At 46.4% G+C, this 144,179-nt stretch overlaps 3 protein-coding genes across 6 annotated transcripts; all 3 read right to left on the bottom strand.

The window, feature by feature from the left end:
* Window positions 1–44,354: 44,354 nt before the first annotated feature.
* kif3a (kinesin family member 3A) lies at window positions 44,355–72,403 on the bottom strand. Of its 4 annotated transcripts, XM_038993508.1 has the most exons (18): window positions 72,237–72,403; window positions 71,306–71,588; window positions 69,938–70,082; window positions 69,558–69,642; window positions 68,773–68,878; window positions 65,214–65,353; window positions 64,550–64,747; window positions 63,165–63,339; window positions 62,159–62,257; window positions 58,043–58,120; window positions 54,303–54,462; window positions 53,873–54,053; window positions 48,602–48,712; window positions 47,703–47,828; window positions 47,420–47,473; window positions 47,194–47,262; window positions 46,804–46,925; window positions 44,355–45,813 (listed from the first exon to the last, which is right to left on the bottom strand). In XM_038993508.1, exons 1-18 carry the CDS (start codon window positions 72,240–72,242, stop codon window positions 45,765–45,767), a joined length of 2,187 nt encoding a protein of 728 aa, XP_038849436.1. In that variant the 5' UTR covers window positions 72,243–72,403; the 3' UTR covers window positions 44,355–45,764. The 4 variants fall into 4 exon arrangements, with proteins under 4 accessions (XP_038849436.1, XP_038849440.1, XP_038849438.1 ...); XM_038993512.1 differs by lacking the exon at window positions 58,043–58,120 and having other exon boundaries at window positions 54,303–54,458; window positions 62,158–62,257; XM_038993510.1 differs by lacking the exon at window positions 47,194–47,262.
* A 1,217-nt stretch (window positions 72,404–73,620) lies between these two features.
* On the bottom strand, window positions 73,621–135,504 carry LOC120047913 (E3 ubiquitin-protein ligase SH3RF1-like). The gene is made up of 9 exons (XM_038993507.1): window positions 135,190–135,504; window positions 111,129–111,224; window positions 105,083–105,610; window positions 78,445–78,569; window positions 77,879–78,049; window positions 77,342–77,628; window positions 76,635–77,083; window positions 75,884–76,182; window positions 73,621–74,363 (listed from the first exon to the last, which is right to left on the bottom strand). Exons 1-9 carry the CDS (start codon window positions 135,478–135,480, stop codon window positions 74,183–74,185), a joined length of 2,427 nt encoding a protein of 808 aa, XP_038849435.1. The 5' UTR covers window positions 135,481–135,504; the 3' UTR covers window positions 73,621–74,182.
* A 1,508-nt stretch (window positions 135,505–137,012) lies between these two features.
* Window positions 137,013–138,095, bottom strand: LOC120046915 (E3 ubiquitin-protein ligase SH3RF1-like). Its single transcript, XM_038992465.1, has 2 exons — window positions 138,007–138,095; window positions 137,013–137,496 (listed from the first exon to the last, which is right to left on the bottom strand). The coding sequence occupies exon 2, from the start codon at window positions 137,472–137,474 to the stop codon at window positions 137,013–137,015; it is 462 nt and encodes a 153-aa protein (XP_038848393.1). The 5' UTR covers window positions 137,475–137,496; window positions 138,007–138,095.
* Between the last annotated feature and the right edge of the window lie 6,084 nt (window positions 138,096–144,179).

Here is a 144,179-nt window from a genome sequence, read left to right as displayed (position 1 = left end):
GATAACCAACAACGACGACACCACTGTTATAGGCCTGATAACCAACAAAGACGACACCACTGTTATAGGCCTGATAACCAACAACGATGACACCACTGTTATAGGCCTGATAAACAACCACGACGACACCATTGTTATAGCGATAACCAAAACGACGACGCCCACTGTTATAGGCCTGGTAACCAACAACGACGACACCAACGTTATAGGCCTGATAACCACGACGACGACACCACTGTTATAGGCTGATAACCAACCACGACGACACCACGGTTAGAGGCCTGATAACCAACAACGACGACACCACTGTTATAGGCCTGATAACCAACGACGATGACACCACTGTTATGGGCCTGATAACCAACGACGATGACACCACTGTTATGGGCCTGATAACCAACAACGACGACCCACTGTTATAGGCCTGATAACCAACAACGACGACACCACTGTTATGGGCCTGATAACCAACGACGACGACACCACTGTTATAGGCTGATAACCAACAACGACGACACCACTGTTATAGGCTGATAACCAACGACGACGACACCACTGTTATAGGCCTGATAACCAACGACGATGACACCACTGTTATAGGCCTGATAACCAACAACGACGACACCACTGTTATGGGCCTGATAACCACAACGATGACACCACTGTTATAGGTCTGATAACCAACGACGACGACACCACTGTTATAGGCCTGATAACCAACGACGATGCACCACTGTTATGGGCCTGATAACCAACAACGACGACACCACTGTTATAGGCCTGATAACCAACAACGATGACACCACTGTTATAGGCCTGATAACCAACGACGATGACACCACTGTTATGGGCCTGATAACCAACGACGACGACACCACTGTTATAGGCCTGATAACCAAAACGACGACACCACTGTTATAGGCCTGATAACCAACAACGACGACACCACTGTTATGGGCCTGATAACCAACGACGACGACACCACTGTTATAGGCCTGTAACCAACGACGACGACACCACTGGTATAGGCCTGATAACCAACGACGATGACACCATGTTATGGCTGATAACCAACTACGACGACTCCACTGTTATAGGCCTGATAACCAACAACGACGACTCCACTGTTATGGCCTGCAAACCAACGACGACGACACCACTGTTATAGGCCTGATAACCAACGACGACGACACCACTGTTATAGGCCTGATAACCAACGACGACGACACCACTGTTATAGGCCTGATAACCAATGACGATGACACCACTGTTATAGGATGAAACCAACGCGATGACACCACTGTTATAGGCCTGATAACCAACAACGACGACACCACTGTTATAGGCCTGAAACCAACGACGACACCACTGTTATAGGCCTGATAACCAACGACGATGACACCACTGTTATAGGCCTGATAACCAACGACGACGACACCACTGTTATAGGCCTGATAACCAACGACGTGACACCACTGTTATGGCCTGATAACCAACGACGATGACACCACTGTTATAGGGCTGATAACCAACGACGATGACACCACTGTTATAGGCCTGTATAACCAACGACGATGACACCACTGTTATAGGCCTGATAACCAACAACGAGGAACCACTGTTATAGGCCTGATAACCAAAGACGACGACACCACTGTTATAGGCCTGATAACCAACAACGACGACACCACTGTTATAGGCCTGTAACCAACGACGATGACACCACTGTTATAGGCCTGTAACAACAACGACGACACCACTGTTATAGGCCTGATAACAACGACGATGACACCACTGTTATAGGCCTGTAACCAACGACGATGACACCACTGTTATAGGCCTGATAACAAACACGACGACACCACTGTATAGGCCTGATAACCAACGACGATGACACCACTGTTATAGGCCTGGTAACCAACGACGAGACACCACTGTTATAGGCCTGATAACAACGACGACGACACCACTGTTATAGGCCTGATAACCAACGACGATGACACCACTGTTATAGGCTGAACCAACAACGACGACACCACTGTTATGGGCCTGATAACCAACAACGATGACACCACTGTTATAGGTCTGTAACCAACGACGACGACACCACTGTTATAGGCCTGATAACCAACGACGATGACACCACTGTTATGGGCCTGATAACCAACAACGACGACACCACTGTTATAGGCCTGATAACCAACAACGACGACACCACTGTTATAGGCCTGATAACCAACGACGATGACACCACGTTTATGGGCCTGATAACCAACGACGACGACACCACTGTTATAGGCCTGATAACCAACAACGACGACACCACTGTTATAGGCCTGATAACCAACGACGACGACACCACTGTTATAGGCCGATAACCAACGACGATGACACCACTGTTATAGGCCTGGTAACCAACAACGACGACACCACTGTATAGGCCTGATAACCAACGACGACGACACCACGTTATAGGGCTGATAAAACAACCACGACGACACACGGTATAGGCCTGATAACCAACAACGACGACCCACTTTGTATGGCCTGATAACCAACAACGACGACACCACTGTTATAGGCCTGATACCAACAACGACGACACCACTGTTATAGCCGATAACCAACAACGACGACACCACTGTTATAGGCCTGATACCAACGACGATGACACCACTGTTATGGGCCTGATAACACAACGACGACGACACCACTGTTATAGGCCTGATAACCAACAACGATGACACCACTGTTATAGGCCTGATAACAAACACGACGGACACCACTGTATAGGCCTGATAACCAACGACGACGACACCACTGTTATAGGCTGATAAACCAACAACGACGACTCCACTGTTATAGGCCTGATAACCAACAACGACGACTCCACTGTTATAGGCCTGATAACCAACAACGACGACTCAGTCTCCAACAAGAGGTCAGTGAACTGGAGGTGTGGTGCCAGGACAATTACCTCTCCCTCAACGTCAGCAAAACAAAGGAGTTGATTGTTGACTTCAGAGGAGGGAACCTGCCCTGATCCACATCAACAGGACTGCAGTAGAGATTCAGCGGTTTTAAGTTCCTCGGCGTCCACATCACAGAGGACTTGACATGGACCAACACCACCACTGCTCCTGTCAAGAGGCCTCAACAGCGTCTCTACTCCCTAAGACGGCTGAAGACCCCGAGTCCTCTCCAAATACTACAGCTGCACCATCGAGAGCGTCCTGACCGGTTGCATCATGGCCCCTTTTATGGGAATTGCTCCGTGCACTACCCCAAGGCCCTCCAGCGGGTGGTGAGGACAGCCCAGTACATCACTGGGACCGTGCTCCCACCCATCCAGGACATCTCTTCAAAACGGTGCCTGAGGAAAGCCCGCAACATCATCAAGGACCCCACACACCCCAGCCACAAGCTGTTCTCCCTTACCGTCGAGCAGACTGTAATGGAGCATGAGTTCTGGTACCAACAGGCTCAGAGACAGTTTCTATCTAGAAGTCATCAGACTGCTGAACGCTTGAACTGGACTGACCACCTGCTCTGATCCTCCACACCGTGGCAGACATGCACTCACTCACGCACACACCCACACAGACATATAGACACAAACACACACACACACAGACATATACACACACACAAACACACATACACACACACACACACACACACACACACACACACACACAGACATATACACACACACACAGACATATATACACACAGACATATACACTCACAGACATACACACACACGGACATACACACACACAGACATTTACACACACAGACATATACACACACAGACATATACACACACAGACATATACACACAGACATATACACACACAGACATACACACACACAGACATACACACAGACATACACACAGACATACACACACATCACAACTGCTGCTACCAGACTTCTATTCTGATTGCTAAATACCACACAATGTACACACTTAACCCTCACCCCCCCCTTCCCCAATAGAGAGAGAGAGCTGGATGGATGCTCTCACTGTGACCTCTAACCTATAACCCAGCGTTTCCCAAACTCAGTCCTGGGGCCCCCCCTGGGTGCACGTATTGGTTTTACCTCTAGTACTACACAGCTGATTCAAATAATCAAAGCTTGACGAATAGTTTATTGTTTGAATCAGCTGTGCAGTGGTCTCCACTCCTACACTGTCCTCCCTCCTCTCATCCCTCTCCACTCCTACACTGTCCTCCCTCCTCCTCTCATCCCTCTCTCCACTCCTACACTGTCCTCCCTCCTCCTCTCATCCCTATCTCCACTCCTACACTGCCCTCCCTACTCATCTCATCCCTTTCCACTCCTACACTGTCCTCCCTTCTTGACTTTTAACCTGTTTGGGATAGGGGGCAGAATTTTCATGTTCGGATGAAAAGTGTGCCCAGAGTAAACTGCCTGCTACTCAGGCTCAGAAGCTAAAACTGTTTGAATGATGTCTGTGAGTATATCAGAACTCATATGGCAGGCAAAAACCTGAGAAAAATTCTGACCAGGAAGTTGGAAATCTGAGGTTTGTAGTTTTTCAACTCATTGCCTTTCTAATATACAGTGTAAATGGGGTCATGTTGCACTTCCTAAGACGTCCACTAGATGTCAACAGTCTTTAGAACCATATTTCAGGCTTCTACTGTGAAGGGGGAGAGAATAAGAGCTGTTTCAATCAGGTGTCTGGCAGAAGGCCATGAGCTGGTCACGCGCGTGGCCATGAGAGCGACCTGCGTTCCATTGCATTTATAAAGACAAATTGTCCGGTTGAAACATTATTGAAGATTTATGATAAAAACACCCTAAAGATTGATTCTATACATCAATTGACATGTTTCTACGAACTGTAATATAACTTTTTTGACTTTTCGTCTGAACTTTCGCCTGGACTTGCCCGCGCCTTGTGAGTTTGGATTTGTGAACTAAACATGCTAACAAAAGGAGGTATTTGGACATAAATTATGGACTTTATCGAAAAAAACAAACATTTATTATGGAACTGGGATTCCTGGGAGTGCATTCTGATGAAGATCATCAAAGGTAAGTGAATATTTATAACGCTATTTCTGACTTCTGTTGACTCCACAACATGGCGGGTATCTGTATGGCTTGTTTTGGTGTCTGAGCGCTGTACTCAGATTATTGCATGGTGTGCTTTTTCCATAAACTTTTTTAAAATCTGACACAGCAGTTGCATTAAGGAGAAGTACATCTTTAATTCTGTGCATAACATTTGTCTTTTATCAAAGTTTATGATGAGTATTTCTGTAAATTGATGTGGCTCTCTGCAAATCTGCCATACATGTATTGTGTAACATGAAGTCCTATGAGTGCCATCTGATGAAGATCATCAAAGGTTAGTGATTAATTAATCTATGTGTTTGTCAGTGTGTATGTCATTGTGTATGCCATTGTGTATGTCAGTGTGTATGTCAGTGTGTATGTCAATATGTATGTCATTGTGTATGTGCGATGTGCACGTCTACAGGTGGCCACTTCGTCTGCCCCTTCTGTGGCTTCGTTGTTTTGGATCGCCTACTGGAATTAGATCCATTGTCCTGGGTGGTGGTTTGAACAGATGATCCGCTTCGGGAGTCGTATTCCTGATCGCAATGTTAGTAAGTTGACGTTGCTCTTATATCCAATAGTTCTACCCGGCTGTATGTAATAAGACTTAAGATTTCCTGGGGTAACAATATGAGAAATAACACATAAAAAACTAAATACTGCATAGTTTCCTAAGAACTCGATTTGAGGCAACCATCTCTGTCGGCGCCATGGTATAATATTAGAGCATCAATTAAAGCATGAATGTTCTCCAGTCTTCTATCCAATTAGAGCATCAATGTTCTCCAGTCTTCTATCCAATTAGAGCATCAATGTTCTCCAGTCTTCTATCCAATTAGAACATCAATGTTCTCCAGTCTTCTATCCAATTAGAGCATCAATGTTCTCCAGTCTTCTATCCAATTAGAGCATGAATGTTCTCCAGTCTTCTATCCAATTAGAGCATCAATGTTCTTCAGCCTTATATCCAATTAGAACATCAATGTTCTCCAGTCTTCTATCCAATTAGAGCATTCGGACCACCCATCCCGGATCCGGGATCATTCTCATCAGAAACGCTGATACAGCAAAAGTTCAATACAGCAAATGAAAGATAAACATCTTGTGAATCCAGCCAACATGTCCGATTTTTTAAATGTTTTACAGCAAAAACACAAACACATGACCAATCCCCATCCCTTATTTTCTTAGGTTTTTTATTTATGTTAGCTCACAACAATAGCCAAATACACAACGCCATGTTTTCACTGCAAACATAGCTTTCACAAAACCCACAAATAGAGATAAAATTAATCACTAACCTTTGAACAACTTCATCAGATGACAGTCTTATAAGATCATGTTATACAATACATTTATGTTTTGTTCGAAAATGTGCATATTTATAGGTATAAATCGTGGTTTTACATTGCAGCCACCGTCACAAATAGTACCAAAACAGCCAGAATAATTACAGAGAGCAACGTGAAATACATAAATACTCATCATAAAACATTTATGAAAAATACATGTTGTACAGCAAATGAAAGATAAACATCTTGTGAATCCAGCCAATATTTCCGATTTTTAAGTGTTTCACAGCGAAAACACAATATATAATTATGTTAGCTCACCACAATAGCCAAACACACAACGCCATTTATTCACCGCTAACATAGCTTTCACAAAACCCACAAATAAGATAAAATTAATCACTAACCTTTGAACAACTTCATCAGATGACATCATGTTATACAATACATTTATGTTTTGTTCGAAAATGTGCATATTTATAGCTACAAATCGTGGTTTTACATTGTGAATACGGCACCATAATGCACCAAATTGTCCGGAGATATTTTGGACAGTCACGTAATCTAACCAAAAAACTCATCATAAACTTTGCTAAAAAATACATGTTGTACAGCAAATGAAAGATACACTGGTTCTTAATGCAACCGCTGTGTTAGATTTTAAAAAAAGAACTTTAGTACAAAGTACAGCATGCAATATTCTGAGACAGTGCCCAGCCATTCTCCGCCATGTTGGAGCCAACATATTCCACAAAAATACGAAATAACATCATAAATATTCTCTTACCTTTGATGATCTTCCATCAGAATGTAGTGCAGGGAGTCCTAGTTCCACAATAAATCGTTGTTTTGTTTAGAATGTCCATTTCTTCTGTCGAATTAGCAACTTTGGCTAGCATTGTGGAGCGCACATGTCCATCAACTCTTGACGCATGGAACGAAAAATTTCAGAAGTCACAATAAACGTCGAATAAACGGGTCAAACTCAGTTGAAAATCCATCTTTATGATGTTTTTCTCATATGTATCCAATAACGTCGAAGACGGAGCATTTTCGTCGTGTATACCTAACGCATTGCAAAAAAACAATGTAGTGTTCTCTGGTGCGCAGCTGAATACTGCCAATAGGGCGGACCTGTCACTCCAAAAGCTCTCATTTGGTCTCACATCAAGCTAGACACCCCATTCAACATTCTACTGCCTGTTGACATCTAAGTGGAAGGCGTATGAAGTGCATACAGATCCATAAATAAAAGGCAATTGAATAGGCAAGGCCTTACACAGAGCCCCATTTTCAGAACTTTCACTTCCTGTTTGGAAGTTTGCTGCCAAATGAGTTCTGTTTTACATTTACATTTACATTTAAGTCATTTAGCAGACGCTCTTATCCAGAGCGACTTACAAATTGGAAAGTTCATACATATTCATCCTGTTTTACTCACAGATATAATTCAAACAGTTTTAGAAACTTCAGAGTGTTTTCTATCCAATAGTAATAATAATATGCATATCGTATGATCTAGAACAGAGTACGAGGCCGTTTAATTTGGGCACGATTTTTCCCCAAAGTGAAAACAGCGCCCCTATTTCTAAGTTAAAGTACATTTTAGACTTCCATAAGTGTGATCCTTGAAATAAGGGAATTATGACCTGTGGTATAGATATGAATCATTTTCTAGAACTCTTTTTGATTTTGACTATGTTGAAGGGTATCAGATGTATCCTAATGATGTCCTGCCATTAGAAGTGGTGGCGTCTTCATCTTAAATAACACGACTGTTGTTGTTGTCTGTAACGGCCGTCTGAAGAAGGAGTGGACCAAAGCGCAGCGTGGTAAGTGTTCATGATTTATTCATTAAACTGAAACACTAAATAACAAAACAACAAAGAGAACGACCGAAACAGTTCTGTCAGGTGCAGAAACACAAAACAGAAAACAACTACCCACAAAACACAGCTGGGAAAAGGCTCCCTAAGTATGGTTCTCAATCAGAGACAACGATAGACAGCTGCCTCTGATTGAGAACCACACCCGGCCAAAACCAAAGAAGTACAAAACATAGAAAATTAACATAGAATGCCAACCCAAATCACACCCTGACCAAACCAAAATAGAGACATAAAAAGATCTCTACGGTCATAGCGTCACAGTAACCCCCCCAAAGGTGCGGACTCCGGACGCAAAACCTGAACCCATAGGGGAGGGTCTGGGTGGGCATTTGTCCACGTTGGCGGCTCTGGTGAGGGACGTAAGACCCCGCTCCACCTCTGGCTCGGCCCACTTAGGTGGCGCCTCTAGAGCGGGGACCCTCGCCGCCGACCCCGGACTAGGGACCCTCGAAGCGGGCCCCGGACAGGAGGGAGACTCTGGCAGCTCCGGACAGGAGGGAGACTCTGGCAGCTCCGGACAGGAGGGAGGACTCTGGCAGCTCCGGACAGGAGGGAGACTCTGGCAGCTCCGGACAGGAGGGAGACTCTGGCAGCTCCGGACTCACCGGGCTGGGGAGACACACAGGAGACCTGGCTCTGGGAGCAGGCACAGGACTCACCAGGCTGGGGAGACATCCAGGAGGCCTCTTCCTTGGCCGAGGCACCGGATACACTGGGCCGTGGAGGCGCACTGGTGGTCTCGAGCACAGAGTTGGCCCCACCCGTTCTGGCTGGATGCCAGCTTCCACCCGGCAAATGCGGGACGCTGGCACCGAGCACACCGGCCTGTGAATGCTCCGCCTCGACACCATGAGCATCACCACACAGCACGGGGCCTGACCAGTCCCATGCTCGCCACGGTAAGCACAGGGAGTTGGCTCAGGTCTAGTACCTCACTCTGCCACACTCCCAGTGTGCCACCCCCCAAAAAATTGGGGGCTGCCTCTCGGGCTTCCTTGCCAGCCGTTTTCGTGTCACCAACTCCATTCTCCGGTATCCCTCCTCGCACTGTTCTAGAGAATCCAAGGCGGGCTCCGGCACTCTCCCTGGGTCGACCGACCACCTCTCTATCTCCTCCCAGGTTGTCTCAAACTCCAGATAGCACTGCTCACCTGTCCAGGAGTCCCTTTCACCACGCTGCTTGGTCCTTTGGTGGTGGGTAGTTCTGTCACGGCCGTCTGAAGAAGAAAGAGTGGACCAAAGCGCAGCGTGGTAAGTGTCCATGATTTATTAATGAAACTGAACACTAAATAACAAAACAACAAAGAGAACGAACAAAACCAGAACAATTCTGTCAGGTGCAGAAACACAAAACGACTACCCACAAAACACAGGTGGGAAAAGGCTACCTAAGTATGGTTCTCAATCAGAGACAACGATAGACAGCTGCCTCTGATTGAGAACCACACCCGGCCAAAACCAAAGAAATACAAAACATAGAAAATGAACATAGAATGCCCACCCAAATCACACCCTGACCACACCAAAATAGAGACATAAAAAGATCTCTACGGTCAGGGCGTGACATCGTCGTTGTCTTGGCAGATGATGACATAGTCACAGCTTTGCACACTCTTGGCATTCTCTCAACCAGCTTCATCAGGTAGTCACCTGGAATGCATCTCAATTAACAGGTGTGCCTTCTTAAAAGTGAATTTGTGGAATTTCTTCCCTTAATGCGTCTGAGCCAATCAGTTGTGTTGTGACAAGATAGCCCTATTTGGTCAAATACCAAGTCCATATTATGGCAAGAACAGCTCAAATAAGCAAAGAGAAACGACAGTCCATCATTAGTTTAAGACATTTCAAGGTCTTTGAACGTTTCTTCAAGTGCAGTCGCAAAAACCATCAAGAGCTATGATGAAATCGGCTCTAATGAGGACCGTCACAGGAATGGAAGACCCAGAGTTACCTCTGCTGCAGAGGATAAGTTCATTAGAATTACCAGCCTCAGAAATTGCAGCCCAAATAAATTCTTCACAGAGTTCAAGTAACAGACACATCTCAACATCAACTGTTCAGAGGAGACTGTGTGAATCAGGCCTTCATGGTCGAATTGCTGCAAAGAAACCACTACTAAAGGACATCAATAAGAAGAAGAGACTTGCTTGGGCCAAGAAACCCGAGCAATGGACAATAGACCGGTGGAAATGTATCCTTTGGGGTGGAGTCCAAATTTGAGATTTCCAACCGGAGTGTCTTTGTGAGATGTGGTGTTGGTGAACGGATGATCTCCACATGTGTATTTCCCACCGTAAAGCATGGAGGAGGAGGTGTTATGGTGTGGGGGTGCTTTGCTGGTGACACTATCTGTGATTTATTTAGAATTCAAGGCACACTTAACCAGCATGGCTACCACAGCCTTCTGCAGCGATACGCCATCCCATCTGGTTTGGGCTTAGTCCCACTATCATTTGTTTTTCAACAGGACAATAAACCAACACACCTCCAGGCTGTGTAAGGGCTATTTGACCAAGAAGGAGAGTGATGGAGTGCTGCATCAGATGACCTGGCCTCCACAATCCCCCGACCTCAACCAAATTGAGATGGTTTGGGATGAGTCAGACCGCAGAGTGAAGGAAAAGCAGCCAACAAGTGCTCAGCCTATGTGGGAACTCCTTCAAGACTGTTGGAAAATCATTCCAGGTGAGGCTGGTTGAGAGAATTCCAAGAGTGTGCAAAGCTGTCATCAAGGCAGAGGGTGGCTACTTTGAAGAATCTCAAATCTAAAATATTTTTGGATTTGTTTAACACTTGATGATTTCATGTGTTATTTCACATATTTAATGTCTTCACTATTTTTCTACAATGTCGAAAATAGTCAAAATGAAGAAAAACCCTTGAAAGAGTAGGGGTTCTAAAACTTTTGACCGGTAGTGTAAGTATTCAGACCCTTTACTCAGTACTTTGTTGAAACACCTTTGGAAGCGATTACAGCATTGAGTCTTCTTCGGTATGACACTACAAGCTTGGCACACTTGTATTTGGGGAGTTTCTCCCATTCTTCTGTGCAGATCCTTAGAATTTATGACAGGTTTGATGGGGAGAGTAGCTGCACAGCTGTTTTCAGGTCTCTCCAGAGATGTTCAATCGGGTTCAAATCCGGGCTCTGGCTGGGCCACTCAAGCACATTCAAAGACTTGTCTCTAAACCACTCCTGCTTTTTCTTGGCTGTGTGCTTAGGGCCGTTGTCCTGTTGGAAGATGAAGCTTCGCCCAAGTCTGAGGTCCTGAACAGTCTGGAGCAGGTTTCATCAAGGTTCTCTCTGTACTTTGCTCCGTTCACCTTTCCCTCGATCCTGACTAGTCTAGTGATTTTAATGAGTTACATTTATTTAAGGACTGGGGCGAAGGTTCCCCTTCCAACAGGACAACTACCCTAAGCATACAGCAAAGACAATGCAGTGTAACGACGGGTGAGTGAAATGAATGAGGAGTCAACTGCAGAGAGCGAAATGTACAGGAAAACGCTTTAATGTCCTTCGAAAAACGTAACAGGTCCAAACATGGGTGAATGCCCAAAACACTGGCGCTACACAAACCCCAAAACCTAGTTTCAAACACTGGACAGCGAAACCCAAAAACAGACACGCAACATCACCACATGTAACAACTAATAATCCCGCACAAACACTAGCGGGCAAAACGAACCTAAATAGTACCCATCCCAAAACCCCAACAAGGAACAGGTGAAAACAATTAGACAGACATAAACGAAAAGGAAAAAGGGATCGGTGGCAGCTAGTAGACCGGCGACGACGACCGCCGAGCGCCACCCGAACAGGAAGGGGAGCCCCCTTCGGTACTATTCGTGACAGTACCCCCCTCCTGACGCGCGGCCCCCGCAGCGCGCCGACACCGGCCTCGGGGACGACCCCGGGGGCGAGGTGCAGGGCGATCCGGATGGAGGCGATGGAATTCCCTTAGTATAGTTGGATCCAATATATCCCCCACCGGGACCCAGCACCTCTCCTCCGGCCCGTACCCCTCCCAGTCCACGAGGTACTGCAGGCCCCTCACCCGGCGTCTGGAGTCCAGAATGGACCGTATCGTGTACGCCGGGGACCCCTCTATGTCCAGAGGGGGCGGAGGGACCTCCGGAACCTCACCTTCCTGCATGGGACCAGCTACCACCGGCCTGAGGAGAGACACATGAAACGAGGGGTTAATACAATAATACGACGGAAGTAACAATCGATAACACACCTCGTTTATTCTCCTCAGGACTTTAAATTGCCCTACACACTGCGGACCCAGCTTCCGGCAGGGCAGGCGGAGGGGCAGGTTTCGGGTCGAGAGCCAGACCCTATCCCCCAGTGCAAACACGGGGGCCTCACTGCGGTGACGGTCAGCGCTCTTCTTCTGCCGTCCACTCGCCTGACGCAATGACTCCTGGACGGCTATCCAGGTCTCCTTAGAGCGCTGCACCCACTCCTCCACCGCAGGAGCCTCGGTCTGGCTCTGATGCCATTGTGCCAGAACCGGCTGGTACCCCAACACACACTCAAATGGTGACATGTTGGTAGAGGAGTGGCTTAGTGAGTTCTGGGCCATCTCTGCCCAGGGGATGTATCTTGACCACTCCCCTGGCCGGTCCTGGCAATACGACCGCAGAAACCTACCCACCTCCTGGTTCACTCTCTCCACCTGCCCATTACCTTCCGGGTGATAACCCGAGGTCAGGCTGACCGAGACCCCCAGACGCTCCATAAACGCCTTCCATACTCTGGACGTGAACTGGGGACCCCGATCAGAAACGATATCCTCGGGCACCCCGTAGTGCCGGAAGACATGGGTGAATAGTGCCTCCGCAGTCTGCAGGGCCGTAGGGAGACCGGGCAACGGGATAAGACGGCAGGACTTAGAGAACCGATCCACAGCGACCAGGATCGTCGTGTTCCCCTGAGACAGGGGAAGATCAGTAAGAAAATCCACCGATAGATGGGACCACGGCCGTTGTGGAACGGGGAGGGGTTGTAATTTCCCTCGTGGCAAATGCCTAGGAGCCTTACTCTGGGCGCAAACCGAACAGGAGGAGACATAGAATCGCACGTCTCTCACCAAGGTAGGCCACCAGTACTTCCCTCTAAGACTTCGCACCGTCCTCGAAATACCCGGGTGACCTGACGAGGGTAGACTATGAGCCCATCGAATCAATTGATCACGAACAGCGAGCGGCACATACCTACGACCCTCCGGGCACTGTGGAGGCGCAGGTTCCTCCCTTAGTGCCCGCTCGATGTCCGCGTCCACCTCCCATACTACCGGTGCTACCAGCTTGGCAGCCGGAATGATGGGAGTAGGATCGATGGACCGGTCATCAGTGTCGTATAGTCGGGACAGCGCGTCGGCCTTAGTATTGAGGGAACCTGGTCGATACGAAATCGTAAAACGAAATCGGGTGAAATACATGGCCCACCTTGCCTGACGAGGATTCAGTCTCCTAGCTGATCGGATATACTCCAGGTTACGGTGGTCAGTCCAGATGAGGAAAGGGTGCTTAGCCCCCTCAAGCCAGTGTCTCCACACCTTCAGAGCCTTAACCATGGCCAACAACTCCCTATCCCCCACATCATAATTCCGCTCCGCTGGCCCAAGCTTCTTCGAAAAAAAGGCACAGGGGCGGAGCTTCGGTGGCGTACCCGAGCGCTGGGAGAGCACAGCCCCAACCCCAGCCTCGGATGCGTCCACCTCAACCATGAACGCCAAAGAGGGGTCAGGATACGCCAACACTGGCGCGTTGGTGAACAGCGCCTTCAAACGACGGAAAGCTCTGTCCGCCTCTGCTGACCACTGCAAGCGCACCGGCCCCCCCTTCAGCAGTGAGGTAATAGGGGCCGCCACCTGACCAAAACCCCGGATAAACCTCCGGTAGTAATTGGCAAACCCTAAGAACCGCTGCACCTCCTTTACCGTGGTCGGAGTCGGCCAATTACGCACGGCATTTCCGAGGTGGAAATGCGATAACCCAGGAAGGAAACGGCTCGTTTGGAAAACTCACATTTCTCTGCCTTCACGTACAGGTCATGCTCCAGCAGTCGCCCAAGAACCTTGCGCACCAGAGACACATGCTCGGCGCGTGCAGCGGAGTAGATCAAGATGTCGTCAATATACACCACTACACCCTGTCCGTGCAGGTCTCTGAGAATCTCATCAACGAAGGATTGAAAGATGGCTGGAGCATTCTTTAACCCGTACGGCATGACGAGGTACTCATAATGGCCAGATGTGGTACTAAACGCGGTTTTCCACTCATCTCCCTCCCGAATACGCACCAGATTATATGCGCTCCTGAGGTCCAATTTCATGAAGAATCGCGCCCCGTGAAATGATTCCACCGCCGTAGCGATGAGAGTTAGTGGGTAACTAAAACCCACAGTGATGGAATTTAGACCTCGATAATCAATACACGGACGCAAACCACCCTCCTTTTTCTTCACAAAAAAAGAAACTCGAGGAGACGGGTGACATGGAGGGCCGAATGTACCCCTGTCCCAGAGCTTCCGTGACATATGTCTCCATAGCCAACGTCTCCTCCTGGGACAACGGATACACGTGACTCCTGGGGAGTGCAGCGTTTACCTGGAGGTTTATCACGCAATCCCACTGTCGATGGGGTGGTAATAGGGTCGCCTTCCTCTTACTGAAGGCGATAGCCAAATCGGCATACTCAGCAGGAATGCGCACGGTGGAAACCTGGTCTGGACTCTCCACCGTTGTCGCACCGATGGAAACTCCTAAACACCTGCCTGAACACTCATCAGACCACCCCTGGAGAGCTCCCTGTCTCCACGAAATAGTAGGATTGTGAATAGCCAGCCAGGGAATCCCCAACACCACCGGAAATGCAGGTGAATCGATAAGGAACAGACTAATCCGCTCCTTATGATTTCCCTGCGTCATCATCTCCAGAGGAATCGTGGCTTCCCTGACCAGCCCTGACCCTAACGGTCGACTATCTAAGGAGTGCACAGGGAAGGGGGGGTCTACCTTGACTAACGGAATCCTCAACCTCTGGGCGAGTCCGCGATCAATAAAATTCCCCGCTGCGCCTGAATCGACTAGCGCCTTATGCTGGAGAGATGGGAAAAACCTTAGAAAACAGATTAACAAAAACATGTGACCAACAGGAAGCTCTGGGAGAGTGTGGTGCTGACTCACCTGGGGTGACCGAGGAGTGTTCTGCCTGCCCTCTCGACTCCCAGATGGACTCCTCCAGCACCGACCGGAAGTGTGCCCTCTCCGGCCACACTGGGTACAGGAGGAGCCTCCTCCTCCGGTCTCCCTAGACGCAGCCCCTCCTAGCTCCATAGGAATGGGAGCGGGGGGGGCAGGAGGTGGAACTGACAGGACCCTTTCAGAACGTCCGCGAGCAGCCAGCAGATGGTCTAGCCGGATTGACATGTCAATCAGCTCATCCAAGCTGAGCGTAGTGTCCCGACAAGCCAGTTCCCTGCGGACATCCTCTCTTAGGCTACACCTGTAATGGTCTATCAGGGCCCTGTCGTTCCACCCGGCTCCAGCGGCCAAAGTTCGGAAGTCCAATGCAAAATCCTGCGCGCTCCTCGTCCCCTGCCGGAGATGGAACAACCTCTCAACCGCCGCTCGGCCATCCGGGGGATGATCGAACACAGCCCGGAAACGGCGGGTGAACTCCAGGTAGTGACCCCTCGCTGAGTCGGGCCCATTCCAGACGGCGTTGGCCCACTCCAGGGCCCTACCCGTCAGGCAGGAAACGAGGACATTCATGCTCTCCTCGTCCGAGGGAGCAGGCCTTATGGTGGCCAGGTAGAGATCAAGTTGTAGCAGAAATCCCTGGCACCCGACCGCTGCTCCATCGTACTCCCTCGGAGGCGTGATGCGCAGGGCGCTGGCACCGGATCCCGCTGGAGGAGATGGTAGAGTTGCTGGTGGGAGGGTAGGTGGGGTAGTAGGGAGACCACTCCTCTCCCAACGGTCCATCCTCTCCATCATCTGATCCATTGCTGATCCAATGCGATGGAGGATGGACGTATGATGAAGGACTCTCTCCTCCATCGTGGGGAGAGGGGTGGTCGCTGCTCCTGCTGACTCCATCTGGTGGTGCGGGCTTCTGTAACGACGGGTGAGTGAAATGAATGAGGAGTCAACTGCAGAGAGCGAAATGTACGGGAAAACGCTTTAATGTCCTTCGAAAAACGTAACAGGTCCAAACATGGGTGAATGCCCAAAACACTGGCGCTACACAAACCCCAAAACCTTGTTACAAACACTGGACAGCGAAACCCAAAAACAGACACGTAACATCACCACACGTAACAACTAATAATCCTGCACAAACACTAGCGGGCAAAACGAACCTAAATAGTACCCATCCCAAAACCCCAACAAGGAACAGGTGAAAACAATTAGACAGACATAAACGAAAAGGAAAAAGGGATCGGTGGCAGCTAGTAGACCGGCGACGACGACCGCCGAGCACCACCCGAACAGGAAGGGGAGCCACCTTCGGTAGTATTCGTGACATGCAGAAGTGGCTTCGGAAAAGTCTATGAATGTTCTTGAGTTGCCCAGCCAGAGCCCGGACTTGAACTCGATCGATCATCTCTGGAGAGACCTGAAAATAGCTGCGCAGCGACGCTCCCCATCCAACCTGACAGAGCTTGAGAGGATCTACAGAGAAGAATTGGAGAAACTCCCCAAATACAGATATGTCAAGCTTGTAGAGTCATACCCAAGAAGACTCGAGGCTGTAATCACTGTCAAAGATGCTTCAACAACAAAACAAGTACTGAGTAAAGGGTCTAAATACTTCGGTAAATGTGATATTTCAGTTTTTTTATACATTTGTGACATCAATATAAATTGTTTATTTTTTATTCATCAGTACAGTAATATGAGATCTGTGCATAAAATATTTACATTTGAGTAATTTAGCAGATAGTCATATCTAGAGCAACTTACAGCAAGTATATTCATCTTAAGATTGCTAGGTGAGACAACCACATATCAGTCAAATATACAGGATACCAACGTTCCATTACAGCTTAACAATGGATATATAGCGTTTTGCAACAAAACCCATTTTAATACATCTTAAATATTTGAACTAAAAAGTCTGAGAACAGTAATATTTTACAAATACGTGAAGGTAACCTTAAGCAATCATTTCTGATTTAATTAAAACACACAAATGTGAAAGTTACATGGCATTTTGGATTGTAATTCTTCATATATTTTCCCTCTGTCAGTCATCAAGTTTCTGTTTGATAAGATTTGATTGCTAATTGATTATATGCAATATGACTGTCCATATAAGGACATCCTGGATGCTGATCGGCAGAATTGTAGCTGTGACGTAGTGATCTCTATCTAGTGGGCTCTGTGAGGGTGTCAGCGTCTAGTGACAATATAAGAGGCCTGTGTTTGATGTTGCAAGTCAGTCACATTTTAACCTTCTTCACCCCGAGACAGTCTCAAGTCATAGCTTGCTACTACTACTACTACTACTACTACTACTGTAAAGCCATGAAGACTCTTGCTCTCCTCTTCTCCTTTGCATTTGTGCTGGTCTTCACTGCGCCCACTAAGACATCTGATGAGATTCATCTACTGCAGAGGATCATGAAAGAGGCTAACAAGACCCTCAATGAAGACCCAGAGGTAAGAAGATTGAAATGTTGAAATATGACAAGTACTATAATGCATTATAACTGCATTATAATCCATTGTATCTACAGTGTTATCAAATGTTGCACTGCTCTATCGGATTAGAAGGTCTCTTGTTAAAAATGAAAAGGGGTCATGAAAAAATGCCACTATTGTGACATTTAGTCATCCTTTCAGGCCCTTTTGGACAATCTAGTGCCAGCGGAATTCAATGAAGTTCGCTGCAGGATACACGGGGTAAGTTGCATCCATATTCTTGATGAAAATGATGAAAACATGATCGACAGTGTGCAGGTTTCCACAGACACAGATTAAGCCTAGTCCTAGAGAATTAAAACTATGTTCAAATGGAGATTCACCGTTGAAAGAGCTCCTTAGTCCAAGAATAGGCTTATCTGTGTCCGGGAAATTGTCCCCTCATGTCCATCAGTGATAACTGTTAATTGATCTGTTAACTTACTCATGTCAACACTTGTTGATGCAATCAGACACTTGTTATTGCTGACCAGAAAGTTGATAATGTATTTTAAAATTTCCTACAGGCCATTTTAGCCATTACAGCAACAGATTCATCATACAACAATTAATAATTATAATAATCTCAAATTCCAGCCTAAAGATTTCTGCATAGCAAAGAAGATGCTGTCTAACATAAACAAAACGCAGTTCGGGAATACAGACAACATAGAGACAATCAGCAGAGTGCTGGAGCAGTACAATAAGGTAAGGAATCATTTAGACAAATCAACTTGGTTGAGGGGGTACTCTAGCTTGGATCGCAGATCTAAAGTGGTATGACAGCACAAACAGACTGGTACCCAGGCTAGGCTAGATTCAGTGAAACATCCAAATTGTCGCAGATAGAAATGCACGTGTCTGTTCAACACAACGTATTTTTTTCTTGTAATGTTGCTCCCACTTGAACAGAGCCCTGCTCTTGTCAATCAAACAGTAACAACTACTCTGAATATTTGTCATAACAATTATGTGTAAAGAAATAAAAAATAGAATATAAAGTAACTCAAAATTTATACAGCGGTGTTCCAGACATGGATGAATCCTAGTCCTGGACTAAAAAGCACTTTAATGGAAATGCTCTTAATCTGGGTCCATGGAACTGTCTGTATCCTAGTCCAGAAAAACACCCCCATAATGCATTACTATTTGATTCATCCACAAAATAAATTGTGTTTCTTAACACAGGATGTATTGAACAACATGCAGGTTGTAGGCAAACACCCTGAGCCTTGTGGAAGTAGTTAGGGTTCTAAGGTAGTCTTCTGGGTTCTTTAGTCTATGGTTCTAAGTGGAATGTTCCGTTTTCTCCCCAGCTTCACCCTTCCAACTGCACTGTGAAGAAGAACGGGGACGAGGAACAGCTCCGCGCTCTCCTGATGAAGCTCTACAACTGTGCCCAAGCCATCTATGCCCGTCCCCACCCTGTCACTCATCACAAAACGACCCCAGCACTTTAAGGGGACTGATGGGAACTCTGTCGACCGTGCATAGTCCAATAACACATATGATTATTTATTGAATTGTATTTAAATGTACTATGACATTTATTTTTGTACTATTTATAAATAAATTAACTAATTGGTAAAAACATTTTTTTTTTTTTTTTATAAATGTGGTTTATTGTTTAAGTGTTGATACAACTGCAGCAAAGATTTTCTAGATTTGACCTATTCCTGACTCTAGCCTCAAACTACATTTTATAATGTGGAATCACTGAACTGTCTGGCAGTCTCCACACTAAAGCACTGGTAAAACACAATCATTAACATTATACTGTATCGTGTGTGGACCACCGGGCAAATCGTGGAACAGGTCAACTTCGTGGCAGTGCCATGGCGTTATAGCATCAACCAATCATTCACATTTATTTTATAAAGCCCTTTTTACATCAGCAGTTGTCAAAGCGCTCTTCAGATACCCAGCCTAAAACCCCAAAGAACAAGCAATGCAGAAGCACAGTGACTAGGAAAAACTCCCTAGAAGTCAGGAAGAACCTAGAGTGGAAGAAACTTAGCATGATTCCAATCTTAAAACATGCTACACACGGCAACCAGACAAATCACACGGCAACCAGACAAATCAAAACAAGACTGAAATAAACAAAAAGATGGATGTTGAAAAAGGAACAAGAAAGAGTGAGATTAAACATGTCCAATAATTTAATAAATTATTAAGAGATACAGGGGGGCTCAGTAGATGTAAACATTTGACATACAGTATAATACAAAATAAAGACACTTTGCTTCCACTACAATGCACCATAAACGATGACATGAGAATGAAGAAATAAAAGCGTAATAAATGAGTTAGTGTTTAATGGGTGAATGGTACTACTATATAGACGGGTTAGCTGACAACGTCACGAACACGACACGCACGTCGATAAGGCAGAAGTTCGTGTGGCGTAATGATTCTGAACGGTCAGATAGCTAGCAACAATGACAAGAAGCTGCCATGTGCGGAATCGTAGGAGGCTGGTTTCAGCTCGTTGCATCTTCTTATTAACAACATGTCTTGTTTTGACTGATGTCACGTCTATGCTAATATGGCTGAAATTTGCTAGCTAACCAACAACTGTTAAGGATGTATTTTAGAGACAAGCGCTCATTGTGCAAATGTATTTATGTTTTCAAAGAACATTTGGAGACTAAATATAGTTTGCTCTATAGTTGCTCACTCGTCGGTATTGTTGCTAAACAACCAGCCCGTCTATAGAAGCGGTATGTCATGCACGTCCTATCATTCAGACATAAAGGAGGAAACTAAGTTTAACCTTTCTCGCCCCGGGGTTCCGCTAGCGGAACACCCACAACATTCCGCGAAATTCAAAAATATTTTTTTGAAATATTTAACTTCCACACATTAACAAGTCCAATACAGCAAATGGAAGATAAACATCTTGTGAATCCAGCTAACATGTCCGAGTTTTAAATGTTTTACAGCGAAAACACAATATATATTTATGTTAGCTCACAACAATAGCCAAACACACAACGCCATGTTTTCACTACAAACATAGCTTTCACAAAACCCACAAACAGAGATAAAATTAATCACTAACCTTTGAACAACTTCATCAGATGACAGTCTTATAACATCATGTTATACAATACATTTATGTTTTGTTCGAAAATGTGCATATTTATAGGTATAAATCGTGGTTTTACATTGCAGCCACCGTCACAAATAGTACCAAAACAGCCAGAATAATTACAGAGAGCAACGTGAAATACATAAATACCCATCATAAAACATTTATGAAAAATACATGTTGTACAGCAAATGAAAGATAAACATCTTGTGAATCCATCCAATATTTCCGATTTTGTACGTGTTTCACAGCGAAAACACAATATATAATTATGTTAGCTCACCACAATAGCCAAACACACAACGCCATTTATTCACCGCTAACATAGCTTTCACAAAACCCACAAATAGAGATAAAATTAATCACTAACCTTTGAACAGCTTCATCAGATGACATCATGTTATACAATACATTTATGTTTGGTTCGAAAATGTGCATATTTATAGCTACGAATCGTGGTTTTACATTGTGAATACGGCACCATAATGCACCAAATTGTCCGGAGATATTTTGGACAGTCACGTAATCTAACCAAAAAACTCATCATAAACTTTGCTAAAAAATACATGTTGTACAGCAAATGAAAGATACACTGGTTCTTAATGCAACCGCTGTGTTAGATTTAAAAAAATAACTTTAGTACAAAGTACAGCATGCAATATTCTAAGACAGCGCCCAGCCATTCTCCGCCATGTTGGAGCCAACATATTCCACAAAAATACGAAATAACATCATAAATATTCTCTTACCTTTGATGATCTTCCATCAGAATGTAGTGCAGGGAGTCCTAGTTCCACAATAAATCGTTGTTTTGTTTTAGAATGTCCATTTCTTCTGTCGAATTAGCAACTTTGGCTAGCATTGTGGAGCGCACATGTCCATCAACTCTTGACGCATGGAACGAAAAATTCCAGAAGTCACAATAAACGTCGAATAAACGGGTCAAACTCAGTTGAAAATCCATCTTTATGATGTTTTTCTCATATGTATCCAATAACGTCGAAGACGGAGCATTTCGTCGTGTATACCTAACGCATTGCAAAAAACAATGTAGTGTTCTCTGGTGCGCAGCTGAATACTGCCAATAGGGCGGACCTGTCACTCCAAAAGCTCTCATTTGGTCTCACATCAAGCTAGACACCCCATTCAACATTCTACTGCCTGTTGACATCTAAGTGGAAGGCGTATGAAGTGCATACAGATCCATAAATAAAAGGCAATTGAATAGGCAAGGCCTTACACAGAGCCCCATTTTCAGAACTTTCACTTCCTGTTTGGAAGTTTGCTGCCAAATGAGTTCTGTTTTACTCACAGATATAATTCAAACAGTTTTAGAAACTTCAGAGTGTTTTCTATCCAATAGTAATAATAATATGCATATCGTATGATCTAGAACAGAGTACGAGGCCGTTTAATTTGGGCACGATTTTTCCCCAAAGTGAAAACAGCGCCCCCTATTTCTAAGTTAAAGTACATTTTAGACTTCCATAAGTGTGATCCTTGAAATAAGGGAATTATGACCTGTGGTATAGATATGAATCATTTCTAGAACTCTTTTTGATTTTGACTATGTTGAAGGGTATCAGATGTATCCTAATGATGTCCTGCCATTAGAAGTGGTGGCGTCTTCATCTTAAATAACACGACTGTTGTTGTTGTCTGTAACAGCCGTCTGAAGAAGGAGTGGACCAAAGCGCAGCGTGGTAAGTGTTCATGATTTATTCATTAAACTGAACACTAAATAACAAAACAACAAAGAGAACGACCGAAACAGTTCTGTCAGGTGCAGAAACACAAAACAGAAAACAACTACCCACAAAACACAGCTGGGAAAAGGCTCCCTAAGTATGGTTCTCAATCAGAGACAACGATAGACAGCTGCCTCTGATTGAGAACCACACCCGGCCAAAACCAAAGAAGTACAAAACATAGAAAATTAACATAGAATGCCAACCCAAATCACACCCTGACCAAACCAAAATAGAGACATAAAAAGATCTCTACGGTAAGGGCGTGACAGTAACCCCCCCAAAGGTGCGGACTCCGGACGCAAAACCTGAACCCATAGGGGAGGGTCTGGGTGGGCATTTGTCCACGTTGGCGGCTCTGGTGAGGGACGTAAGACCCCGCTCCACCTCTGGCTCGGCCCACTTAGGTGGCGCCTCTAGAGCGGGGACCCTCGCCGCCGACCCCGGACTAGGGACCCTCGAAGCGGGCCCCGGACAGGAGGGAGACTCTGGCAGCTCCGGACAGGAGGGAGACTCTGGCAGCTCCGGACAGGAGGGAGACTCTGGCAGCTCCGGACAGGAGGGAGACTCTGGCAGCTCCGGACAGGAGGGAGACTCCTGCAGCTCCGGACAGGAGGGAGACTCTGGCAGCTCCGGACAGGAGGGAGACTGGCAGGTCCGGACTCACCGGGCTGGGGAGACACACAGGAGACCTGGCTCTGGGAGCAGGCACAGGACTCACCAGGCTGGGGAGACATCCAGGAGGCCTCTTCCTTGGCCGAGGCAACGGATACACTGGGCCGTGGAGGCGCACTGGTGGTCTCGAGCACAGAGTTGGCCCCACCCGTTCTGGCTGGATGCCAGCTTCCACCCGGCAAATGCGGGACGCTGGCACCGAGCACACCGGCCTGTGAATGCTCCGCCTCGACACCATGAGTATCACCACACAGCACGGGGCCTGACCAGTCCCATGCTCGCCACGGTAAGCACAGGGAGTTGGCTCAGGTCTAGTACCTCACTCTGCCACACTCCCAGTGTGCCACCCCCCCCCCAAAAAAAATTTGAGGGCTGCCTCTCGGGCTTCCTTGCCAGCCGTTTTCGTGTCACCAACTCCATTCTCCGGTATCCCTCCTCGCACTGTTCTAGAGAATCCAAGGCGGGCTCCGGCACTCTCCCTGGGTCGACCGACCACCTCTCTATCTCCTCCCAGGTTGTCTCAAACTCCAGATAGCACTGCTCACCTGTCCAGGAGTCCCTTTCACCACGCTGCTTGGTCCTTTGGTGGTGGGTAGTTCTGTCACGGCCGTCTGAAGAAGAAAGAGTGGACCAAAGCGCAGCGTGGTAAGTGTCCATGATTTATTAATAAAACTGAACACTAAATAACAAAACAACAAAGAGAACGAACAAAACCGAAACAATTCTGTCAGGTGCAGAAACACAAAACGACTACCCACAAAACACAGGTGGGAAAAGGCTACCTAAGTATGGTTCTCAATCAGAGACAACGATAGACAGCTGCCTCTGATTGAGAACCACACCCGGCCAAAACCAAAGAAATACAAAACATAGAAAATGAACATAGAATGCCCACCCAAATCACACCCTGACCACACCAAAATAGAGACATAAAACGATCTCTACGGTCAGGGCGTGACATCGTCGTTGTCTTGGCAGATGATGACATAGTCACAGCTTTGCACACTCTTGGCATTCTCTCAACCAGCTTCATCAGGTAGTCACCTGGAATGCATCTCAATTAACAGGTGTGCCTTCTTAAAAGTGAATTTGTGGAATTTCTTCCCTTAATGCGTCTGAGCCAATCAGTTGTGTTGTGACAAGATAGCCCTATTTGGTCAAATACCAAGTCCATATTATGGCAAGAACAGCTCAAATAAGCAAAGAGAAACGACAGTCCATCATTAGTTTAAGACATTTCAAGGTCTTTGAACGTTTCTTCAAGTGCAGTCGCAAAAACCATCAAGAGCTATGATGAAATCGGCTCTAATGAGGACCGTCACAGGAATGGAAGACCCAGAGTTACCTCTGCTGCAGAGGATAAGTTCATTAGAATTACCAGCCTCAGAAATTGCAGCCCAAATAATTTCTTCACAGAGTTCAAGTAACAGACACATCTCAACATCAACTGTTCAGAGGAGACTGTGTGAATCAGGCCTTCATGGTCGAATTGCTGCAAAGAAACCACTACTAAAGGACATCAATAAGAAGAAGAGACTTGCTTGGGCCAAGAAACCCGAGCAATGGACAATAGACCGGTGGAAATGTATCATTTGGGGTGGAGTCCAAATTTGAGATTTCCAACCGGAGTGTCTTTGTGAGATGTGGTGTTGGTGAACGGATGATCTCCGCATGTGTATTTCCCACCGTAAAGCATGGAGGAGGAGGTGTTATGGTGTGGGGGTGCTTTTCTGGTGACACTGTCTGTGATTTATTTAGAATTCAAGGCACACTTAACCAGCATGGCTACCACAGCCTTCTGCAGCGATACGCCATCCCATCTGGTTTGGGCTTAGTCCCACTATCATTTGTTTTTCAACAGGACAATAACCCAACACACCTCCAGGCTGTGTAAGGGCTATTTGACCAAGAAGGAGAGTGATGGAGTGCTGCATCAGGTGACCTGGCCTCCACAATCCCCCGACCTCAACCAAATTGAGATGGTTTGGGATGAGTCAGACCGCAGAGTGAAGGAAAAGCAGCCAACAAGTGCTCAGCATATGTGGGAACTCCTTCAAGACGGTTGGAAAATCATTCCAGAGGAAGCTGGTTGAGAGAATGCCAAGAGTGTGCAAAGCTGTCATCAAGGCAGAGGGTGGCTACTTTGAAGAATCTCAAATCTAAAATATTTTTGGATTTGTTTAACACTTGATGATTCCATATGTGTTATTTCACATTTTTAATGTCTTCACTATTTTTCTACAATGTAGAAAATAGTCAAAATGAAGAAAAACCCTTGAAAGAGTAGGTGTTCTAAAACTTTTGACCGGTAGTGTAAGTATTCAGACCCTTTACTCAGTACTTTGTTGAAACACCTTTGGAAGCGATTACAACATTGAGTCTTCTTCGGTATGACACTACAAGCTTGGCACACTTGTATTTGGGGAGTTTCTCCCATTCTTCTGTGTAGATCCTTAGAAGTTATGACAGGTTTGATGGGGAGAGTAGCTGCACAGCTGTTTTCAGGTCTCTCCAGAGATGTTCAATCGGGTTCAAATCCGGGCTCTGGCTGGGCCACTCAAGCACATTCAAAGACTTGTCTCTAAACCACTCCTGCTTTTTCTTGGCTGTGTGCTTAGGGCCGTTGTCCTGTTGGAAGATGAAGCTTCGCCCAAGTCTGAGGTCCTGAACAGTCTGGAGCAGGTTTTCATCAAGGTTCTCTCTGTACTTTGCTCCGTTCACCTTTCCCTCGATCCTGACTAGTCTCGTGATTTTAATGAGTTACATTTATTTAAGGGCTGGGGCGAAGGTTCCCCTTCCAACAGGACAACTACCCTAAGCATACAGCAAAGACAACGCAGAAGTGGCTTCGGAAAAGTCTATGAATGTTCTTGAGTTGCCCAGCCAGAGCCCGGACTTGAACTCGATCGATCATCTCTGGAGAGACCTGAAAATAGCTGCGCAGCGACGCTCCACATCCAACCTGACAGAGCTTGAGAGGATCTGTAGAGAAGAATTGGAGAAACTCCCCAAATACAGATGTGCCAAGCTTGTAGAGTCATACCCAAGAAGAGTCGCGGCTGTAATCACTGTCAAAGATGCTTCAACAACAAAACAAGTACTGAGTAAAGGGTCTAAATACTTCGGTAAATGTGATATTTCAGTTTTTTTTATACATTTGTGACATCAATATACATTGTTTATTTTTTATTCATCAGTACAGTAATATGAGATCTGTGCATAAAATATTTACATTTGAGTAATTTAGCAGATAGTCATATTTAGAGCAACTTACAGCAAGTATATTCATCTTAAGATTGCTAGGTGAGACAACCACATATCAGTCAAATATACAGGATACCAACGTTCCATTACAGCTTAACAATGGATATATAGCGTTTTGCAACAAAACCCATTTTAATACATCTTAAATACTTGAACTAAAAAGTCTGAGAACAGTAATATTTTACAAATACGTGAAGGTAACCTTAAGCAATCATTTCTGATTTAATTAAAACACACAAATGTGAAAGTTACATGGCATTTTGGATTGTAATTCTTCATATATTTTCCCTCTGTCAGTCATCAAGTTTCTGTTTGATAAGATTTGATTGCTAATTGATTATATGCAATATGACTGTCCATATAAGGACATCCTGGATGCTGATCGGCAGAATTGTAGCTGTGACGTAGTGATCTCTATCTAGTGGGCTCTGTGAGGGTGTCAGCGTCTAGTGACAATATAAGAGGCCTGTGTTTGATGTTGCAAGTCAGTCACATTTTAACCTTCTTCACCCCGAGACAGTCTCAAGTCATAGCCTGCTACTACTACTACTACTACTACTACTACTACTGTAAAGCCATGAAGACTCTTGCTCTCCTCTTCTCCTTTGCATTTGTGCTGGTCTTCACTGCGCCCACTAAGACATCTGATGAGATTCATCTACTGCAGAGGATCATGAAAGAGGCTATCAAGACCCTCAATGAAGACCCAGAGGTAAGAAGATTGAAATGTTGAAATATGACAAGTACTATAATGCATTATAACTGCATTATAATCCATTGTATCTACAGTGTTTTCAAATGCTGCACTGCTCTATCGGATTAGAAGGTCTCTTGTTAAAAATGAAAAGGGGTCATGAAAAAATGCCACTATTGTGACATTTAGTCATCCTTTCAGGCCCTTTTGGACCAATTAGTGCCAGCGGAATTCAATCAAGATCGCTGCAGGTTACACGGGGTAAGTTGCATCCATATTCTTGATGAAAATGATGAAAACATGATCGTGTGCAGGTTTCCACAGACACAGATTAAGCCTAGTCCTAGAGAATTAAAACTATGTTCAAATGGAGATTCACCGTTGAAAGAGCTCCTTAGTCCAAGAATAGGCTTATCTGTGTCCGGGAAATTGTCCCCTCATGTCCATCAGTGATAACTACTGTTAATTGATCTGTTAACTTACTCATGTCAACACTTGTTGATGCATGCAGACACTTGTTATTGCTGACCAGAAAGTTGACAATGTATTTAAAAATTTCCTACAGGCTATTTTAGCCATTACAGCAACAGATTCATCATACAACAATTAATAATTATAATAATCTCAAATTCCAGCCTAAAGATTTCTGCATAGCAAAGAAGATTCTGTCTAACATAAACAAAACGCAGTTCGGGAATACAGACAACATAGAGACAATCAGCAGAGTGCTGGAGCAGTACAATAAGGTAAGGAATCATTTAGACAAATCAACTTGGTTGAGGGGGTACTCTAGCTTGGATCGCAGATCTAAAGTGGTATGACAGCACAAACAGACTGGTACCCAGGCTAGGCTAGATTCAGTGAAACATCCAAATTGTCGCAGATAGAAATGCACGTGTCTGTTCAACACAACGTATTTTTTTCTTGTAATGTTGCTCCCACTTGAACAGAGCCCTGCTCTTGTCAATCAAACAGTAACAACTACTCTGAATATTTGTCATAACAATTATGTGTAAAGAAATAAAAAATAGAATATAAAGTAACTCAAAACTTATACAGCGGTGTTCCAGACATGGATGAATCCTAGTCCTGGACTAAAAAGCACTTTTTTAATGGAAATGCTCTTAATCTGGGTCCATGGAACTGTCTGTATCCTAGTCCAGAAAAACACCCCCATAATGCATTACTATTTGATTCATCCACAAAATAAATTGTGTTTCTTAACACAGGATGTATTGAACAACATGCAGGTTGTAGGCAAACACCCTGAGCCTTGTGGAAGTAGTTAGGGTTCTAAGGTAGTCTTCTGGGTTCTTTAGTCTATGGTTCTAAGTGGAATGTTCCGTTTTCTCCCCAGCTTCACCCTTCCAACTGCACTGTGAAGAAGAACGGGGACGAGGAACAGCTCCGCGCTCTCCTGATGAAGCTCTACAACTGTGCCCAAGCCATCTATGCCCGTCCCCACCCTGTCACTCATCACAAAACGACCCCAGCACTTTAAGGGGACTGATGGGAACTGATGGGAACTCTGTCGACCGTGCATAGTCCAATAACACATATGATTATTTATTGAATTGTATTTAAATGTACTATGACATTTATTTTTGTACTATTTATAAATAAATTAACTAATTGGTAAAAACATTTTTTTTTTTAATAAATGTGGTTTATTGTTTAAGTGTTGATACAACTGCAGCAAAGATTTTCTAGATTTGACCTATTCCTGACTCTAGCCTCAAACTACATTTTATAATGTGGAATCACTGAACTGTCTGGCAGTCTCCACACTAAAGCACTGGTAAAACACAATCATTAACATTATACTGTATCGTGTGTGGACCACCGGGCAAATCGTGGAACAGGTCAACTTCGTGGCAGTGCCATGGCGTTATAGCATCAACCAATCATTCACATTTATTTTATAAAGCCCTTTTTACATCAGCAGTTGTCAAAGCGCTCTTCAGATACCCAGCCTAAAACCCCAAAGAACAAGCAATGCAGAAGCACAGTGACTAGGAAAAACTCCCTAGAAGTCAGGAAGAACCTAGAGTGGAAGAAACTTAGCATGATTCCAATCTTAAAACATGCTACACACGGCAACCAGACAAATCACACGGCAACCAGACAAATCAAAACAAGACTGAAATAAACAAAAAGATGGATGTTGAAAAAGGAACAAGAAAGAGTGAGATTAAACATGTCCAATAATTTAATAAATTATTAAGAGATACAGGGGGGCTCAGTAGATGTAAACATTTGACATACAGTATAATACAAAATAAAGACACTTTGCTTCCACTACAATGCACCATAAACGATGACATGAGAATGAAGAAATAAAAGCGTAATAAATGAGTTAGTGTTTAATGGGTGAATGGTACTACTATATAGACGGGTTAGCTGACAACGTCACGAACACGACACGCACGTCGATAAGGCAGAAGTTCGTGTGGCGTAATGATTCTGAACGGTCAGATAGCTAGCAACAATGACAAGAAGCTGCCATGTGGGGAATCGTAGGAGGCTGGTTTCAGCTCGTTGCATCTTCTTATTAACAACATGTCTTGTTTTGACTGATGTCACGTCTATGCTAATATGGCTGAAATTTGCTAGCTAACCAACAACTGTTAATGATGTATTTTAGAGACAAGCGCTCATTGTGCAAATGTATTTATGTTTTCAAAGAACATTTGGAGACTAAATATAGTTTACACAATAGTTGCTCACTCGTCGGTATTGTTGCTAAACAACCAGCCCGTCTATAGAAGCGGTATGTCATGCACGTCCTATCATTCAGACATAAAGGAGGAAACTAAGTTTAACCTTTCTCGCCCCGGGGTTCCGCTGATGGAACACCCACAACATTCCGCTGCCTTCGCAGCGCGCGAAATTCAAAAATATTTTTTAGAAATATTTAACTTCCACACATTAACAAGTCCAATACAGCAAATGGAAGATAAACATCTTGTGAATCCAGCCAACATGTCCGAGTTTTAAATGTTTTACAGCGAAAACACAATATATATTTATGTTAGCTCACAACAATAGCCAAATACACAACGCCATGTTTTCACTGCAAACATAGCTTTCACAAAACCCACAAATAGAGATAAAATGAATCACTAACCTTTGAACAACTTCATCAGATGACAGTCTTATAAGATCATGTTATACAATACATTTATGTTTTGTTCGAAAATGTGCATATTTATAGGTATAAATCGTGGTTTTACATTGCAGCCACCGTCACAAATAGTACCAAAACAGCCAGAATAATTACAGAGAGCAACGTGAAATACATAAATACTCATCATAAAACATTTATGAAAAATACATGTTGTACAGCAAATGAAAGATAAACATCTTGTGAATCCAGGCAATATTTCCGATTTTTTAAGTGTTTCACAGCGAAAACACAATATATAATTATGTTAGCTCACCACAATAGCCAAACACACAACGCCATTTATTCACCGCTAACATAGCTTTCACAAAACCCACAAATAAAGATAAAATTAATCACTAACCTTTGAACAACTTCATCAGATGACATCATGTTATACAATACATTTATGTTTTGTTCGAAAATGTGCATATTTATAGCTACAAATCGTGGTTTTACATTGTGAATACGGCACCATAATGCACCAAATTGTCCGGAGATATTTTGGACAGTCACGTAATCTAACCAAAAAACTCATCATAAACTTTGCTAAAAAATACATGTTGTACAGCAAATGAAAGATACACTGGTTCTTAATGCAACCGCTGTGTTAGATTTTAAAAAAAGAACTTTAGTACAAAGTACAGCATGCAATATTCTGAGACAGTGCCCAGCCATTCTCCGCCATGTTGGAGCCAACATATTCCACAAAAATACGAAATAACATCATAAATATTCTCTTACCTTTGATGATCTTCCATCAGAATGTAGTGCAGGGAGTCCTAGTTCCACAATAAATCGTTGTTTTGTTTTAGAATGTCCATTTCTTCTGTCGAATTAGCAACTTTGGCTAGCATTGTGGAGCGCACATGTCCATCAACTCTTGACGCATGGAACGAAAAATTTCAGAAGTCACAATAAACGTCGAATAAACGGGTCAAACTCAGTTGAAAATCCATCTTTATGATGTTTTTCTCATATGTATCCAATAACGTCGAAGACGGAGCATTTCGTCGTGTATACCTAACGCATTGCAAAAAACAATGTAGTGTTCTCTGGTGCGCAGCTGAATACTGCCAATAGGGCGGACCTGTCACTCCAAAAGCTCTCATTTGGTCTCACATCAAGCTAGACACCCCATTCAACATTCTACTGCCTGTTGACATCTAAGTGGAAGGCGTATGAAGTGCATACAGATCCATAAATAAAAGGCAATTGAATAGGCAAGGCCTTACACAGAGCCCCATTTTCAGAACTTTCACTTCCTGTTTGGAAGTTTGCTGCCAAATGAGTTCTGTTTTACATTTACATTTACATTTAAGTCATTTAGCAGACGCTCTTATCCAGAGCGACTTACAAATTGGAAAGTTCATACATATTCATCCTGTTTTACTCACAGATATAATTCAAACAGTTTTAGAAACTTCAGAGTGTTTTCTATCCAATAGTAATAATAATATGCATATCGTATGATCTAGAACAGAGTACGAGGCCGTTTAATTTGGGCACGATTTTTCCCCAAAGTGAAAACAGCGCCCCCTATTTCTAAGTTAAAGTACATTTTAGACTTCCATAAGTGTGATCCTTGAAATAAGGGAATTATGACCTGTGGTATAGATATGAATCATTTCTAGAACTCTTTTTGATTTTGACTATGTTGAAGGGTATCAGATGTATCCTAATGATGTCCTGCCATTAGAAGTGGTGGCGTCTTCATCTTAAATAACACGACTGTTGTTGTTGTCTGTAACGGCCGTCTGAAGAAGGAGTGGACCAAAGCGCAGCGTGGTAAGTGTTCATGATTTATTCATTAAACTGAACACTAAATAACAAAACAACAAAGAGAACGACCGAAACAGTTCTGTCAGGTGCAGAAACACAAAACAGAAAACAACTACCCACAAAACACAGCTGGGAAAAGGCTCCCTAAGTATGGTTCTCAATCAGAGACAACGATAGACAGCTGCCTCTGATTGAGAACCACACCCGGCCAAAACCAAAGAAGTACAAAACATAGAAAATTAACATAGAATGCCAACCCAAATCACACCCTGACCAAACCAAAATAGAGACATAAAAAGATCTCTACGGTCAGGGCGTGACAGTAACCCCCCCAAAGGTGCGGACTCCGGACGCAAAACCTGAACCCATAGGGGAGGGTCTGGGTGGGCATTTGTCCACGTTGGCGGCTCTGGTGAGGGACGTAAGACCCCGCTCCACCTCTGGCTCGGCCCACTTAGGTGGCGCCTCTAGAGCGGGGACCCTCGCCGCCGACCCCGGACTAGGGACCCTCGAAGCGGGCCCCGGACAGGAGGGAGACTCTGGCAGCTCCGGACAGGAGGGAGACTCTGGCAGCTCCGGACAGGAGGGAGACTCTGGCAGCTCCGGACAGGAGGGAGACTCTGGCAGCTCCGGACAGGAGGGAGACTCTGGCAGCTCCGGACAGGAGGGAGACTCTGGCAGCTCCGGACAGGAGGGAGACTCTGGCAGCTCCGGACTCACCGGGCTGGGGAGACACACAGGAGACCTGGCTCTGGGAGCAGGCACAGGACTCACCAGGCTGGGGAGACATCCAGGAGGCCTCTTCCTTGGCCGAGGCACCGGATACACTGGGCCGTGGAGGCGCACTGGTGGTCTCGAGCACAGAGTTGGCCCCACCCGTTCTGGCTGGATGCCAGCTTCCACCCGGCAAATGCGGGACGCTGGCACCGAGCACACCGGCCTGTGAATGCTCCGCCTCGACACCATGAGCATCACCACACAGCACGGGGCCTGACCAGTCCCATGCTCGCCACGGTAAGCACAGGGAGTTGGCTCAGGTCTAGTACCTCACTCTGCCACACTCCCAGTGTGCCACCCCCCAAAAAATTGGGGGCTGCCTCTCGGGCTTCCTTGCCAGCCGTTTTCGTGTCACCAACTCCATTCTCCGGTATCCCTCCTCGCACTGTTCTAGAGAATCCAAGGCGGGCTCCGGCACTCTCCCTGGGTCGACCGACCACCTCTCTATCTCCTCCCAGGTTGTCTCAAACTCCAGATAGCACTGCTCACCTGTCCAGGAGTCCCTTTCACCACGCTGCTTGGTCCTTTGGTGGTGGGTAGTTCTGTCACGGCCGTCTGAAGAAGAAAGAGTGGACCAAAGCGCAGCGTGGTAAGTGTCCATGATTTATTAATGAAACTGAACACTAAATAACAAAACAACAAAGAGAACGAACAAAACCAGAACAATTCTGTCAGGTGCAGAAACACAAAACGACTACCCACAAAACACAGGTGGGAAAAGGCTACCTAAGTATGGTTCTCAATCAGAGACAACGATAGACAGCTGCCTCTGATTGAGAACCACACCCGGCCAAAACCAAAGAAATACAAAACATAGAAAATGAACATAGAATGCCCACCCAAATCACACCCTGACCACACCAAAATAGAGACATAAAAAGATCTCTACGGTCAGGGCGTGACATCGTCGTTGTCTTGGCAGATGATGACATAGTCACAGCTTTGCACACTCTTGGCATTCTCTCAACCAGCTTCATCAGGTAGTCACCTGGAATGCATCTCAATTAACAGGTGTGCCTTCTTAAAAGTGAATTTGTGGAATTTCTTCCCTTAATGCGTCTGAGCCAATCAGTTGTGTTGTGACAAGATAGCCCTATTTGGTCAAATACCAAGTCCATATTATGGCAAGAACAGCTCAAATAAGCAAAGAGAAACGACAGTCCATCATTAGTTTAAGACATTTCAAGGTCTTTGAACGTTTCTTCAAGTGCAGTCGCAAAAACCATCAAGAGCTATGATGAAATCGGCTCTAATGAGGACCGTCACAGGAATGGAAGACCCAGAGTTACCTCTGCTGCAGAGGATAAGTTCATTAGAATTACCAGCCTCAGAAATTGCAGCCCAAATAAATTCTTCACAGAGTTCAAGTAACAGACACATCTCAACATCAACTGTTCAGAGGAGACTGTGTGAATCAGGCCTTCATGGTCGAATTGCTGCAAAGAAACCACTACTAAAGGACATCAATAAGAAGAAGAGACTTGCTTGGGCCAAGAAACCCGAGCAATGGACAATAGACCGGTGGAAATGTATCCTTTGGGGTGGAGTCCAAATTTGAGATTTCCAACCGGAGTGTCTTTGTGAGATGTGGTGTTGGTGAACGGATGATCTCCACATGTGTATTTCCCACCGTAAAGCATGGAGGAGGAGGTGTTATGGTGTGGGGGTGCTTTGCTGGTGACACTATCTGTGATTTATTTAGAATTCAAGGCACACTTAACCAGCATGGCTACCACAGCCTTCTGCAGCGATACGCCATCCCATCTGGTTTGGGCTTAGTCCCACTATCATTTGTTTTTCAACAGGACAATAAACCAACACACCTCCAGGCTGTGTAAGGGCTATTTGACCAAGAAGGAGAGTGATGGAGTGCTGCATCAGATGACCTGGCCTCCACAATCCCCCGACCTCAACCAAATTGAGATGGTTTGGGATGAGTCAGACCGCAGAGTGAAGGAAAAGCAGCCAACAAGTGCTCAGCCTATGTGGGAACTCCTTCAAGACTGTTGGAAAATCATTCCAGGTGAGGCTGGTTGAGAGAATTCCAAGAGTGTGCAAAGCTGTCATCAAGGCAGAGGGTGGCTACTTTGAAGAATCTCAAATCTAAAATATTTTTGGATTTGTTTAACACTTGATGATTCCATATGTGTTATTTCACATTTTTAATGTCTTCACTATTTTTCTACAATGTCGAAAATAGTCAAAATGAAGAAAAACCCTTGAAAGAGTAGGGGTTCTAAAACTTTTGACCGGTAGTGTAAGTATTCAGACCCTTTACTCAGTACTTTGTTGAAACACCTTTGGAAGCGATTACAGCATTGAGTCTTCTTCGGTATGACACTACAAGCTTGGCACACTTGTATTTGGGGAGTTTCTCCCATTCTTCTGTGCAGATCCTTAGAATTTATGACAGGTTTGATGGGGAGAGTAGCTGCACAGCTGTTTTCAGGTCTCTCCAGAGATGTTCAATCGGGTTCAAATCCGGGCTCTGGCTGGGCCACTCAAGCACATTCAAAGACTTGTCTCTAAACCACTCCTGCTTTTTCTTGGCTGTGTGCTTAGGGCCGTTGTCCTGTTGGAAGATGAAGCTTCGCCCAAGTCTGAGGTCCTGAACAGTCTGGAGCAGGTTTCATCAAGGTTCTCTCTGTACTTTGCTCCGTTCACCTTTCCCTCGATCCTGACTAGTCTAGTGATTTTAATGAGTTACATTTATTTAAGGACTGGGGCGAAGGTTCCCCTTCCAACAGGACAACTACCCTAAGCATACAGCAAAGACAATGCAGTGTAACGACGGGTGAGTGAAATGAATGAGGAGTCAACTGCAGAGAGCGAAATGTACAGGAAAACGCTTTAATGTCCTTCGAAAAACGTAACAGGTCCAAACATGGGTGAATGCCCAAAACACTGGCGCTACACAAACCCCAAAACCTAGTTTCAAACACTGGACAGCGAAACCCAAAAACAGACACGCAACATCACCACATGTAACAACTAATAATCCCGCACAAACACTAGCGGGCAAAACGAACCTAAATAGTACCCATCCCAAAACCCCAACAAGGAACAGGTGAAAACAATTAGACAGACATAAACGAAAAGGAAAAAGGGATCGGTGGCAGCTAGTAGACCGGCGACGACGACCGCCGAGCGCCACCCGAACAGGAAGGGGAGCCCCCTTCGGTACTATTCGTGACAGTACCCCCCTCCTGACGCGCGGCCCCCGCAGCGCGCCGACACCGGCCTCGGGGACGACCCCGGGGGCGAGGTGCAGGGCGATCCGGATGGAGGCGATGGAATTCCCTTAGTATAGTTGGATCCAATATATCCCCCACCGGGACCCAGCACCTCTCCTCCGGCCCGTACCCCTCCCAGTCCACGAGGTACTGCAGGCCCCTCACCCGGCGTCTGGAGTCCAGAATGGACCGTATCGTGTACGCCGGGGACCCCTCTATGTCCAGAGGGGGCGGAGGGACCTCCGGAACCTCACCTTCCTGCATGGGACCAGCTACCACCGGCCTGAGGAGAGACACATGAAACGAGGGGTTAATACAATAATACGACGGAAGTAACAATCGATAACACACCTCGTTTATTCTCCTCAGGACTTTAAATTGCCCTACACACTGCGGACCCAGCTTCCGGCAGGGCAGGCGGAGGGGCAGGTTTCGGGTCGAGAGCCAGACCCTATCCCCCAGTGCAAACACGGGGGCCTCACTGCGGTGACGGTCAGCGCTCTTCTTCTGCCGTCCACTCGCCTGACGCAATGACTCCTGGACGGCTATCCAGGTCTCCTTAGAGCGCTGCACCCACTCCTCCACCGCAGGAGCCTCGGTCTGGCTCTGATGCCATTGTGCCAGAACCGGCTGGTACCCCAACACACACTCAAATGGTGACATGTTGGTAGAGGAGTGGCTTAGTGAGTTCTGGGCCATCTCTGCCCAGGGGATGTATCTTGACCACTCCCCTGGCCGGTCCTGGCAATACGACCGCAGAAACCTACCCACCTCCTGGTTCACTCTCTCCACCTGCCCATTACCTTCCGGGTGATAACCCGAGGTCAGGCTGACCGAGACCCCCAGACGCTCCATAAACGCCTTCCATACTCTGGACGTGAACTGGGGACCCCGATCAGAAACGATATCCTCGGGCACCCCGTAGTGCCGGAAGACATGGGTGAATAGTGCCTCCGCAGTCTGCAGGGCCGTAGGGAGACCGGGCAACGGGATAAGACGGCAGGACTTAGAGAACCGATCCACAGCGACCAGGATCGTCGTGTTCCCCTGAGACAGGGGAAGATCAGTAAGAAAATCCACCGATAGATGGGACCACGGCCGTTGTGGAACGGGGAGGGGTTGTAATTTCCCTCGTGGCAAATGCCTAGGAGCCTTACTCTGGGCGCAAACCGAACAGGAGGAGACATAGAATCGCACGTCTCTCACCAAGGTAGGCCACCAGTACTTCCCTCTAAGACTTCGCACCGTCCTCGAAATACCCGGGTGACCTGACGAGGGTAGACTATGAGCCCATCGAATCAATTGATCACGAACAGCGAGCGGCACATACCTACGACCCTCCGGGCACTGTGGAGGCGCAGGTTCCTCCCTTAGTGCCCGCTCGATGTCCGCGTCCACCTCCCATACTACCGGTGCTACCAGCTTGGCAGCCGGAATGATGGGAGTAGGATCGATGGACCGGTCATCAGTGTCGTATAGTCGGGACAGCGCGTCGGCCTTAGTATTGAGGGAACCTGGTCGATACGAAATCGTAAAACGAAATCGGGTGAAATACATGGCCCACCTTGCCTGACGAGGATTCAGTCTCCTAGCTGATCGGATATACTCCAGGTTACGGTGGTCAGTCCAGATGAGGAAAGGGTGCTTAGCCCCCTCAAGCCAGTGTCTCCACACCTTCAGAGCCTTAACCATGGCCAACAACTCCCTATCCCCCACATCATAATTCCGCTCCGCTGGCCCAAGCTTCTTCGAAAAAAAGGCACAGGGGCGGAGCTTCGGTGGCGTACCCGAGCGCTGCGAGAGCACAGCCCCAACCCCAGCCTCGGATGCGTCCACCTCAACCATGAACGCCAAAGAGGGGTCAGGATACGCCAACACTGGCGCGTTGGTGAACAGCGCCTTCAAACGACGGAAAGCTCTGTCCGCCTCTGCTGACCACTGCAAGCGCACCGGCCCCCCCTTCAGCAGTGAGGTAATAGGGGCCGCCACCTGACCAAAACCCCGGATAAACCTCCGGTAGTAATTGGCAAACCCTAAGAACCGCTGCACCTCCTTTACCGTGGTCGGAGTCGGCCAATTACGCACGGCATTTCCGAGGTGGAAATGCGATAACCCAGGAAGGAAACGGCTCGTTTGGAAAACTCACATTTCTCTGCCTTCACGTACAGGTCATGCTCCAGCAGTCGCCCAAGAACCTTGCGCACCAGAGACACATGCTCGGCGCGTGCAGCGGAGTAGATCAAGATGTCGTCAATATACACCACTACACCCTGTCCGTGCAGGTCTCTGAGAATCTCATCAACGAAGGATTGAAAGATGGCTGGAGCATTCTTTAACCCGTACGGCATGACGAGGTACTCATAATGGCCAGATGTGGTACTAAACGCGGTTTTCCACTCATCTCCCTCCCGAATACGCACCAGATTATATGCGCTCCTGAGGTCCAATTTCATGAAGAATCGCGCCCCGTGAAATGATTCCACCGCCGTAGCGATGAGAGTTAGTGGGTAACTAAAACCCACAGTGATGGAATTTAGACCTCGATAATCAATACACGGACGCAAACCACCCTCCTTTTTCTTCACAAAAAAAGAAACTCGAGGAGACGGGTGACATGGAGGGCCGAATGTACCCCTGTCCCAGAGCTTCCGTGACATATGTCTCCATAGCCAACGTCTCCTCCTGGGACAACGGATACACGTGACTCCTGGGGAGTGCAGCGTTTACCTGGAGGTTTATCACGCAATCCCACTGTCGATGGGGTGGTAATAGGGTCGCCTTCCTCTTACTGAAGGCGATAGCCAAATCGGCATACTCAGCAGGAATGCGCACGGTGGAAACCTGGTCTGGACTCTCCACCGTTGTCGCACCGATGGAAACTCCTAAACACCTGCCTGAACACTCATCAGACCACCCCTGGAGAGCTCCCTGTCTCCACGAAATAGTAGGATTGTGAATAGCCAGCCAGGGAATCCCCAACACCACCGGAAATGCAGGTGAATCGATAAGGAACAGACTAATCCGCTCCTTATGATTTCCCTGCGTCATCATCTCCAGAGGAATCGTGGCTTCCCTGACCAGCCCTGACCCTAACGGTCGACTATCTAAGGAGTGCACAGGGAAGGGGGGGTCTACCTTGACTAACGGAATCCTCAACCTCTGGGCGAGTCCGCGATCAATAAAATTCCCCGCTGCGCCTGAATCGACTAGCGCCTTATGCTGGAGAGATGGGAAAAACCTTAGAAAACAGATTAACAAAAACATGTGACCAACAGGAAGCTCTGGGAGAGTGTGGTGCTGACTCACCTGGGGTGACCGAGGAGTGTTCTGCCTGCCCTCTCGACTCCCAGATGGACTCCTCCAGCACCGACCGGAAGTGTGCCCTCTCCGGCCACACTGGGTACAGGAGGAGCCTCCTCCTCCGGTCTCCCTAGACGCAGCCCCTCCTAGCTCCATAGGAATGGGAGCGGGGGGGGCAGGAGGTGGAACTGACAGGACCCTTTCAGAACGTCCGCGAGCAGCCAGCAGATGGTCTAGCCGGATTGACATGTCAATCAGCTCATCCAAGCTGAGCGTAGTGTCCCGACAAGCCAGTTCCCTGCGGACGTCCTCTCTTAGGCTACACCTGTAATGGTCTATCAGGGCCCTGTCGTTCCACCCGGCTCCAGCGGCCAAAGTTCGGAAGTCCAATGCAAAATCCTGCGCGCTCCTCGTCCCCTGCCGGAGATGGAACAACCTCTCAACCGCCGCTCGGCCATCCGGGGGATGATCGAACACAGCCCGGAAACGGCGGGTGAACTCCAGGTAGTGACCCCTCGCTGAGTCGGGCCCATTCCAGACGGCGTTGGCCCACTCCAGGGCCCTACCCGTCAGGCAGGAAACGAGGACATTCATGCTCTCCTCGTCCGAGGGAGCAGGCCTTATGGTGGCCAGGTAGAGATCAAGTTGTAGCAGAAATCCCTGGCACCCGACCGCTGCTCCATCGTACTCCCTCGGAGGCGTGATGCGCAGGGCGCTGGCACCGGATCCCGCTGGAGGAGATGGTAGAGTTGCTGGTGGGAGGGTAGGTGGGGTAGTAGGGAGACCACTCCTCTCCCAACGGTCCATCCTCTCCATCATCTGATCCATTGCTGATCCAATGCGATGGAGGATGGACGTATGATGAAGGACTCTCTCCTCCATCGTGGGGAGAGGGGTGGTCGCTGCTCCTGCTGACTCCATCTGGTGGTGCGGGCTTCTGTAACGACGGGTGAGTGAAATGAATGAGGAGTCAACTGCAGAGAGCGAAATGTACGGGAAAACGCTTTAATGTCCTTCGAAAAACGTAACAGGTCCAAACATGGGTGAATGCCCAAAACACTGGCGCTACACAAACCCCAAAACCTTGTTACAAACACTGGACAGCGAAACCCAAAAACAGACACGCAACATCACCACACGTAACAACTAATAATCCTGCACAAACACTAGCGGGCAAAACGAACCTAAATAGTACCCATCCCAAAACCCCAACAAGGAACAGGTGAAAACAATTAGACAGACATAAACGAAAAGGAAAAAGGGATCGGTGGCAGCTAGTAGACCGGCGACGACGACCGCCGAGCACCACCCGAACAGGAAGGGGAGCCACCTTCGGTAGTATTCGTGACATGCAGAAGTGGCTTCGGAAAAGTCTATGAATGTTCTTGAGTTGCCCAGCCAGAGCCCGGACTTGAACTCGATCGATCATCTCTGGAGAGACCTGAAAATAGCTGCGCAGCGACGCTCCCCATCCAACCTGACAGAGCTTGAGAGGATCTACAGAGAAGAATTGGAGAAACTCCCCAAATACAGATGTGTCAAGCTTGTAGAGTCATACCCAAGAAGACTCGAGGCTGTAATCACTGTCAAAGATGCTTCAACAACAAAACAAGTACTGAGTAAAGGGTCTAAATACTTCGGTAAATGTGATATTTCAGTTTTTTTATACATTTGTGACATCAATATAAATTGTTTATTTTTTATTCATCAGTACAGTAATATGAGATCTGTGCATAAAATATTTACATTTGAGTAATTTAGCAGATAGTCATATCTAGAGCAACTTACAGCAAATATATTCATCTTAAGATTGCTAGGTGGGACAACCACATATCAGTCAAATATACAGGATACCAACGTTCCATTACAGCTTAACAATGGATATATAGCGTTTTGCAACAAAACCCATTTTAATACATCTTAAATATTTGAACTAAAAAGTCTGAGAACAGTAATATTTTACAAATACGTGAAGGTAACCTTAAGCAATCATTTCTGATTTAATTAAAACACACAAATGTGAAAGTTACATGGCATTTTGGATTGTAATTCTTCATATATTTTCCCTCTGTCAGTCATCAAGTTTCTGTTTGATAAGATTTGATTGCTAATTGATTATATGCAATATGACTGTCCATATAAGGACATCCTGGATGCTGATCGGCAGAATTGTAGCTGTGACGTAGTGATCTCTATCTAGTGGGCTCTGTGAGGGTGTCAGCGTCTAGTGACAATATAAGAGGCCTGTGTTTGATGTTGCAAGTCAGTCACATTTTAACCTTCTTCACCCCGAGACAGTCTCAAGTCATAGCTTGCTACTACTACTACTACTACTACTACTACTGTAAAGCCATGAAGACTCTTGCTCTCCTCTTCTCCTTTGCATTTGTGCTGGTCTTCACTGCGCCCACTAAGACATCTGATGAGATTCATCTACTGCAGAGGATCATGAAAGAGGCTAACAAGACCCTCAATGAAGACCCAGAGGTAAGAAGATTGAAATGTTGAAATATGACAAGTACTATAATGCATTATAACTGCATTATAATCCATTGTATCTACAGTGTTATCAAATGTTGCACTGCTCTATCGGATTAGAAGGTCTCTTGTTAAAAATGAAAAGGGGTCATGAAAAAATGCCACTATTGTGACATTTAGTCATCCTTTCAGGCCCTTTTGGACAATCTAGTGCCAGCGGAATTCAATCAAGATCGCTGCAGGTTACACGGGGTAAGTTGCATCCATATTCTTGATGAAAATGATGAAAACATGATCGTGTGCAGGTTTCCACAGACACAGATTAAGCCTAGTCCTAGAGAATTAAAACTATGTTCAAATGGAGATTCACCGTTGAAAGAGCTCCTTAGTCCAAGAATAGGCTTATCTGTGTCCGGGAAATTGTCCCCTCATGTCCATCAGTGATAACTACTGTTAAATGATCTGTTAACTTACTCATGTCAACACTTGTTGATGCATGCAGACACTTGTTATTGCTGACCAGAAAGTTGATAATGTATTTTAAAAATTTCTACAGGCCATTTTAGCCATTACAGCAACAGATTCATCATACAACAATTAATAATTATAATAATCTCAAATTCCAGCCTAAAGATTTCTGCATAGCGGAGACGATCCTGTCTAACATAAACAAAACGCAGTTCGGGACTTCAGACAACAACATGGAGACAATCAGCAGAGTGCTGGAGCAGTACAATAAGGTAAGGAATCCTTCAGAAAAATCAACTTGGTTGAGGGGGTACTCTAGCTTGGATCGCAGATCTAAAGTGGTATGACAGCACAAACAGACTGGTACCCAGGCTAGGCTAGATTCAGTGAAACATCCAAATTGTCGCAGATAGAAATGCACGTGTCTGTTCAACACAACGTATTTATATCTTGTAACGTTGCTCCCACTTGAACAGAGCCCTGCTCTTGTCAATCAAACAGTAACAACTACTCTGAATATTTGTCATAACAATTATGTGTAAAGAAATAAAAAATAGAATAAAAAGTAACTCAAAACTTATACAGCGGTGTTCCAGACATGGATGAATCCTAGTCCTGGACTAAAAAGCACTTTAATGGAAATGCTCTTAATCTGGGTCCATGGAACTGTCTTTATCCTAGTCCAGAAAAACACCCCCATAATGCATTACTATTTGATTCATCCACAAAATAAATTGTGTTTCTTAACACAGGATGTATTGAACAACATGCAGGTTGTAGGCAAACACCCTGAGCCTTGTGGAAGTAGTTAGGGTTCTAAGGTAGTCTTCTGGGTTCTTTAGTCTATGGTTCTAAGTGGAATGTTCCGTTTTCTCCCCAGCTTCACCCTTCCAACTGCACTGTGAAGAAGAACGGGGACGAGGAACAGCTCCGCGCTCTCCTGATGAAGCTCTACAACTGTGCCCAAGCCATCTATGCCCGTCCCCACCCTGTCACTCATCACAAAACGACCCCAGCACTTTAAGGGGACTGATGGGAACTCTGTCGACCGTGCATAGTCCAATAACACATATGATTATTTATTGAATTGTATTTAAATGTACTATGACATTTATTTTTGTACTATTTATAAATAAATTAACTAATTGGTAAAAACATTTTTTTTTTTAATAAATGTGGTTTATTGTTTAAGTGTTGATACAACTGCAGCAAAGATTTTCTAGATTTGACCTATTCCTGACTCTAGCCTCAAACTACATTTTATAATGTGGAATCACTGAACTGTCTGGCAGTCTCCACACTAAAGCACTGGTAAAACACAATCATTAACATTATACTGTATCGTGTGTGGACCACCGGGCAAATCGTGGAACAGGTCAACTTCGTGGCAGTGCCATGGCGTTATAGCATCAACCAATCATTCACATTTATTTTATAAAGCCCTTTTTACATCAGCAGTTGTCAAAGCGCTCTTCAGATACCCAGCCTAAAACCCCAAAGAACAAGCAATGCAGAAGCACAGTGACTAGGAAAAACTCCCTAGAAGTCAGGAAGAACCTAGAGTGGAAGAAACTTAGCATGATTCCAATCTTAAAACATGCTACACACGGCAACCAGACAAATCACACGGCAACCAGACAAATCAAAACAAGACTGAAATAAACAAAAAGATGGATGTTGAAAAAGGAACAAGAAAGAGTGAGATTAAACATGTCCAATAATTTAATAAATTATTAAGAGATACAGGGGGGCTCAGTAGATGTAAACATTTGACATACAGTATAATACAAAATAAAGACACTTTACTTCCACTAAAATGCACCATAAACGATGACATGAGAATGAAGAAATAAAAGCGTAATAAATGAGTTAGTGTTTAATGGGTGAATGGTACTACTATATAGACGGGTTAGCTGACAACGTCACGAAAACGACACGCACGTCGATAAGGCAGAAGTTCGTGTGGCGTAATGATTCTGAACGGTCAGATAGCTAGCAACAATGACAAGAAGCTGCCATGTGGGGAATCGTAGGAGGCTGGTTTCAGCTCGTTGCATCTTCTTATTAACAACATGTCTTGTTTTGACTGATGTCACATCTATGCTAATATGGCTGAAATTTGCTAGCTAACCAACAACTGTTAATGATGTATTTTAGAGACAAGCGCTCATTGTGCAAATGTATTTATGTTTTCAAAGAACATTTGGAGACTAAATATAGTTAACCCTATAGTTGCTCACTCGTCGGTATTGTTGCTCAACAACCAGCCCGTCTATAGAAGCGGTATGTCATGCACGTCCTATCATTCAGACATAAAGGAGGAAACTAAGTTTAAAGTACATTTTAGACTTCCATAAGTGTGATCCTTGAAATAAGTGAACCTGTAGTATAGATATGAATCATTTCTAGAACTGTTTTTGATTTTGACTATGTTGAAGGGTATCAGATGTATCCTAATGATGTCCTGCCATTAGAAGTGGTGGCGTCTTCATCTCAAATAACACAAGACTGTTGTTGTCGTCGTTGTCTTGGCAGATGATTACATGGTCACAAACCATGGCTTGTGCTCATCATAGACTCATCTCTCTGTGTCCCAAATGGCACCCTATTCCCTTTTAAAGTGCACTACTTTTGACCAGAGCCCCATGGGACACCGTATGAGCCATGGTCAAAAGTAGTGCCCTAAAAAGGGAATAGGGTGCCATTTGGGATGAAATCAGTGTGTTGCCACCTGAACTGTGCTCGATGGCTACATTAAGACTCAACGTTAAGCTGATTATCCTCAACAAGTCTCCGTTTATTACAACACAAGGTCCCTTCGACTTGGCCATTAACCCCCAGTTAAAAGGACAAGGCCCAAATCCTACAGTACAGTGGCTGCTCCCTCCTTCCCTCACCGACCAATAACCCAACGTCTCCTCTCCATTCACATGTAGAACCTTACTATACAGTGTATTAAGATAACATATTTTGAAATGACGACGTTCAACAATAAAGATCTTCAGGCTGGACTATTGACTGACTGCCGTTGTTGACTCTAAGGTATAGTAGTGTAGATACATTGCAGTACATGGGGCTCCAGCCCTGATTGGCTCTCTCCCTGTCTCTCTCACTGCAGCAGGGATTCCATCACAGCCTCGGGCTTCGTTGATCTTTTCCTGTCAGGAGATAAGAGGAGGGCAGCATTAACAAATTGCACCCTTTTCCCTATATAGTGCACTACTTTTGACCTGGGCCTTAAGGGAATAGGGTGACACTGGGGACGCAGATGAGATGATCATGGGGCTAATATTCACTGAGTTTACAAAACATTAAGAACACCTGCTCTTTCCATGACAGACTGACCAGGTGAATCCAGCTGAAAGCTATAATCCCTTATTGATGTCACTTGTTAAATCCACTTCAATCAGAGTAGATGAAGGGAAGGAGACGGGTTAAAGAAGGATTTTTAAGCCTTGAGACATGGATTGTATATGTGTGCCATTCAGAGGGTGAATGGGCAAGACACAATATTTAAGTGACTTTGAACGGGGTCTGGTAGTAGGAGCCAGGCACACTGGTTTGTGTGAAGAACTGCAACGCTGCTGGGTTTTTCACATTCAACAGTTTCCTGTATGTATCAATAATAGTTCACCACCCAAAGGACATCCAGCCAACTTGACACAACCGTGTGAAAGCATTGGAGTCAACATGGGCCAGCATCCCTGTGGAACACCTTGTAGAACACCTGAATGCCCCGATGAATTGAGACTGTTCTGAGGGGAGGGAGGGGGGTGGGGCAACTCAAAATTAGGAATGTGTGTCTAATGTTTTATACGCTCAGTGTATATATGTCTTATTGTTCTAGGGAAGTGACATTACGGTTGACCAGAAAGCAGCAAATATCTGATAATAACAACATGTAGTATTTCTCAGAACTGCAGAACACGGTGATAACAGCTTTTACAGTACCATTTCACCACGGGACGTACACCTGACAAAGTGATACATTATAGTAAACCATTACTTCAGATAGACTTTATAGTACTCTCTATAATCGGACATTTATTCAGAAATGAAATATTACTATTGTTGTTATTTTAATTTGTATTATTCTGGATAATCATGTAGCGACAGCAGCTGGGAGACAGACGGTGGTGGTGGTTTACCTTCGTCCAGTCTTGGGTCTACTACTCTTGGAGGACCTGGGCCTCTCCAGCTTCATCAGTGACTGTCTCATACTCTCCTCTGTGTAGGCCAAGTACACATGAGACAGGTCCACCTCAAACGGCTGGGGAGGGAGAGGGAGAGGAAGGAGAGAGGGATAGAGGAGGGAGAGAGGGATAGAGGAGGGGGATAGAGGAAGGAGAGAGGGATAGAGGAGGGGGATAGAGGAAGGAGAGAGGGATAGAGGAGAGGAATAGAGGAAGGAGAGAGATAGAGGAAGGAGAGGGATAGACAGAGGGTGGAGGAGGAAGCGAATGTGAGGGTAGAATAATATTATCCAGATCCACCATGCTGTGTTTGTCTTGTTATGTAGGCATGAACTAAGAACTCACATCTTTGTCTTTCTTGTCCGGCACGGGGGTCTGTTTTCTCATGTTGTTACCAGTGTACGCTACACACTTCTGAGGACCAACAAGTAACCATGGAAACAATGTCATAAGCATGAAGCAATCACACCAACGTTGCTCTGTACTGTCTATGTTAATGAAGAAACTCCCTCCCCTTTAGCCTAACCATTCTCAAGTTAAATATTTCACTGTGTCTGAATGCAGAACTCACCAGCTGCCATTCCCCAATGTCCTCATTCCACTGTACGTAGTTCTCGATCATCTCCTGCACCAGACAGGAAGAAGCAGGAACCATATTAGCATCAGTGCTAACTAAATACGCTCTCACACAAGTATAAATGGACGGATGGACACGCACGTTGTCAAACACACACACACACACACACACACACACACACACACACACACACACACACACACACACACACACACACACACACACACACACACACACACACACACACACACACACACACACACACACACACACACACCTGGTATTCCTGTGGGATGAAGTTGTCTATGATGAGCATCTGCAGTCGTAGCTCTCTGCTGAGGTGGCGGATATTCTCCAGCAGGCCCTCGATCTCCCGGTGATGCTCCTGCTGCAGGTCGGCCATCTGACAACACAACAACAACCTCTCAACAACCACACGACAACCACTGAAGCAATGTTATGTTAACGTTCTGCTGCAGGTCGGCCATCTGACAACACAACAACAACCTCTCAACAACCACACGACAACCACTGAAGCAATGTTATGTTAACGTTCTGCTGCAGGTCGGCCATCTGACAACACAACAACAATATCTGAATGAACACAGAACCAATGCTGTGTTAATGAAGTCATGAACCAATGCTGTGTTAAATGAAGTCATGAACCAATGCTGTGTTAATGAAGTCATGAACCAATGCTGTGTTAATGAAGTCATGAACCAATGCTGTGTTAATGAAGTCATGAACCAATGCTGTATTAAATGAAGTCATGAACCAATGCTGTGTTAATGAAGTCATGAACCAATGCTGTATTAAATGAAGTCATGAACCAATGCTGTGTTAAATGAAGTCATGAACCAATGCTGTGTTAAATGAAGTCATGAACCAATGCTGTGTTAAATGAAGTCATGAACCAATGCTGTGTTATATGAAGTCATGAACCAATGCTGTGTTAAATGAAGTCATGAACCAATGCTGTGTTAATGAAGTCATGAACCAATGCTGTGTTAATGAAGTCATGAACCAATGATGTGTGTTAATGTTCTGCTCTTGCTGCAGGTCATCAACAACACAACAAGTCCCCAGTCCTGTGTTAGAACACACTTGGGATGCATCCTACTCACTATATAGTGCACTAGTTTTCACCAGAGTCGTGTGGGACTTGGACATTCTTACCTCTGACTTGGCAGCCATCAGCATGGTCCAGACTTTCTTCAGCTTCTTGGTCTTCCCCTGAGCCTCCTCCTGCAGACTGGTGTACTTCTCCTCAATGTCCAGACGCTCCGCCTGTAAAAAAGACAGGGAGTTTGGCATTTCATTTATTTCATCAATAACGGAAAACCTCAACACTTTTTAACCTCATTAATTATCTCCATGTAGATCCTGGTATGGTGCTGGAGATAATAAATCTGATGTTAAAAAGTTGTAAAGTGTCCCTTTAACACAGTAGACTGCTCCAGACGGAGACAACAGTAGACCGCTCCAGACGGGGACAACAGTAGACCGCTCCAGACGGGGACAACAGTAGACCGCTCCAGCCCGAGACAACAGTAGACCGCTCCAGCCGGGGACAACAGGACACCGCTCCAGACGGGGACAACAGTAAACCGCTCCAGACGGGGACAACAGTAGACCGCTCCAGACGGGGACAACAGTAGACCGCTCCAGACGGGGACAACAGTAGACCGCTCCAGACGGGGACAACAGGACACCGCTCCAGACGGAGACAACAGTAGACCGCTCCAGACGGGGACAACAGTAGACCGCTCCAGACGGAGACAACAGTAGACTGCTCCAGACGGGGACAACAGTAGACCGCTCCAGACGGAGACAACAGTAGACCGCTCCAGACGGGGACAACAGTAGACCGCTCCAGGCGGGGACAACAGTAGACCGCTCCAGACGGAGACAACAGTAGACCGCTCCAGACGGAGACAACAGTAGACCGCTCCAGACGGAGACAACAGTAGACCGCTCCAGACGGAGACAACAGTAGACCGCTCCAGACGGGGACAACAGTAGACCGCTCCAGACGGGGACAACAGTAGACCGCTCCAGACGGGGACAACAGTAGACCGCTCCAGACGGGGACAACAGTAGACCGCTCCAGACGGGGACAACAGTAGACCGCTCCAGACGGGGACAACAGTAGACCGCTCCAGACGGGGACAACAGTAGACCGCTCCAGACGGAGACAACAGTAGACCGCTCCAGACGGAGACAACAGTAGACCGCTCCAGACGGGGACAACAGTAGACCGCTCCAGACGGGGACAACAGTAGACCGCTCCAGACGGGGACAACAGTAGACCGCTCCAGACGGGGACAACAGTAGACCGCTCCAGACGGAGACAACAGTAGACCGCTCCAGACGGGGACAACAGTAGACCGCTCCAGACGGGGACAACAGTAAACCGCTCCAGACGGGGACAACAGTAAACCGCTCCAGACGGGGACAACAGTAGACCGCTCCAGACGGGGACAACAGTAGACCGCTCCAGACGGGGACAACAGTAGACCGCTCCAGACGGGGACAACAGTAGACCGCTCCAGACGGAGACAACAGTAGACCGCTCCAGACGGGGACAACAGTAGACCGCTCCAGACGGGGACAACAGTAGACCGCTCCAGACGGAGACAACAGTAGACCGCTCCAGACGGGGACAACAGTAGACCGCTCCAGACGGGGACAACAGTAGACCGCTCCAGACGGGGACAACAGTAGACTGCTCCAGGCGGAGACAACAGTAGACTGCTCCAGACGGGGACAACAGTAGACTGCTCCAGACGGGGACAACAGTAGACCGCTCCAGACGGGGACAACAGTAGACCGCTCCAGACAGGGACAACAGTAGACCGCTCCAGACGGAGACAACAGTAGACCGCTCCAGACGGGGACAACAGTAGACCGCTCCAGGCGGGGACAACAGTAGACCGCTCCAGACGGAGACAACAGTAGACCGCTCCAGACGGAGACAACAGTAGACCGCTCCAGACGGGGACAACAGTAGACCGCTCCAGACGGGGACAACAGTAGACCGCTCCAGACGGGGACAACAGTAGACCGCTCCAGACGGGGACAACAGTAGACCGCTCCAGACGGGGACAACAGTAGACCGCTCCAGGCGGAGACAACAGTAGACCGCTCCAGACGGGGACAACAGTAGACCGCTCCAGACGGGGACAACAGTAGACCGCTCCAGACGGGGACAACAGTAGACCGCTCCAGACGGAGACAACAGTAGACCGCTCCAGACGGAGACAACAGTAGACCGCTCCAGACGGAGACAACAGTAGACCGCTCCAGACGGAGACAACAGTAGACCGCTCCAGACGGAGACAACAGTAGACCGCTCCAGACGGAGACAACAGTAGACCGCTCCAGACGGAGACAACAGTAGACCGCTCCAGACGGAGACAACAGTAGACCGCTCCAGACGGAGACAACAGTAGACCGCTCCAGACGGAGACAACAGTAGACCGCTCCAGACGGGGACAACAGTAGACCGCTCCAGACGGGGACAACAGTAGACCGCTCCAGACGGAGACAACAGTAGACCGCTCCAGACGGAGACAACAGTAGACCGCTCCAGACGGAGACAACAGTAGACCGCTCCAGACGGGGACAACAGTAGACTGCTCCAGACGGGGACAACAGTAGACCGCTCCAGACGGGGACAACAGTAGACCGCTCCAGGCGGAGACAACAGTAGACCGCTCCAGACGGGGACAACAGTAAACCGCTCCAGACGGGGACAACAGTAGACTGCTCCAGACGGGGACAACAGTAGACTGCTCCAGGCGGAGACAACAGTAGACTGCTCCAGACGGGGACAACAGTAGACTGCTCCAGGCGGAGACAACAGTAGACTGCTCCAGACGGGGACAACAGTAGACTGCTCCAGGCGGAGACAACAGTAGACTGCTCCAGACGGGGACAACAGTAGACTGCTCCAGGCGGAGACAACAGTAGACTGCTCCAGACGGGGACAACAGTAGACTGCTCCAGACGGGGACAACAGTAGACTGCTCCAGGCGGAGACAACAGTAGACTGCTCCAGACGGGGACAACAGTAGACTGCTCCAGGCGGAGACAACAGTAGACTGCTCCAGACGGGGACAACAGTAGACTGCTCCAGACGGGGACAACAGTAGACTGCTCCAGGCGGAGACAACAGTAGACCGCTCCAGACGGGGACACCAGTAGACTGCTCCAGACGGGGACAACAGTAGACTGCTCCAGGCGGAGACAACAGTAGACTGCTCCAGACGGGGACAACAGTAGACTGCTCCAGACAGGGACAACAGTACATGCAGGAAAACAATAATGCCTGAAGGCTTTCCACCCCATTGTGGTTTTCTCTGGCAACAAGATCGAGTCAACAATGGCTGTCTCAAATGATACACTACATAGGGCACTACTTCTGACCACTAGCTCATTTCAGCAGAACATTCAACAGACTTCCTCATGGAATCAAAGAGTAAATTGATGAGTGTGTGAAGAAGGAACCTGCTGATGTAATAAAATAAACTTCTGATGTCATAAAATCTGTTGGAATTAAGGAGATAATTCAGTCAACCATTACTAAGTGAAATATCAGATCAATACGCTTCAGGGATTTATCAACACTACTGATCCTTCAGTATTGGTCTGTTATTGTCAGTTTGCAGCATGTATTATGTTCCTCTGCTCATTGACAGATGACATTGTCCTTTTCAGACTGAGAAAAGCAAAGCAGGCATCTCATCTGAACTAGCAAGGTGCTGACTGGTGTGACTTTAAAGCAGAGCTATTCAAACTTCTTCAACATGGACCCCATTTTTTTTCCACCAGATGTTCTGGTGACCCCCACCTCACCCAAAAATCTGAGGACAACGTTCAAATCGGTAAATGATTTTCACATCAACAAATAATGTTAAATTCATTAAATTAAGAGAACCAATTTATACATTTACAATTTTTCTAATTATCTTGCACAAAAACATTTGTAAATTGTCCCATAAAAGAATCTGTACTGTAAATGTTTGGCCTTCAGTCCAGCCTCTCTCAGCCTATTGCGGACAGTCTGAGCACTAGAGGGATTGTGCGTTCCTGGTGTAACTCGGGCAGGTGTTGTTGCCTTCCTGTACTTGTACCGCAGGTGTGATGTTCGGATGTACCGATCCTGTGTGGGTGTTGTTACACGTGGTCTGCCACTGCGAGGACGATCAGCTATCCGTCCTGTCTCCCTGTAACGCTGTCTAAGGCGTCTCACAGTATTGCAATTTATTGCCCTGGCCACATCTGCGATCCTCATGCCTCCTTGCAGCATGCCTAAGGCACGTTCACGCAGATGAGCAGGGACCCTAGGCCTCTTTATTTTGGTGTTTTTCAGAGTCAGTAGAAAGGCCTTTTTAGTGTCCTAAGTTTTCATAACTGTGACCTTAATTGCCTACCGTCTGTAAGCTGTTAGTGTCTTAACGACCGTTCCACAGGTGCATGTTCATTAATCATTTTTTTTCTGAGTTTACGTTAAATGACTCATTTCGGTACCCAATATGCTGGGAATGACGATGATGTCATATCCTTTTCCTGTCAGTGCCCTCATACCAAAATATAACATCTCCACTTATCACTGATCAACATCCCCTCTCCACTCAGACAGACACAGGAAGTTTGGTGGTGAGCATTTTGATGTAGAAATGCTTGGCATGCTGTCAGAGTTAACCACTGAGGCATATATGCATTACAGCTCTTCAGTTGGCTGAACTAAGACTCAGCCTGGTTACCCCCCCCCCCCTCCTTTGAATGTAGATGCCCTATTTCACTGTGTGCTATAACTCCTCTTCCTCCAGTTCTCTGCAGCGCTGCTTTGCGTTGATAGTCCTACATCCATATTGAGATGTACAGAGTCTTCAGAAACTATTCACACCCCTTGACTTTTGTTGTTGTTGTGTTACAGCCTGAATTTCAAAAAACATCATTCCACTTTGACATTATTGGGTTTTGTGTGTAGACCAGTGACACAAAATCTCAATGTTATCTATTTTAAATTCAGGCTGTAACACAACAACATGTGGAATAAGTCAAACGGTTGTGAATACTCTCTGAAGGCTCTGTAATATATTGTGATACAGGGTGTAAGATGGTATACCTCCTTCTCCTCTAGCTCTCTGCAGAGCTGCTTTCTGAAGGCTCTGTAATATATTGTGATACAGGGTGTAAGATGGTATACCTCCTTCTCCTCTAGCTCTCTGCAGAGCTGCTTTCTGAAGGCTCTGTAATATATTGTGATACAGGGTGTAAGATGGTATACCTCCTTCTCCTCTAGCTCTCTGCAGAGCTGCTTTCTGAAGGCTCTGTAATATATTGTGATACAGGGTGTAAGATGGTATACCTCCTTCTCCTCTAGCTCTCTGCAGAGCTGCTTTCTGAAGGCCCTGTAATATAGTGTGTAAGAAGGTATACCTCCTTCTCCTCTAGCTCTCTGCGGAGCTGCTCAGCCCTCCTGCGTCTCTCCTCTAACTCATTGTTAGACTCCTGCAGTAGTTTCTCCTGCTCCTCAGCCTTGGCCAGGAGGTCCACTCCTCCTACGATCACCTTCTTCTCCAGGGCTGACAGCTTCTCCAGCAGCAGGTGATGCTCCTGCCTAGGGGAAGGAGGTTAGAGGTCAGGGCTCAGTAGATCTGAAAATACCTTCAGTAGGCTAGGTGGAGTTTCTGGCATATTGCTTATACCCTTCTAGGATGTCTCAAATCTACAAGAGGGCATCCAAAAGTATCTAGGGGTAGGGGGGCAAGCGTTGGATAATATTTTAAAGCAGTAGATAATTCTTCAACTGTGATTTCTGGAGAACTTGGGAATTTAGGGAATGTTTGCAACCCCAGACTATACTCACTGCGCTTTGAGCAGATCCTTCTCTCTCTTCTCCAGTTCTGCCCTGGCCTTGTTCCTCTCCTCCTCCTCCATGTCCAGCTTGGCTTCTAGCTCCTTCCTCTCCTCCTCGATTTTCGCCTGCATCTCCACCATCTTGTCAGGAGAAACCTTCTTCTTCTTCCCTTTAATAATAATAATAATAATAATAATAATAATAGTGATCATTTATTTGACTTATAGAGCCGGATCCCTGAAGTCCACAGCCATCATGGACGTTTCTTAATGACATGTTATTCTTCAGATCCTTCCTACCACCTCAACCCACCCACTAAGGGGAGGGGGAAGTTTCCCCTAGGTACAGAATGCAGATGTAGGATCAGCTTCCCCTCGCCCAATCCCTAACCTTCACCATTAGAACATGCAAAACTGATCTAAGATCTGCCTCTAGGGGAACATCACCCTACACCCAACCCAGTCTGATTTGTAGGTGTGTTTAAACAGCACCAGTCTGGTCCCAGATCTATTTGTGTCGTCTTGCCAACTCCTATGGTCATTGTCACACCGTGCACAAACAGATCTGGGACCAGGCTAAGACAGCACATCATATTACAATGGTCAATTAGTCAAATATTAGATGTAACACACATATAGTCTCTCTCTCCAAGGTGTTAGATAGTAGCTACAGTCTTCTACAGAGCAGTAAAAACTGCATCGGCTGTATGATTCAGCTCCTTGATGAAGAGACAGCAGTCTGTACTTTCTGCAGATACTATTCATTAGATTACGAGCAGGAAGTTAAAAGGTGCTTTTAAAGATATCTGTGTGTGTCTCAAATGGGACCCTAATTCCCTAAATAGTGCACTATGCCCTATGGGCCCTGGTAAAAAGTAGCGCACTACATAGGGAATAGGGTGCCATTTGAGAACAGCTTCTAGACAGAGTGCAGGCCTCAGGCCTATTCACAAGGCACTCTCTCTCAGAGATATAGACATGAAGACAGTAAGTGATGGAGAAGACCATGACAAAGTGGCAGTACAGTAATAGAGAGAGAGAACCTTCAATCATACTGACTGACTGAACCATAGATTTCATTCTGTTGACGTTTTTTGTTAGCGTTAAAGCTAGTTAGTCAAGTCAATTAAATTCTATCAGTTCGATAATTCAATTAAATTCTATCAGTTCGCTGAAATAAATTGCAAATATAACCTGGTCCCAGATCTGTCTGACAACCAGAGTAAAGAAGTTGCACATACAGATCTAGAACCAGACTAGAGACATTGGATGTATCCTAAACGGCACCCTATTACCTATTTTGTGTCCTACTTTTGGCCAGAGTCCTCTATGTAGGGGATAGGGTGCAGTTTGGAACAGTCTTCTAGACTCCTCAGAGAGGAGGCACAGACAGACAGACAGACCAAGAGATAAATAGGAGACAGAGAAACAAAGACAGAGACAGACAGACAGACAGACCAAGAGATAAATAGGAGACAGAGAAACAGAAAGACAGAGACAGACAGACAGACAGACAGACCAAGAGAGAAATAGGAGACAGAGAAACAAAGACAGAGACAGACAGACAGACAGACCAAGAGATAAATAGGAGACAGAGAAACAAAGACAGAGACAGACAGACAGACAGACCAAGAGATAAATAGGAGACAGAGAAACAAAGACAGAGACAGACAGACAGACCAAGAAAGAAATAGGAGACAGAGAAACAGAAAGACAGAGACAGACAGACAGAACGAGAGAAATAGGAGACAGAGAACAGACAGATAAAAAGAGAGTATGAGAAACAGTTGAAGTCGGATGTTTACATTACTTAGGATGGAGTCATTATAACTCGTTTTTCAACCACTCCACAAATTTCTTGTTAACAAACTAAAGTTTTGGCAAGTCGGTTAGGACATGTACTTTGTGCATGACACAAGTCATTTTTCCAACAATTGTTGTTTACAGACTTATAATTCACTGTTTCACAATTCCAGTGGGTCAGAAGTTTACATACAGTAAGATGACTGTGCCTTTAAACAGCTTGGAAAATTCCAGAAAATTATGTCATGGCTTTAGAAGCTTCTGATAGGCTAATTGACGTAATTTGAGTCAATTGGAGGTGTACCTGTGGATGTATTTCAAGGCCTACTTTCAAACTCAGTGTCTCTTTGCTTGACATCATGGGAAAATCAAAAGAAATCAGCCAAGACCTCAGAAAAATAATTGTAGACCTCCACAAGTCTGGTTCATCCTTGGGAGCAATTTCCAAACGCCTGAAGGTACCACGTTCATCTGTACGAACAATAGTGGGCAAGTATAAACACCATGGGACCACGCAGCCGTCATACCGCTCAGGAAGGAGACGCGTTCTGTCTCCTAGAGATGAACGTACTTCGGTGCGAAAAGTGCAAATCAATCCCAGAACAACAGCAAAGGACCTTGTGAGGATGCTGGAGGAAACAGCTACAAAAGTATCTTTATCCACTTGTAAAAACAAGTCCTATAATCGACATAACCTGAATGGCCGCTCAGCAAGGAAGAAGCCACTGCTCCAAAACCGCCATCAAAAAGCCAGACTACGGTTTGCAACTGCACATGGGGACAAAGATTGTACTTTTTGGAGAAATGTCCTCTGGTCTGATGAAACAAAAATAGAACTGTTTGGCCATAATGACCATCATTATGTTTGGAGGAAAAGGGGGGAGGCTTGCAAGCCGAAGAACACCATCCCAACCGTGAAGCACGGGGGTGGCAGCATCATGTTGTGGGGGTGCTTTGCTGCAGGAGGGACTGGTGCACTTCACAAAATAGATGGCATCATGAGGATATATTGAAGCAACATCTGAAGACATCAGTCAGGAAGTTAAAACTTGGTCGCAGATGGGTCTTCCAAATGGACAATGACCCCAAGCATACTTCCAAAGTTGTGGCAAAATGGCTTAAGGACAACAAAGCCAAGGTATTGGAGTGGCTATCACAAAGCCCTGACCTCAATCCTATAGAACTTTTGTGGACAGAAATGAAAAAGCATGTTCGAGCAAGGAGGCCTACAAACCTGACTCACTTACACCAGCTCTGTCAGGAGGAATGGGCCAAAATTCACCCAACTTATTGTGGGAAGCTTGTGGAAGGCTACCTGAAACGTTTGACCCAAGTTAAACAATTTAAAGGCAATGCTACCAAATACTAATTGAGTGTATGTAAACTTCTGAACCACTGGGAATGTGATGAAAGAAATAAAAGCTGAAATAAATCATTCTCTCGACTATTATTCTAACATTTCACATTCTTAAAATAAAGTGGTGATCCTAACTGACCTAAGACAGGGAATTTTTACTAGGATTAAATGTCAGGAATTGTGAAAAACTGAGTTTAAATGTATTTGGCTAAGGTGTATATAAACTTCAGACTTCAACTGTTTATATAAGACTGGTAGGGCAGGCAGGGCAGGCAGGCAGGTAGGGAAGGTTAACATTAGGAGGGTCCTGAGATAACTCCGGTCAATACTTTGAGGAGTTAGCCACAGCACCTACAGATCAGGGCCAGTTTGTAGGTCTGGGTCTATCAGGTTCCTCAGAGTTGGGAGTGCTGATCTAGGATCAGGCCCCCTTGTCCATAAAATCATTATGATATAGGCCTAAAAGGCAAAACAGATCCTAGATCGGCACTCTCAACTCTGAGATGCTATGTGAATACGGTCCCTGGACCATATTAACTAGCAGTTGGTGGTAGGGTTGGTAGTGCAGACAGCAAGCTGCTCCCACTCACTAGTCTGAGCCTTGGGTTTCTCCTCAGTGGTCTGTGCCTCTATAGAGGAGTCTGAGCTACTGATGCTGCTGCCACTGCCTGCAACACAGAGTAGAGTAGACACTCAACAGGGACATGTCAAACACAGAAAGAGATGGAGTGGACCGAGAGGGGGGGGTGATGGAAGTATGGGGAGAGGGAGGGAGAGAGAAGATAAGGAGAGAGAAAGAGAGGCTCCAAGGACACGCCGACCACAGATAGAGCGAGAGATGGAGGAGAGCGGGATGGGGGCAAATGGGGTCATGGAGAAAGCACAACAAATCTGGAGAGCAACCAGCCTACAAGCCAATCCTATACGGTTGATATAACCAGCTACATTAAGCAGTGCATGGACAGCGAACGCACGCACACACTAGGGCTGGGCGATATATCAAATTAATTTAAATGTATGTTATAGTGCGATGTTCCAAATGCCTGTATTGCAAGAATCTAGGTAAAATGTTTGATAAAATCCATTATATTCAAATGTAGGAACTGGGTTCTACAGTTTGAACCCCTGCTGTCTCTGGCTCCACACCCACCCTGCTATCTAGATGTGTGAAAGTTAGTGTATAAGCTAATGATCCATCATGTATGACATTCCTGGGAGTGTGTCAAATGAAATGTTGTATTACCATATCATTTTTGTATGTTCTCTATAGTTATGTACTTTAAAATGTTTTCAATTGACCAATTCGACTTGATAGAAAATATTGTGCAGCATTGCAATGTTTCACTGGATCAATCTGAAACTTTGCACACACTACTGGCATCTAGTGGCCAAAATCTAAATTGTGCCTAGACTCCTACATTATATTATGGTCTTTCTCTTGGATTTCAAAGACGATGAAACCAACAAAAATATATAGAAAACGTATGTTTTTTTGTTTGTATGATCTTTTCCCAGATCTATTGTGTTATATTCTCGTACATTAATTTAACATTTCCGCAAACTTTAAAGTGTTTCCTTTCAAATGGTACCAAGAATATGCATATCCTTGCTTCAGGTCCTGAGCTACAGGCAGTTAGATTTGGGTATGTCATTTTAGGCAAAAATAGAAAAAAAAGGGTCTGATCCTTAAGAGGTTTTTAACTGTACAACAAAGATAATTTAGAGAAAATATTCAAACACTGAGTGTACAAAACATTAAGAACACCTTCCTAATATTGAGTCGCGCCCCCGTCAGAACAGCCTCAATTCATTGGACTCTACAAGGTGTCGAAAGCGTTCCACAGGGATACTGGCCCATGTTGACTCCAATGCTTCCCACAGTTGTGTCAAGTTGGCTGGATGTCCTTTGGGAGGTGGACCATCCTTGATACACTCAAAAAACTGTTGAATGTGAAAAACACAGCAGTGTTGCAGTTCTCAAACCGCGCCTGGCACCTAATATCATACCCCGTTGTCTTGTCCATTCACCCTCTGAATGGCACACATACACCATCCATGACTCAATTGTCTGAAGGATTAAAAACATTTCTTTAACCCGTCTCCTCCCCTTCATCTACTCTGATTGAAGTAGATTTAACAAGTGACATCAATAAGGGATCATAGCTTTCACCTGGATTCACCTGGTCAGTCTGTCATGGAAAGAACAGGTGTCCTCAGTGTATATCGTGAAAGAAATAAGGTTTTTGACCATATCGCCCAGCCCTAACACACACACACACACACACACACACACACACAATAATGTAATATACAGTGCAGCACCATAGCATCCAACGTCTAATTTAAAGCGAACAGCACAAAGGCTACAAGGTTATACACAGAGCCCAGTGTTTCCTGATCAGGTCACATGACCAAGAAAAACTGTCAAGACACTAGTTGTACTATGACAGCAGTGTATTAAAGACTATCAGGAGGTCCCAATAAATATAGTAATACTTTGAGAATGATGTGTGAATGATCATTCTGACGTGAACAGTACCTTCAGAAAGTATTCAAACCCCTTAACTTTCACATTTTGTTGTGTTACAGCCTGAATTTGTAAGTGGTCTAAATTGAGATTATTTTTTGTCACTGACGAACATACAATGCCCCATAATGTCAAAGTGGAATTATGTTTTTCTAAATGTTTACTGAAATGTCTTGAGTCCATAAGTATTCATCCTCTTTGGTATGACAAGCCTAAATAAGTTCAGTAGTAAATATTTGCTTAACAAGTCACATAATAAGTTACATGGACCCACTCTGGTTGTAATAATATCGTTTAACATGTTTTAACATGTTTTAATGACGACCTCATCTCTGTACCCGACACATACAATTATCTGGAAGGTCCCTCAGTCCAGCATTGAATTTCAAACACAGATTCAACCACAAAGACCAGGGAGGTTTTCCAATGCCTCGCAAAGAAAGAAGGGCACCTTTTGGTAGATGGGTAAACATAAAGAAGCAGACATTGAATATCCCTTTGAACATGGTGAAGTTATTAATTACACTGTGGATGGTGTATCAATACTCCCCGTCACTACAAAGATACAGGCGTCCTTCCTAACTCAGTTGCTGGAGAGGAAGGAAACCGCTCAGGGATTTCACCATGAGGCCAATGGTGACTTTAAAACAGTTAGAGTTTAATGGCTGTGATAGGAGAAAACTGAGCATTGATCAACAACATTGTAGATACTCCACAATACTAACCTATTTGACAGAGTGAAAAGGTAGCATGTACAGAATAAAATATTCAAAAACATACATCCTGTTTGCAACAAGACAGTAAAATAATACTACAAAACATTTGGTAAAGCAATTCACTTTTTGTCCTAAATACAAAGTGTTTTGTTTGAGGCAAATCCAATACAACACATTACTGAGTACCACTCTCCATATTTTCAGGCATAGTGGTGGCTGCATCATGTTATGGGTATGCTTGTTATCATTAAGGACTGGGGAGTTTTTCAGGATAATAAATAAACGGAATGGAGTTTAGCACGGGCAAAATCCACCAGACACTGGGAGATGAATTCACCTTTCAGCAGGACAATAACCTAAAACACAAGGCCAAATCTACACTGGAGTTGCTTACCAAGAAGACAGTGAATGTTCCTGAGTGACCGAGTTAGTTTTGACTTAAATCTGCTTGAAAATCTATGGCAAGACTTGAAAATTGACAGGTGTGGAAAGCTCTTAGAGGCTTACCCAGAAAGACTCACAGCTGTAATCACTGTCAAAGGTCTAATATGTATTGACTCAGGGGTGTGAATATTTACGTAAATGAGATATTTCTGTATTTAAATTTCTATAAATTTGCAAGAATTTCTAAAAACATGTTTTTACTGTCATTATGGGGTAGTGTGTGTAGATACAAAACATACATTTAATCCATTTTGAATTCAGGCTGTAACACAACAAAATGTGGAATAAGTCAAGGGGTATGAATACTTTCTGAAGCCACCGTAGATGTGTACAGTTTCACATTTTCTTATCTTTTCCACCTTTTGCCTAACCTAAAAAGGGCAAGGTGACTACGCCTTGGGGAACTTCCTAGCTCAGACTACCGAAACCAGTTTAGTGTTTATTAAGCCAGAGTACACACAGAGGCCATGGCGCTCTCTCTACATGGCTTCTGGGTACTTTCAGAGCGATTACCTTCACATGGAGGATGCTGACTCATTTTAGTCATCAGGAAATAAGCCCACACTAATAATCATGTCTAACATCTGACTGACAACACTTTCACATGCGGGCGGACAAACCTTTGATGATAGCGTCAACAATAAATGGCTAAGATGCTTGTGTTTGCAAGAATTCATGCATCAGTTTTTCCCCCGTTGTATTAGAGTGCATTAAAGTGCATCTTCCTAATGCAGGGCTGGGAGCAGAGTTGCCATAAACAAACCCAACTCTTCTCTGAAACATATTTTCTTTGTGTATTAAGTTTTAAAAAGCATCAAGGGACATGGGGACTGGGGAGCAGTCCTCTGCTGCATCCCAAATAGCATCCTATACCCTATATTAGTGGACAACTTTTTACCGAAGCCCAGTACACTTCATAGAAGCCTAGTGCCCTTCACAGAAACCTAGTGACCTTCATAAGGAGCCAAAGCACCATTCACACAGTCCTGTTGGGAGAGAGGAAGAACGGGGCCCCTTACCTCTCCGTTTCCTTCGTCCCTCTCCTCCTTCTCTTCCCTCGTCATCTCCTTCATCCATCTCTTCTGATCCACTGCCCTCCGACCCGGAGATCTCTTCCCCTGGAACAGCAGAACAGAAAACAATTTAGTTACAAACTCTCCTTAAACCCTTAGCGCAGGTTAACTCTCCTTAAACCCTTAGCGCAGGTTAACTCTCCTTAAACCCTTAGCGCAGGTTAACTCTCCTTAAACCCTTAGCGCAGGTTAACTCTCCTTAAACCCTTAGCGCAGGTTAACTCTCCTTAAACCCTTAGCGCAGGTTAACTCTCCTTAAACCCTTAGCGCAGGTTAACTCTCCTTAAACCCTTAGCGCAGGTTTACTCTCCTTAAACCCTTAGCGCAGGTTTACTCTCCTTAAACCCTTAGCGCAGGTTTACTCTCCTTAAACCCTTAGCGCAGGTTAACTCTCCTTAAACCCTTAGTGCAGGTTAACTCTCCTTAAACCCTTAGTGCAGGCTAACTCTCCTTAAACCCTTAGCGCAGGTTAACTCTCCTTAAACCCTTAGCGCAGGTTAACTCTCCTTAAACCCTTAGCGCAGGTTAACTCTCCTTAAACCCTTAGCGCAGGTTAACTCTCCTTAAACCCTTAGCGCAGGTTTACTCTCCTTAAACCCTTAGCGCAGGTTAACTCTCCTTAAACCCTTAGCGCAGGTTTACTCTCCTTAAACCCTTAGCGCAGGTTTACTGTCCTTAAACCCGTAGCGCAGGTTTACTGTCCTTAAACCCGTAGCGCAGGTTTACTGTCCTTAAACCCTTAGCGCAGGTTTACTAGAAATAGATTAAGACTAGTCTTGGACTAAAACGATTCTCCATGAAGCATACTTTTCAGTCTAAGATTAGGAAACGGGAAATCAGCCCTTAAAAAGTCTTTGGATCCAATCCTAACTTGAACACAGAAGTGTGTTTGTCTTATTACAACTCCTGTCCCAAATGAAGACAGCATCAATAGAGAGGACCACTAACTGACCTTCTTGGAGTTTCTTCTTAAGGTCTTCGATCTCCTTCTGGAACTGCCGTAGCAGGGCATCCTTGGGGTCTTCATTGATCCGGGCTTTGTTCTTGATGTTCTTGGCCCGGTTGGCGTAACGCAGCGTGCTGATGGTCTCGTCGTAGTTATAGTCCGCTGGGCCGATGTTCGCACACTGACCGTTGAGAAGGTTTATGAGAATACGATATATATTATGAGAGATTAAAATCAGACCTTTTATGAAAGAACAGCAAGGAACGAGAGCTTGGTAGACTTAATCATAATAAATTAAATATTTGTATACATGTATTTATTCATCGTTTTCAAAATTGGATGCCAGTTGGCATTTGTGTCACTTAATCTGATCTACCCCCAAGTAATAAGACGGATAAATAACTAACAAAATACACAAAACGCAACAATTTCAACAAGTTAAAGTTCATAAGGAAATCAGTCAATTTAAATAAATAAATGAGGCCTTAATCATTGGATTTCACATGAATGGGCAGGGGCTCAGCCTTGGGTGAGCCTGGGAGGGCATAGGGCGAACCACTTGGTAGCCAGGCCCATCCACTGGGGAGCCAGGCCAATCAGAATGAGTTTTTCCCTCATAAAAGGGCTTTATTACAGACAGAAATACAGCTTAATCAGCTGTCCGGGTGGCTGGTCTCAGACGATCCCGCAGGTGAAGAAGCCAGATGGCGTGGTTACACATGGTCTGCTGTTGTCAGGCCGGTTGGACGTACTGCCAAAATGTTCTAAAACTACATTGGAGGTGACTTATGGTAGATAAATTAACATTAAATTCTCTGGCAACAGCTCTGGTGGACATTCCTGCAGTCAACAGGCCAATTGCACGCTCCCTCAAAACTTGAAAAATCTGTGGCGTTGTGTGACAAAATTGCACATTTTAAATTGGCCTTTTATTGTCCCCAGCACAAGGTGCACATATGTAATGCATGCATAATGCGTGCATATGGAACATTTCTGGTATCTTTTATTTCAGCTCATGAAACCAACACTTTACATGTTGCGTTTATATGTTTGTATCCCTGCATATGTAAATATAGTATTGGAACTGACCCTGTATATAACATGCTTACTTATTTACTGTTTATTCTAGTATTACATTGTTAGTGATTACTGCAAATGTTGGGTTTTGAGTTTACAAGAAAAGGCATTTCACTGTACTTGTGCATGTGACATCAAAACTAATGAGTCATTGCTACCATTGACACTGATTGGTGCCAACACAGAACTAGAATGAGTAGAACGGGCCTCCACAACCAAGTCAATGATGTAGAATGGGAGTACTGGCAGCCATTTTGTGTGTACCCATAGCATTAAAACAGCAGGAAGTAAAAGCAGGACGTGTTGTTAGTTACCATCATGGTCTTGGAGTTTCCCCCCAGTGAGTCCTGCAGCAGGCGGGTGAGTTTAGAGTTCCTGTAGGGGACGTGGGTGCTCTTCCCGTCCACCAGGGCTGAGATGACGTTACCCAGCGTGGACAGAGATAGGTTGATCTTAGTGGCCTCTTTCAGCCGCTGGCCAGTCGCTCCCGTCTTCCCCTGACGCTCAGAACCCTGGGGGAGAGAAAGAGAGAGAACAGTGTGGGGGGGTTAACTGATGATATGTTTTCTGTCTGTTTGCTATGTGTGGGCCACATGCCTTAAAGCCACAGATACATTTCCATTCCACAATAACATGTTGAATCTGATAAGAACACGCTCAACAGGGCTTACTGACTTCACCTAGCGGCCTTTAAACATTGATAATTGGACTCAAAATGTTCATAAAAATCCTATATTGGAATTCAAATTATAATTCCCATTGCAGAGACTAAGAAAACCATAGCCAGAGAAATGTATGAAGGTAATCTATACAGATTTGGTTCTTATATCTCAAAAAACAGATACCAAGTTACCAAAATGTGCTTACTCCTTCAAAGCATCAAGTTCTCTCTCTGGGAGATTCCATCGGTTTGATATCTGTTGAGGTAAATTATATCTTTATTCTATTTCACAGTAAATGTTCATGTGACTTCCTTACCGCCAGATCCACTAAGTGGAGTTTTCCCATGCGTACGTGCTGGTCTCCATCCACACCCTTCTCACTGCACTCGATGGTGATGGTGAAGATGGCATGAGAGCGAGAGCTGTGTTCATTCATGTTGGTGGAGCCAACCGAGCCTGGGTAGGAAAAAGCATAACACATTCAGAAACATAAAACATAAACTTTCTTGGTTCACTTCATAATAACTTGGTTGCACTTCATAGTAACTTCCATGAGTGTGATTGTAACCTTTATTTAACCAGGACAATTTTTATTTCACCTTTATTTAACCAGGTAGGCTAGTTGAGAACAAGTTCTCATTTGCAACTGCGACCTGGCCAAGATAAAGCATAGCAACTCGACACATACAACAACACAGAGTTACACATGGAATAAACAAAACATACAGGTCAATAATACAGTAGAAAAAAAGAAAACAAAAAGTATATATACAGTGAGTGCAAATGAGGTAAGATAAGGGAGTTAAGGCAATAAATAGGCCATAGTGGCGAAGTAATTACAATATAGCAATTAAACACTGGAATGGTAGATATGCAGAAGATGAATGTGCAAGTAGAGATACTGGGGTGCAAAGGAGCAAGATAAATAAATAAATACAGTATGGGGATGAGGTAGTTGGATGGGCTATTTACAGATGGGCTATGTACAGGTGCAGTGATCTATGAGCTGCTCTGACAGCTGGTGCTTAAAGCTAGTGAGGGAGATATGAGTCTCCAGCTTCAGTGATTTTTGCAGTTCGTTCCAGTCATTGGCAGCAGAGAACTGGAAGGAAAGGCGGCCGAAGGAGGAATTGGCTTTGGGGGTGACCAGTGAGACATACCTGCTGGAGCGCGTGCTAGGAGTGGGCGCTGCTATGGTGACCAGTGAGCTGAGATAAGGTGGGGCTTTAGCTAGCAGAGACTTGTAGATAACCTGGAGCCAGTGGGTTTGGCGACGAGTATGAAACGAGGGCCAACCAACGAGAGCGTACAGGTCGCAGTGGTGGGTAGTGTATGGGGCTTTGGTGACAAAATGGATGGCACTGTGATAGACTGCATCCAATTTGTTGAGTAGAGTGTTGGAGGATATTTAATTGATGACATCGCCGAAGTCGAGGATCGGTAGGATGGTCAGTTTTACGAGGGTATGTTTGGCAGCATGAGTGAAGGATGCTTTGTTGCGATATAGGAAGCCGATTCTAGATTTAACTTTGGATTAAATGTTTGATGTGAGTCTGGAAGGAGAGTTTACAGTCTAACCAGACACCTAGGTATTTGTAGTTGTCCACGTATTCCTAGTCAGAGCCGTCCAGAGTAGTGATGCTGGACGGGCGGGCAGGTGCGGGCAGTGATCGATTGAATAGCATGCATTTAGTTTTACTTGCATTTAAGAGCAGTTGGAGGCCACGGAAGGAGAGTTGTATGGCATTGAAGCTCGTCTGGAGGGTTGTTAACACAGTGTCCAAAGAGGGGCTAGAAGTATACAGAATGGTGTCGTCTGCGTAGAGGTGGATCAGAGAATCACCAGCAGCAAGAGTGACATCATTGATGTATACAGAGAAGAGTCTGCCTGAGAATTGAACCCTGTGGCACCCCCATAGAGACTGCCAGAGGTCCGGACAACAGGCCCTCCTCCGGACACACTGAACTCTATCATAGTAGTTGGTAAACCAGGCGAGGCAATCCTTTGAGAAACCAAGGCTGAGTCTGCCAATAAGAATGTGGTGATTGACAGAGTCGAAAGCCTTGGCCAGGTTGATGAATACGGCTGCACAGTAATGTCTCTTATCGATGGTGGTTATGATGTCGTTTAGGACCTTGAGTGTGGCTGAGATGCACCCATGACCAGCTCTGAAACCAGATCGCAAAGTGGAGAAGGTACGGTGGGATTCGAAATGGTTGGTCATCTGTTTGTTAACTTGGCTTTCAAAGATTTTAGAAAGGCAGGGTAGGATAGATATAGGTCTGTAGCAGTTTGGGTCTAGAGTGTCACCCCCTTTGAAGAGCGGGATGACTGCGGCAGCTTTTCAATCTATGGGGATCTCAGACGATACGAAAGAGAGGTTGAACAGGCTAGTAATAGGGGTTGCAACAATTTTGGCAGATAATTTTAGAAAGAGAGGGTCCAGATTGTCTAGCCCGGCTGATTTGTAGGGGTACATATTTTGCCGCTCTTTCAGAACATCAGCTATCTGGATTTGGGTGAAAGAGAAATGGTGGGGGCTTTGGCGGGTTGCTGTGGGGGGTGCCGGGCAGTTGACCGGGGTAGGGGTAGCCAGGTGGAAAGCATGGCCAGCCGTAGAGAAATGCTTATTGAAATTCTCAATTATAGTGGATTTATCAGTGGTAACAGTGTTTCCTAGCCTCAGAGCAGTGGGCAGCTGGGAGGAGGTGCTCTTATTCTCAATGGACTTTACAGTGTCCCAGAACTTTTTTGAGTTAGTACTACAGGATGCAAATTTCTGTTTGAAAAAGCTAGCCTTAGCTTTCCTAACTACCTGTGTATATTTGTTCCTAACTTCCCTTAAAAGTTGCATATCACGGGGGCTATTCGATGCTAATGCAGAATGCCACAGGATGTTTTTGTGCTGGTCAAGGGCAGACAGGTCTGGAGTGAACCAAGGACTATATCTATTACTGGTTCTACATTTTTTGAATGGGGCATGCTTGTTTAAGATGGTGAGGAAGGAACTTTTAAAGAATAGCCAGGCATCATCTACTGACGAGATGAGGTCAATGTCATTCCAGGATACCCCGGAATATGTCGATTAGAAAGGCCTGCTCGCAGAAGTGTTTTAGGGAGCGTTTGACAGTGATGAGAGGTGGTAGTTTGATCGCAGACCCATTACGGATGCAGGCAATGAGGCAGTGATCGCTGAGATCCTGGTTGAAGACAGCAGATGTGTATTTGGAGGACGAGTTAGTTAGGATGATATCTATGAGGGTGCCCGTGTTTACGGATTTGGGGTTGTACCTGGTAGGTTCATTGATAATTTGTGTGAGATTGAGGGCACCAAACTTAGATTATAGGATGGCTGGGGTGTTAAGCATGTCCCAGTTTAGGTCACCTAGTAGCACGAGCTCAGAAGATAGATGGGGGGGGGCAATCAATTCACTTTTTTTTACCTTTATTTAACTAGGCAAGTTAGTTAAGAACAAATTCTTATTTTCAATGACTGCCTAGGAACAGTGGGTTAACTGCCTTCTTCAGAGGCAGAACGACATATTTTGTTTTACCTTGTCAGCTCGGGGATTCGATCTTGCAACCTTTCGGTTACTAGTCCAACGCCCTAACCACTAGGCTACCTGCCGCCCCGACATATGGTGTCGAGGGCACAGCTGGGGGCAGTGGGTGGCAACGGTGAGAGACTTGTTTCTGGAAAGGTGAATTTTTAGAAGTAGAAGCTCGAATTGTTTAGGTACAGACCTGGATAGTAAGACAGAACCCTTGAGGTTAGAAACCTATTTTGTGAGGGGGGTCTGGCAAATGGTATATAGTGTACGATCATGAATTCTAATGCTTAGAACTCTTCTAAATGCTTTGTGTGAATCTTTACGGTTCTTGTGCCCCATTGTCATAATCCTGTCCATGTCATCAGCGTTGTTCACCACATAACCAGACAGGTCCTTGATGTAAACACCGACATCTGGCCTCTCCTTCACCTGATGGTCACACAAACACAAATCAATGATATGAGTTAGGAGCAGGCAAAACTCTTGAATTCCTCTTATACATTCATATCTTAAATTCCCTCCTGGGAACCAACAACGTTATCATGCTCATCTGTATTAGAAACTAAGAAGTGAATTATGAGAGGTTTAAATCGTCTATAGTTCCCTTAACAGAGAACATCCCAGTCATGTGCTATGTCCTGTTGTCTCCTTTCAGGAACCAATGACATTGATGTATTATTGACAAACCAATGGAGATTAGTTATGATAAGGAAATCCTCTTTAATTCCCTTTCTGGGCCCCTAGTATTGTGTAATGTCCCATTCTATGCTTCTAGGCACCAACAACGTTGTCATGCTCCTCTTTATCATTTGGTCACTGTGGTCGTATCTACAAATCTACAAAGCCACCGTGCTGGGTTTCTGTACAGCACTTTGAGATATCAGCTGATGTAAGAAGGGATTTATAAATACATTTGATTTGAAATCAAACCAATAAGCTACTACCTATGAAGCTAGCACCAGTTTTTTTTTTTTTTGAATATATATTCTTGTATGGTTAATCTAATTAAATGGGATAACGTTCTTCATATCTACAGCTGTTTCTTGCTAAATGAACGGGATGGTTTTTCTGAGAAGCATATCATCATATCATATGAAACATCTATAACCTCCAGCCTCTGCATCTGGTCCTTCCCCAGCAGGTCCCTCACTTCTTCATTGTAAATCTCCAGATAAGACACGCGAACTAAGAACCTGCGGATGAGAGGTAAGATACTTATTTCAAATCAACCTCAAACTGAGAGACTGTCAGCAGCAAGCATGTCAAAAACAGTGCCTGTCTTTTTTTGTCTTGTAGGCCTATAAGCATTTTCTGTTTACGTTGACTCCAACCAGTGTCTTAACCAGTGTTGTGTGATTGAGGCCTTTTGCTCTCCTAGGGGCTGAAAATAATAAGTCAAGTCAAGTCATAGCATGTTGCATCAAACAACTGCCTGGCAATGAACTAATATTGTTCGATTATTTTGCCCGTTTGTGTTAATGTCCTTACCGGGTGTCCCCCTCTGCTTTGGCGATGTGCCCGAACACATGAGCAAAGGAGTTGGGGATTATTCCTCTGAGCTCTGGCACTGCCCTCACTCCCTCCATGGTGAACGTCTTTCCTGTCCCTGTCTGTCCGTACGCAAAGATAGTCCCTGGAGAAAACACAGGCTCAGTATTAAAACATTAAGAGGTGGTTTCCAGGCAGATTGAGCCTTGTCCTGGACCAAAAAACACGTTAAATGGAGAATTTCTACTATGCTTAATCTGTGTCCGCAAACCGCCCTTGATATAGAGACTCTCATCCATGCTTATATTACAAGCAGGCTTGACTACTGTAATGCTCTCCTGTCTGGTCTACCCAAGAAAGCCATTGGTCAACTGTAAAACATACAGAATGCTGCAGCACGGGTACTGACCAAGACCAGATGGAGAACACACATTACACCGGTTTTAAGGTCTCTGCACTAGTTGCGTGTGAGTTTAAGAATACATTTTAAGATTATTCTATTGGTTTTTAAAATCAATCCACGATTGTGCACCCCAATACATGTCAGACATGCTTTTAAGTTACGTACTGTTAGGCTCTATTACTAGAGTCAGAACTCCACGGACACTGTGAAAGCTTAAACCAAGTTTATTCTTCCAAGAGGGTCAATACAGCTGCATTAGACAAAGACATGGTTTCACCCGTGGTAGTATACATACCCCACTTTGGGTGGAGTCTCCTCCTTATCACTAAACAGTTCATCCTTATTGCTAGTCAGGGAGCTGAGTGATATGGGCCTTAAGCGGTTCCTCCCCTTATCAGTACTGCCACCATTTTTTCCCCCTGCACTCAGCCCCTCCCAAACTTCATTATGGCACCCCTCATTGTCTCTTTTATAACTAATGATTAATTATAGTTAAAGCTCAGAAATCCAAACCTTTCAGTACCCACTAGGTTCCTCAGGTCCTCTGGCCTTTTAATTATCTCAAAGCCTAGGATCAAGAGGCATGGAGAGGCAGCCTTTAGTTATTATGCCCCCAGCCTCTGGAATAGCCTGCCAGAGAACCTGAGGGGGGGGGGGGGGGGGGGGGACGACGTAACTGTGGACATATTTAAAAGAGATCTTAAAACACATATTTTTACCTTTGCTTTTCCTTTAAGATGCTTTTAAATTTTTCAGTTTGTGTCAAACTTATGTTTGTTGTGTAGTAAATATTTCATATTTTAATTCCATTGTTTTTCCCCCTATAAAGCACATTGCACTGCATGTCTGTAATATGCTGTAGGAATAAAGCTTGATTTGATTTGAACAAATGCAATTGTGTAGTTCTGCATGGTGTGTCAGCAACAGTGAATGGACAGATCATTTCAAATCCTCTCTCCACTTACCATTGTAACCCTCCAATACTGAGTCTATGATGGGGCGGGCTGTCAGATTGTAAACGTCCAGCTGTTTGCTGTCTGGTCCGAACACGGTGTCAAACGTGAAGGTCTTGGGGGGTTCGTGGGTAGTCTCTAATTTGTTGACGGTTATGGTTCCTCGGTTCTCATCCACACTGACGGCCTGCTTGTGGCCCATACTCCTCTCCTTCTGGTTCAGCGGGCGACATCGCACAACCACTTTGACGTTGTCCATGACCTCCGGCTTGTCAGATTTGTCCATCTTGTTGCTCTGCAAGGGGGGAATAACTATTCATGATGCCAGCCACCTAGTAGCTACATGACTTCAGAGCCGATGCCTCATGCAATGCAATATGAAAACATCGCTCATAGCTAACGTTAATAATCTCACCACAGCAAAGGGAGACAAACTGGCTGGCTTGCTATAATGAATCCAGTTAGCAAACTAACATTACCGCCCAGCTAACGTTAGTTAAGATAGTTAGATAGCTAATTAACTGTCAAGATAGTTGAAAGAGCAACCTGCTAGTTCAGTGTATTGCCAATCAATACTTGCGGGCACGTAACTAATCTGCAATGTATTGCATGCAAACTCTTGCTGTTGCTAGGCAAGCAAGCTAACTAATGTTAGCATGTTTACTAACCAGCTGCTGCATCGTTATGCACAACGAATAAAACTCAGTTAACACAATAACTTGGCTAACTGCATGCCCTTGCTGTATCCTGGTTTTAATGTATATGGCTGCATATCTATCAAATATAATGACACTGTCTAAAATAGGTTGAAAATAGCATTAGCTAGCTAGCTCATCCAAAACCCAAGACGAAGCTAGCTAGCTAAACTAACGTTAGCATCATATCATTCGGGTGGAGGGAGGAACACCTCTGAAAAACAGCGAAATACAAAGGGCCCACTTACCGGCATTTTAAGACTTTAGTTTTGATGTTTAAAATTACATGAGACAATAGAAAACGCTTTTGGATGCTTTGATGGTAGTGTTTATCTTACAAAAATGATTTAGATGCCAAGGCAGTGCCTATTTCATCAGTGGCCCATTTCCTCCGATGCTGATAAAATGGTCAAGCCTGAACGAATTGAATCTGCGGCCGCGCAGTAGAATGGTGGAGGGGGGTGTAGTGTACAGTAAAGTACATTAGAGATTGCATCGCCATAGGTGGAGGTAAAAGGACTATCTCACTATTTGCTTTAATGAAAAACAATAATGTTTGTTGAAAAACGGGATGATATAGAGTAAGATGGAAAACAGAATAGGGGATCATGATCCATGCAACAGCCAATAAAATTAGTCTTTTAACTACAATGTGTCATACATGATTTATTTTCAGCACTCACAAAGTAAAGAGCAGAGAAGTAGAATTTGTTAGAGGACACCTGTGCATGTTTTCTGAAGTCTTCAAAGTGCAGGACAGAACACATACCATGGGTGTGCAGTTATTCAGCAAAATCATGTTGAGAATGTAACAAACGCATGCTATAGTTGACGAAAGCATTGTTTATTACCACTATATGATCATCACTTTTGCATACATTTTGCCTCTGGTAAGAGGGCTGTTATTGTTTTTCAAATCTAGACTCTGTGGGCTTTGCAAAGGCACTGACTAGTGTGTCTAATAGCTCTTGAATAAAGAGAACACAAATTATTTAAGCAAAACATTGGTCTGAGGTGGGTTTGTGCAACTGGGATTGGTAATAATAAATGTATACAGTAGGTCTATGCAACTCTCATGCTTCTGCACATCAAAATATACACAAATATATCTCTGAACCTCATAGTTATCTATCTAGTTTAAAACGGGTCCAAAGAACCTCAAAAAGAAAAAATACACTACATGACCAAGAGTATGTGGACACCTCATTCCAAAATCATGGGTATTAATATGGAGTTGGTTCCCCCTTTGCTGCTATAACAGCCTCCACTCTTATGGGAAGACTTTCCATTAGATGTTGGAACATTGCTGCGGGGACTTGCTTCCATTCAGTAACAAGAGCATTAGTGAGGTCGGGCACTGATTGATGTTGGGCGATCAAGCCTGGCGTGCAGTCGGCGTTCCAATTCATCCCAAACCCATTTCATGAAGCTCCTGACTAGTTGAACAGTTCTTGTGCTGACGTTGCTTCCAGAGGCAGTTTGGAACTTGGTAGTGAGTGTTGTAACCGAGGACAGACGATTTTTACACGCCACGCGCTTCAGCACTCGGCGGTCCCGTTCTGTGAGCTTCTGTGGCCTACCACTTCGCGGCTGAGCCGTTGTTGCTCCTAGACATTTCCACTTCACAATAACAGCACTTACAGTTGACCGGGGAAGCTCTAGCAGGGCAGAAATTTGACGAACTGACTTGTTGGAAAGGTGGCATCCATGACAGTACCAAATAGATATTTCACTGAGCTCTTCAGTAAGGCTATTCTACTGCCAATTTGTGTCAATGGAGATTGCATGGCTGTGTGCTCAATTTTATACACCTGTCACCAATAGGTGTGGCTGAAACAGCCAAATCCACAAAATTTGAAGGGGTGTCCACATACTTTATATATAGTCATTATATGGCAGTATAATATATTATTTTCAACACACAGATAAAACACACACACACACACTTCCACAGTTTGAGCATCTCATTTGGCAGTGTCAACACATCCATAGAAATAGAATAGCTAGAATGGACATTGGTTTTCAAGTCAACATTACATGATGGGGTGGGCTGGCGGCAAAATTAATTGTACCCGGGTGGGCCAGCGGCCATATTGAGTGTACTATCAAATTGTCACGGTCCAGGTAGCTTTCCCATGCTAGTCATTCTATTTATATGTGAAAAACACACATAACAACTAAACACTACAGGCAGTCAACTGAACCGGTCTAAGAACTGTAGAACACCGCTATGGAAGAGGCCCGTGTGGCCACTGCTCTCCTGGGTGAGCAGAACCCGTCCGTCGGGCCGATGTCTATGAAGCAGGACAGGCTCACCCTGCATCAGGCTCATCTCTGACTCTGTATGGGCCTGGTATGACGTCACTACTCTGTGTCTGAGGAAGGATAGAGAAAGGTTCATGAGTGGAATTGAGAAAGAGATTTTCCATCTAACACATAACATAATAGATGCCATTTAGCAGACGCTTTTATTCAAAGAGACTTACAGTCATGCATGTATACATTTTACATATGGGGGGCCCCAGCGGGAATCAAACTCAAATAAAATTAAATGTTATTTGTCACATGCGCCGAATACAACAGGTGTAGAACCTTACAGTGAAATGCTGAATACAACAGGTGTAGAACCTTACAGTGAAATGCTGAATACAACAGGTGTAGGTAGACCTTACTGTGAAATGCTGAATACAACAGGTGTAGAACCTTACAGTGAAATGCTGAATACAACAGGTGTAGGTAGACCTTACTGTGAAATGCTGAATACAACAGGTGTAGAACCTTACAGTGAAATGCTGAATACAACAGGTGTAGAACCTTACAGTGAAATGCTGAATACAACAGGTGTAAAAGAGACTATGCATGGATAATAAACAGAGAGTAGCAGCAGTGGAAAAGTGGGGCGGGATCAATGCAAATAGTCTGGGTAGCCATTTGATTAGCTGTTCAGGAGTCTTATGGCATTGGGGTAGAAGCTGTTAAGAAGCCTTTTGGACCTAGACTTGCCATGCGGTAGCAGAGAGAACAGTCTATGACTAGGGTGACTAGTCTTTGGCAATATTTAGCGCCTTCGTCTGACACCGCCTGGTATAAATGCCCTGGATGGCAGGAAGCTTGGCCCCAGTGATGTACTGGGCCATACGCACTACCCTCTGTAGTGCCTTGCGGTCGGAGGCCGAGCAGTTGCCATACCGGGCGGTGATGCAACTAGTCAGGATGCTCTCGATGGTGCAGCTGTATAACTTTTTGAGGATCTGGGGACCCATGCCAAATCTTTCCAGTCTCCTGAGGGTGAAAAGGCGTTGGCGTGCCCTCTTCATGACCGTCTTGGTGTGTTTGGACCATGATAGTTAGTTGGTGATGTGGACACCAAGGAACTTGAAGCTCACAACCTGCTCCACTACAGCCCAGTCGATGAGAATGGGGCTGTGCTCGGTCCTCCTTTTCCTGTAGTCCACGATCACCTCCTTTGTCTTGATCACGTTGAGGGAGAGGTTGTTATCCTGACACCACACTGCCAGGTCTCTGATCTCCTCCCTATAGGCAGTCGCATCGGTTGGTGATCAGGCCTATCACTGTTGTGTCATCAGCAAACTTAATGATGGTGTTGGAGTCGTGGTTGACCATGCAGTTATGGGTGAACAGGGAGTACAGGAGGAACTAACGACCCTTGGTGATGCAAGCGAGCAACAGAGGACCACCATCACATTCAGAATACAGAAATCCTACTTCCTGAAGCAAGACACAAAGCAGGTCAGTTTGTGAAAGAGGAGGTGCTTGTTACTCTCATCACAGATCACAGCTGCCCCCATAACCATTACAATGTCAACATTGGTATATCTATCGCCCTTTCCTGTAGAGTTGATGTGTACTGTAATTTGAATGAAACTCACTGTACCTGCTAGGGCTGCTGGACAGTATGGACGCTGATGGTGCTGATGATGTAGGTTTCTGATTGGGGGTCAGAACATCTGAGGGGTTTGTCTCCAGACCTTTCCTAAGAACAGGAGCCTTGCCTTCTTTCAGTATGATCCCAGGCCCGTCTCGCCCCAGTGTGAGTGATGGAGCCCAGACCTCCAGGGGAGGGGGACCAGGGTGAGCACTGGAGGGAGGCTGGCTACCCGAGGGCAGGGAGGTGGTCCTGGGCCGTGGTGGAGGGGAATCAGGCTGGGTCAGGAACCGCACTGACTTGGTGGGCTGAGGGATAAAACACACAGTGTTGACATTATGATACTGTAGTGGAATAGGAATACAGATGATTGATGCTGGATATAGCAGACAGTGGCAGTCAGCATGTGCTTGTCACAATAAAGATAATCTGAAATAGAAGTCAAAGTAGACATGAAGTCAGTCAACTATCCCTCCAAGCTACTTTTACATTTATTTTGTATATTTTTTTTATTTAATCTTTATTTAACTAGGCACGCCAGTTAAGAGCAAATTCTTATTTACAATGACGGCCTACCCCGGCCAAACCCAGACGACACTGGGCCAACTGTGCGCCGCCCTATGGGACTCCCAATCACGGCCAGTTGTGATACAGCCTGGAATCGAATCAGGGTGTCTGTAGTGACGCCTCAAGTACTGAGATGCAGTGCCTTAGACCGTTGCGCCACTACTTAATAATACCTAGACGGCAGGTGTGTTACCTTCTCTGTGTTGTTCTTGAGGGCGTCTGGTCTCACTAGGATGGAGTTGATGGACTGCTGACCATTCGATGCTGCTTGCCTCGTCTCCAACACCTGCCTATCAAACGTCTCTCTGGCAGCAGTGTCCCTGTCCTTCATAAAACCACCACTAGAGGGCGAGGGTCCCTCAGACATCCAGGCCAGAGATCTGTTGTGATTGGGCAGCATGCTCATGTGTTGTTTCTTCCTGAGCAGAGCAGGGGAGTAGCCAGGGGCCTGGATGTGGCTAAAGTTCTGGCTGTGAGAATGGGACTGAGAATGGGGCTGAAGGCCTGATGTGGCACTGGTAGTGTGGGGGTAGTGGTTACAGCGCTGGGATGAGCTCTGACTGTGGGTCTGGGTCTGGGATTGAAGGGCTGAGCTGGAAGAGATGGTGGTGTGGGGGTAGTGGTTTCCCCGTTGAGATGAGCCTGAGGGGACATTAAAAAGACTTTGAAATCACTCAAAATGAATCCTTGTCAAATCAAATCAATCTAATTTCCACTGCACTGTTCCTGGTTCCATATTGTGATTGTCAGACATATACAAACTAGAACAGAGAAGTCTTTACAGGTTTACTATCTCTGACTGTTAAATACTGCATAATGTTAGGATAATAACCAACCGTGGAGCCAAACCAACCATTGAAAATGGAACTTTGTAGAGTTACGAACTTCCGCCACTCTCACCTCTGTGTGAACGATGGAAGACTCTCCTCACTGTGTCCCATCCCTCCGAGCCCACCCCGTGCCGGGACTTTCTGGTGGCGCCGCCTGATGACGTCACAGGCTGCGTGGCCACGGAGGCGGACTGCTGCGGAACCCGTTGTCCAGTAGAGTAGGTCGTTTCATCGGAGTTGACCCTGTGGAGAGCTAGAACCACCGCTGGATTCTTGGAGGACGAGGAGGTTCTTCTTCCAGGGACTGTACCGGGGCCTGCCGTCACTGCCTTGGACTCCAACAGCCTGGCAGAGGTTCTGTGGCAGACAGGAAATAGATAGATATTGCTGTCAAAATCAATAAATGAGGTGTCCATGACACAAATGAAAGTCAAAAAGATGGAACCACTGTAGGAAAGTGGTCAATGATGACACACACATCGTCTAACAGAAAGGCTGATCCTCCCAATGATTATATAAAACCACAACATTACAATCCCAATAACAATTGTCACTTGTTTCTCACGGTCCGCCTAATGAAACCGGTAGAAATAGCTCTCCCACTTACCTGAGGACAGGTGTGACGTAGTTGCCGGGCAAAATGCCCACTTTGCCTGTCCGTAGAGAGAGGCCTCTGAGCCAGCCCTCCTTAAACTTCCCATACACCCCCACCATCTCCCCTTTCCTCAGCTCCAGTTCCTCAGAGCGACAGGGCTTGTAGGAGTACAGAGCAGCACACCTGAAGAACAGATTACGTGTTACCACAATCTCACATAGATGACAAATTCTATATCATCACATGTGCTTCTACATCTGCAGTGGTTGCTGTTTGGGGGTTTTAGGCTGGGTTTCTGTACAGCACATTGTGATATCGGCTGATGTTACTCCAGTGTTACTCCAGTGTTACTCCAGTGTTACTCACAACGCTGATGGAGTTCCTAGGTGGCGGACTGCTTGGTGTCAGCGGAGGTTGTTACTACCATGTTACTACTGCATTACTCCTGAGTTACTATTACGTTACTACTACATTACTCCAGTGTTTCTCTGCTGTGTAGAGCACAGATTGGTGTCAGCGGAGGCTGTTACTCATATGTTACTACAAAGATATTACTATGTTACTACCATGTTACTCACACACTGATGGAGAGCTGCTGAGTGGAGGACTGTTTGGTGTCCGAGGAGACGGAGGCAGACTGGGGGTTGATCAGAGCCATGGTGATGGTGGGAGGAGCTTCACCACTACTCATCTTCCTCACGCCCTATAGACAGAGAGGAGGAGAAAGACCAGGATGTAAATATGTATACTGCCATAGTGTTCTTCCTCTCACCCTATACTGAGAGGAAGACCAAGATATGAAACAGTAAAGTCGGAGAAGATATCATGTAAACTGACCTGTTAAAGACGGAGTAAGAATAAGATATTCTCATGTTAAATGCGAAAGGACATTTAATGTGGTATCAATGAGAAATAAAGCAGACAAAGCAGGAATGCTAGAAAGAGATAATATGGGAGAGAAAGAAACAGGAAGATTTATGGACTTAATCCTGTTTGATTTAAAATAAGGATATGAATTAAGCAAATATGGGAAATCCATTTGAATTCAATCACTCTGACAGCATCCTTAGAGCGCTGGGCCAGTAACCAAAAGGTTGCTGGATTGAATCCCTGAGCTGACAAGGTAAACATCTGTCGTTCTGCCCCTGAGCAAGGCAGTTAACCCCCTGTTCCCCGGACGCCGAAGACCTGGATGTGATGAGGGGGTTGGGTTAAATATGGAAGACACATTTGAGTTGAAGGCGTTCAGATGTACAACTGCCTAGGTATCCCCCCTTTCCCTTTCTATTTAAGCAAACCATCCATACCTTTTCCCTTGGATGAAGTGGTCAGAAAGTGACTTTTTCAAAAGATAAAAAAATATATAAAAATACAGTCTGCTATGGCATCTTCTTCTTTGCATGCTTGAATCTCAATTATTAAAGTGAATGTCCTCCCTCCTCTCACCTTGATGACGTCCATGTTACCACTGCCTCCGCCTATAGATTCCTGGTCTAAACTGGACTCTGTCATAAAGAGGTTCATTTGTGGGAGAACGAGACCACAGATTAAATATGCAACACTAACAGAGAACAAAAGCATTAGGTGGACTTGCCGTTCCAAACCTAACATTTTAACACCTATCATTCCAAATGAATTTCCTGAAGCCCTGGTTGAACCCAGAGGCTTCTGTTCCTTGGCGTGCTATAGGAGAGTCAATAGTTTCTCCAATTAGATTACAATAATTATTATTTTCTGAATTGACTCTTTAAAAAAAGTGCATTATTATTTGGACCCATTATAGCATACTCAGTAAACGTGTGGAAAGCTACAGAGAAGCATGTGATCTAGATCTTAATTCATAGTTTACGCCAATACGCCAATATGGCGTAATAAAGAATTCTTAGCGTGTAAGCAACTATTTAGTTCAGATTCTTGGTCTAAAAAGGGTATCTATACTTTCAAAGACATACTCAGTTTCCAGGAAATACACCAGTGTGTTGTAATGTCCCAGGTTCATCATTTAGTCTTCACCTTCAACTCTGTCTATCTGTAACAGTATAACTTTAGTCTGTCCTCTCGCGCGAACCAGGGACCCTCTGCACACATCAACAACAGTCACCCACGAAGCATCGTTACCCATCGCTCCACAAAAGCCGCGGGCCCTTGCAGAGCAAGGGGAACCACTACTTCAAGGTCTCAAAGCGAGTGACGTCACCGATTGAAACGCTATTAGCGCGCACCACTGCTAACTAGCTAGCCATTTCACATCGGTTACATATCCACGCCAGCCTATGGGGTCCCCTGGGGAGCAGAGCTAGCAGTACACCCATTGGTCAAACTTCTAACGGACAGACGCCACTCAAAAGGAGTTGTTTCTGACATCTACAGTCAGTTAATTCTAGCAGCACAAAAACCATGAATTCTATCCACTTTATTGGAAAAAGATTTTACACTTGCTGACAGACAAATAAATTGGGAGACGGTACGGAAAAAGATAGTTGGATCATCTACACTTAAACAAGACATCACATGGTATTAATCCATCACCATTATGTGAGTTCTGGGGACCTTGGTACTTTTCAGCATGTCCTGTGGAAATGCCCAGGGGTGGTTGAATTCTGGGGGAAAGTCAACGATGTAACGTCTGTACTAATAGATAAATAAATGCCATTATATCCAACCTGTTTGTCAGCTTTTAAATTATATCCATCTCAACCATTTATCTTTTCCAGTGATGACGACATGGCCGTCTCATGGTGTGGTACGCAAAATGGGTCAACTTTCAGCACCTTTACCTCTGGAATGTTTTGGCATTAAAAGGTCCAACAAATATGTATGGAAGGTTTGGTTCAAATCAAAAAAGGGGATTTACCCCATACTGTAGATACCAGGTGATGAAGTAGCAGGCTTGCAGCCCAAATGGTACCCTATTCCCTATATAGTGCACTACTTGTCAAAAGTAGTGCACTATATAGGGAGCCATTTGGGCCTCGTACTCAGTGTTTGGTAAAAGCCACTGTAATTGTTATTTCATGATGGGAACAGCAAACAATGCTGATGCTCCTAGCCAGAAGAGCTCCTTTCTGCCCTCAACTAGTCTCTTCACTATAAATATAGATTCATCTCCTATGAAATGCAGTAATGAGGAACTCTGAACAAGACACAGTGTGCCTAGTCTGCCTACCGCGCTACAGAACGGACCTTTTAACTAGAAATCTCTACTTCACTAGAACTACAGAGCTGAACAGGTCTGTGAGTCAGTACTGATACAGGTTTAGTGTGGAGCTACTCTGAGGTGTGTCTGAGTCAGTACTGATACAGGTTTAGTGTGGAGCTACTCTGAGGTGTGTCTGAGTCAGTATTGATGCAGGTTTAGTGTGGCTCTAGTCTGAGGTGTGTCTGTGAGTCAGTACTGACAACCTGAAGTGCGTCTCCCAACGGGTCAGACCACAGCCTTCAGGATAATGACCCTTCATTACCTAACCAAGCCACTCAAAATAGACGGTGACTCATTTGCAGAGGCGTCGTATCTATGTGTGCATCACTCACGTTATGCTATTAACAACATTAATTGTATCTATGTGTTGGCATTACGGTGATACCGTACAACAATCAGGCATGGAACTATTTAATACATGGTGCTAGACAACATCACTAAAGCAGTAATGTTATCCTCTGGGTGTTTGAGGGGTAACACACACACACACACACACACACACACACACACACACACACACACACACACACACACACACACACACACACACACACACACACACACACACACACACACACACACAGTTCTGATCAAAAGTTGTGCCCTATGTAGGAGACAGGAAGTCATTTGGGACGTAACCCTGCTATACAGTAGCTACAAATCAGCCACAGTCTCCTGCATGGCATGCACTTTGCAATGTAAAAAGCAATACTATGAGGCAGAAGTAACGTGACACCAAGTTAGCAACTCATGGCATGTCCTAGAGATATGCTGCTATTGTTTAAGAGGATTCTGGAAGGGTGAATGGTGACAGTTCATTACCGGGCGTTCCACCATCCAGGGAATTTGGTAGACAGCAGATAGAGCTATCTATTTAGGCTCTTCTTTAGAAACACTTGAAAGGTTGACAATTAGTCAATGGATGCAAACAAATGGTACCCTATATAATCTCCACATAGTGCACTACTTTTGACCAGAACCCTATGCAGGCCCTGGTCAAAAGTAGTGTACCGAACAGGGAATAGGATGCCATTTGGGCTGCACAAATAATGCCTCATGGTTTCTATCGTGGGAGAGATAGAGAACAGAATGTTGCCAGTTACAGCACCAGACTCTAGGAACTGGCTGTTCTGACCAGGATGTCAACAACATCACTTCAGACTGTAGGAACTGGCTGTTCTGACCAGGATGTCAACAACATCACTTCAGACTCTAGGAACTGGCTGTTCTAACCAGGATGCCAACAACATCACTTCAGACTCTAGGAACTGGCTGTTCTGACCAGGATGTCAACAACATCACTTCAGACTCTAGGAACTGGCTGTTCTGACCAGGATGTCAACGACACATCACTTCAGACTCTAGGAACTGGCTGTTCTGACCAGGATGTCAACGACACATCACTTCAGACTCTAGGAACTGGCTGTTCTGACCAGGATGTCAACAACATCACTTCAGAATCTAGGAACTGGCTGTTCTGACCAGGATGTCAACAACATCACTTCAGACTCTAGGAACTGGCTGTTCTGACCAGGATGTCAACAACATCACTTCAGACTCTAGGACCTGGCTGTTCTGACCAGGATGTCAACAACATCACTTCAGACTCTAGGAACTGGCTGTTCTAACCAGGATGCCAACAACATCACTTCAGACTCTAGGAACTGGCTGTTCTGACCAGGATGTCAACAACATCACTTCAGACTCTAGGAACTGGCTGTTCTGACCAGGATGTCAACAACATCACTTCAGACTCTAGGAACTGGCTGTTCTGACCAGGATGTCAACAACATCACTTCAGACTCTAGGAACTGGCTGTTCTAACCAGGATGCCAACAACATCACTTCAGACTCTAGGAACTGGCTGTTCTAACCAGGATGTCAACAACATCACTTCAGACTCTAGGAACTGGCTGTTCTAACCAGGATGTCAACAACATCACTTCAGACTCGAGGAACTGGCTGTTCTGACCAGGATGTCAACAACATCACTTCAGACTCTAGGAACTGGCTGTTCTGACCAGGATGTCAACAACATCACTTCAGACTCTAGGAACTGGCTGTTCTGACCAGGATGTCAACAACATCACCTCAGACACTAGGAACTGGCTGTTCTGACCAGGATGTCAACAACATCACTTCAGACTCTAGGAACTGGCTGTTCTAACCAGGATGTCAACAACATCACTTCAGACTCTAGGAACTGGCTGTTCTGACCAGGATGTCAACAACATCACTTCAGACTCTAGGAACTGGCTGTTCTAACCAGGATGTCAACAACATCACTTCAGACTCTAGGAACTGGCTGTTCTAACCAGGATGTCAACAACATCACTTCAGACTCTAGGAACTGGCTGTTCTAACCAGGATGTCAACAACATCACTTCAGACTCTAGGAACTGGCTGTTCTAACCAGGATGTCAACAACATCACTTCAGACTCTAGGAACTGGCTGTTCTGACCAGGATGTCAACAACATCACTTCAGACACTAGGAACTGGCTGTTCTGACCAGGATGTCAACAACATCACTTCAGACACTAGGAACTGGCTGTTCTAACCAGGATGTCAACATCACTTCAGACTCTAGGAACTGGCTGTTCTAACCAGGATGTCAACAACATCACTTCAGACTCTAGGAACTGGCTGTTCTAACCAGGATGTCAACAACATCACTTCAGACTCTAGGAACTGGCTGTTCTAACCAGGATGTCAACAACATCACTTCAGACTCTAGGAACTGGCTGTTCTGACCAGGATGTCAACAACATCACTTCAGACTCTAGGAACTGGCTGTTCTGACCAGGATGTCAACAACATCACTTCAGACTCTAGGAACTGGCTGTTCTAACCAGGATGTCAACAACATCACTTCAGACTCTAGGAACTGGCTGTTCTAACCAGGATGTCAACAACATCACTTCAGACTCTAGGAACTGGCTGTTCTGACCAGGATGTCAACATCACTTCAGACTCTAGGAACTGGCTGTTCTGACCAGGATGTCAACAACATCACTTCAGACTCTAGGAACTGGCTGTTCTAACCAGGATGTCAACAACATCACTTCAGACTCTAGGAACTGGCTGTTCTGACCAGGATGTCAACAACATCACGTCAGACTCTAGGAACTGGCTGTTCTGACCAGGATGTCAACAACATCACTTCAGACTCTAGGAACTGGCTGTTCTAACCAGGATGTCAACAACATCACTTCAGACTCTAGGAACTGGCTGTTCTGACCAGGATGTCAACAACATCCCTTCAGACTCTAGGAACTGGCTGTTCTGACCAGGATGTCAACAACATCACTTCAGACTCTAGGAACTGGCTGTTCTGACCAGGATGTCAACAACATCACTTCAGACTCTAGGAACTGGCTGTTCTGACCAGGATGTCAACGACACATCACTTCAGACTCTAGGAACTGGCTGTTCTGACCAGGATGTCAACGACACATCACTTCAGACTCTAGGAACTGGCTGTTCTGACCAGGATGTCAACGACACATCACTTCAGACTCTAGGAACTGGCTGTTCTGACCAGGATGTCAACGACATCACTTCAGACTCTAGGAACTGGCTGTTCTGACCAGGATGTCAACAACATCACTTCAGACTCTAGGAACTGGCTGTTCTAACCAGGATGCCAACAACATCACTTCAGACTCTAGGAACTGGCTGTTCTGACCAGGATGTCAACAACATCACTTCAGACTCTAGGAACTGGCTGTTCTGACCAGGATGTCAACAACATCACTTCAGACTCTAGGAACTGGCTGTTCTGACCAGGATGTCAACAACATCACTTCAGACTCTAGGAACTGGCTGTTCTAACCAGGATGCCAACAACATCACTTCAGACTCTAGGAACTGGCTGTTCTAACCAGGATGTCAACAACATCACTTCAGACTCTAGGAACTGGCTGTTCTAACCAGGATGTCAACAACATCACTTCAGACTCTAGGAACTGGCTGTTCTAACCAGGATGCCAACAACATCACTTCAGACTCTAGGAACTGGCTGTTCTGACCAGGATGTCAACAACATCACTTCAGACTCTAGTTACTGGCTGTTCTGACCAGGATGTCAACATCACTTCAGACTCTAGGAACTGGCTGTTCTGACCAGGATGTCAACATCACTTCAGACTCTAGGAACTGGCTGTTCTAACCAGGATGTCAACAACATCACTTCAGACTCTAGGAACTGGCTGTTCTAACCAGGATGCCAACACATCACTTCAGACTCTAGGAACTGGCTGTTCTAACCAGGATGTCAACAACATCACTTCAGACTCTAGGAACTGGCTGTTCTAACCAGGATGCCAACAACATCACTTCAGACTCTAGGAACTGGCTGTTCTAACCAGGATGTCAACAACATCACTTCAGACTCGAGGAACTGGCTGTTCTGACCAGGATGTCAACAACATCACTTCAGACTCTAGGAACTGGCTGTTCTGACCAGGATGTCAACAACATCACTTCAGACTCTAGGAACTGGCTGTTCTGACCAGGATGTCAACAACATCACCTCAGACACTAGGAACTGGCTGTTCTGACCAGGATGTCAACAACATCACTTCAGACTCTAGGAACTGGCTGTTCTAACCAGGATGTCAACAACATCACTTCAGACTCTAGGAACTGGCTGTTCTGACCAGGATGTCAACAACATCACTTCAGACTCTAGGAACTGGCTGTTCTAACCAGGATGTCAACAACATCACTTCAGACTCTAGGAACTGGCTGTTCTAACCAGGATGTCAACAACATCACTTCAGACTCTAGGAACTGGCTGTTCTAACCAGGATGTCAACAACATCACTTCAGACTCTAGGAACTGGCTGTTCTGACCAGGATGTCAACAACATCACTTCAGACACTAGGAACTGGCTGTTCTGACCAGGATGTCAACAACATCACTTCAGACACTAGGAACTGGCTGTTCTAACCAGGATGTCAACATCACTTCAGACTCTAGGAACTGGCTGTTCTAACCAGGATGTCAACAACATCACTTCAGACTCTAGGAACTGGCTGTTCTAACCAGGATGTCAACAACATCACTTCAGACTCTAGGAACTGGCTGTTCTAACCAGGATGTCAACAACATCATTTCAGACTCTAGGAACTGGCTGTTCTGACCAGGATGTCAACAACATCACTTCAGACTCTAGGAACTGGCTGTTCTGACCAGGATGTCAACAACATCACTTCAGACTCTAGGAACTGGCTGTTCTAACCAGGATGTCAACAACATCACTTCAGACTCTAGGAACTGGCTGTTCTAACCAGGATGTCAACAACATCACTTCAGACTCTAGGAACTGGCTGTTCTGACCAGGATGTCAACATCACTTCAGACTCTAGGAACTGGCTGTTCTAACCAGGATGTCAACAACATCACTTCAGACTCTAGGAACTGGCTGTTCTAACCAGGATGTCAACAACATCACTTCAGACTCTAGGAACTGGCTGTTCTGACCAGGATGTCAACAACATCACTCCAGACTCTAGGAACTGGCTGTTCTAACCAGGATGTCAACAACATCACTTCAGACTCTAGGAACTGGCTGTTCTGACCAGGATGTCAACAACATCACTTCAGACTCTAGGAACTGGCTGTTCTAACCAGGATGTCAACAACATCACTTCAGACTCTAGGAACTGGCTGTTCTGACCAGGATGTCAACAACATCACTTCAGACTCTAGGAACTGGCTGTTCTAACCAGGATGTCAACAACATCACTTCAGACTCTAGGAACTGGCTGTTCTGACCAGGATGTCAACAACATCCCTTCAGACTCTAGGAACTGGCTGTTCTGACCAGGATGTCAACAACATCACTTCAGACTCTAGGAACTGGCTGTTCTGACCAGGATGTCAACGACACATCACTTCAGACTCTAGGAACTGGCTGTTCTGACCAGGATGTCAACGACACATCACTTCAGACTCTAGGAACTGGCTGTTCTGACCAGGATGTCAACAACATCACTTCAGACTCTAGGAAATGGCTGTTCTGACCAGGATGTCAACAACATCACTTCAGACTCTAGGAACTGGCTGTTCTGACCAGGATGTCAACAACATCACTTCAGACTCTAGGAACTGGCTGTTCTAACCAGGATGCCAACAACATCACTTCAGACTCTAGGAACTGGCTGTTCTGACCAGGATGTCAACAACATCACTTCAGACTCTAGGAACTGGCTGTTCTGACCAGGATGTCAACAACATCACTTCAGACTCTAGGAACTGGCTGTTCTGACCAGGATGTCAACAACATCACTTCAGACTCTAGGAACTGGCTGTTCTAACCAGGATGCCAACAACATCACTTCAGACTCTAGGAACTGGCTGTTCTAACCAGGATGTCAACAACATCACTTCAGACTCTAGGAACTGGCTGTTCTAACCAGGATGTCAACAACATCACTTCAGACTCTAGGAACTGGCTGTTCTAACCAGGATGCCAACAACATCACTTCAGACTCTAGGAACTGGCTGTTCTGACCAGGATGTCAACAACATCACTTCAGACTCTAGGAACTGGCTGTTCTGACCAGGATGTCAACATCACTTCAGACTCTAGGAACTGGCTGTTCTGACCAGGATGTCAACATCACTTCAGACTCTAGGAACTGGCTGTTCTAACCAGGATGTCAACAACATCACTTCAGACTCTAGGAACTGGCTGTTCTAACCAGGATGCCAACACATCACTTCAGACTCTAGGAACTGGCTGTTCTAACCAGGATGTCAACAACATCACTTCAGACTCTAGGAACTGGCTGTTCTAACCAGGATGCCAACAACATCACTTCAGACTCTAGGAACTGGCTGTTCTAACCAGGATGTCAACAACATCACTTCAGACTCGAGGAACTGGCTGTTCTGACCAGGATGTCAACAACATCACTTCAGACTCTAGGAACTGGCTGTTCTGACCAGGATGTCAACAACATCACTTCAGACTCTAGGAACTGGCTGTTCTGACCAGGATGTCAACAACATCACCTCAGACACTAGGAACTGGCTGTTCTGACCAGGATGTCAACAACATCACTTCAGACTCTAGGAACTGGCTGTTCTAACCAGGATGTCAACAACATCACTTCAGACTCTAGGAACTGGCTGTTCTGACCAGGATGTCAACAACATCACTTCAGACTCTAGGAACTGGCTGTTCTAACCAGGATGTCAACAACATCACTTCAGACTCTAGGAACTGGCTGTTCTAACCAGGATGTCAACAACATCACTTCAGACTCTAGGAACTGGCTGTTCTAACCAGGATGTCAACAACATCACTTCAGACTCTAGGAACTGGCTGTTCTGACCAGGATGTCAACAACATCACTTCAGACACTAGGAACTGGCTGTTCTGACCAGGATGTCAACAACATCACTTCAGACACTAGGAACTGGCTGTTCTAACCAGGATGTCAACATCACTTCAGACTCTAGGAACTGGCTGTTCTAACCAGGATGTCAACAACATCACTTCAGACTCTAGGAACTGGCTGTTCTAACCAGGATGTCAACAACATCACTTCAGACTCTAGGAACTGGCTGTTCTAACCAGGATGTCAACAACATCACTTCAGACTCTAGGAACTGGCTGTTCTGACCAGGATGTCAACAACATCACTTCAGACTCTAGGAACTGGCTGTTCTGACCAGGATGTCAACAACATCACTTCAGACTCTAGGAACTGGCTGTTCTAACCAGGATGTCAACAACATCACTTCAGACTCTAGGAACTGGCTGTTCTAACCAGGATGTCAACAACATCACTTCAGACTCTAGGAACTGGCTGTTCTGACCAGGATGTCAACATCACTTCAGACTCTAGGAACTGGCTGTTCTAACCAGGATGTCAACAACATCACTTCAGACTCTAGGAACTGGCTGTTCTAACCAGGATGTCAACAACATCACTTCAGACTCTAGGAACTGGCTGTTCTGACCAGGATGTCAACAACATCACTCCAGACTCTAGGAACTGGCTGTTCTGACCAGGATGTCAACAACATCACTTCAGACTCTAGGAACTGGCTGTTCTGACCAGGATGTCAACAACATCACTTCAGACTCTAGGAACTGGCTGTTCTAACCAGGATGTCAACAACATCACTTCAGACTCTAGGAACTGGCTGTTCTGACCAGGATGTCAACAACATCACTTCAGACTCTAGGAACTGGCTGTTCTGACCAGGATGTCAACAACATCACTTCAGACTCAAAGCCTGTTGTTTCAAGTGCTGTGTTGTGCAGCATTCTAATAATGAGAGAGACACAGCGATAGACAGAGCGAGAAAGACAGAAATAGAGAAAAAAAGATCCAAGAAACAACAACCTGAGAGTAAAAATAATGTATTATCAATTGAGAAGTTCTCTGATAACCACTGCATTTTAAATATCTTATGATGTTTAGCTTTTTGCTTTGTTTTCCTTCCGAAGACAAAACTAGCAGTGAATCTCAGTACCGTATATTCTCATTCCTGTCCTCCTCCCATCCTGTTGTTGTGGTTATTTCTTAAACATCTCACGCCTACCTTCAACCTCACACTACCCTCCTCCTCCTCCTCCTTCTAATCCCTACCCTCCTCCTCCTCTCCTGTTGTAATGGTTTGTGGTTCACTTTATAGTCACTCTGTAAACACTACATTGTGGTGTTCCAGACCCAGGCTATTAGCATCACACCTCTAGAAACACAGCCTAGCAGGGTGTTCCAGACCCAGGCTATTAGCATCACACCTCTAGAAACACAGCCTGGCGGGGTGTTCCAGACCCAGGTTATTAGCATCACACCTCTAGAAACACAGCCTGGCAGGGTGTTCCAGACCCAGGCTATTAGCATCACACCTCTAGAAACACAGCCTGGCATGGTGTTCCAGACCCAGGCTATTAGCATCACACCTCTAGAAAACACAGCCTGGCAGGGTGTTCCAGACCCAGGCTATTAGCATCACACCTCTAGAAAACACAGCCTGGCAGGGTGTTCCAGACCCAGGCTATTAGCATCACACCTCTAGAAACACAGCCTGGCATGGTGTTCCAGACCCAGGCTATTAGCATCACACCTCTAGAAAACACAGCCTGGCAGGGTGTTCCAGACCCAGGCTATTAGCATCACACCTCTAGAAACACAACCTGGCAGGGTGTTCCAGACCCAGGCTATTAGCATCACACCTCTAGAAACACAGCCTGGCAGGGTGTTCCAGACCCAGGCTATTAGCATCACACCTCTAGAAACACAGCCTGGCAGGGTGTTCCAGACCCAGGCTATTAGCATCACACCTCTAGAAACACAGCCTGGCAGGGTGTTCCAGACCCAGGCTATTAGCATAACACCTCTAGAAACACAGTCTGGCAGGGTGTTCCAGACCCAGGCTATTAGCATCACACCTCTAGAAACACAGCCTGGCAGGGTGTTCCAGACCCAGGCTGTTAGCATCACACCTCTAGAAACACAGCCTGGCAGGGTGTTCCAGACCCAGGCTATTAGCATCACACCTCTAGAAACACAGCCTAGCAGGGTGTTCCAGACCCAGGCTATTAGCATCACACCTCTAGAAAACACAGCCTGGCAGGGTGTTCCAGACCCAGGCTATTAGCATCACACCTCTAGAAACACAGCCTGGCAGGGTGTTCCAGACCCAGGCTATTAGCATCACACCTCTAGAAACACAGCCTAGCAGGGTGTTCCAGACCCAGGCTATTAGCATCACACCTCTAGAAACACAGCCTGGCAGGGTGTTCCAGACCCAGGCTATTAGCATCACACCTCTAGAAACACAGCCTGGCAGGGTGTTCCAGACCCAGGCTATTAGCATCACACCTCCAGAAACACAGCCTGGCAGGGTGTTCCAGACCCAGGCTATTAGCATCACACCTCTAGAAACACAGCCTGGCAGGGTGTTCCAGACCCAGGCTATTAGCATAACACCTCTAAAAACACAGTCTGGCAGGGTGTTCCAGACCCAGGCTATTAGCATCACACCTCTAGAAACACAGCCTGGCAGGGTGTTCCAGACCCAGGCTATTAGCATCACACCTCTAGAAACACAGTCTGGCAGGGTGTTCCAGACCCAGGCTATTAGCATCACACCTCTAGAAACACAGCCTGGCAGGGTGTTCCAGACCCAGGCTATTAGCATAACACCTCTAGAAACACCTCTAGAAACACAGCCTGTTCCAGTGTTCCAGACCCAGGCTATTAGCATAACACCTCTAGAAACACAGTCTGGCAGGGTGTTCCAGACCCAGGCTATTAGCATCACACCTCTAGAAACACAGTCTGGCAGGGTGTTCCAGACCCAGGCTATTAGCATCACACCTCTAGAAACACAGCCTGGCAGGGTGTTCCAGACCCAGGCTATTAGCATCACACCTCTAGAAACACAGCCTGGCAGGGTGTTCCAGACCCAGGCTATTAGCATCACACCTCTAGAAACACAGCCTGGCAGGGTGTTCCAGACCCAGGCTATTAGCATAACACCTCTAGAAACACAGTCTGGCAGGGTGTTCCAGACCCAGGCTATTAGCATCACACCTCTAGAAACACAGCCTGGCAGGGTGTTCCAGACCCAGGCTGTTAGCATCACACCTCTAGAAACACAGCCTGGCAGGGTGTTCCAGACCCAGGCTATTAGCATCACACCTCTAGAAACACAGCCTAGCAGGGTGTTCCAGACCCAGGCTATTAGCATCACACCTCTAGAAAACACAGCCTGGCAGGGTGTTCCAGACCCAGGCTATTAGCATCACACCTCTAGAAACACAGCCTGGCAGGGTGTTCCAGACCCAGACTATTAGCATCACACCTCTAGAAACACAGCCTAGCAGGGTGTTCCAGACCCAGGCTATTAGCATCACACCTCTAGAAAACACAGCCTGGCAGGGTGTTCCAGACCCAGGCTATTAGCATCACACCTCTAGAAACACAGCCTGGCAGGGTGTTCCAGACCCTGACTATTAGCATCACACCTCTAGAAACACAGCCTAGCAGGGTGTTCCAGACCCAGGCTATTAGCATCACACCTCTAGAAACACAGCCTGGCAGGGTGTTCCAGACCCAGGCTATTAGCATCACACCTCTAGAAACACAGCCTGGCAGGGTGTTCCAGACCCAGGCTATTAGCATCACACCTCTAGAAACACAGTCTGGCAGGGTGTTCCAGACCCAGGCTATTAGCATCACACCTCTAGAAACACAGTCTGGCAGGGTGTTCCAGACCCAGGCTATTAGCATAACACCTCTAGAAACACAGCCAGGCAGGGTGTTCCAGACCCAGGCTATTAGCATCACATCTCTAGAAACACAGCCTGGCAGGGTGTTCCAGACCCAGGTTATTAGCATCACACCTCTAGAAACACAGTCTGGCAGGGTGTTCCAGACCCAGGCTATTAGCATAACACCTCTAGAAACACAGCCTGGCAGGGTGTTCCAGACCCAGGCTATTAGCATCACACCTCCAGAAACACAGCCTGGCAGGGTGTTCCAGACCCAGGCTATTAGCATCACACCTCTAGAAACACAGTCTGGCAGGGTGTTCCAGACCCAGGCTATTAGCATCACACCTCTAGAAACACAGCCTGGCAGGGTGTTCCAGACCCAGGCTATTAGCATCACACCTCTAGAAACACAGCCTGGCAGGGTGTTCCAGACCCAGGCTATTAGCATAACACCTCTAGAAACACAGCCTGGCAGGGTGTTCCAGACCCAGGCTATTAGCATCACACCTCTAGAAACACAGCCTGGCAGGGTGTTCCAGACCCAGGTTATTAGCATCACACCTCTAGAAACACAGTCTGGCAGGGTGTTCCAGACCCAGGCTATTAGCATCACACCTCTAGAAACACAGCCTGGCAGGGTGTTCCAGACCCAGGCTATTAGCATCACACCTCTAGAAACACAGCCTGGCAGGGTGTTCCAGACCCAGGCTATTAGCATCACACCTCTAGAAACACAGCCTGGCAGGGTGTTCCTACTGTCTCACCACTTGGTATAATCTCATACCATCTCCAGCAACACACAACAAGTCAACTGTTAGCAGCAGGTAACTTCTTAGCAACTGTTAAACTGTTAGTGACTGTTAGCACAGATCTGTTTGTTTGTACTTCATTAGCCAACTCATCCCAAACATCCCAATTCAGATCTGGCAAAGAAACAGGACAAATAAACTGTTCTCCACAGACAGCCTCATAGCATTGTTTATCCATGTTGACAATATTAACAGAACGTGGCTCTCTGATTATGAAGCCCGTACTGTATAACGTTAAATTAAAACTCTACAAATAAACAGCAATGTTAAAGATGGGTTTACTTCCTCTATATCCTCACCTCCTACAATCCCACCATCCACATCATGACATCACAACAAAGTGCTGAGATGGGAAGAAAACACACATACATTAACAACCTCCCTCTGTATAGCGGCGAGGGAGGGAGGGAGGGAGGGAGGGAGGGAGGGAGGGAGGGAGGGCATGCAGGACCAGGCTTGTCTGCTATTATAGGCACAGCGATGTGAAGGACTGTTACCTGCTCAGTGAAGAGGAAGGAGCTCTCAGGGAGATACAAGAGAGGGAGATGGGAGAGAAAGAGAGAGAGGGAAAGACAAAGACAGAAAGAGAGGGGGGGAATCGGGAATGAGAGAGAAAGAGAGGGAGAGAACAGAAAGAGAGACAAGGGGTTCTGTTATATAACTGACTCTACAGAGTGACTCACCATCATCATCATAAGCATGTGAGGGATCAACAGAGAGACAGAGGAGCACTCTGGACCTCCCTCCTCCATGTGAGGGATCAACAGAGAGACAGAGGAGCACTCTGGACCTCCCTCCTCCATGTGAGGGATCAACAGAGAGACAGAGGAGCACTCTGGACCTCCCTCCTCCATGTGAGGGATCAACAGAGAGACAGAGGAGCACTCTGGACCTCCCTCCTCCATGTGAGGGATCAACAGAGAGACAGAGGAGCACTCTGGACCTCCCTCCTCCATGTGAGGGATCAACAGAGAGACAGAGGAGCACCCTGGACCTCCCTCCTCCATGTGAGGGATCAACAGAGAGACAGAGGAGCACTCTGGACCTCCCTCCTCCATGTGAGGGATCAACAGAGAGACAGAGGAGCACCCTGGACCTCCCTCCTCCATGTGAGGGATCAACAGAGAGACAGAGGAGCACTCTGGACCTCCCTCCTCCATGTGAGGGATCAACAGAGAGACAGAGGAGCACTCTGGACCTCCCTCCTCCATGTGAGGGATCAACAGAGAGACAGAGGAGCACTCTGGACCTCCCTCCTCCATGTGAGGGATCAACAGAGAGACAGAGGAGCACCCTGGACCTCCCTCCTCCATGTGAGGGATCAACAGAGAGACAGAGGAGCACTCTGGACCTCCCTCCTCCATGTGAGGGATCAACAGAGAGACAGAGGAGCACCCTGGACCTCCCTCCTCCATGTGAGGGATCAACAGAGAGACAGAGGAGCACCCTGGACCTCCCTCCTCCATGTGAGGGATCAACAGAGAGACAGAGGAGCACCCTGGACCTCCCTCCTCCATGTGAGGGATCAACAGAGAGACAGAGGAGCACCCTGGACCTCCCTCCTCCATGTGAGGGATCAACAGAGAGACAGAGGAGCACTCTGGACCTCCCTCCTCCTCTCCTTTCTACCTCCTCCTCCTCTTTATCCCTGCGTGAGAGCATGAGTCTACATCTGCACTTTCAACATGATTCTGTCCCTCCCTGACATGTATAATTGCAGGGTAGAACAATGACATTTCTATTTAATCAAACTAATAATCTTAAAGGGGTAAGTCAGCTGGCAACAGTCAGTGAGAAGTAGGTTACAAGGTTCTGCGGTGTGACCATTTTACTCACATATAAATATTTTGCTGTGCGACCTGGAATTGTTATTAAGGAGCACCAGTGTACGCAGAAGAATGAAGGATTCTAGCTTTAATACCACCTAAAATATGTTTTCATTGTGCTCCTGAATCGCTTTGTGTGTGCCTACGTGTTTTAACTTAGCCACACACGTGCTCCTTTTAAAAAAAAGCTCAGTGTAGAGCCCTGAGGTTTGAAATGAAATCAGAAGTGTTTTTGTGTCGGTAAGGCTGACACAGCACTAGCGTCAGAATAACCTGCTTTGAAATGACTATGACTACACAGCATAGCGTAGTTGTACAGTATCACTTAGGGTTAAAGGTATAGGATTAATGTCTTTATCTGGGACCAGGCACAACATAACACACGGTAGGTACTGCACCTGAGTCAGCACAGGTGCATGGCTAATGCTGCAGCAGCAGTCCAGATGATGTTTGTGGTACATTAAGTAAGTTCAAGGTTGTCGTTCCCTCCATCTCGTCTCAGATACACCTTATTGAGCACCCTTCCTGTCTGTGGCTCCATACCAAATTGCAACCTACATAGTGCACTACTTTTGACCAGAGCCCTGGTCTATATATGGAATTGGGTCCCATTTTGGATGCAGGTGTATTCTATCTCCTAGGCCAGGCCAGACCACAGCAGGAGCATGCTATGTCCTTTCGGACTGCTACTCATCAGCTTCAGGGAAGCCTGGTCTCATACCAACCTCTCTGACTGGAATCTAGGCTTCCTTACTTTCCTATAGACTCCCCCTCATCTTTCACTACCTCCACCCACCTCCCCTTCACTACCTCCACCCACCTCTCCTTCACTACCTCCATCCATCTCTCCTTCACTCCCTCCATCCATCTCTCCTTCACTCCCTCTATTGTTCACTACCTCCATCTGTAATAATGCTCCCTCTGGTTCATTCCTAAAACACATAGTCATAATGGTTCCATCCCCTAAGGTGTAGGGTGCCATTTAGGATGCAGCCCTTGACTCTCCTCTGACTCAATTATCTTTTTTAAAAGCAGCCTGTGTTAAATGAACTAGTTATTGTGAAAACAGCCTGTGTTATAGGACTAGTTATTGTGAAAAACAGCCTGTGTTATAGGACTAGTTATGGTGAAAAACAGCCTGTGTTATAGGACTAGTTATGGTGAAAACAGCCTGTGTTATAGGACTAGTTATTGTGAAAAACAGCCTGTGTATAGGATCGTTATGGTGAAAAACAGCCTGTGTTATAGGACTAGTTATGGTGAAAAACAGCCTGTGTTATAGGACTAGTTATTGTGAAAAACAGCCTGTGTTAAATGAACTAGTTATTGTGAAAAACAGCCTGTGTTATAGGACTAGTTATTGTGAAAAACAGCCTGTGTTAAATGAACTAGTTATTGTGAAAACAGCCTGTGTTATAGGACTAGTTATTGTGAAAAACAGCCTGTGTTATAGGACTAGTTATGGTGAAAAACAGCCTGTGTTATAGGACTAGTTATGGTGAAAAACAGCCTGTGTTATAGGACTAGTTATTGTGAAAAACAGCCTGTGGTTAAATTAACTAGTTATTGTGAAAACAGCCTGTGTTATAGGACTAGTATGGTGAAAAACAGCCTGTGTTATAGGACTAGTATTGTGAAAAACAGCCTGTGTTATAGGACTAGTTATGGTGAAAAACAGCCTGTGTTATAGGACTAGTTATTGTGAAAAACAGCCTGTGTTAAATGAACTAGTTATTTTGTGAAAAACAGCCTGTGTTAAAGAACTAGTTATTGTGAAAAACAGCCTGTGTAAAGGACTAGTTATGTGAAAAACAGCCGTGTTAAAGGACTAGTTATTGTGAAAAGAACCTGTGTTATAGGACTAGTTATGGTGAAAAACAGCCTGTGTTAAATAACTAGTTATGGTGAAAAACAGCCTGTGTTAAAGGACTAGTTATTGTGAAAAACAGCCTGTGTTATAGGACTAGTTATGGTGAAAAACAGCCTGTGTTATAGGACTAGTTATGGTGAAAAACAGCCTGTGTTATAGGACTAGTTATTGTGAAAAACAGCCTGTGTTAAATTAACTAGTTATTGTGAAAACAGCCTGTGTTATAGGACTAGTTATGGTGAAAAACAGCCTGTGTTATAGGACTAGTTATTGTGAAAAACAGCCTGTGTTATAGGACTAGTTATGGTGAAAAACAGCCTGTGTTATAGGACTAGTTATTGTGAAAAACAGCCTGTGTTAAATGAACTAGTTATTGTGAAAAACAGCCTGTGTTAAATGAACTAGTTATTGTGAAAAACAGCCTGTGTTAAAGGACTAGTTATTGTGAAAAACAGCCTGTGTTAAAGGACTAGTTATTGTGAAAAGAACCTGTGTTATAGGACTAGTTATGGTGAAAAACAGCCTGTGTTAAATAACTAGTTATGGTGAAAAACAGCCTGTGTTAAAGGACTAGTTATTGTGAAAAACAGCCTGTGTTAAATAACTAGTTATGGTGAAAAACAGCCTGTGTTAAAGGACTAGTTATGGTGAAGAACAGCCTGTGTTAAAGGACTAGTTATTGTGAAGAAAAGCCTGTGTTAAATGAACTAGTTATTGTGAAAAACAGCCTGTGTTAAAGGACTAGTTATTGTGAAAAACAGCCTGTGTTAAAGGACTAGTTATTGTGAAAAACAGCCTGTGTTAAATGAACTAGTTATTGTGAAAAACAGCCTGTGTTAAAGGACTAGTTATGGTGAAAAAAAGCCTGTGTTAAAGGACTAGTTATGGTGAAAAACAGCCTGTGTTAAAGGACTAGTTATGGTGAAAAACAGCCTGTGTTATAGGACTAGTTATTGTGAAAAACAGCCTGTGTTAAAGGACTAGTTATGGTGAAAAACAGCCTGTGTTAAAGGACTAGTTATGGTGAAAAACAGCCTGTGTTATAGGACTAGTTATTGTGAAAAACAGCCTGTGTTAAAGGACTAGTTATGGTGAAAACAGCCTGTGTTAAAGGACTAGTTATGGTGAAAAACAGCCTGTGTTAAAGGACTAGTTATGGTGAAAAACAGCCTGTGTTAAAGGACTAGTTATGGTGAAAAACAGCCTGTGTTATAGGACTAGTTATTGTGAAAAACAGCCTGTGTTAAAGGACTAGTTATGGTGAAAAACAGCCTGTGTTAAAGGACTAGTTATGGTGAAAAACAGCCTGTGTTAAAGGACTGTATTGTGAAAAACAGCCTGTGTTAAAGGACTAGTTATGGTGAAAAACAGCCTGTGTTAAAGGACTAGTTATTGTGAAAAACAGCCTGTGTTATAGGACTAGTTATTGTGAAAAACAGCCTGTGTTAAAGGACTAGTTATTGTGAAAACAGCCTGTGTTAAATGAACTAGTTATTGTGAAAAACAGCCTGTGTTATAGGACTAGTTATGGTGAAGAACAGCCTGTGTTAAATGAACTAGTTATGGTGAAAAACAGCCTGTGTTATAGGACTAGTTATGGTGAAAAACAGCCTGTGTTAAATAACTAGTTATGGTGAAAAACAGCCTGTATTATAGGACTAGTTATGGTGAAGAACAGCCTGTGTTAAATGAACTAGTTATTGTGAAAAACAGCCTGTGTTAAAGGACTAGTTATTGTGAAAAACAGCCTGTGTTAAATGAACTAGTTATTGTGAAAAACAGCCTGTGTTATAGGACTAGTTATGGTGAAAAACAGCCTGTGTTAAATGAACTAGTTATTGTGAAAAACAGCCTGTGTTAAAGGACTAGTTATTGTGAAAAACAGCCTGTGTTATAGGACTAGTTATTGTGAAAAACAGCCTGTGTTATAGGACTAGTTATGGTGAAAAACAGCCTGTGTTAAAAGACTAGTTATTGTGAAAAACAGCCTGTGTTAAAGGACTAGTTATTGTGAAAAACAGCCTGTGTTAAATTAACTAGTTATTGTGAAAAACAGCCTGTGTTATAGGACTAGTTATGGTGAAGAACAGCCTGTGTTATAGGACTAGTTATTGTGAAAACAGCCTGTGTTAAAGGACTAGTTATGGTGAAAAACAGCCGGTGTTATAGGACTAGTTATTGTGAAAACAGCCTGTGTTATAGGACTAGTTATGGTGAAAAACAGCATGTGTTATAGGACTAGTTATTGGAAACACGCCTGTGTTATAAGGACTAGTTATTGTGAAAAACAGCCTGTGTTGAAGGACTAGTTATTGTGAAAACAGCCTGTGTTAAGGACTAGTTATGGTGAAAAACAGTCTGTGTTATAGGACTAGTTATGGTGAAAAACAGCCTGTGTTAAAGGACTAGTTATGGTGAACAACAGCCTGTGTTATAGGACTAGTTATTGTGAAAAACAGCCTGTGTTAAAGAACTAGTTATTGTGAAAACAGCCTGTGTTAAAGGACTAGTTATGGTGAAAAACAGCCTGTGTTATAGGACTAGTTATTGTGAAAACAGCCTGTGTTATAGGACTAGTTATGGTGAAAAACAGCCTGTGTTATAGGACTAGTTATGGTGAAAAACAGCCTGTGTTATAAGGACTAGTTATTGTGAAAACAGCCTGTGTTATAGGACTAGTTATTGGTGAAAAACAGCCTGTGTTATAGGACTAGTTATGTTGTGAAAACAGCCTGTGTTATAGGACTAGTTATGGTGAAAAACAGCCTGTGTTATAGGACTAGTTATGGTGAAAAACAGCCTGTGTTAAATTAACTAGTTATGGTGAAAAACAGCCTGTGTTATAGGACTAGTTATTGTGAAAACAGCCTGTGTTATAGGACTAGTTATGGTGAAAAACAGCCTGTGTTATAGGACTAGTTATGGTGAAAAACAGCCTGTGTTATAGGACTAGTTATTGTGAAAACAGCCTGTGTTATAGGACTAGTTATGGTGAAAAACAGCCTGTGTTATAGGACTAGTTATTGTGAAAACAGCCTGTGTTATAGGACTAGTTATGGTGAAAAACAGCCTGGTTAAGACTAGTTATGGTGAAAACGCCTGTGTTAAATGAACTAGTTATTGTGAAAAACAGCCTGTGTTAAAGGACTAGTTATGGTGAAAAACAGCCTGTGTTAAAGGACTAGTTATTGTGAAAAACAGCCTGTGTTAAAGGACTAGTTATTGTGAAAAACAGCCTGTGTTAAAGGACTAGTTATGGTGAAAAACAGCCTGTGTTATAGGACTAGTTTATGGTGAAAAAAACATCTGTGTTATAAGAATAGTTATTGTGAAAAACAGCCTGTGTTATAGGACTAGTTATTGTGAAAAACAGCCTGTGTTATAGGACTAGTTATTGTGAAAACAGCCGTGTTAAGGATAGTTTATTGTGAAAACAGCTAAGTTATGGTAGACTAGTTATTGTGAAAACAGCCTGTGTTATAGCTATTATTGTGAAAAACCTGTGTTATATAGGACAGTAGTTGTGAAATAACTATGCGATGCTGTTATGGACTATATGGTGAAAACCAGCCTGTGTTATAGGACTAGTTATGGTGAAAACCAGCCTGTGTTAAATAACTAGTTATTGTGAAAACAGCCTGTGTTAAATTAACTAGTTATTGTGAAAAACAGCCTGTGTTACAGGACTAGTTAGTCTGAAAACAGCCTGTGTTACAGGACTAGTTAGTCTGAAAACAGCCTGTGTTAAAGGACTAGTTATCCCGAAAACAGCCTGTGTTAAAGGACTAGTTAGTTTGAAAACAGCCTGTGTTAAAGGACTAGTTAGTCTGAAAACAGCCTGGTTTAATAAACTAGTTATGTGAAAAAACAGCCTGTGTAATTAGGACTAGTTATGTGTGAAAAACAGCCTGTGTTATAGGACTAGTTATGGTAGAAAACAGCCTGTGTTATAGGACTAGTTATGGTGAAAAACAGCCTGTGTTAAGGACTAGTTATGGTGAAAAACAGCCTGTGTTTATAGAGACTGTATATTGTGAAAAACAGCCTGTGTTATAAGGACTAGTTATTGTGAAAAAACAGCCTGTGTTATAGGACTAGTTATTGTGAAAAACAGCCTGTGTTAAAGGACTAGTTATGTGAAAAACAGCCTGTGTTAATAGACTAGATTGTGAAAAAAGCCTGTTAGTTAAGGAACTAGTTATTGTGGAAAAAACACCTGTGTTATAGGACTAGGTATAGGTGAAAAAACAGCCTGTGTTTAAAAACTAGTTATGGTGAAAAACAGCCTGTGTTAAAGGACTAGTTATGTGAAAAACAGCCTGTGTTATAGACTAGTATTATGGTGAAAAACAGCTGTGTTATAGGACTAGTTATTGTGAAAAAAAAGCCTGTGTTAAAGGACTAGTTATTGTGAAAACAGCACCTTGACTTACGTTATTGTTTTTTTTTAATGTTTTAAATGAATAGTTATTGTGAAAAACAGCCTGTGTTATAGGACTAGTTATGGTGAAGAACAGCCTGTGTTAAATGAACTAGTTATGGTGAAAAACAGCCTGTGTTATAGGACTAGTTATTATGGTGAAAAACAGCCTGTGTTAAATAACTAGTTATGGTGAAAAACAGCCTGTATATAGGAATAGTTAGGTGAAGAACAGCCTGTGTTAAATGAACTAGTTATTGTGAAAAAAACAGCCTGTGGTAAAGGAACTAGTTATTGTGAAAAACAGCCTGTGTTTAAATGAAACTAGGTATGTGAAAAACAGCCTGTGTTATAGGACTAGTTATGGTGAAAAACAGCCTGTGTTAAATGAACTAGTTATTGGAAAAAACAGCCTGTGTTAAAGGACTAGTTATTGTGAAAAACAGCCTGTGTTATAGGAATAGTTATTGTGAAAAACAGCTGTGTATAGGCTAGTTATGGTGAAAAAAAGCCTGTGTTTAAAAGAATAGTTATGTGAAAAACAGCCTGTGTTAAAGGACTAGTTATGGTGAAAAACAGCCTGTGTTAAATAACTAGTTATTGTGAAAAACAGCCTGTGTTATAGGACTAGTTATGGTGAAAACAGCCTGTGTTATAGGACTAGTTATTGTGAAAACAGCCTGTGTTAAAGGACTAGTTATGGTGAAAAACAGCCGGTGTTATAGGACTAGTTATTGTGAAAACAGCCTGTGTTATAGGACTAGTTATGGTGAAAAACAGCATGTGTTATAGGACTAGTTATTGTGAAAAACAGCCTGTGTTAAAGGACTAGTTATTGTGAAAAACAGCCTGTGTTGAAGGACTAGTTATTGTGAAAACAGCCTGTGTTATAGGACTAGTTATGGTGAAAAACAGCCTGTGTTATAGGACTAGTTATGGTGAAAAACAGCCTGTGTTAAAGGACTAGTTATGGTGAAAACAGCCTGTGTTATGGACTAGTTATTGTGAAAAACAGCCTGTGTTAAAGACTAGTATTGTGAAAACAGTGTGTAAAAGGACTAGTTATTGTGAAAACAGCCTGTGTTAAAGGACTAGTTATTGTGAAAACAGCCTGTGTTATAGGACTAGTTATTGTGAAAACAGCCTGTGTTATAGGACTAGTTATGGTGAAAAACAGCCTGTGTTATAGGACTAGTTATTGTGAAAAACAGCCTGTGTTATAGGACTAGTTATGGTGAAAAACAGCCTGTGTTATAGGACTAGTTATTGTGAAAAACAGCCTGTGTTATAGGACTAGTTATTGTGAAAAACAGCCTGTGTTATAGGACTAGTTATGGTGAAAAAACAGCCTGTTGTAAATAACTAGTTATGGTGAAAAACAGCCTGTGTTATAGGACTAGTTATTGTGAAAAACAGCCTGTGTTATAGGACTAGTTATGGTGAAAAACAGCTGTGTTATAGGACTAGTTATGGTGAAAAACAGCTGTGTTATAGGACTAGTTATGTGAAACAGCCGTGTTATAGGATAGTTATGTGTGAAAAACAGCCTGTGTTATAGGACTAGTTATTGTGAAAACAGCCTGTGTTATAGGACTAGTTATGGTGAAAAACAGCCTGTGTTATAGGACTAGTTATGGTGAAAAACAGCCTGTGTTAAATGAACTAGTTATTGTGAAAAACAGCCTGTGTTAAAGGACTAGTTATGGTGAAAAACAGCCTGTGTTAAAGGACTAGTTATTGTGAAAAACAGCCTGTGTTAAAGGACTAGTTATTGTGAAAAACAGCCTGTGTTAAAGGACTAGTTATTGTGAAAACAGCCTGTGTTATAGGACTAGTTATGGTGAAAAACAGTCTGTGTTAAAGAATTAGTTATTGTGAAAAACAGCCTGTGTTATAGGACTAGTTATTGTGAAAAACAGCCTGTGTTATAGGACTAGTTATTGTGAAAAACAGCCTGTGTTAAAGGACTAGTTATTGTGAAAACAGCCTGTGTTATAGGACTAGTTATTGTGAAAACAGCCTGTGTTTAGGAATAGTTATGTGGAAAAGAACCTGTGTTATAGGACAAGTTATTGTGAAAACAGCCTGTGTTATAAGGACTAGTTATGGTGAAAACCAGCCTGTGTATAGGACTAGTTATGGTGAAAACAGCCTGTGTTAATAACTAGTATTGTGAAAACACTGTGTTAAATTAACTAGTTATTGTGAAAAACAGCCTGTGTTAAAGGACTAGTTATGGTGAAAACAGCCTGTGTTATAGGACTAGTTATTGTGAAAACAGCCTGTGTTATAGGACTAGTTATGGTGAAAAACAGCCTGTGTTAAAGGACTAGTTATTGTGAAAAACAGCCTGTGTTAAAGGACTAGTTATTGTGAAAACAGCCTGTGTTAAAGAACTAGTTATTGTGAAAAACAGCCTGTGTTATAGGACTAGTTATTGTGAAAAACAGCCTGTGTTATAGGACTAGTTATGGTGAAAACAGCCTGTGTTATAGGACTAGTTATGGTGAAAAACAGCCTGTGTTATAGGACTAGTTATGGTGAAAAACAGCCTGTGTTATAGGACTAGTTATTGTGAAAACAGCCTGTGTATAGGACTGTTATTGTGAAAAACAGCCTGTGTTAAAGGACTAGTATTGTGGAAAACAGCCTGTGTTAAAGGATAGTTATGGTGAAAACAGCTGTGTAATAACTAGTATTGTGAAACAGCCTGTGTTAAAGGACTAGTTATGGTGAAAAACAGCCTGTGTTAAATAACTAGTTATGTGAAAAACAGCCTGTGTTATAGGACTAGTTATGGTGAAAAACAGCCTGTGTTATAGGACTAGTTATGGTGAAAAACAGCCTGTGTTATAGGACTAGTTATGGTGAAAACAGCTGTGTTATAGGACTAGTTATGGTGAAAAACAGCCTGTGTTATAGGACTAGTTATGGTGAAAAAAAGCCTGTGTTATAGGACTAGTTATGGTGAAAAACAGCCTGTGTTATAGGACTAGTTATGGTGAAAAACAGCCTGTGTTATAGGACTAGTTATGGTGAAAAACAGCCTGTGTTATAGGACTAGTTATGGTGAAAAACAGCCTGTGTTATATGACTAGTTATTGTGAAAAGAACCTGTGTTATAGGACTAGTTATTGTGAAAACAACCTGTGTTATAGGACTAGTTATTGTGAAAAACAGCCTGTGTTAAAGAACTAGTTATTGTGAAATACAGCCTGTGTTAAATAACTAGTTATTGTGAAATACAGCCTGTGTTAAATTAACTAGTTATTGTGAAAACAGCCTGTGTTAAATAACTAGTTATTGTGAAAACAGCCTGTGTTAAATAACTAGTTATTGTGAAAAACAGCCTGTGTTAAAGGACTAGTTATTGTGAAAAACAGCCTGTGTTATAGGACTGTATTGTGAAAACAGCGTTTATAGGACTAGTATTGTGAAAACAGCCTGTGTTATAGGACTAGTTATTGTGAAAACAGCCTGTGTTATAGGACTAGTTATTGTGAAAAACAGCCTGTGTTAAAGGACTAGTTATTGTGAAATACAGCCTGTGTTAAATTAACTAGTTATTGTGAAAACAGCCTGTGTTGAAGGACTAGTTATTGTGAAACACAGCCTGTGTTAAAGGACTAGTTCTCTCTCTAACCCTGGCATTCCACAGAGATCTTGAGACAACAGCAGTAGAGAGACAGTTGATGGGGGAATTCCAAGGAAGAAGAATAACAAAAAGAAGCAGATGTAGGAAGCACAAAGTCAACACTAAGACACTGAGCCACAGAGTAAATGTCTTGAAGCTTTATCCAAAGCCTCTACGCTGCCCTGAACACAAACACACCTGAGGACTCACCTGTTGTGACAGGTGTCTGCCAGTTCTCTCTGAGTTTCTCTTTACGCGCTGTGAGGTCACACCTGAGCGTTGAGAGGAGCTGTGGTTGGGAGGGGGGGCGGAGGGTTGGGACAGCTGGTGAACCTGATGGTTCAGGCTGTTGAGGGCACTGACGCTGGGTGGCTGCCCCCGCCCCTGGGTCGGCTGGTACACACTGTTGATGTTAGCAGGTTGTTGTGCCTGGGTTGATTGGTACAGACCGTTGATATTCGAAGGTTGTGTCTGGTTGGACTGGTACAGGGTGCTGCTGTTAGCTTGTTGCTGTTTCCCCTGGGTGGTGGTGGGGGGGTTGAGAGCAGAAATATTGGGGGTCTTCGTGGGGCTCTGGGGCGCCCCGAAGCAGGTTGCCCGGTCGGGGTTTGTTGAGTCACCGGTCCCGCTGTTGCTAAATCCACTCTCACTCCCGATCCCTGGGCGAGATTCAGCCGAGGAGTCACTCCCCTTCCAGGTCTTTCCCTCCAGAAGCTTGGCTGCTGCCTCTGTAAATGGCTGGGAGAGAAGAAACACATTAGAGGATCAGAGTGAGAGAACAGAGGAGAGAGAGAGAGACAGAGAGAGAAAGAGACAGAGAGACCGAGAGAGAGAGAGACAGAGAGACCGAGAGAGAGAGCATAAATAGAGAACCCACTCACTCCTAATCTCCCAGTGAAAATAAAAGTGTTGATCACAAACAGAGAGGAAATATTTCTTCCTCCCTCCTCCTTCTCCCTCTCTCAGCCTCTTTACCTGCCATCCCATGGATCCTCACTGTGGTCTTCTCTGATCTGTGACGCAGCTGTTTTAAAGAGGCCTGTACTCTCATTCCACTGTGGTCTTCTCTGATCTGTGACGCAGCTGTTTTATAGAGGCCTGTACTCTCATTCCACTGTGGTCTTCTCTGATCTGTGACGCAGCTGTTTTATAGAGGCCTGTACTCTCATTCCACTGTGGTCTTCTCTGATCTGTGACGCAGCTGTTTTATAGAGGCCTGTACTCTCATTCCACTGTGGTCTTCTTGATCTGTGACAGCAGCTGTTTTATAGAGGCCTGTACTTCATTCCACTGTGGTCTTCTCTGATCTGTGACGCAGCTGTTTTATAGAGGCCTGTACTCTCATTCCACTGTGGTCTTCTCTGATCTGTGACGCAGCTGTTTTAAAGAGGCCTGTACTCTCTCACTCCCCAGCTCTCATCCTGCACTTGTTGGCTAGGGTCTAGGCTCTCTAGGCTCTAGGCTCTCTAGGCAGTCAGGCAGGCAGGCAGAAAAGCACCAGTTGAGAAATGCAGTCAGTCGTGACTGGTGTTAAGAGGAGCAGGAGGCAGAGTGGAGCAGAGTGATGCTGCTATACAGGCAGAGCAGAAGGGCAGGAAGGGAGGAAGGAAGGGAGGAAGGCAGGTAAACAGACAGAGAGGCAGAGAGGCAGGAAGACAGGCAGGCAGTGCTAATGCTCTCACTCCCTACAGTGATGTGCTGTTATGCCATCCAAGCACAGAAAGCATTACTGTGTCCTTACGCTTCACTGCCTGACACGGGAGTATAGGAGAGGACGCAGGCTCAGAGAGACAGAGAGGAGAGGAAGAGGAAGAGGATAAAATAAGGGTAGAGAGGAGGAGAGAACATAACAGGAAAACAGAGGGATGAATATGAAAGTCAAAAAGTGCAAAGAAGAGTGGAAGGTCAGAGAGGAGAAGACAGAAGAGTGGTAGACAGGAGAGGAGAAGACAGAAGAGTGGTAGACAGGAGAGGAGAAGACAGAAGAGTGGAAGGTCAGAGAGGAGAAGACAGAAGAGTGGTAGACAGGAGAGGAGAAGACAGAAGAGTGGTAGACAGGAGAGGAGAAGACAGAAGAGTGGAAGGTCAGAGAGGAGAAGACTGAAGAGTGGTAGACAGGAGAGGAGAAGACAGAAGAGTGGTAGACAGGAGAGGAGAAGACAGAAGAGTGGAAGGTCAGAGAGGAGAAGACAGAAGAGTGGAAAGTCGGAGAAGACAGAAGAGTGGTAGACAGGAGAGGAGAAGACAGAAGAGTGGAAGGTCAGAGAAGAGAAGACAGAAGAGTGGTAGACAGGAGAGGAGAAGACAGAAGAGTGGAAGGTCAGAGAGGAGAAGACAGAAGAGTGGAAAGTCGGAGAGGAGAAGACAGAAGAGTGGTAGACAGGAGAGGAGAAGACAGAAGAGTGGAAGGTCAGAGAGGAGAAGACAGAAGAGTGGAAGGTCGGAGAGAAGAAGACAGAAGAGTGGAAGGTCAGAGAGGAGAAGACAGAAGAGTGGAAGGTCAGAGAGGAGAAGACAGAAGAGTGGAAGGTCAGAGAGGAGAAGACAGAAGAGTGGAAGGTCAGAGAGGAGAAGACAGAAGAGTGGACGGTCAGAGAGGAGAAGACAGAAGAGCGGAAGGTCAGAGAGGAGAAGACAGAAGAGTGGACGGTCAGAGAGGAGAAGACAGAAGAGCGGAAGGTCAGAGAAGACAGAAGAGTGGAAGGTCAGAGAAGACAGAAGAGTGGAAGGTCAGAGAGGAGAAGACAGAAGAGCGGAAGGTCAGAGAAGACAGAAGAGTGGAAGGTCAGAGAAGACAGAAGAGTGGAAAGTCGGAGAGGAGAAGACAGAAGAGTGGAAAGTCGGAGAGGAGAAGACAGAAGAGTGGAAGGTCGGAGAGGAGAAGACAGAAGAGTGGAAGGTCGGAGAGGAGAAGACAGAAGAGTGGTAGACAGGAGAGGAGAAGACAAGAGTTGAAGGTCAGAGAGGAGAGGAGAAGACAGAAGTGGAAGGTCGGAGAGGAGAAGACAGAAGAGTGGTAGACAGGAGAGGAGGAGACAGAAGAGTGGAAGGTCGGAGAGGAGAAGACAAAAGAGTGGAAGGTCAGAGAGGAGAAGACAGAAGAGTGGAAGGTCAGAGAGGAGAAGACAGAAGAGTGGAAAGTCAGAGAGGAGAAGACAGAAGAGTGGAAGGTCAGAGAGCAGAAGACAGAAGAGTGGAAGGTCAGAGAGGAGAAGACAGAAGAGTAGAAGGTCGGAGAAGACAGAAGAGTGGAAGGTCAGAGAGGAGAAGACAGAAGAGTGGAAGGTCAGAGAAGACAGAAGAGTGGAAGGTCAGAGAGGAGAAGACAGAAGAGTGGAAAGTCGGAGAGGAGAAGACAGAAGAGTGGAAGGTCGGAGAGGAGAAGACAGAAGAGTGGTAGATAGGAGAGGAGAAGACAGAAGAGTGGAAGGTCGGAGAGGAGAAGACAGAAGAGTGGTAGACAGGAGAGGAGAAGACAAGAGTTGAAGGTCAGAGAGGAGAGGAGAAGACAGAAGAGTGGTAGACAGGAGAGGAGAAGACAGAAGAGTGGAAGGTCAGAGAGGAGAAGACAGAAGAGTGGAAGGTCAGAGAGGAGAAGACAGAAGAGTGGTAGACAGGAGAGGAGAAGACAAGAGTTGAAGGTCAGAGAGGAGAGGAGAAGACAGAAGAGTGGTAGACAGGAGAGGAGAAGACAGAAGAGTGGAAGGTCAGAGAGGAGAGGAGAAGACAGAAGAGTGGTAGACAGGAGAGGAGGAGACAGAAGAGTGGTAGACAGGAGAGGAGAAGACAGAAGAGTTGAAGGTCAGAGAGGAGAAGACAGAAGAGTGGTAGACAGGAGAGGAGAAGACAGAAGAGTGGTAGACAGGAGAGGAGGAGACAGAAGAGTGGTAGACAGGAGAGGAGAGGAGAAGACAGAAGAGTTGAAGGTCAGAGAGGAGAAGACAGAAGAGTGGTAGACAGGAGAGGAGGAGACAGAAGAGTGGTAGACAGGAGAGGAGAGGAGAAGACAGAAGAGTGGAAGGTCAGAGAGGAGGAGACAGAAGAGTGGAAGGTCGGAGAGGAGAGGAGAAGACAGAAGAGTGGTAGACAGGAGAGGAGGAGACAGAAGAGTGGTAGACAGGAGAGGAGGAGACAGAAGGTGGGAAGGTCGGAGAGAAGAAGACAGAAGAGTGGTAGACAGGAGAGGAGAAGACAGAAGAGTGGTAGACAGGAGAGGAGGAGACAGAAGAGTGGAAGGTCGGAGAGAAGAAGACAGAAGAGTGGTAGACAGGAGAGGAGAAGACAGAAGAGTGGTAGACAGGAGAGGAGGAGACAGAAAAGTGGAAGGTCGGAGAGGAGAAGACAGAAGAGTTGAAGGTCAGAGAGGAGAGGAGAAGACAGAAGAGTGGTAGACAGGAGAGGAGAAGACAGAAGAGTTGAAGGTCAGAGAGGAGAAGACAGAAGAGTGGTAGACAGGAGAGGAGGAGACAGAAGAGTGGAAGGTCGGAGAGGAGAGGAGAAGACAGAAGAGTGGTAGACAGGAGAGGAGGAGACAGAAGAGTGGTAGACAGGAGAGGAGGAGACAGAAGAGTGGAAGGTCGGGGAGAAGAAGACAGAAGAGTGGTAGACAGGAGAGGAGAAGACAGAAGAGTGGTAGACAGGAGAGGAGGAGACAGAAAAGTGGAAGGTCGGAGAGGAGAAGACAGAAGAGTTGAAGGTCAGAGAGGAGAGGAGAAGACAGAAGAGTGGTAGACAGGAGAGGAGAAGACAGAAGAGTGGTAGATAGGAGAGGAGAAGACAGAAGAGTGGAAGGTCGGAGAGGAGAAGACAGAAGAGTGGTAGACAGGAGAGGAGAAGACAAGAGTTGAAGGTCAGAGAGGAGAGGAGAAGACAGAAGAGTGGTAGACAGGAGAGGAGAAGACAGAAGAGCGGAAGGTCGGAGAGGAGAAGACAGAAGAGTGGAAGGTCGGAGAGGAGAAGACAGAAGAGTGGTAGATAGGAGAGGAGAAGACAGAAGAGTGGAAGGTCGGAGAGGAGAAGACAGAAGAGTGGTAGACAGGAGAGGAGAAGACAAGAGTTGAAGGTCAGAGAGGAGAGGAGAAGACAGAAGAGTGGTAGACAGGAGAGGAGAAGACAGAAGAGTGGTAGATAGGAGAGGAGAAGACAGAAGAGTGGAAGGTCGGAGAGGAGAAGACAGAAGAGTGGTAGACAGGAGAGGAGAAGACAAGAGTTGAAGGTCAGAGAGGAGAGGAGAAGACAGAAGAGTGGTAGACAGGAGAGGAGAAGACAGAAGAGTGGAAGGTCAGAGAGGAGAAGACAGAAGAGTGGTAGACAGGAGAGGAGAAGACAGAAGAGTGGTAGACAGGAGAGGAGAAGACAGAAGAGTGGAAGGTCAGAGAGGAGGAGACAGAAGAGTGGAAGGTCGGAGAGGAGAGGAGAAGACAGAAGAGTGGTAGACAGGAGAGGAGGAGACAAGAGTGGTAGACAGGAGAGGAGAAGACAGAAGAGTGGTAGACAGGAGAGGAGGAGACAGAAGAGTGGAAGGTCAGAGAGGAGGAGACAGAAGAGTGGAAGGTCGGAGAGAAGAAGACAGAAGAGTGGTAGACAGGAGAGGAGAAGACAGAAGAGTGGTAGACAGGAGAGGAGGAGACAGAAGAGTGGAAGGTCGGAGAGAAGAAGACAGAAGAGTGGTAGACAGGAGAGGAGAAGACAGAAGAGTGGTAGACAGGAGAGGAGGAGACAGAAAAGTGGAAGGTCGGAGAGGAGAAGACAGAAGAGTTGAAGGTCAGAGAGGAGAGGAGAAGACAGAAGAGTTGAAGGTCAGAGAGGAGAGGAGAAGACAGAAGAGTGGTAGACAGGAGAGGAGACAGAAGAGTGGAAGGTCGGAGAGGAGAGGACAGAAGAGTTGAAGGGTAAAAATAGAAAAGAGAGTGGCAGATAGGAAATGAGGAAATAGAAGAGGGCCCTGGGCAAAAGTAGTGCACTTTATAGGGATTTGGGCCAGACTCAGCAGGGAGAGTAGGATTAGCTCTATTCGCCTCAGTACACTGCAATTCAGAAGGCAGGAGGCCTGACATTTAGGTATGAATCAAAGAAGAGAGATTTCAGAGGAATCAAAGTACTGCCTCAGCACTGAGCACTGAGCCAGTATCAACCTCTATTACAAGATACCAATGCATAGGGTCCTGAGAGGGGAGGTATCACAACGTTGATCATATCTAACAGTATGGTATTCTCACTATACGATAGATGGATAGATGGAATAAAGAGGACTAACCTCCGTGAAATGGAGAGGAAAAATGCCAACTTTGTCTCCCAGCTTTCCTTCAATCCAGTTTTCATCTGCTCGTCTGATGACCGTGAGGACGTCTCCCTGGAATGCAGGATTAGAGTGAGGGAGAGAGGGAGAGAGAGAGAGAGAGAGAAAGAGAGGGAGAGAGGGAGAGGGAGAGAGGGAGAGAGGGAGAGAGAGAGAGAGAGAGAGAGAGAGAGAGACTGGGTGAGTAAGAAGCAGCACATGTAACGTGTTTAGAACAGAGAGTGCTACGCCTGCAGAAGGAACCACTCAGAGGAGCTCCCCACTCAATCCCTCCTCCCTTTAACACAATCTGGCATCCACTATGTCTGTAGGCCTCTCCTGTCCCTCTCTACGTACAGCCCCTCTCTCTCTCTCCTGTCCCTCTCTACATACAGCCCCTCTCTCTCCCTCTCCTGTTCCCCTCTACGTACAGCCCCTTTCTCTCTCTCTTGTTCCCCTCTACGTACAGCCCCTCTCTCTCTCTCTTGTCCCTCTCTACGTACAGCCTCTCTCTCTCTCTCCTGTCCCTCTCTACGTACAGCCCCTCTCTCTCTCTCCTGTCCCTCTCTACGTACAGCCCCTCTCTCTCTCTCCTGTCCCTCTCTACGTACAGCCCCCCTCTCTCTCTCCTGTCCCTCTCTACGTACAGCCCCTCTCTCTCTCTCTCTATCCTGTTCCCCTCTACGTAAAGTCTCTCTCTCTCAATTCAATTCAATTCAATTCAAGGGGCTTTATTGGCATGGGAAACATGTGTTAACATTGCCAAAGCAAGTGAGGTAGATAACATACAAAAGTGAAATAAACAATAAAAATGAACAGTAAACATTACACATACAGAAGTTTCAAAACAATAAAGACATTACAAATGGCGATGACCTCAGGCCTTGGATATTCCAGGATGATATAGTGAAGGCTTTTTGTTCCATAAAGTGTCCAATGTTGGTGGTCGGGTTTGGCCTCAGGCTAGTAAGTGTGAGCAGAGCCTGCTGAGCATCTGGTACATGCCGTTGGCTTGGGCGATGTATAGAGTGGGGGTTGGGCTGTTTGCCCCTCACTACCTGGGCGTATGTGTGACTTCCATGTTGATACCCTCTTTGTGGGGGTGGGGTGCATGGGGTGGGCAGGAGTGGCATAGGTCTGATCTGAGGGGGCTAAATGGGGTGGGGCATGGTTGATGTGGGGGGTGTTGTTGTTGGGGTGGGGGTGTGAATGTGTCTGGGTGTGCTGTGGTCTGGATGTAAGTCCTCTTGGGGGGTCCTCTATGTGTAGGTCAGGGGGGGTACTGCAGGTCTTGGAGGGTGTTCTCGCTGGTCTGGGTGGGGTGTCTCTTGATCTGTTGCTCCTGTGTGAAGTGTTGGGGCTGCGTTTGAGAGCGATGTCCTTTAGAGTCCGGGCAAAGGTGGGCACTGCTGCCTTGTAGAGGTGGACCTGGTCATAGAGGCTGTTCAAGTCCAGGGTGGAGTGGTGGGCCAGAAAGACATTTGGTTTTGAGGCACAGTCACGGGAAATGCTTGCGTTTACCCGCTGTATTGTAGCAGGGTGGAAGTCTTTTCGTGGTAGCAGGGTGGAGATAACCACTTGTGCGTTGGGGAAAGTAGAAGAAGCTTTTTCAATCACTCCCTTCAGTGCTGTGGCCACCCTTTCCTGCTGTGCTCTCAGGTCGTTTGTGCCTGTGTGTATTATTATGTGGCTAGGTGAGCCTAGTTTGTCCTCAGACAGAAGGTCTAGGGCGCGCTGGGTGTTTGGACACCAGAGTTTAGACACACTGTGTTTGGGAAAAAGTTTTTTTTCTTCTATATATTTCCCATTTGAGTCCATAAGGAGGACAATCTGTGTCTTGTGTTTGTCCTCAGTGGGTGTGGGGGGGTTGTCAGGAGGGCTATCAGGGTGGCTGACAGGGGGGGTGCTCAGAGGGGGTGAGAGCTGCTGGGCTTGGGGTTTTTCTTTTGTCTGTTCTGCTGTGATGTCGACTCTATGGTCAGGGTCTGGTGTGGACTGTTCTGCTGTGGTGTCGAGACTTTTGTCGGGTGCTGAGGTGGGCTGTTCTGCTGGCTTCTCTGTGGGGATGGCCAGCTCTCTAGTGGGTTGTTCTCTGTCGCACGCCGTCCCCCTCAACCTCTCCTCCAGCAGTCTGATCCTCTCCTCCATCCCCCTCTCCCTCTCCTCCAGCAGTCTGATCCTCTCCTCTAGTGCTCTGTTCTGCTCCTGCTCCTGCTTCTGCTCTTTCTCCTGTTGAAGTTGTCTCACCACTGTCCAGAGTGCAGATATGTCTCTCTCCACCTCCAGCACTCCGGGTCTGGTTAAAGGGGTGTTGTTGTGCTGGACTGTTGTCTGGGTCTGTGCTGACTGGAGTGTAATCACCTGCTGTTCCAGCTCCACCTGCCTTACCTCCAGCTGGGTAAATGTATCCTTCATTTCAATGAGGAAGAAGTACTCTGTACTGGGAGGTTGACTGTCTGCTGAGGGTTGCTCGTCTGTGGAGTTATATGATGAAGAGGTCTGGTCTGACCTGCTTGGGGTGGGGGTATCTTTATCAAGGGAGAGCTTCTCCTGCTGAGCTAATTCTTTGATTTGGTGAAAGTCCAGCTGAAACTGTTTGTGGTTGCCCTGTACCAATACTGTTCCAGACTTATAGAGATTTATATTAGCTGACTCAGAGTCCTCGTTGTCAAGTATCCTGAGTTTCCACCCCTCGTTAACCCCCCCTCTCTTAACAAAGGGGTAGTGTGCTAATATAGCACTGTGCCATGCCAGGGGATGGTTTGTGTGGAAGATAAGGTTGCTGATGTTCCCATTTTTGTAATAGTCAGCAAAAAGTGTCTCTTGATTTTCCATAAGGAGCTTCATTTTGTGATCTTTTCTTGCCTTATCATTCTTTACACTCACAGGGTACTGTATTTTAATTACCTCTGAACAGCGGGAGGCAGCTTCTAAGGCCTCTCCATTTGGTTGGGGTAGACTATTCGACTCTCCTGCCATTGTTGGGCTAATGGGCTTTGACACCTCTCACTTGACACGTAAGTGCTAGTTGAAGCTGTATCAAGCTTGGCAGAATTATGTTACCATTCAGTCCTTATAGAGTAATGTCATGTATTTTTCTTCTTGGCTTTTGGAAATAAAATATAGTTTCAGACTAAACATTACTCACTCAGTTCCAGGTTGGGTGGTGTTCTCAGGTTTCTGTTGTTTTCCAGAGAATTTGCTGTATAGAATAATTAATCCTTGGTAGATGTGAACCTTCCAGGTGATTCCGTAATTCCGTCCAAAATCAGGTTGTAGGTTTTGAGTTTTGATTTGAAGTGAGGGTTATGTTGTAGAGGGTAGCATCCTGTATGTGTTCTTGACAAAAAAGTTTATTTAACTCTAAATCTATATTTTATTAAGAAAATGCTGAAAAATGCAGGAGCTCATCTGATCATGACCTCTGCTCTGCTCCATCTCTTCACTTCTCTCTCCCTCTCTCTCTCTCTCCGAACAGCGCCTCTCTCAATTTAATTAAATTCAAGGGGCTTTATTGGCATGGGAAATACAGTTGAAGTCAGAAGTTTACATACACTTAGGTTGGAGTCAATAAAACTTGTTTTTCAACCACTCCACAAATGTATTTTTAACAAACTATAGTTTTGGCAAGTTGGTTAGGGCATCAACTTTGTGTATGACACAAGTCAGTTTTCCAACAATTGTTTACAGACAGATTATTTCACTTTTAATTCACTGTATCACAATTCCAGTGGGTCAGAAGTTTACATACACTAAGTTTACTTGTGCCTTGAACCAGCTTGGAAAATTCCAGAAAATGATGTCATGGCTTTAGAAGTTTCTGATAGGCTAATTGACATAATTTGAGTCAATTGGAGGTGTACCTGTGGATGTATTTCAAGGCCTACCCTCAAACTCAGTGTCTCTTTCCTTGACATCATGGGAAAATCTAAAGAAATCAGCCAAGACTACAAAAATTGTAGACCTCCACAAGTCTGGTTCATCCTTGGGAGCAATTTCCAAATGCCTGAAGGTACCAAGCTCATCTGTACAAACAATAGTACGCAAGTATAAACACCATGGGACCACGCAGCCGTCATACCGCTCAGGAAGAAGACGCGTTCTGTCTCCTAGAGATGAACGTACTTTGGTGCGAAAAGTGCAAATCAATCCCAGAACAACAGCAAAGGACCTTGTGAAGATGCTGGAGGAAACAGGTACAAAAGTATCTATATCCACAGTAAAACGAGTCCTATATCGACATAACCTGAATGGCCGCTCAGCAAGGAAGAAGCCACTGCTCCAAAACCGCCATCAAAAAGCCAGACTACGGTTTGCAAAAGCACGGGGGTGGCAGCATCATGTTGTGGGGGTGCTTTGCTGCAGGAGGGACTGGTGCACTTCACAAAATAGATGGCATCATGAGGAATGAAAATTATGTGGATATAATGAAGCAACATCTCAAGACATCAGTCAGGAAGTTAAAACTTGGTCGCAAATTGGTCTTCCAAATGGACAATGACCCCAAGCATACTTCCAAAGTTGTGGCAAAATGGCTTAATGACAACAAAGTCAAGGTATTGGAGTGGCCATCACAAAGCCCTGACCTCAATCCTATAGAAAATGTGTGGGCAGAACTGAAAAAGCATGTGTGAGCAAGGAGGCCTACAAACCTGACCCAGTTACATGAGCTCTGTCAGGAGGAATGGGCCAAAATTCACCCAACTTATTGTGGGAAGCTTGTGGAAGGCTACCCGAAACATTTGACCCAAGTTAAACAATTTGAAGGCAATGCTACCAAATACTAATTGAGTGTACGTAAACTTCTGACCCACTGGGAATGTGATGAAAGAATTAAAAGCTGAAATAAATCATTCTCTCTACTATTATTCTGACATTTCACATTCTTAAAATAAAGTGGTGATCCTAACTGACCTAAGACAGGGAATTTTTACTAGGATTAAATGTCAGGAATTGTGAAAAACTGAGTTTAAATATATTTGGCTACGGTGTATGTAAACTTCCGACTTCAACTGTATGTGTTAACATTGCCAAAGCAAGTGAAATAGATAAACAAATGTGAAATAAACAATTAGAAAAAGTTATCAGTAAATATTACCCTCACACAAGTTCCAAAAGAATGAAGATATTTTAAATGTCATATTATGTCTATATACAGTGTCGTAATGATGTACAAAAGGGAAAATAAATAAACATAAATATGGGTTGTATTTACAATGGTGTTTGTTCTTCACTGCTTGCCGTTTACTTGTGGCAACAGGTCACAAATCGTGCTGCTGTGATGACACACTGTGGTATTTCACCCAGTAGATATGGGAGTTGATCAAAATTGGATTTGTTTTCAAATTCTTTGTAACCATCTGTTTTCCAAAGAAGCATTGCTAGAATGTGTTCCTTAATGCAGAGTGTGAATGAGAGCAAACTAAGACCCTTATATAAGTCCTTCCTCTCTAATCCTCCCTCCTTCACGGTAAGAAACACTGCATCAGAGGTCTCTGGGAGCCAGAAAGAAAGAAAGAAAGAGAGAGAGCGAGAGGGAGAAAGATAGAGACAGACATAAAGAGCTAGTGGGTTTATACGTTTCTATTGTTTCTCTCAGAGCCTTTAAAAGAAGTGCAGAAAGAAAATTTGAGATCTGAAATAAGTAATTTTGAAGTAGAAGTGTTGATGTATGTTATTTCATGAATCTACTAACTACAGGCTTATGATGGGTACAGAACACTAGGGTATGGTGGGTTTATACACAATGATCTGTTAACTAATAATCAACTGGTCAAATCAAAGAGATCCCCCCACACCTAATTTAAATAAGAACGACACACTCTCTGAGAAAGAAAGTAAAGTATTCACATGCTAGAGACTACTCTGTCAGGACAGGCCTCTCAATGTGGTGACCCACAGGGTGTGCATGGCCAGTACGAACACATCTGACTAAATGAATCACGGTCTGGATGATTAGTTCCCTTTAAAAAGCAGGTGTAGTCCTATATTTCTTTTTAGCTTTATTTAACCAGGGGAACCCCCTTGAGATCAGGGACTCATTTACAAGGGGCCCCTGGGAACAATACATCTACATGATCAGCCTCAATACAACACTATACATTTACAATTACACATGGCAACAAATCAAATTCAAAAGCGACAGACAAAATTACACATCAATCAAAACAAGTGCAGTTCTCCTTTACAACATTTCTCCTCAAAGTCCGCAACTGACCCTTTCAGACCAGAGAGTTACACCTCAAACTGACCCTTCCAGACCAGAGAGTTACACCTCAAACTGACCCTTCCAGACCAAAGTTACACCTCAAACTGACCCCTCCAGACCAGAGAGTTACACCTCAAACTGACCCTTCCAGACCAAAGTTACACCTCAAACTGACCCCTCCAGACCAGAGAGTTACACCTCAAACTGACCCTTCCAGACCAGAGAGTTACACCTCAAACTGACCCTTCCAGACCAGAGAGTTACACCTCAAACTGACCCCTCCAGACCAGAGAGTTACACCTCAAACTGACCCTTCCAGACCAGAGAGTTACACCTCAAACTGACCCTTCCAGACCAGAGAGTTACACCTCAAACTGACCCTTCCAGACCAGAGAGTTACACCTCAAACTGACCCTTCCAGACCAGAGAGTTACACCTCAAACTGACCCTTCCAGACCAGAGAGTTACATATCAAACTGACCCTTCCAGAACAGAGAGTTACACCTCAAACTGACCCCTCCAGACCAGAGAGTTACACCTCAAACTGACCCTTCCAGACCAAAGAGTTACACCTCAAACTGACCCTTCCAGAACAGAGAGTTACACCTCAAACTGACCCCTCCAGACCAGAGAGTTACACCTCAAACTGACCCCTCCAGACCAGAGAGTTACACCTCAAACTGACCCTTCCAGACCAAAGTTACACCTCAAACTGACCCCTCCAGACCAGAGTCTGGCTACTATCCAGTCAAAGCTCCTCTTTAACTGTCATAAACATACTGTAAAGTACTGGCTTCTATCCAGTCAAAGCTCCTCTTTAACTGTCATAAACATACTGTAAAGTACTGGCTACTATCCAGTCAAAGTTCCTCTTTAACTGTCATAAACATACTGTAAAGTACTGGCTACTATCCAGTCAAAGTTCCTCTTTAACTGTCATAAACATACTGTAAAGTACTGGCTACTATCCATTCAAAGTTCCTCTTTAACTGTCATAAACATACTGTAAAGTACTGGCTACTATCCATTCAAAGTTCCTCTTTAACTGTCATAAACATACTGTAAAGTACTGGCTACTATCCAGTCAAAGTTCCTCTTTAACTGTCATAAACATACTGTAAAGTACTGGCTTCTATCCAGTCAAAGTTCCTCTTTAACTGTCATAAACATACTGTAAAGTACTGGCTACTATCCAGTCAAAGTTCCTCTTTAACTGTCATAAACATACTGTAAAGTACTGGCTACTATCCAGTCAAAGTTCCTCTTTAACTGTCATAAACATACTGTAAAGTACTGGCTACTATCCAGTCAAAGTTCCTCTTTAACTGTCATAAACATACTGTAAAGTACTGGCTACTATCCAGTCAAAGTTCCTCTTTAACTGTCATAAACATACTGTAAAGTACTGGCTACTATCCAGTCAAAGCCACAATGACATCCCACCCACTGGTTTAAAAAGCCATACCTAACACAATATCTGCCTAATCATTTCAACATTGTCTCTGTCTGTCTTTGGTGCGCCCGTTTGTCTATCCCTCCGTATGTAGCCAGTTAGCGATGCTAGTAGGCTAATGATAACCGTCTTGTGGGTAGACATAAAGACGTTCCCCAATAACCTTCTCAATTAAATGTTAACTGCAATGTAGGCTTTCCTGACAGAAAGATTTCATGATTATTTGTATGAATTGGGTGGCGATTGTTTTGCAAACTCTGCCATGGCATGTGCTGTAGTAGTGGGCCTAACAGAAACATCGCTTGACCAAAACATTCCTCTCTTCCTAAATGCACATTTAAAGGGCAATTACACACAGAAAATCTCAAATGTGTTTTTTTCCAAACCTCAAAATGGACTCATCCATTTCCGTTGTTTCTCTGGGAATAATTGTAATATTGAGAGTTGTACTCTATACCATCTACTGCATCTTGCCTATGCCGTTCGGCATCACTAATTCATATATTTTTATGTACATATTCGTATTCATTCCTTTACACTTGTGTGTATAAGGTAGTTGTTTTGAAATTGTTAGGTTAGATTACTTGTTAGTTATTACTGCATGGTCGGAACTAGAAGCACAATCATTTCGCTACACTCGCATTAACATCTGCTAACCATGTGTATGTGACAAATAACATCTGCTAACCATGTGTATGTGACAAATAACATCTGCTAACCATGTGTATGTGACCATTAACATCTGCTAACCATGTGTATGTGACCATTAACATCTGCTAACCATGTGTATGTGACCATTAACATCTGCTAACCATGTGTATGTGACCATTAACATCTGCTAACCATGTGTATGTGACCATTAACATCTGCTAACCATGTGTATGTGACCATTAACATCTGCTAACCATGTGTATGTGACCATTAACATCTACTAACCATGTGTATGTGACCATTAACATCTGCTAACCATGTGTATGTGACCATTAACATCTACTAACCATGTGTATGTGACCATTAACATCTGCTAACCATGTGTATGTGACAAAAGTAAGGCAGGATTTATTTCTATAGAGGAAACCGATCTTAATTCATTAGTTTTTCAACGTGTGTTTTAAAAGACAGTTTTATCATCAATCCAAATACTTATAATTTTTATTTTACCTTTATTTAACTAGGCAAGTCAGTTAAGAACAAATTGTTATTTTCAATGACGGCCTATGAACAGTGGGTTAACTGCCTTGCAGAAAGACATATTTTTTATCTTGTCAGCTTGGGGATTCGATCTTGCAACCTTTCGGTTACAAGTCCAATGCTCTAACCAATAGGCTGTCTGCCGCCCCAATACACACATGGTTAGCAGATTTTATTGCGAGTGTAGCGAAATGCTTGTCCTTCTAAGTGTCAGTGTCCGACAGCGCAACAACATCTATCAAGTAATCTAACAATTCCACAACAACTACCTAATACACACAAATATAAGTAAAGGGATGAAATAAGAATATGTACAGTTGAAGTTGGAAGTTTACATACGCCATAGCCAAATACATTTAAACTCAGTTTTTCACAATTCCTGACACTTAATCCAAGTAAAAATTCCCTGTCTTAGGTCAGTTAGGATCACCACTCTATTTTAAGAATGTGAAATGTCAGAACAATAGTAGAGAGAATTATTTATTTCAGCTTTTATTTCTTTCATCACATTCCCAGTGGGTCAGAAGTTTACATACACTCAATTAGTACTTGGTAGCATTGCCTTTAAATTGTGTAACTTGGGTCAAACGTTTCAGGTAGCCTTCCACAAGCTTCCCACAATACGTTGGGTGAATTTTGGCCCATTCCTCCTGACAGAGCTCATGTAACTGGGTCAGGTTTGTAGGCCTCCTTGCTCGCACATGCTTTTTCAGTTCCGCCCACACAAATGATGTCAATTAGTCTATCAGAAGCTTCTAAAGCCATGACATCATTTTCTGGAATTTTCCAAGCTGTTTCTATGCACAGTCAACTTAGTGTATGTAAACTTCTGACCCACTGGAATTGTGATTAAGTGAAATAATCTGTCTGTAAACAATTGTTGGAAAAATGACTTGTCATGCACAAATTAGATGTCCTAACCGACTTAACAAACTATAGTTTTGGCAACAAGAAAGACTCCTGGAGTGGAGTGGTTGGTTGAAAAATTTGTTTTAATGACTCCAACCTAAGTGTATGTAAACTTCTGACTTCAACTGTACATATACATATATGGATGAGCAATGACCGAGTGGCATAGGCAAGATGCAATAGATGGTATAAAATACAGTATATTTATAATTTGAGGAGACCTGGAGAACAACATCAACTTGGCTGGAGTAACAGCCTGTGAGTCTCCAGGGGTAACAGCCTGCGGGTCTCCAGGGGTAACAGCCTGCGGGTCTCCAGGGGTAACAGCCTGCGGGTCTCCAGGGGTAACAGCCTGCGGGTCTCCAGGGGTAACAGCCTGCGGGTCTCCAGGGGTAACAGCCTGCGGGTCTCCAGGGGTAACAGCCTGCGGGTCTCCAGGGGTAACAGCCGGTGAGTCTCCGTGAGTAACAGCCTGTGGGTCTCCGGGAGTAACAGCCTGTGGGTCTCCAGGGGTAACAGCCTGTGGGTCTCCAGGGGTAACAGCCTGTGGGTCTCCAGGGGTAACAGCCTGTGGGTCTCCAGGGGTAACAGCCTGTGGGTCTCCAGTCTCCAGGGGTAACAGCCTGTGGGTCTCCAGGAGTAACAGCCTGTGGGTCTCCAGGGGTAACAGCCTGTGGGTCTCCAGGAATAACAGCCTGTGGGTCTCCAGGGGTAACAGCCTGTGGGTCTCCAGGGGTAACAGCCTGTGGGTCTCCAGGGGTAACAGCCTGTGGGTCTCCAGGGGTAACAGCCTGTGGGTCTCCAGGGGTAACAGCCTGTGGGTCTCCAGGGGTAACAGCCTGTGGGTCTCCAGTCTCCAGGAGTAACAGCCTGTGGGTCTCCAGGAGTAACAGCCTGTGGGTCTCCAGGAGTAACAGCCTGTGGGTCTCCAGTCTCCAGGGGTAACAGCCTGTGGGTCTCCAGGGGTAACAGCCTGTGGGTCTCCAGGGGTAACAGCCTGTGGGTCTCCAGGGGTAACAGCCTGTGGGTCTCCAGGGGTAACAGCCTGTGGGTCTCCAGGGGTAACAGCCTGTGGGTCTCCAGGGGTAACAGCCTGTGGGTCTCCAGGGGTAACAGCCTGTGGGTCTCCAGGGGTAACAGCCTGTGGGTCTCCAGGAGTAACAGCCTGTGGGTCTCCAGAAGTAACAGCCTGTGGGTCTCCAGGAATAACAGCCTGTGGGTCTCCAGGAGTAACAGCCTGTGGGTCTCCAGTCTCCAGGGGTAACAGCCTGTGGGTCTCCAGGGGTAACAGCCTGTGGGTCTCCAGGAGTAACAGCCTGTGGGTCTCCAGGGGTAACAGCCTGTGGGTCTCCAGGGGTAACAGCCTGTGGGTCTCCAGGGGTAACAGCCTGTGGGTCTCCAGGGGTAACAGCCTGTGGGTCTCCAGGGGTAACAGCCTTTGGGTCTCCAGGGGTAACAGCCTGTGGGTCTCCAGGGGTAACAGCCTGTGGGTCTCCAGGGGTAACAGCCTGTGTGTCTCCAGAAGTAACAGCCTGTGGGTCTCCAGGAGAAACAGCCTGTGGGTCTCCAGTCTCCAGGAGTAACAGCCTGTGGGTCTCCAGTCTCCAGAGGTAACAGCCTGTGGGTCTCCAGGGATAACAGCCTGTGGGTCTCCAGGGGTAACAGCCTGTGGGTCTCCAGGGGTAACAGCCTGTGGGTCTCCAGGGGTAACAGCCTGTGGGTCTCCAGGGGTAACAGCCTGTGGGTCTCCAGGGGTAACAGCCTGTGGGTCTCCAGGGGTAACAGCCTGTGGGTCTCCAGGGGTAACAGCCTGTGGGTCTCCAGGGGTAACAGCCTGTGGGTCTCCAGGGGTAACAGCCTGTGGGTCTCCAGGGGTAACAGCCTGTGGGTCTCCAGGGGTAACAGCCTGTGGGTCTCCAGGGGTAACAGCCTGTGGGTCTCCAGGGGTAACAGCCTGTGGGTCTCCAGGGGTAACAGCCTGTGGGTCTCCAGGGGTAACAGCCTTTGGATCTCCAGGGGTAACAGCCTGTGGGTCTCCAGGGGTAACAGCCTGTGGGTCTCCAGGGGTAACAGCCTGTGGGTCTCCAGGGGTAACAGCCTGTGGGTCTCCAGGGGTAACAGCCTGTGGGTCTCCAGGAGTAACAGCCTGTGGGTCTCCAGTCTCCAGGGGTAACAGCCTGTGGGTCTCCAGGGGTAACAGCCTGTGGGTCTCCAGGGGTAACAGCCTGCGGGTCTCCAGGGGTAACAGCCTGCGGGTCTCCAGGGGTAACAGCCTGCGGGTCTCCGGGAGTAACAGCCTGCGGGTCTCCGGGAGTAACAGCCTGCGGGTCTCCGGGAGTAACAGCCTGCGGGTCTCCGGGAGTAACAGCCTGCGGGTCTCCAGGGGTAACAGCCTGCGGGTCTCCAGGGGTAACAGCCTGCGGGTCTCCAGGGGTAACAGCCTGCGGGTCTCCAGGGGTAACAGCCTGCGGGTCTCCAGGGGTAACAGCCTGCGGGTCTCCAGGGGTAACAGCCTGTGGGTCTCCAGGGGTAACAGCCTGTGGGTCTCCAGGGGTAACAGCCTGTGGGTCTCCAGGGGTAACAGCCTGTGGGTCTCCAGGGGTAACAGCCTGTGGGTCTCCAGGGGTAACAGCCTGTGGGTCTCCAGGGGTAACAGCCTGTGGGTCTCCAGGGGTAACAGCCTGTGGGTCTCCAGGGGTAACAGCCTGTGGGTCTCCAGGGGTAACAGCCTGTGGGTCTCCAGGGGTAACAGCCTGTGGGTCTCCAGTCTCCAGGGGTAACAGCCTGTGGTTCTCCAGGAGTAACAGCCTGTGGGTCTCCAGTCTCCAGGGGTAACAGCCTGTGGGTCTCCAGGGGTAACAGCCTGTGGGTCTCCAGGGGTAACAGCCTGTGGGTCTCCAGGGGTAACAGCCTGTGGGTCTCCAGGGGTAACAGCCTGTGGGTCTCCAGAAGTAACAGCCTGTGGGTCTCCAGGGGTAACAGCCTGTGGGTCTCCAGGAATAACAGCCTGTGGGTCTCCAGGGGTAACAGCCTGTGGGTCTCCAGGGGTAACAGCCTGTGGGTCTCCAGGGGTAACAGCCTGTGGGTCTCCAGGGGTAACAGCCTGTGGGTCTCCAGGGGTAACAGCCTGTGGGTCTCCAGGGGTAACAGCCTGTGGGTCTCCAGGGGTAACAGCCTGTGGGTCTCCAGGGGTAACAGCCTGTGGGTCTCCAGGGGTAACAGCCTTTGGGTCTCCAGGGGTAACAGCCTGTGGGTCTCCAGGGGTAACAGCCTGTGGGTCTCCAGGGGTAACAGCCTGTGGGTCTCCAGGGGTAACAGCCTGTGGGTCTCCAGGGGTAACAGCCTGTGGGTCTCCAGGGGTAACAGCCTGTGGGTCTCCAGGAGTAACAGCCTGTGGGTCTCCAGGAATAACAGCCTGTGGGTCTCCAGGAATAACAGCCTGTGGGTCTCCAGGGGTAACAGCCTGTGGGTCTCCAGGAGTAACAGCCTGTGGGTCTCCAGTCTCCAGGGGTAACAGCCTGTGGGCCTCCAGTCTCCAGGGGTAACAGCCTGTGGGCCTCCAGTCTCCAGGGGTAACAGCCTGGGGGTCGTCAGGAGTAACAGCCTGTGGGTCTTCAGGGGTAACAGCCTGTGGGTCTCCAGGGGTAACAGCCTGTGGGTCTCCAGGGGTAACAGCCTGTGGGTCTCCAGGAGTAACAGCCTGTGGGTCTCCAGGAGTAACAGCCTGTGGGTCTCCAGGGGTAACAGCCTGTGGGTCTCCAGGGGTAACAGCCTGTGGGTCTCCAGGGGTAACAGCCTGTGGGTCTCCAGGGGTAACAGCCTGTGGGTCTCCAGGGGTAACAGCCTGTGGGTCTCCAGGGGTAACAGCCTGTGGGTCTCCAGGGGTAACAGCCTGTGGGTTTCCAGGGGTAACAGCCTGTGGGTCTCCAGGAGTAACAGCATGTGGGTCTCCAGGGGTAACAGCCTGTGGGTCTCCAGGGGTAACAGCCTGTGGGTCTCCAGGGGTAACAGCCTGTGGGTCTCCAGGGGTAACAGCCTGTGGGTCTCCAGGAGTAACAGCCTGTGGGTCTCCAGGGGTAACAGCCTGTGGGTCTCCAGGGGTAACAGCCTGTGGGTCTCCAGGGGTAACAGCCTGTGGGTCTCCAGGGGTAACAGCCTGTGGGTCTCCAGGGGTAACAGCCTGTGGGTCTCCAGGGGTAACAGCCTGTGGGTCTCCAGGGGTAATAGCCTGTGGGTCTCCAGGGGTAACAGCCTGTGGGTCTTCAGGGGTAACAGCCTGTGGGTCTCCAGGGGTAACAGCCTGTGGGTCTCTAGCGGTAACAGCCTGTGGGTCTCCAGGGGTAACAGCCTGTGGGTCTCCAGGGGTAACAGCCTGTGGGTCTCCAGGGGTAACAGCCTGTGGGTCTCCAGGGGTAACAGCCTGTGGGTCTCCAGGGGTAACAGCCTGTGGGTCTCCAGGGGTAACAGCCTGTGGGTCTCCAGGGGTAACAGCCTGTGGGTCTCCAGGGGTAACAGCCTGTGGGTCTCCAGGGGTAACAGCCTGTGGGTCTCCAGGGGTAACAGCCTGTGGGTCTCCAGGGGTAACAGCCTGTGGGTCTTCAGGGGTAACAGCCTGTGGGTCTCCAGGGGTAACAGCCTGTGGGTCTCCAGGGGTAACAGCCTGTGGGTCTCCAGGGGTAACAGCCTGTGGGTCTCCAGGGGTAACAGCCTGTGGGTCTCCAGGGGTAACAGCCTGTGGGTCTCCAGGGGTAACAGCCTGTGGGTCTTCAGGGGTAACAGCCTGTGGGTCTTCAGGGGTAACAGCCTGTGGGTCTTCAGGGGTAACAGCCTGTGGGTCTTCAGGGGTAACAGCCTGTGGGTCTTCAGGGGTAACAGCCTGTGGGTCTCCAGGGGTAACAGCCTGTGGGTCTCCGGGAGTAACAGCCTGTGGGTCTCCGGGAGTAACAGCCTGTGGGTCTCCGGGGGTAACAGCCTGTGGGTCTCCGGGGGTAACAGCCTGTGGGTCTCCGGGGGTAACAGCCTGTGGGTCTCCAGTCTCCAGGGGTAACAGCCTGTGGGTCTCCAGGGGTAACAGCCTGTGGGTCTCCGGGAGTAACGGCATGTGGGTCTCCGGGGGTAACGGCCTGTGGGTCTCCGGGAGTAACGGCCTGTGGGTCTCCGGGAGTAACGGCCTGTGGGTCTCCGGGAGTAACGGCCTGTGGGTCTCCGGGAGTAACAGCCTGTGGGTCTCCGGGAGTAACAGCCTGTGGGTCTCCGGGAGTAACAGCCTGTGGGTCTCCGGGAGTAACAGCCTGTGGGTCTCCGGGAGTAACAGCCTGTGGGTCTCCGGGAGTAACAGCCTGTGGGTCTCCGGGAGTAACAGCCTGTGGGTCTCCGGGAGTAACAGCCTGTGGGTCTCCGGGAGTAACAGCCTGTGGGTCTCCGGGAGTAACAGCCTGTGGGTCTCCGGGAGTAACAGCCTGTGGGTCTCCGGGAGTAACAGCCTGTGGGTCTCCGGGAGTAACAGCCTGTGGGTCTCCGGGAGTAACAGCCTGTGGGTCTCCGGGAGTAACAGCCTGTGGGTCTCCAGGAGTAACAGCCTGTGGGTCTCCAGGAGTAACAGCCTGTGGGTCTCCGGGAGTAACAGCCTGTGGGTCTCCAGTCTCCAGGGGTAACAGCCTGTGGGCCTCCAGTCTCCAGGGGTAACAGCCTGTGGGTCGTCAGGAGTAACAGCCTGTGGGTCTTCAGGAGTAACAGCCTGTGGGTCTTCAGGGGTAACAGCCTGTGGGTCTCCAGGGGTAACAGCCTGTGGGTCTCCAGGGGTAACAGCCTGTGGGTCTCCAGGGGTAACAGCCTGTGGGTCTCCAGGGGTAACAGCCTGTGGGTCTCCAGGGGTAACAGCCTGTGGGTCTCCAGGGGTAACAGCCTGTGGGTCTCCAGGGGTAACAGCCTGTGGGTCTCCAGGGGTAACAGCCTGTGGGTCTCCAGGGGTAACAGCCTGTGGGTCTCCAGGGGTAACAGCCTGTGGGTCTCCAGGGGTAACAGCCTGTGGGTCTCCAGGAATAACAGCCTGTGGGTCTCCAGGAATAACAGCCTGTGGGTCTCCAGGAATAACAGCCTGTGGGTCTCCAGGAGTAACAGCCTGTGGGTCTCCAGGGGTAACAGCCTGTGGGTCTCCAGGGGTAACAGCCTGTGGGTCTCCAGGGGTAACAGCCTGTGGGTCTCCAGGGGTAACAGCCTGTGGGTCTCCAGGGGTAACAGCCTGTGGGTCTCCAGGGGTAACAGCATGTGGGTCTCCAGGGGTAACAGCCTGTGGGTCTCCAGGGGTAACAGCCTGTGGGTCTCCAGGAGTAACAGCCTGTGGGTCTCCAGGGGTAACAGCCTGTGGGTCTCCAGGGGTAACAGCCTGTGGGTCTCCAGGGGTAACAGCCTGTGGGTCTCCAGGGGTAACAGCCTGTGGGTCTCCAGGGGTAATATCCTGTGGGTCTCCAGGGGTAACAGCCTGTGGGTCTTCAGGGGTAACAGCCTGTGGGTCTCCAGGAGTAACAGCCTGTGGGTCTCTAGCGGTAACAGCCTGTGGGTCTCCAGGGGTAACAGCCTGTGGGTCTCCAGGGGTAACAGCCTGTGGGTCTCCAGGGGTAACAGCCTGTGGGTCTTCAGGGGTAACAGCCTGTGGGTCTCCAGGGGTAACAGCCTGTGGGTCTCCAGTCTCCAGGGGTAACAGCCTGTGGGTCGTCAGGAGTAACAGCCTGTGGGTCTCCAGGGGTAACAGCCTGTGGGTCTCCAGGGGTAACAGCCTGTGGGTCTCCAGGGGTAACAGCCTGTGGGTCTCCAGGGGTAACAGCCTGTGGGTCTCCAGGGGTAACAGCCTGTGGGTCTCCAGGGGTAACAGCCTGTGGGTCTCCAGGGGTAACAGCCTGTGGGTCTCCAGGAATAACAGCCTGTGGGTCTCCAGGAATAACAGCCTGTGGGTCTCCAGGAATAACAGCCTGTGGGTCTCCAGGAATAACAGCCTGTGGGTCTCCAGGGGTAACAGCCTGTGGGTCTCCAGGAGTAACAGCATGTGGGTCTCCAGGGGTAACAGCCTGTGGGTCTCCAGGGGTAACAGCCTGTGGGTCTCCAGGGGTAACAGCCTGTGGGTCTCCAGGGGTAACAGCCTGTGGGTCTCCAGGGGTAACAGCCTGTGGGTCTCCAGGAGTAACAGCCTGTGGGTCTCCAGGGGTAACAGCCTGTGGGTCTCCAGGGGTAACAGCCTGTGGGTCTCCAGGGGTAGCAGCCTGTGGGTCTCCAGGGGTAACAGCCTGTGGGTCTCCAGGGGTAACAGCCTGTGGGTCTTCAGGGGTAACAGCCTGTGGGTCTCCAGGGGTAACAGCCTGTGGGTCTCTAGCGGTAACAGCCTGTGGGTCTCCAGGGGTAACAGCCTGTGGGTCTCCAGGGGTAACAGCCTGTGGGTCTCCAGGGGTAACAGCCTGTGGGTCTTCAGGGGTAACAGACTGTGGGTCTCCAGGGGTAACAGACTGTGGGTCTCCAGGGGTAACAGACTGTGGGTCTCCAGGGGTAACAGCCTGTGGGTCTCCAGGGGTAACAGCCTGTGGGTCTCCAGGGGTAACAGCCTGTGGGTCTCCAGGGGTAACAGCCTGTGGGTCTCCAGGGGTAACAGCCTGTGGGTCTCCAGGGGTAACAGCCTGTGGGTCTCCAGGGGTAACAGCCTGTGGGTCTCCAGGGGTAACAGCCTGTGGGTCTCCAGGGGTAACAGCCTGTGGGTCTCCAGGGGTAACAGCCTGTGGGTCTCCAGGGGTAACAGCCTGTGGGTCTTCAGGGGTAACAGCCTGTGGGTCTTCAGGGGTAACAGCCTGTGGGTCTTCAGGGGTAACAGCCTGTGGGTCTTCAGGGGTAACAGCCTGTGGGTCTTCAGGGGTAACAGCCTGTGGGTCTCCAGGGGTAACAGCCTGTGGGTCTCCAGGGGTAACAGCCTGTGGGTCTCCAGGGGTAACAGCCTGTGGGTCTCCAGGGGTAACAGCCTGTGGGTCTCCAGGGGTAACAGCCTGTGGGTCTCCAGGGGTAACAGCCTGTGGGTCTCCAGGGGTAACAGCCTGTGGGTCTCCAGTCTCCAGGGGTAACAGCCTGTGGGTCTCCAGTCTCCAGGGGTAACAGCCTGTGGGTCTCCAGGGGTAACAGCCTGTGGGTCTCCAGGGGTAACAGCCTGTGGGTCTCCGGGAGGAACAGCATGTGGGTCTCCGGGAGGAACAGCATGTGGGTCTCCGGGGGTAACAGCCTGTGGGTCTCCGGGGGTAACAGCCTGTGGGTCTCCGGGGGTAACAGCCTGTGGGTCTCCGGGAGTAACAGCCTGTGGGTCTCCGGGAGTAACAGCCTGTGGGTCTCCAGGGGTAACAGCCTGTGGGTCTCCAGGGGTAACAGCCTGTGGGTCTCCAGGGGTAACAGCCTGTGGGTCTCCAGGGGTAACAGCCTGTGGGTCTCCAGGGGTAACAGCCTGTGGGTCTCCAGGGGTAACAGCCTGTGGGTCTCCAGGGGTAACAGCCTGTGGGTCTCCAGGGGTAACAGCCTGTGGGTCTCCAGGGGTAACAGCCTGTGGGTCTCCAGGGGTAACAGCCTGTGGGTCTCCAGGGGTAACAGCCTGTGGGTCTCCAGGGGTAACAGCCTGTGGGTCTCCAGGGGTAACAGCCTGTGGGTCTCCAGGGGTAACAGCCTGTGGGTCTCCAGGGGTAACAGCCTGTGGGTCTCCAGGGGTAACAGCCTGTGGGTCTCCAGGGGTAACAGCCTGTGGGTCTCCAGGGGTAACAGCCTGTGGGTCTCCAGGGGTAACAGCCTGTGGGTCTCCAGGAGTAACAGCCTGTGGGTCTCCAGTCTCCAGGGGTAACAGCCTGTGGGTCTCCAGGGGTAACAGCCTGTGGGTCTCCAGGGGTAACAGCCTGTGGGTCTCCAGGGGTAACAGCCTATGGGTCTCCAGGGGTAACAGCCTGTGGGTCTCCAGGGGTAACAGCCTGTGGGTCTCCAGGGGTAACAGCCTGTGGGTCTCCAGGGGTAACAGCCTGTGGGTCTCCAGAAGTAACAGCCTGTGGGTCTCCAGGAATAACAGCCTGTGGGTCTCCAGGAATAACAGCCTGTGGGTCTCCAAGGGGTAACAGCCTGTGGGTCTCCAGCAGTAACAGCCTGTGGGTCTCCAGGAGTAACAGCCTGTGGGTCTCCAGTCTCCAGGGGTAACAGCCTGTGGGCCTCCAGTCTCCAGGGGTAACAGCCTGTGGGTCTTCAGGAGTAACAGCCTGTGGGTCTCCAGGGGTAACAGCCTGTGGGTCTCCAGTGGTAACAGCCTGTGGGTCTCCAGGAGTAACAGCCTGTGGGTCTCCGGGAGTAACAGCCTGTGGGTCTCCGGGAGTAACAGCCTGTGGGTCTCCAGGGGTAACAGCCTGTGGGTCTCCAGGGGTAACAGCCTGTGGGTCTCCGGGAGTAACAGCCTGTGGGTCTCCGGGAGTAACAGCCTGTGGGTCTCCAGGGGTAACAGCCTGTGGGTCTCCAGGGGTAACAGCCTGTGGGTCTCCAGGGGTAACAGCCTGTGGGTCTCCAGGGGTAACAGCCTGTGGGTCTCCAGGGGTAACAGCCTGTGGGTCTCCAGGGGTAACAGCCTGTGGGTCTCCAGGGGTAACAGCCTGTGGGTCTCCAGGGGTAACAGCCTGTGGGTCTCCAGGGGTAACAGCCTGTGGGTCTCCAGGGGTAACAGCCTGTGGGTCTCCAGGGGTAACAGCCTGTGGGTCTCCAGGGGTAACAGCCTGTGGGTCTCCAGGGGTAACAGCCTGTGGGTCTCCAGGGGTAACAGCCTGTGGGTCTCCAGGGGTAACAGCCTGTGGGTCTCCAGGGGTAACAGCCTGTGGGTCTCCAGGGGTAACAGCCTGTGGGTCTCCAGGGGTAACAGCCTGTGGGTCTCCAGGGGTAACAGCCTGTGGGTCTCCAGGGGTAACAGCCTGTGGGTCTCCAGGGGTAACAGCCTGTGGGTCTCCAGGGGTAACAGCCTGTGGGTCTCCAGGGGTAACAGCCTGTGGGTCTCCAGGGGTAACAGCCTGTGGGTCTCCAGGAGTAACAGCCTGTGGGTCTCCAGTCTCCAGGGGTAACAGCCTGTGGGTCTCCAGGGGTAACAGCCTGTGGGTCTCCAGAAGTAACAGCCTGTGGGTCTCCAGAAGTAACAGCCTGTGGGTCTCCAGGAATAACAGCCTGTGGGTCTCCAGGAATAACAGCCTGTGGGTCTCCAGGAATAACAGCCTGTGGGTCTCCAGGAATAACAGCCTGTGGGTCTCCAGGGGTAACAGCCTGTGGGTCTCCAGGAGTAACAGCCTGTGGGTCTCCAGGGGTAACAGCCTGTGGGTCTCCAGTCTCCAGGGGTAACAGCCTGTGGGCCTCCAGTCTCCAGGGGTAACAGCCTGTGGGTCTTCAGGAGTAACAGCCTGTGGGTCTCCAGGGGTAACAGCCTGTGGGTCTCCAGGGGTAACAGCCTGTGGGTCTCCAGGAGTAACAGCCTGTGGGTCTCCAGGAGTAACAGCCTGTGGGTCTCTAGGGGTAACAGCCTGTGGGTCTCCAGGGGTAACAGCCTGTGGGTCTCCAGGAATAACAGCCTGTGGGTCTCCAGGAATAACAGCCTGTGGGTCTCCAGGAATAACAGCCTGTGGGTCTCCAGGAATAACAGCCTGTGGGTCTCCAGGAGTAACAGCCTGTGGGTCTCCAGGAGTAACAGCCTGTGGGTCTCCAGGAGTAACAGCCTGTGGGTCTCCAGGGGTAACAGCCTGTGGGTCTCCAGGGGTAACAGCCTGTGGGTCTCCAGGGGTAACAGCCTGTGGGTCTCCAGGGGTAACAGCCTGTGGGTCTCCAGGAGTAACAGCCTGTGGGTCTCCAGGAGTAACAGCCTGTGGGTCTTCAGGAGTAACAGCCTGTGGGTCTCCAGGAGTAACAGCCTGTGGGTCTCCAGGGGTAACAGCCTGTGGGTCTCCAGGGGTAACAGCCTGTGGGTCTCCAGGGGTAACAGCCTGTGGGTCTCCAGGGGTAACAGCCTGTGGGTCTCCAGGGGTAACAGCCTGTGGGTCTCCAGGAGTAACAGCCTGTGGGTCTCTAGGGGTAACAGCCTGTGGGTCTCTAGGGGTAACAGCCTGTGGGTCTCCAGGGGTAACAGCCTGTGGATCTCCAGGGGTAACAGCCTGTGGGTCTTCAGGGGTAACAGCCTGTGGGTCTCCAGGGGTAACAGCCTGTGGGTCTCCAGGGGTAACAGCCTGTGGGTCTTCAGGGGTAACAGCCTGTGGGTCTTCAGGGGTAACAGCCTGTGGGTCTCCAGGGGTAACAGCCTGTGGGTCTCCAGGGGTAACAGCCTGTGGGTCTCCAGTCTCCAGGGGTAACAGCCTGTGGGTCTCCAGGGGTAACAGCCTGTGGGTCTCCAGGGGTAACAGCCTGTGGGTCTCCAGGGGTAACAGCCTGTGGGTCTCCAGGGGTAACAGCCTGTGGGTCTCCAGGGGTAACAGCCTGTGGGTCTTCAGGAGTAACAGCCTGTGGGTCTTCAGGAGTAACAGCCTGTGGGTCTCCAGGGGTAACAGCCTGTGGGTCTCCAGGAGTAAAAGCCTGTGGGTCTCCAGGAGTAACAGCCTGTGGGTCTCCAGGAGTAACAGCCTGTGGGTCTCCAGGAGTAACAGCCTGTGGGTCTCCAGGGGTAACAGCCTGTGGGCCTCCGGGAGTAACAGCCTGTGGGTCTCCGGGAGTAACAGCCTGTGGGTCTCCGGGAGTAACAGCCTGTGGGTCTCCGGGAGTAACAGCCTGTGGGTCTCCGGGAGTAACAGCCTGTGGGTCTCCGGGAGTAACAGCCTGTGGGTCTCCGGGGGTAACAGCCTGTGGGTCTCCGGGGGTAACAGCCTGTGGGTCTCCGGGGGTAACAGCCTGTGGGTCTCCGGGGGTAACAGCCTGTGGGTCTCCGGGGGTAACAGCCTGTGGGTCTCCGGGGGTAACAGCCTGTGGGTCTCCGGGAGTAACAGCCTGTGGGTCTCCGGGAGTAACAGCCTGTGGGTCTCCGGGAGTAACAGCCTGTGGGTCTCCGGGAGTAACAGCCTGTGGGTCTCCGGGAGTAACAGCCTGTGGGTCTCCGGGAGTAACAGCCTGTGGGTCTCCGGGAGTAACAGCCTGTGGGTCTCCGGGAGTAACAGCCTGTGGGTCTCCGGGAGTAACAGCCTGTGGGTCTCCGGGAGTAACAGCCTGTGGGTCTCCGGGAGTAACAGCCTGTGGGTCTCCGGGAGTAACAGCCTGTGGGTCTCCGGGAGTAACAGCCTGTGGGTCTCCGGGAGTAACAGCCTGTGGGTCTCCGGGAGTAACAGCCTGTGGGTCTCCGGGAGTAACAGCCTGTGGGTCTCCGGGAGTAACAGCCTGTGGGTCTCCGGGAGTAACAGCCTGTGGGTCTCCGGGAGTAACAGCCTGTGGGTCTCCGGGAGTAACAGCCTGTGGGTCTCCGGGAGTAACAGCCTGTGGGTCTCCGGGAGTAACAGCCTGTGGGTCTCCGGGAGTAACAGCCTGTGGGTCTCCAGGGGTAACAGCCTGTGGGTCTCCAGGGGTAACAGCCTGTGGGTCTCCAGGGGTAACAGCCTGTGGGTCTCCAGGGGTAACAGCCTGTGGGTCTCCAGGGGTAACAGCCTGTGGGTCTCCAGGGGTAACAGCCTGTGGGTCTCCAGGGGTAACAGCCTGTGGGTCTCCAGGGGTAACAGCCTGTGGGTCGTCAGGAGTAACAGCCTGTGGGTCTCCAGGAGTAACAGCCTGTGGGTCTCCAGGGGTAACAGCCTGTGGGTCTCCAGGGGTAACAGCCTGTGGGTCTCCAGGGGTAACAGCCTGTGGGTCTCCAGGGGTAACAGCCTGTGGGTCTCCAGGGGTAACAGCCTGTGGGTCTCCAGGGGTAACAGCCTGTGGGTCTCCAGGAGTAACAGCCTGTGGGTCTCCAGGAGTAACAGCCTGTGGGTCTCCAGGGGTAACAGCCTGTGGGTCTCCAGGGGTAACAGCCTGTGGGTCTCCAGGGGTAACAGCCTGTGGGTCTCCAGGGGTAACAGCCTGTGGGTCTCCAGGGGTAACAGCCTGTGGGTCTCCAGGGGTAACAGCCTGTGGGTCTCCAGGGGTAACAGCCTGTGGGTCTCCAGGAGTAACAGCCTGTGGGTCTCCAGGAGTAACAGCCTGTGGGTCTCCAGGAGTAACAGCCTGTGGGTCTTCAGGGGTAACAGCCTGTGGGTCTTCAGGGGTAACAGCCTGTGGGTTTCCAGGGGTAACAGCCTGTGGGTCTCCAGTCTCCAGGGGTAACAGCCTGTGGGTCTTCAGGAGTAACAGCCTGTGGGTCTCCAGGGGTAACAGCCTGTGGGTCTCCAGGGGTAACAGCCTGTGGGTCTCCAGGGGTAACAGCCTGTGGGTCTCCGGGAGTAACAGCCTGTGGGTCTCCGGGAGTAACAGCCTGTGGGTCTCCAGGGGTAACAGCCTGTGGGTCTCCAGGGGTAACAGCCTGTGGGTCTCCAGGGGTAACAGCCTGTGGGTCTCCAGGGGTAACAGCCTGTGGGTCTCCAGGGGTAACAGCCTGTGGGTCTCCAGGGGTAACAGCCTGTGGGTCTCCAGGGGTAACAGCCTGTGGGTCTCCAGGGGTAACAGCCTGTGGGTCTCCAGGGGTAACAGCCTGTGGGTCTCCAGGGGTAACAGCCTGTGGGTCTCCAGGGGTAACAGCCTGTGGGTCTCCAGGGGTAACAGCCTGTGGGTCTCCAGGGGTAACAGCCTGTGGGTCTCCAGGGGTAACAGCCTGTGGGTCTCTAGGGGTAACAGCCTGTGAGTCTCCGGGAGTAACAGCCTGTGGGTCTCCAGGGGTAACAGCCTGTGGGTCTCCAGGAGTAACAGCCTGTGGGTCTCCAGGAGTAACAGCCTGTGGGTCTCCAGGAGTAACAGCCTGTGGGTCTCCAGGAGTAACAGCCTGTGGGTCTCCAGGAGTAACAGCCTGTGGGTCTCTAGGGGTAACAGCCTGTGGGTCTCCAGGAGTAACAGCCTGTGTGTCTCGAGGAGTAACAGCCTGTGGGTCTCCAGGAGTAACAGCCTGTGGGTCTCCAGGAGTAACAGCCTGTGGGTCTCCAGGAGTAACAGCCTGTGGGTCTCCAGGGGTAACAGCCTGTGGGTCTCCAGGAGTAACAGCCTGTGGGTCTCCAGTCTCCAGGGGTAACAGCCTGTGGGTCTCCAATACATCAAAGTAATTCAAGCCTGGCCCTGTAGTAGTATATACAGTTAAAGAGAAAGGAGAGACGTACCTTGTGGAAGGTGAGACAGTCCTTGCAGTCATCCAGATTCACGTCCATCTCTTTGGAGTCAAAGTCGTACAGGGCTTTGCAGAGGGCTAAAGGCTGAGACTGGAATTGTGGCTGGGTCTGGGTCTGGGTCTGGGTCTGTGTTTGGGAACGTTTTTGGGATTGAGTCTGATGCTGCTGGTCAATAATCTGTATCATGTTAGCAGCGACCAGCCCACTACTGCTGTTCGTGTCTCCATAATACCAGTTCTCATCCACCTTCTGTCTCAGAATGATGATGTCACCAGACGCCATGTCAATCACTCCTGGGACGTTCTCTCTGTGGTCGTACAGGGCTCTGGCAATGAACTGGACACAGGATGGGAAAATAGAGTTTGTTACTGTACGTTTGCCAGGAGGTATATGCAGAACAGGTCTATTTTGTTCTTAGCTAGAGGACAGCTGAATGTATTCTTTCTGGAAGGTTGTGAATCTGGGACAATGAGGTGTTTGAACTCACTGGTTAATCGATGACATTCATTGAGATTCATTGATCTATTAACTACAGAGGAATAAAGAAAACCAGCAGTGCTATGTGTGACCATCGAGGACTGTAATGTAACTGAATAGCCCTGACGTTCTGTAGAGTCTTGTTGGACATTTTTAATGACAGAATTATTCATAAAAGTAGTCAAATAAAAACAAATTGTGTGTTTGAACAGTTTGGGGCGAGAAGCCCCTAACTTTGTTTCCATGCCGTGCTTCTTCTACTTTCCCATGATGTCAGATGTAAACGGTGTCTCGTTGCCAAGACAATCACCTGCTTATCCTTCTGGTGTAACACAGGACTCTGAGTCTCTGACCTCGATCTACTCTGCCTCCCAAATGGCACCCTATTCCCTACATAGTGCACTACTACCGCATAGGGCTCTGGTCAACAGTAGGTAAGGAGTCTTGAAAGGCTCCTGCTCCTATGAGCCAATCTCCTGTTTTCGCAGCTTGACGTACACCCTCCTGGACAGGACGCTAGACTTGCACAGGGTCCAAAGGTAGCGTACAATACAGGGAGCCATTTGTGCCTCAGCCTAGTCTGACAAACTGGGACCGGGAGTCAGGAAGTGTATTCACAGAGAGTCTCAGAACAGCAGTTTTGATCTCCAACGAAGCCAGCGGCGTCCACAACAAAGTGGTGAAAGAAGAAGCGTTTCAACAGTCATGATACCGATCAGTAAACTTAGCTTGACTGTTATTTCTATTGAACTGCTCAGATAGGAGCCTCTTACTATAATGTCATGCAATACATTGTACTATTTTGCAGTGCTACATTTTTCATTGAATGCAGTGTATTGAATGCAGTGTATTGAACGCAGTGTATTGAATGCAGTGTATTGAATGCAGTGTATTTCACATTGGGGGGGGTGAAATCAAGCCAGATAATATATCAAATTAATGAATAATATATGTGAATCTGATACAGATATTTGGACCCTTTACAACATAAATCAAAATGCACTGTAAAAATCACTGTAGGAGCACTACTGTATACCAGCATGGATCAAATCACTGTAGGAGCACTACTGTATACCAGCATGGATCAAATCACTGTAGGAGCACTATTTTACACTTTAAAATGTATGTCAAACAAAAACCAGTGATTACAAAGTTAAACAAACCATACAACTCTTTGCACACTTAAACACATTTTACCAAAACACATTTAGTTGAAGATCAGTCCAAATGTAAAGTTTAGTAACAGAATATGGGTTGGTGCTGTCAATCTGCACTAGTCATAGAGTGATGAGTTTCACATAACTTCAAAGGACAGTGGATCCATAATAACACAGCCCCTATAGGCTATTCACCTCATTCTTTCCATGCTGCCGCTCTCTGTGCTGCTGATCAGACTGTGGGTTCTGTTGTTGTTGTTTCTGCTGCTGGGCCTCCCTGCCCCTGGCAGAGGATACCATATATCGGGCAGACGGTTTGTTCCTGTCCCGTCCTGGCCCCATGGACCCCTGGTTGAGCCCCTTCAAGAGCCGAACCAGGAGGTTAGGGGGCAGCTCCTCCACCGACCTGGCCTGGACCAGGGTATGACACTCTGGGCAGCGGAGCTCAATCTTGGCCCCGGGCCTGGAGGTCTCCTGTTGATGCAGGCTGGGCTTCCAGGAGGTATCCTGGCAAGGCAGGACCTTGGCTGAAACATCCAGCCGCTCTAAACACAGCGGGCACTCCAATAAGTCCAACACAGCTAGCTCCTCCATCTTAGAATGGGTGCAGGGTTCTGCTTCGGTGTGGCTATGTGTTCTCATTCATCAGACTGATTACAGCATTCTGGAAAGGAGGATAAGGAAAGTAATATACAGATTTTCCTTTAAAAAGATCTCCCATGTATACAATTCTATACTGTGTAATGTATTCTTATTACATTAAATACAGGCTAGTGATCATATTTTACATTTGTAAACATCGCATCGAATACGGTTGCTTCGCGCACAAGTGTCATGTCACCTGCGGTTAGACCTACTGTTCAGGTAACCGGAAGTGCAATACCAAGCGACATACCTGTCTACTCAATTGAAAAGCACATCAACATACAATCGCTGTCATGAATAACGTACCGTGCTTGTTAAAATTACAGACAGTATACGGTAGATTCCAATAAACGTATAAAAATTAATTGCAAAGAAATTGTTAACGCGCTGGAACTGTCTCTAGCGCTTCGGCTGACGCAGTAGAAAGACACACAATTGGCAAATATCCTTGTCGACTTAGACACGCGTTTCAATGCAATGTTTTAAATTCAAACCACACATTTGTCCACAATATCAATACATTGCCTACCTCTTTTGTCCGAAACACTCTTCTAAAGGCAAGTATGCTAACAAACATTCCCACGTCCAAACTGAACACGTTTTGCAACTGCACTTGCCAGACACTCGTATCGGTTTACATGCCTCATTCCTTAACCCTTGACTGGTAGGTGGCGGAGATTTCACCACTAAATCATTATATGTGGTTGTACACAATCAAAACTGGAAAGGTACGTAGTCAGCCCATAACCAAACCATCACCACACAGTAGGCTATATCGTCAATCGCCAAACTGTAAAATACAGACAAGTCACATACATGATCTTTCTTTAGTTTATTAAAAGGGTAATAGTTATTTTTCTTATGTACTATTTTGAAGTAGGCCTGCCCATATACGGGCTGTGACAATGTGATTGGTGAGGATTTAACTGAATATAAAATGTGTACTACTGTGAAAATATAATGAAGATTGTATCTGTACAATAGAAATTGATGCTGGCAGAAAGCAGTAGGCCTATCAGCATGCTAATGATTTGAAAAGTGTCATGATATTGTCTCTGTAGTCCGAGCCGACTGTCTCTCTCTATCATGTATCATGTACTCCCTCTAGCGGTAGTAGGTACATTTCACACATTTAATCTGAAAATAGATAAATCTGCTATTACCATTTTTTAACTACGTATTATAACAGGGCAATAAAGAAATACTGCAATATTTCAGGCTCAAACCTCTGACATTTAATGCATTTTCTTGGAAACTCTTTGAACTTATTTACGTCAGTTAAATGACAATGATGAGGGGAGTAAGAAGAGGAGGACTATGATGGTGGTGATGATGATGTGGGTGATGAAATGCCATTCATGGCTAGAATTTCATTCACACACTTAACTCCAAACTCCAAGTTCCCTTTCTTACATCCAATGGATAAATAATTTACCCGTTTAAACCAGGTTTCCATCCAACCTTTTCATACGAGTAAAGTACATGTCAGATAAATTAAAAAAAATGTCACAAAAGGCCTGATGGATACAGCAAATTTGTCGGCAAACTACTAATGTCTACAAAACAAAATACGCTGTAATTGTGCGGGAAATGGCAGTGGAAACGCCATATGCACAAATATTGATATAATAACCATCATATCGAAGTACTGGAGTCAAGCAATGACATGTTGTGTGGTCCTCCCACTACGACTCGGGAAAGCAGTAGTAGTTTATTAGACAAAAAATGAAATAAATTGTGATGAACTTCACAGGGTGGTGAAATTGGATGGTGATGAGCTTGATGCTGCGTTCCAATAAATAATTGTTATTTGTCAAAAGGCAGCCAAGCATCAATCATCAGGTCACCAGAATAAGACCTGATGCTTGTCTGCCTTTTGACAAATATAAATGATCTAGTTTTTATCCATAATAATCTCATCATGTCTACTAGCAACAACCGGATGTTCCGGTTTTCAGAAGAAATGGAAAGACCCTGGAAAGGCATAGGTTGTGTCCTGAGATTACAGACTAGTACTAAAACACTTGAAGTAGGCATTCTAGAGTTAAGTCATCAAGTTACTATATCATTGTGTTTACTTGATAGCTACCTACACAAATAGCTAGCTAGAACAAAGTGTTAAGATTTAAAAAATAATTTAAGATTTAAAAGCAATACAAATAAAAGTTCTCCAGTAGGCATCTCCAGTAGGCATCTACATCTACATCTACAGTTCTGCTTTTGGACATTAACAAGGCTACATAGACGATAGAGGCCTCTAGTGGCCAAAAGGTCGTATAAGCATGGGCAGCGCCATCGCCAGGAAATACTGCACCAACTGGGTGGGACTTCCGACTTCATTGTCTGATCCCTGTTGGTTGACACTGTTGGAGTCATGTCCAACCGGGTCATCAGGAGAGATCAACCAATCGTGAAGAAGAAAATGTACGTCTTCAAAATGGAGATAGCCTCAAAGGCGCTGCCCATGCTGTCACAGACGCCATAATGGCACGGATACAATGAGGCCTCTTTCCATCTCTATGGGCCACACCCCATCTTAACTCCTCCTCCACATTTACTGGATTGGTTGAACAGTGCAGTTCTTCTCGTCCAACATAGTAAATGTCAATCCTGTACACCCCAATTAGTATGGTATGTTATGTTTCATATGGTATGTATTTATTTGTGGATGTCCATCATCCATTTCGTATGATATGTTACGTTTCGTACGGTATGTATTCATTTGTGGATGTCCATCATCCATTTCGTATGATATGTTACGAATTACAATCAAAACAATCAATCAAATAAACATTTTATTGTCACATGTGCCAAATACAACGGGTACAGACCTTTCTGTGAAATGCTTACTTACGAGCGCTTTCCCAACAATACAGAGTTAAAAAGTAAGAACAATTTGCTTAATAAAAAAATGAAACAGTAAGATAATAAAATAACAATGACAAGGCTATATACAAGGAGTACCACTACCGAGTCAATGTGCAGGGACACGAGGTAGTTATGAGGCTATATACAAGGAGTACCAGTACCGAGTCAATGTGCAGGGACACGAGGTAGTTATGAGGCTATATACAAGGAGTACCAGTACCGAGTCAATGTGCAGGGACACGAGGTAGTTATGAGGCTATATACAAGGAGTACCAGTACCGAGTCAATGTGCAGGGACACAAGGTAGTTATGAGGATATATACAAGGAGTACCAGTACCGAGTCAATGTGCAGGGACACAAGGTAGTTATGAGGATATATACAAGGAGTACCAGTACCGAGTCAATGTGCAGGGACACGAGGTAGTTATGAGGATATATACAAGGAGTACCAGTACCGAGTCAATGTGCTGGGGTACGAGGTAGTTGAGGTATAATTGAGGTAATATGTACATGTAGGTAGGGGTTAAAAGTGACTAGGCAATCAGGATAGGTAATATACAAAGTGCAGCAGCGGATGTGAAGAGTGTGAAAATGTGTGTGTGTGTGTGTGTGTGTGTGTGTGGCGTCAATATGCTCGTGTGTGTTTTGTGTGTATTGGAGTGTCAGTGTGGTATGTGAGTGTGTGGCTAAAGTCCAGTGAATGTGCATAGAGCCAGTGCAAGAGACTGTGCAATTTTTTTCTTTGATTTGTACAATATGTTACAACTTTGCAAAACGTATCATATGGTACGAAATCCAATTCGTTGTGGCTAACGTTAGCTAGGTGGCTAGGTGGCTAATGCTAACATTAGCTAGGTGGCTAACGTTAGCTAGGCTAGGGGTTAGGGTTAGGGTTTGGAGTTAGGTTAAAGGGATAGGGGAATGGTTAGCTAACATGCTAAGTAGTTGCAAAGTAGCTAAAAAGCTAAAGTTGTCCGTGATGAGATTCAAACACGCAACCTTTGGGTTGCTAGATGTTTGTGTCATATTCATTTTTGCCTTAAGTAACCTTCTGTCTTATGTAACCATACAAAACTTAACATATCATCCTAATTTGAGTCTCACAGATTTACATTAACTATGTTACGTCTAGTCTATGAGAGCAGGCTGTCTCGTCAAGACCAGTATGTAGGGGATCTAGTTGCAGGCAGGTTAGATTAGTAGCCTACCCACACTGTGTCTGTGAGACCAGTATGTAAGGGATCTAGTTGCAGGCAGGTTAGATTAGTAGCCTACCCACACTGTGTCTGTGAGACCAGTATGTAGGGGATCTAGTTGCAGGCAGGTTAGATTAGTAGCCTGCCCACACTGTGTCTGTGAGACCAGTATGTAGTATATCTAGTTTCAGGCAGGTTAGATTAGTAGCCTACCCACACTGTGTCTGTGAGCTGTTGGCTAGAGCCCACGTGTCAAGACCAGAGTTTATTTTTTTATTTAAATGTTTTATTTCACCTTTATTTAACCAGGAAAGCTAGTTGAGAATAAGTTCTCATTTACAACTGCGACCTGGCCAAGATAAAGCAAAGCAATGCGACAAAAACAACAACACAGAGTTACACGTGGAATAAACAAACGTACAGTCAATGGGCCCATTCGCAGAGTGGGTGCATTCACTGTATAACGCAAAATGTTTTGTGACAAAACCATCAGTATGGAGTTGTAAATACTAAACCATCAGAGTTGTAAATACAATGGAAACCAAGTTATCTTGTATTTTGAATTCGGTACATGGGAATTTAACTGCAAAAGTAATTTTTATGGGCACTACTTCATCTTAGTATATTCACATGAAAATCTGTTGCCAATTGGATAAAAACCGAGCTATTGGCTGTGTACTGAAAGTTGAGGACATCCACTTAAATCTTTTAAACAAGCATGAATCTTTTATCTCTTTTGCACGTCAACAGAACACCAGAGCACAGGGAATTCTTAAAATATAGCTTTTAAAAAGAGGGATGGATGGATGGAGAATGATAGAAAGAGAGAGATACTTGTCATTACTTATTCACATGTTGATGCAGGACACACAGTCCAAGCATTACAGCAGCCAATGGCTGTTGAGTGGAAAGGTATAGTTAGGCTATGATAAACACAGGATCATTTTTATTTTATATTTTTAATTTAACGAGGCAAGTCAGTTAAGAACAAACTCTTATTTACAATGACGGCCTACACCGGCCAAACCAGGACGACACTGGGCCAATTGTGCGCCCGCCCTATAGGACTCCCAATCACGGCCGGTTGTGATACAGCCTGGAATCGAACCAGGGTGTCTGTGGTGACGCCTCAAGCACTGAGATGCAGTGCCTTAGACTGCTGAACCAGGGTCTGTAGTGACGCCTCTAACACTGAGATGCAGAGCCTTAGACCGCTGAACCAGGGTCTGTAGTGACACCTCTAACACTGAGATGCAGAGCCTTAGACCGCTGAACCAGGGTCTGTAGTGACACCTCTAGCACTGAGATGCAGTGCCTTAGACCGCTGAACCAGGGTCTGTAGTGACACCTCTAGCACTGAGATGCAGAGCCTTAGACCGCTGAACCAGGGTCTGTAGTGACGCCTCTAGCACTGAGATGCAGAGCCTTAGACCGCTGAACCAGGGTCTGTAGTGACGCCTTTAACAAATAGACCGCTGAACCAGGGTCTGTAGTGACACCTATAACACTGAGATGCAGATCCTTAGACCCCTGAACCAGGGTCTGTAGTGACACCTCTAACACTGAGATGCAGTGCCTTAGACCGCTGAACCAGGGTCTGTAGTGACTCCTCTAACACTGAGATGCAGAGCCTTAGACCGCTGAACCAGGGTCTGTAGTGACTCCTCTAACACTGAGATGCAGTGCCTTAGACCGCTGAACCCGGGTCTGTAGTGACACCTCTATCACTGAGATGCAGTGTCTTAGACCGCTGATCCAGGGTCTGTAGTGACACCTCTAACACTTAGACCGCTGAACCAGGGTCTGTGGTGACCCCTCTAACACTTAGACCGCTGAACCAGGGTCTGTAGTGACACCTCTAATACTTAGACCGCTGCGCCACTCAGGAAGCCCTAATATTTCATTGGAATAAGGCATTTTGACTGTACATTATTTTTTCTGGATAATAATACCTCTACACTGACAGGACTCATGGTATAACTCGGGCCCTGAGTTTCTCCTGGTCATGTGATCTCACCAGGAAATACTGTAGTATGTAACTAGGGCACTGAGTTTCTCCTGGTCATGTGATCTCACCAGGAAATACTGTAGTCTTTAACTAGGTTCCTGAGTTTCTCCTGGTCATGTGATCTCACCAGGAAATACGGTAGTCTTTAAATAGGGCCCTGAGTTTCTCCTGGTCATGTGATCTCACCAGGAAATACTGTAGTCTATAACTAACGCCCTGAGTTTCTCCTGTATTTGTTTCCATGACTCCGCAAGCTCTTTTGAAGTCAATATGCCGATAACACCATCCAGTCGAGCACAGCTGGACAGTCCGTGTGTTGGCCTCCAGTGGGATGAGGTCTTAGCATGTTTGTTTATTATGGTGTGCATTCCAAATGGCACTCTATTCCCAATATGGTGCATCACTCTTGACCTGAGCCCTATGGGGCGTGGTATCTCTAGGGGTTAGCTGGTAGCTGTGAGTGGCATCTCTAGGGGTTAGCTGGGAGTGGTATCTCTAGGGGTTAGCTGGGAGTGGTGTCTCTAGGGGTTAGCTGGGAGTGGTATCTCTAGGGGTTAGCTGGGAGTGGTATCTCTAGGGGTTAGCTGGTAGCTGTGAGTGGCATCTCTAGGGGTTAACTGGGAGTGGTA

Source organism: Salvelinus namaycush, chromosome 5 (assembly GCF_016432855.1).
Source record: "Salvelinus namaycush isolate Seneca chromosome 5, SaNama_1.0, whole genome shotgun sequence".
NCBI lineage: Eukaryota > Metazoa > Chordata > Actinopteri > Salmoniformes > Salmonidae > Salvelinus > Salvelinus namaycush.
The sequence above is the reverse complement of the archived record's forward strand: the minus strand, read 5'-3'. Positions and strand labels throughout refer to the sequence as shown.

What these genes read in the sequence shown, in the direction of transcription:
- kif3a (XM_038993508.1), bottom strand. An exon ending in GGGACGAAGGAAACGGAGAG is followed by an intron (nt 58,121 to 62,158) that starts GTAAGGGGCCCC and finishes TCTGTGTTGCAG; the next exon opens with GCAGTGGCAGCAGCATCAGT. An exon ending in AGACCCAAGACTGGACGAAG is followed by an intron (nt 45,814 to 46,803) that starts GTAAACCACCAC and finishes ATCTCCTGACAG; the next exon opens with GAAAAGATCAACGAAGCCCG.
- LOC120047913 (XM_038993507.1), bottom strand. Translation starts at nt 135,480, where the DNA reads ATGGCGTCTGGTGACATCATCATTCTGAGACAGAAGGTGGATGAGAAC. An exon ending in ACTGTCTCACCTTCCACAAG is followed by an intron (nt 111,225 to 135,189) that starts GTACGTCTCTCC and finishes CCTGCATTCCAG; the next exon opens with GGAGACGTCCTCACGGTCAT. An exon ending in CTGTCCAGCAGCCCTAGCAG is followed by an intron (nt 74,364 to 75,883) that starts GTACAGTGAGTT and finishes ATCCTTCCTCAG; the next exon opens with ACACAGAGTAGTGACGTCAT.
- LOC120046915 (XM_038992465.1), bottom strand. Translation starts at nt 137,474, where the DNA reads ATGAGAACACATAGCCACACCGAAGCAGAACCCTGCACCCATTCTAAG.